Source organism: Schistocerca americana, chromosome X (genome assembly GCF_021461395.2).
Source record: "Schistocerca americana isolate TAMUIC-IGC-003095 chromosome X, iqSchAmer2.1, whole genome shotgun sequence".
NCBI classification, from domain to species: domain Eukaryota; kingdom Metazoa; phylum Arthropoda; class Insecta; order Orthoptera; family Acrididae; genus Schistocerca; species Schistocerca americana.
The window spans coordinates 654,725,464-654,869,642 of NC_060130.1; the positions used below are offsets into that span (position 1 = coordinate 654,725,464).

Genomic DNA, 144,179 nt, shown 5'->3' on the forward strand with positions numbered 1-144,179 from the left:
CACTATTGTTTAAATTTTGCGTCTAACTCACTTATTTTCATTTAATACACCTGTATTTTATAATAAGTTACCTAGAAAATTAAGATAAATAAACATTTTTCTCATATTCACTTACTGTAAAAAAATATTTTTTTCATACAAGAGGTAATTGTAAGAAAATAATAAAGGAATTATGATTAATGGAGAAAAATTACTCGACTATTTTACTGGCTCATGAGTTCTGTGCATTTTTTAATAAAAGATGAATTTAAGTAAATAAATAAAAATGGTTTTTAAAAGCTTTATTTCTTACCCAAAACTTTCCTGTGAACTACTAATTTTTCACGTTATTCTGAGATAAGACTTGACTTCAGTTCTACCACATCCACATGTGTCTTTAATTTCCTTGTATCTCTTAAGTGAAAATCATACGTTAGTTCTTCAGATAAATCGAGTATTGTCATACCAATTTCGTTGGGTTTATTAAATGTATTTTTGTTTTATTCATACAAATGACAACTATATTTTCATTAAATATCATTCTTTGTTTAAAGTTTGGTTTAGATATTAATTTACCACACTTATCTCCATCTGAAACTAATTTTTTATCCACATTGTTTCTTATATTTTCCATCTATTTTCCAAACACAGAATTATTGATCAATTTGTAAAAATTTTTTTCATAATCACTCTTCGATTTCATCCTCATTTCTGTATTCAAGTCTATATACATTTTCAACCAGTCAAACTGCTTAATTTTTAAGACTCCATCTATTTTTTATTATTTTCATTCCTAATGATAAATACTGTTTAAGATTTCTATAGTGACCTACATAATTATGTTTCTTATTCAGAGTAGTCATTATCTGATTTCTTTAGTCCCTGGTACAATTTTAATTTCAGGAGCAACAATTTATTACAATAAAAGGTACTAATTCCCTAAACTTCTGCAGGCTGTGAATCCATCGAAATTCATCGCCCTCGTAGTAAGAGGAAACAAACATTCCATGCAAGTCATATAGTTTATAAATCTTTATGCAAATCATGCAATTACTTTGAATATCCTAGATCTATTTCAAATATATATCCATGTGCTGATTTATCTGATATCTCACTTATTTTTCTCTAATCAAAAAAAATCTGGTTCATCCCATTCAAATCCAGCAGATGGTAAACATTTATTTTAATTGTAACCATCTAAATTGTTTCCATATAAATATGCTAGATAATTAGATTTCTTTCTTCTTATATCATAATCTTTTATATATGTACTATTTGCTTTGACATATCTTTTACAACACTTTGATATACCACTTTGTATGCCTTTTCAATTATTAAAATCATGTCACACTCAAGTAATGATTCTATTGGTTGTCTAGCCTTTTTAACACTGCATCTCATGATAAATCTAGTACTGTAGAAAAATATCAAGATGGATCTAAATCATATGCTTTTATATATGTTTTTCTAAAATTTTCAAACACATCAGCCAATCACAAAACATCAGTTTTAAGATACAGAACATGATGTTCGCCAGGATTTATGATATTAAATTTTTGCCAAATTATTTTTGCATGTTTATAATTTTTATCACTTATTTCACAGTCATTCAGTTAACTGTGAAGTGCTTCCTTTGCTGGTAATTATGTCTCTCCAAATTCTTCCAAGAATCCATGTAATCATATGGATAAACACCTTTTCTGATCACTAGATTGATTAATTCTTTCAGGGAAAATTTTCTAATGTTCTTCATTGATCTCCTTTCAAATTTGATGAAAGTTTATTGAGTGAAGAAGGCATAATTTAAATGTTTTGTCAAATCTCGTCTGACATCTTACAAAAACTGATGTATAGGTCTTCATTATTGGGTATTAAATCTATCTCTTTTTTTACCATAACCAAGTTCTTTTACAAGCAGATCTGAGTCGTACTCTGAGAGATTATGTAGATAAATTTGTACAAAACTCAGAAGTGTCAGTTTCAGTTTACAGTTATTAGATAATGGTTTTACAAATTTTCCATTCAAATGGTCCTGTGAGTAATTACATTTACACAGTGTACAGATTTTTGAACTTACATATCTTGATTGTTCTGCAGGTGTTAATCGTTTCATTTCTTCAATTTTAAAATACATTCATCTGATATCTTCTACTTCTTGTTTTATCCATTCAACAAATTTATCTTTATAATGTCCTTTAGTTATTGATATAACAGAACCCACTTGGTTCATGTTTTTGATGTTTCACTGTGTGTGAATTTTCTGGATTTGGTTGACATTTATGCATCTTCAGTAGTAAACTTTCAAAATCACATAAATAACAGATGGAACTTTAGTGTAAGTTGATTATTTTTAAAATGTACATATGAACCTTTTTCTGGTATTTATACTTTTAATGTTTTGTCAACTAAACAGTTAGATGTGTGATTGTCTAATTTTTATTAAATATTAAAAGGAGTATACATAAATTATGTCTAAATTTTACTGATTTGTGTTTATTAATTTGACTCAACACAAGTCTAGATAATTTTTTTACATAACAAAAGTATGAATTACTTCTGTACTTCAAATAAAGGAGATTTACATGTTCTTCTTTCTCACATTTAGTAAATCGTAATTGATACACTTCATGTTTTTCATTAAACAAATTAACACATTAATCTTACGTTCAATTTTTGGAATATTTTCAACCACTATTGGAAATTCGAAATTTTCAAGTTTCTGATAAAGATCATTACCAACATTTTTATATTGGTAAACTCTTTAACATTTTTATCTGCAGGATATATTGCAGATAGTATAGACAACAGAAAACATTTTTATCGTTATTTTCTCGTTAATACATACTTTTTATTTTTTATTTTCTCTGGCAATTGAATGTAAGTGGGGCATATCTGTTATTTCCTAGTTGTAAACCAATAATTGTATTTAATGTCCATTCTGATCCATATGCTTGAATTAACCCATTCCTGATCAAATATCTTGTTAACAATTCTTAAATTTTTAATTAACTCTCTTTCATTTGTAGTGTTGAAGTTTACTGTCTGGACCTTAAAGTATATAATACTTATATTTCTTTGCATTTGCTACCAACAAAATCGTTTAGAAGTTACTTTCAATCCATGATGTATTCTTACATTATTTTTTCCAATTTGATAATTTTCAGTTTCACCACAGATAAGGAATGGTTAGGTTAAACTGAGATTACATTATTTTCAAAATTTATAGTTTGTAATCTTTCAGCAAATTCTTTATCAACTAGATAATCATGAACTGTTTTTTTTGTTTCTCAAAGATGTTGGTAGAAAATGAAAATATCTTTTTCAATTGTTAATCATCTTTACTTTTGAAAACTTCAGCATCGTTTTTAATTTTACGATAAGGTAACTGTTTCCCATGACTTCCAGCTTGCAGCAGCTGTCTCTTAATAAATGTAATTATATCAGATTTATTTAATGTAATATAGCCTCATTTACAATAACCACAAAGTTGAACAAGCGTGATTTCCAGAATGAGATTTTCACTCTGCAGCGGAGTGTGCGCTGATATGAAACTTCCTGGCAGATTAAAACTGTGTGCCCGACCGAGACTCGAACTCGGGACCTCGTGATTTCTCTATTTTAATGTTCTATTTATTAAAAATAAAAGTTAGTTGATTTGTGAAAAACTAATCAGACATCGACTGCAGCGAATTCTTATTTAATAAGTGTTTAAAAACTAAATACAGGATGATATTTCTTTCTTATTCCTCATATTTTCTGAAACACATTTTTACATTTATTAATATCGTTATCTTTATGTAGTGGATGTATGTAAAACAATTTAAAACTTCAATTACTTAACAAAACTTTACATTTCTTTGTAGATGCATTAGTTTCCTGTTTTTCAACATTATTCACCAACAATAATATTTTCAACCGTTCTTCAATAGGAATTCGTTGTAAATGACTTTCATAATGATATTTAGAAATCTTTTTTCCACATGCACAAGGAATTCGTTTCTCATTGTACACTTTGACATGATATTAAATTATAGATTTTCTACACACAATTCTATAAGCGTCTTTTGTGTATTTTTGTGAATTTAAATTAACAACTGACTTCTAATTGTTATAATACTTACACAGTTTAATCTTATTCAACTTCATTTATATAAAAATTGTTCATTATATTTTTTTATAAAGACATAGTCTTAAGACTGCTTAAGCTGTTCCAAATTTTCTAATTTTTGTATTTACCTTTCAATACATTTATTACTTTACGAACTAATTCTGACCATTTATTACAACCAATACCAAATAAAGATAAAACAATTGTACCAGCTTTAACAAATTTTTTACGAATTCATTATATTCATAAAAGTGTCAACCTTGAAAAAGAAAACAATCCATTAACATGTCTGAATGCAGAATTTAATCCTGTAGGATATTGGCTACTTATAATTCCTCACAACATACATTTGAGATCACATTCATCTAACTCTATATAGAAAAATTCCCTGAATGGTAAAATTGTTCTACCAGAATAAGCGTTTAGTACACCATTCAATAAAAAATATTTTATACTCCCATACTCGTTATTGACTTTGGATGTTCAAGGTTTAACTCTAATGTGTGTAAATTTAACATATACATCACATCATCAACAAATAGAATAACACCACTATTCATTCTTTGAAACACTCAATCTTTTTTTGTGAATATTGTGGTAAGAATGTTAACCAATTACTTATTAATTGTGCATTCATAACAATACCTATCAGCACACACTTCTTGTGAAAGATATAGAAATTCCACTTGAAAGTATTAAATAATCGAATTTATTAATTTCATATAATGCTTCGATTGATTCATTTGTGTTAACTGATGGTACAACTGGTGTAGATTATGGTATAGTCGGGTCTGTTGACATTTCTTTTACCATACAAAATCTTAATACCACTGATGTCATCTTGAAGTAATTCTCTAAGTGAGCCATTACAGTATGGAAACATTATTAATTCACAAACATCTGAATGGACTAAATGTAATGAATGACCATTTCCATAAAGTAAAACCTCAAATAAATTTATCAGATTTTTAGTGTCTTATGGTCAATTTCCTAGTACCACAATTCATTATCATCCATATGTTTTTCTAGTGGAGCATTATTCATAGTCTGGAATACTGCAAGACCTAACACATTTCCTTTTCCGTCTAGGTCCTTCGGACAATGATGACCGTATCTATTATTTTTTCATAATCATCTTTTATTTGAAAGTAATATATCAGGGCCCTTGTTATCAAGATGAAATCTAATACCAGTATACTTTTGCCATAAATGAAATCCTTTTTCTGCTGTTTCTAATAATTTATAGAACCATTTTATATTCTTTTTATTCCATTTATACATACTAATTCTATAACCACCAAATGAATTTTTTTTCACCACATCTAGGCTTAGTCACAAATTTAAAGTTTCTTCGTTCAATTCACCAGCTGTTTTAAGATTGTATGCATATTGAAATAACATTAAAGTTCTCGTGAATACATCATCACACACTTGAGTAAATTTTGTATCATCAGGAATATTTAAGTAACCAAACTCTTATAAAAATTTTTGGGCTTTATTCTTTTCAGGAGACATAATATTACAAACAACAGTAGTAGGCGTACCTTAATTTATATACACTTAAAATATTGTGAAATTAATCTAATCCTAAGCGTCAAAGATATTTATCAATGAACCATCATTTCCATCTCGTGTATACGTAATTATTATAAAATAAAAATAAAAAATGTAATAAAAAAGTTTTATAATGAATGGAGTCTATCACAGATCAAGTCAGCAACAAGCTTACATATAATTATAAGCAAATATTAATCATTATTAACGAAAATAATGTTCCTTCATTTAAAGGAAAGGATTTTGCTGAAATATTAGAATATAAAGATACAAAACGAGCAATCAGAAAAATTGTCAATTAAGATGATTGTACGATACTAGAAAAATTTAAGGCTGTCTCCAAGACACCCTTAAAAGGTGATGAGAAATCTTCTACATTTATTAATGAATATGGTTTATATTATTTAATTTTAAAGTCAAAGAAGAAGAAGTAAAAAATTGAAACAATGAGAGGCCTCACGATGCTTTACCTTCAATTAGAAAAACAAGTAAATGTAAAATGAAAGATCAAATATCACATTCAGAAAATTTAAATAAAATTAAAGATGAAGGAATTAAGATTAAAGTGGTCAGATAGATCATTTAATTCAAACAGCTGATAATGCTTTAGGTATAATGTATGAAATGAATGAATGAATGAAGTGAATGAAAATAGCCTGTGTTCTGCCCTTGAGGGCAAAGGCCTCCTATGAGTAGGGCTAACTGCTTTTAAGGGGCTCCGGAAAGGCTCAAAATCATGAAAAGTTCAATTTTTACTTTTTTCCGTTTTCTGAATCTGCAGACTATTACCTTTTAATAGATATATAATTTATTCAATTCTGAAGACTACAACTATTTTTAAATTTTTTTTGAAATGCGTTGTACATGGGTGTGACCCACTGTGGCGCTGTTAAACTGCTGTCAAATGGTGTTATTTTTAACGTCCGTGTTCATCAGGTACATTTTAGTGATGTGAGATAAAGTATGTGTTGTGGCTAACCTGTGATGGTTCAATATATATCGCTGGTGTAATTGTCGATTGTTTCATGTTTATTTACTTTGTCGTTATCTCGAAAATATTCGTAATTAATTCTGTTTCTTGAGTCTCTGTTTTGTTGAAGTATAATAATGAGTAAAAGTAAAGTTATTAGAAATCCTCTGAAGGCTTTTAAGAAAAGGAGAAATGTTGGAAAGCCAAAGGTATGTGTTATTACTGTAAACAATAAAGACGATAACCAAGTGAGTGAACCTAACCTCTCAAGTACACCTGGCCATAGCAGTCAAAGTGGGAAAGAAAATACTTCACAGAAGAAGTTTGGTTCAATGAGTGAAAACTATGAATGTTTTATGGGCGAATCGGATGTGAATGAAATATTTGATATGTCGGTTCTCAAAGGAATTTTTTCAAACTGTATAAGATGTATTCATTGTAGTGAAGTTGGTCTGGAACTCTCCATAATAAAGCACGTAGGACTTGCTAGTGAAATACAACTGAAATGTGATAAGTGTTCATACATGACCACCTTTTGGAACAGTGTTGCAGTAACTGCAACTGAAGAAAATGGTAGCAAAATCTATGAACACAACAACAAGCGATGCTTGCTTTAGACAAGGAACGCCTTCGGGCTGCAGACAGGGCTGTAAAGAGTCTAGAAATACAAGCAAGAGTAAACAGGAGGAGGAACAAGAGGAAGCTGGAGGAGGAGTTTGCAGAGGATGAAGATAATCCATCCTATGGACCTGGAATGCACTAAAAAGTTAATCCAATCTTTGTCGCTCGATTCCCAAAACTTTTATTTTCTCATACTAATTACGTGTTTTCTAAGGATCTTCCAAACATATTTGTTTCAAACTTTCAGTAAATGTTACACAGTACCTTCTGCATAATTTAACACAGCCTTTTTCCAAAAAACTGTATATTTTTGAATATATAAATAAAAAATTGCAAAAAAATGTTGTGACTTTTCATTACAATTGAAAAAAATCATCTTTAATAACTGAACTAAAATTTTGTAAAATCCCTGTGTTCAGTTGTAGCCCATATTCCAATAAATAATCTGTAAAAAGTTCAACTTCCTACCTCAAATACTTTGTGAGGAAAGATGTAATTTATAAGCGTCATTTTAACATTGCAAGTATAGGGTGTTCCAGAGCCCCTTAAAGACTCACACGGTGAGCTAGTCTGCGTAAGAGGGTACTGCACTTAATGCACACTACACATTGAATTACACTTGATCACTTAGTTGTAGTTCTAGTTCTTTCAACTCCTTTTTGTTTCTTGCTATGCTAGTCCACTGTATTCCTACTTGTTTTCTGAATAAGTCCGACCATTTGGGTCTTGCCGATGTAGGGGTCCCATGTAGTAGCTCGTTCTGTCCATCTGTCGTCTTACAGCCTCACTAGTCTTTATCGACAGATTTTCTGATTGCTCGTTTTGTATTTTTATTTCTAATATTTCAGCAACATCTTTTCCTTTAAAGCAAGGAACATTATTTTCGGCAATAATGATTAACACTTGCATATTATTGTATGTAAGCTCGTTGGCGACTTGATCTATGATTGACTCCATTCATTATAAAACTTTTTTGTTAAATATTATATTTTTATTTATAAAAATTATATATAGATGAGACGCAAATGATGGTTCGTTGATAAATATCTTTTATGCTTGGGTTTAGATTAATCTCATAATATTTTAAGTGTATATAAATGAAGGTACTTCTACTGTTGTTTGTAATATTAATGTCTCTTGAAAAGAATGAAGCCCCACTTCCATTTGATCTTCGTACCCTGTTGTGCTAAGTCTATTGTTCTCACATCTTGTGTATTTAGGTGTTTGATATTGTGTCTTTCAGAGAGATGCCAAGGATCTTCATCTGCGTTTTCCTTTGGCATAACTGTAGACTGTTTCTCTCTTTGAATCTGAGAGCCCATGTCTGACATCCATATAATAACACTGGAAAAACACAGCTTTCGATTGTCTCCACTTTGAGTCTCCTATTTGAGGTTTTGTCTAGCCATATGAACTTTAGGGCCCAGAAGGCTTTCCAAGCTAACTCTTCGTTTCATTTCTTTTTCCATTTTGTTGTTAAAGGAAGTTATTTGTCCTAGGCATATGTATTGTGATGCATACATTAGTTCCATTCCTTCAAGATATATTGGGGTTTTTAATCCATTTGTAATTACTTGAGTTTTAGATTTGCTCATTGTGAGTCTTGCCATCTTGCTTTGTGTGTCAAGCTCCTGGAGCACTGATTTCAGTTCCCTTGCAGTTATGGCGAAGATGACTATGTTGTCAGCGAATCTCAATTTTTTTAGTCTCTTGCCGTTGAGGCATATTCCGATAATCTATTTCCATTTTAGTTTCCTGATTATGTCCTCGAGTATGCAGGTAAATATTTTTGGGGAAATGAGATCCCTTGTCTAACTCCTCATTCCACACACAAAGGTTGGCCTGTCTTTTGGGTTTTAACTCTAGCGAAGCTGTTGTTTTGAATGTTTCTTAGTAATTGGATGTATTTTTGTTCTACTCCTTGATTTCTTAGTGACTGAAGTATGTTTGGGTGTTGGATGATATTGAATGCTTTGCTGTAATCAACAAAAGTAAGGTATATTTTGAGGTGACAATCCTCCAATTTTTCTATTATCTGATGAAGGATTTGAATATGGTCAACTGTGCTAAATCCTTCGTGGAATTATGCTTGTTCTGAGGGTTGATTCTCGTCTAGTGTTTTTGTTAATCACCTTGTTAGTATTTTTGTGAACAGTTTATATAGGTTACACATAACACTTATGGGTCTATAATTGTTCATGTCATCTTTCATACCTTTTTGTGCAAAAGCACAATTGTACTAATTTTCCACTGGTCTTCTTTTTGTATGAATTTGCTGAACACTTCTGTGATGATTGGTATTAGGACATCTTGGTCTTCTTTTAAGAGCTCATTGTATATGTTGTCTTCTTCAGGTGACTTTCCATTTTATAATTCAGTGATGGTTGTTCTAACCTCACTGTGTGTTGTAGCAGGCATGGTTTCAGTGGCGCTTGGGTCTGGATACACAGGGTTGTGGTTTGTGGCTATCTTTGCTAGAGAGCTTGTGTATCTTGCTTTGTAGAATCCCGTTGCTGATTTGGTTATATCCTCTCTGATGTTTAGATGTTCTCCCACCTGGTTCTTCATTCCTAGTAGACATTGTTCCCCGCCCTGGGCGCTTATCTTCACTTTTCCAATTTATTTGTTTATTTCTAGTATTTGTTACTGATCGGTGTTCACGGATATCCTTCATTATTTCCCTTTTCGTTATTTTGTCTAGTTTTGCATATTCTTCTTTATTCCAGTCTGAAATATCTCTATTTTTTTATCATTATCGGTCTGTGGTCGATTAGCTGTATGGTACTCTGACTTTTCTTCATTTGCTCGTCTTTGCTTGTGTCCTTGTGAGCTTGATATATGCATTTTTCTGGTGTGTTATACATTTCTTGAGTGCTTTGTTTTGTGCTGATATCTGCTTGTTGTACTTGCTTCTGTAGTTCTTGTTTAAATTTGTCTTTGTTCAGTTTTGCTTGATTTTTCTACGTTTCTTCATTTCTTTGGAATTTTTATTTTTTCCCACACCATTCTATGGAATGTGCTTAATTTTAACTGTGAGATTACTTGGATGTTCTTTATTATGTTTTGATTGTCTGTTAGAATGCAATATATTTCGTTTTTCACCTTGCTATCTGGCGAGCACCAAGTCCATCTTTGGTTTTGATTTTTCCTGAAGAAGGCAATGGTTATTTTCAGTTTATGTTCTTGAGAAAATTGTACCATTTTTTCTCCTCTCTTGTTCCTTATTCCAAAAACATGTGGTCCGACTCTCTCTTTGTCATCGTTACTGCACGAGCCGACTTTACTGTTGAAATCTTCAATTATTAGGTTTATTGGTGATCGATATCTCTCTAAGGTGTAATCTAGTTTCTTATAGTAATCTTCTAATTCTTCGTTGGTACTCGTTTCTGTTGGGGAATATATTTGTATGATTGTTATTTGATGACTTTGTGTGGTAAGTTTCAAAGCTGCTATTCAATCTGATACTCCCACAAATTCTTGTATGGATGGTTTTACGTCGCTTTTCATGATGCAGCCTATCCCTCTTTGTCCTGCGGTTGATCCCTTATAATAAAGCAGATCACCATTTGATTTCTCTATGATGACTTCCGCCGTTTTCCTTACTTCACATAGTCCGAGTATATCGAATTTTATTTCTTTTAGTGCATTTTCGTGCTCTTCTTCTCTCTCTATGGTTCTCAGCATTTGCTTCTTCAATGTTCCTACTACGAATTCGTTATTATTGCTTCTTGTTAGTCTGGTGCTCTTGACTGTCGTTTCTTCTATGTTGTCTGTTGTGATTATTTTAGATTCTTGCCCAGTGGTGTGTCTGTTTTTATAGTCTTCTGGGCTCTGTCTCAGGGTGTTCTTTTGCATTGACCTTTGACTATGGGGGTGGACCTCTAACGCTATTAGATCCACTAAACCAACTCTATTTATATTCTTTACCCCCAAGTTGCATTGCATTTTTGCTTATACATATAGGATGCTTTCCCAGCATATGTGGTTTACTGCTGTCTACTATGTATGTTACATCTGTGTCGTTAACACTGTGATGGTTGATGTAATGGGCAATAGTACATCCTTCTTTTTCTTTGTCTTGTTCTTCTTCTTCTTCTCCTCCCCCTCATTCTCCTCGTCTGCCACTATTCATCATGTGTGAGAGCCGTTTAATACTTTCAGTTACTAGCTTGTACGTTTCTGATAATGAACAACTTCATTCCAGTTGCAATAATTTTAGCAGTTGTGATTTCCAGTATATCACCTTGAGTGCCTCAATGGCCTCATGTTTCGTCGACATGCTGTTGCACACTAAACAGGGTTTGAGATATATACAACTTAATAGTCTCTTGCAAACTTACACAGGTTCTTCTCTCTGTATGTCTAAACCTCTTTCAATCTTGTCAACTTTTGCGTTTGCTATATTTATTAACTTCAGAAGCTCTTTAGTGATTCCTTCCAGAGCATATGTTTCATTAATGTTTACATTTTTTTATAACCTCTAATGCTTTTTTCAGTTTTATGGACGATTGCAGTTACAGTTTTCATAGCATCTTCCTGTGCTTGCATTTCCATAGGATGATGTTTAAGAGCTTTATTGATATCATTACTTTCCATTGTACAGCTTTTAAAACTTCCATTTGGTATCAATGTATGAATGGACATTAGGCCTGTGCACCACCCCCTCAGAATGAGTGCATAAGATCTATCAAACTTATCCATAGTACCCAAAGTACTGACACAATTATGTGTTGATATGCTATCTTTTAAACAGATTCTCTTAGAAATTTTGTCAATATTACCCTTTGTTCAATTTTCTTGTCTTATGAAAATCCAGAAACCCATACTGTATGTGATTCCAGCAATCCCCACATATGGATATAAAAAATTGAATGTCATGTTAGTTCCTAATGTGCTTGACAAATGGGTCAAAAATTCATATTTTCCTGTTTGAAAGGATTAATAATGTTGCATTATCCTGTGCCAGCTGTTTTGGAAGCCTGGAATATGTTTATCTCAAATAAATAATGTCAACCTCCATATGGCCGCCAGAACAGAAATATATATGTATTTCATCGAGCTTTTCCATTGCTATATCGAAATATAGTGTTTGGCTTTACTATTCTGTTGGTGGGATACCATCACTTTTGGTGAATATAGTGTATGTTGCACCATCAATGACCTCCAGTATCTCTTGTAATAGCTAGTATCTGGGTTGAAATAATATTTTTGAAAATATATACTCATGGTTGAAGCAGATGCCTTACGGACATGTTAATAATGTCATAACAACATTAATCTTCCTTCAGTCTATGTTATTGAGAAGGAGTGATCCATACTTCATCTTCTTCCTCTGCTCTTCAGTAGCATTGCAGGACAAGTCAGTCACTACAGAGCCCTTGTGATGGAGTTGTTTTGTCCACTCAGCCATTGTGATGAGTATCTGTTTACATCAGTGTACAGGGGATTTTATAGAGAAATGAAAACACACACGTAGTTCTTACACTTTTTTGTTTATTCATAAACTCTTACATATAGCTTAGTATATGCACATACTTAAATACGAGTATTGTTTTTGCCTACATCTGGCACAGTTGTTTCACACAAATTTAGATTTACTGATGCACAACATGAATCATAATGTTACACCATGGTTTCTTCTGATGGATGAAGAGTTTAGTGTGCTAACTCCAACAGATTAGTCCACATTTTCTCTTAGAATCTGTGTACATATGTTTGCCAGATTAGCCACTTGTCTAGAACATACTTCATCACATAATTAGTATATATTAGATTTTTAAATGTATACTGTTGTAGATGAATGTATTCTCCCTCGTTAAACAGTGTAACTGTTCGTGGGATGTCCCCTGCAGTTATTGTATGATCAGCCGGTACCACTGAGCGAGAGCGAGCATTTCTATAGAACATGGAGAAATTTGCATTGATGTGTCACATTGGTGAATCCACTCATCTGGAGCTAACTTACGATCTGACATCATTCCTACGGTGCTCTATTTTGCCACTGCTATTTAAACAACATGTAGAATCAGTGACATAGCTAATGGTGGACAATGGGGATGGCCCACCCTGGATGCCTCCCGTATAGGGGTGACACAGGACTGAAAGTAATTGTTTTCTTTTTGCTACAATAACTAAGCAGCATTTTTTTCTTTTGATTTACATTCCGTTCACAGCCCTGAGAGTTGGTAGAATACAGACACAGACATATGGTCTGGCTGTTTATAGGGAGCTTATCTTACTGGAGTTTCTGCAGAGAGCGGAAAGACTACTTCTACTTCCGAGTCAGGAATGGTGGTGCAGGGGACAGCATCTTGTGCAATATTAACAAATCAGTTTTTGTGCTGATCATCTGCCATGGTAGGGAAATTTCATAGAACTAGAACAACTGTGAAAAAGCAGTTTAAAGATGATCACAATTAAAAACATTATAATATGGCAGTAACAACAACACAGGCAGTTGATATGCAGTATTTCATGCCATGGTTACTGGGATGCATTCTAGCATTTGTGCTTCGTACCAAACAATGGATCGCTAGGACTGGCAGAAGTGATATAAGGCATAAGTAGAGTTGAACTTCAACATTTGAACTCACTATGAATTGGACAGACTGTGACAGACACTTTGTCTGTTGTTTTTATTTTCATAGCTTCATGGATCGGTTGTGATTCCTCCAAAATCTTCATTGTTTATCTTTTACTTTATTTATCATTTCCTTCGAATCGTGAGCTGTGATTCACATGAAGTTAATTGTTGTTACTTCAATAGAGTGTTATAAAAGAGCTAACAAAATCTTGTAAAAAAGCTAAAACAAAGGTAAGTGGACTGGACAGCTTAATAATTTGTAACAAAATATATCAAAATAATATACACTGTGATATCATTCAGAATGAAAAATACAGACACCAGCTACAAATGGAAAGCAACTTATTCTTGGCTGGTTTTGGTTAGCATAAGCTATCTATTTTCAAAATTTACATGAGAGAAATTTATGAGATGTCTATTTGTGGGCAGCATAAGTCACATAGATTAATCATAACAGAAGTGGTAATAATCACTTGTCAATTAACCACGCTGTGCCCAGCTTTTAATTGCTAATAATACCTTCTTCTGTTAAGATTTGTGTATGTGACTTACATTACCTAAGCACAAACCTATCAAAATCATCTCATTCAACTTTAGAAAATGGAGGGCTTATGCTAACTAAAACTGGTAATAACATTACCGTTTTATTTTTGGTATATAATGTTAGGCTTCATAAACAGGTGTAACAAGGAAACATTAATTATCTCTTTGTCACTGCTTTTCATCACATTCATTTCACAATGTAATTTAAACCATTTTCACAGTAAATATGAACTGACTTGTACAGAGAATGTGACTGTCCTTATTTGTTAACATGGGTAATGCATATACCTGTTAAAAATGGAGATTTACTATAAAATGTACACCTCTAATTATACAAGTAAATATTTTTGTATGTAGATATGTGGAGTCTGTTCCTTTAGACATGTCTGAAAGAACAGACACCATTTTGATCTGGCAGCCACTATGAATTAAAGCACAAACGAATTACAGACATTGACTGCAAGCAGACATTGATTGAAATCAATGGGGAAATTTGAAAATTTATGCCTGACTGCAATGTGATACCTGTGGCTCCTCCTCACTAGGCACATTCTCTGATCACAAAGTGATGTGTACACAGTGACCATTGCAACTGTGCAGACTACACTAGCATGTTTCCCAGCACACAAAAATTCTCAACTTATCCACAAACTACTAATTTAGTGCCTCAGGCCCATTATCCGCATTACTCATGGCATTTTGAGTTTCACCGAGGGCAGACTGTGATGGGCTGGAGGCTTGGCATGAACATTTTGGGAACTCTACCACTTGTCGGGTGTTCAAGGAGTGCTGTGGTGAGTGTCTTCATCACCTGGTGAAACCAAGATAAGGCCACATCCAGATATCATGGGGTTGTGTAGCCACCCCTCATTATAGATGTAAGATGTCGTAGGTTGGGGAGACTGGTAATACAGGGCAGGCGGCGAACTGTGGCGGAAATAACGTCAGACTTTTTTGCTGAGCAGAGTACAAGTGTCTCTGAACACACGGTGCAGCATTGAACACACATATTGATGGGCCTTTGCAGTCGACGGCCTATGCATATGGCAATGTTAACACCATGACATTGTCAACTACAACTGAAACGGGTACATCACCATCAGCAATGGATATTGGCGCAATGGCAGAGCATTGCAAGGTCTGATGAATCCTGGTACTTTCTCCATCATGCCAAAGGGAGGCACAAATCCATTGTCTTCCAGAGGAACAGCTCCATGTCACCTGTACTGAATTACAGTGACAAGCTGGTGGCGGCTCCATTATGCTTCACATGGGCATCCACAGGTCCAGTGAAGCTTGTACAAGGCACCAAGATAGGCAAAGATGGTTGCAAGCCACATGCATCCCTTCATGACGATCATGTTTCCCTATGACACTGGCATTTTTCAACAAGATAATATGCCATGTCATAAGGCCAAGAGTGTGGTGGAGTGGTTAGAGGAACACAATGTCGAGTGCCAATTGATTTGCTGGCCCCCAACTTGCCAGATCTGAACTCGATCAAACACATCTGGGTTGTGACTGAACGTGACATCAGAGCTCATTGCCCCCTTTCCTGGAATTAACGGAAATTAAGTAACTTGTGTGTGCAGATGTGGTGCCACCTCCCTCCAGCGACATACCAAGGCCTCATTGCTTTCATACAATGGCACATTGCCACTGTTATCCATGCCAAAGGTGGACATATCGGTTGTTACATAGATGATCATAATGTTCTGGCTGATCAGTGTGTGTAAGATCCAGCAAACATTATGAATTAAGACGCAAAGGAATAACAGACAACGGCGAAAGTTGAAAATTTGTGCCAGACTGGAGTTTTAGCCCAGGTCTCTTGCTTACTAGGCAGATGCTCTGGCCACTAGACCATCCAGGCCTAGTGGTCATGGCAACTGCACCAATTACCGTGACACGCCTCCCATCAGATACAAATTGTCAACTTACCCACACACTGCTAATGTAGTGCCTCTTGCCTATTATCCTAATTATTCGCCGATTACCGTAAGAGTTCAGCCTGGTGTGCATCTGTACTGACGATATCATTGACTACCTTGCGTTAGTTACGTATTTATGTAGTGTCTGTTAAGAAAGAACAAGAAGTACGTTGCAAAACCTGATGGTAGCAAAGTTTCGCAAAAGAAAGTGATTCTCATGTTGATGCAATGAATGATTCAGATAATATCAGATAGTCTTCAGAAGGCAACAATGACAATACAGTAATGATGATAACCCATGATTAATACGAATCAGAAAGAGATATTGAAAATGATTGTGATAATACTGATAATGTCACTGCGCTCAAAGACTGTAATAATATGAATGACTCACTTCAGTACTTGAGAGGTGTCTTCCCATTGGGGCACACCTATAATGTTAGCAGTGTGACCATAAAAAAGGAAGTGAATATTTACAGACCAGAAAGGGGCTGTTTCACACTGTATTTAAGCACCGATTAAAACGAAAGACGATGTGCAATATCTTTCAAAAGAATGGTCTTATGAGATGATTCTGCAGTCTTCAATTGTTTTCTCTCCCGTAACTAATAACCAGTACTTCTTTTGCTTCTTATTTGCTATCACCAGTAGTGATACTGCAAGATCAACATTTATAAGTGGATTTCAGAAGTGGTGGAAACTAAATCCTGAAGTGGCCAACCAAGAAACTACAAATGAATGTATAAAAAAATCTTGAAAAGTGGGAAACGTTGGAAATCAGCATATAATGGCATAAAACAATCGATGACGCAGCCTTGCAATTAATGGATCCGAAAAACTGTAGTGGAAGCGTGTTTTGTCTAGATAACTTTGTTTCTTGCTAAACAAAACGCAGCATTTCGTGGACATGATGAAGCACAAAGCTAAAATAAAGGCAGTTTCTTAGAACTAGTCAAATTAATGTCCAAGTACGATGTAGTGTTGAAAGACCACATCTTGAACTAGGAAAATGGTAAATCACAAAAAGTATAATATTTGTCATCTGAAGTACAGAATGAACTTCTAAATGTTGTAGCTAACAATGTAAAATCTAAGAATGTCAACGAAATTGAATTGCTGATTTTTTTGTATTACAGTTGCTATCACAACTGATTTTTCACAAATTGATCAAATGTCTGAAATGATTAGTTATGTGAAAACTTATGATGGAAAAGTGAATGTAAAAGAAGTATTACCTGGATTTTTTCTGTTACAAAAACAGTAAGCCACTGATCTTAGCGACGAAATTCTTAAGAAACTTGACAATGAGAGTTGGGATGTTTCGAAGTGTTGTTACCTAGGTTATAACAATGCAGCTGTTATGATCAACAGTGCAAGAGCATAAGTTATTATTAAAGTAAAAACCAATAAAGCCGTTTTTTTAAATGTATTGATCAATCAATTAATGTATATATTTCACCCTCATTTGCACAAAATGTACCTTGTGTTATATTTTTCATAACAGCAGAGACCATGTCTACATTTTTTTATGCTTGCACTTGCAGCTGCAAAATTCATATTAAACACAGGAAATCATCTGTTGAAAGATTCCCATCCATGTGATTCGGTGATCATTATGGAGAAGTAAATGCTGATAGAAAATTTTAATGGTTTCTAGCTGTAATTGATGAATTATGTGATCAACAAGAAAATTTAGACTATTGTGTGTAATTTCACATTTCTTTGTTAACTTTACTTTTGGAATGACGTACTATGAGAAGTAAATTGTACTCAGGTTGCATTATAAAGTAAAGGCTTGAGTCTTGATCAGTTAGCTATAAAAATAGAGGCACTTCATCTTTGTACTGCACAAAAACGAGTTCATATTGTAGAAAAGGCAATAGATATTGCTGCGAAAAAATCTGAGGACTACAACATTCCAATAGAACGATGAATTCGTCGTAAAAAACGAATGACTGGTGAAATGGCCACCGATGCAGGACTCACACTGAGAGCAGAGCATCAAAATGATATTTTGAAATGTCTTGACCCTTTCAATATTGAACTCCAAACCAAATCAAAGTCCATTCAAAACATTGCCTTTTTCTTCGAGGTTGTGCATCCTAATATTTTGCTTTTGACAGAGAATAAGGAGTTGAAACGTATTGTTTCAAGACATCTGAAGCAGAACACATCTTTGAAATTCCAAAGCTAAGAAGACATTTAAATGCGGTAAATGTTGTATTTTCTGATTGGATATGTCTAGACTTCTTTAAATTCATTGTGGAATGCGATTTACAGACTCTCTTCCAAGCCTTATGCTCCCTCCAAAATTATTTATGACAATTTGCATATCAGTTGTTAGGTGTGAGAGGAGCTTAAGCAAATCAAAATTAAGTTTGAACTAATAATGGTCGACAATGAGCAACATGAGGCTAAATAATCTTGTCATATTAACTATCGAAGATGAGACAACACAAAATATTAATTCTGAAGATGTAATTTCAGAGTTCACAGCTGTTAAAGCTAGGAAGAAAATTATATTTGTTTGTGTCTTACTTTACCAATTAGTCTTCTGAAGAATGTATACTAATTTATTGTGTATAATACTATATAATAATGTATAATATACAATAAAAGAGTACTATTACACTATATGTCGCAATTTGATAATTAATGTCTCCGGTGACTTTCATTTTTACTGTTCCAAATCTTACTTTACATGTATCCAGGTTTTTTTGATTTTAAGAGTTTTTGTTCATGGAGTGACACCACTGATATCTGCATTGGGTGTCCCCCATTCTAGATATGCCACTGTGTGGGATTAACCAACGCAAGTGTCACATCAGACAGCTGCAATGACTTTACATCACCTGCACAAAATAAAATTATGAGTTACAAATATTTTTTTGTTTGACTAGGTTGTTATACATCATTAACACTTTTATGACAGCTGTCTTGAGGCAAGGAATGGTGCTACATGTTTCGACATGTTCACCCTTTGAGAGTTCTTACATGACTGGATGAGTGATCATTCAACCACTGTAAGTATACAAACATTAGCAGCAGTGTATGCAACTTTGAAACACAAAAAGTGTCAGATAATCTTTGCTTTCGGTGTAAAAGAATAAATAGGCTACGAAATGTGCAGTCATTGTAGTTTAGGAAGTTGGTGAGAGGGTGCTGATGACTCTGTTTCTATATAAACTTCTGTTTAAGAGACAAATACTTTACTCATTGAGCTACAGTGACTGCATTAGAAACTCTTAAATCACCTTAATGGTAGAATATGGTAGGGAAAAAATAAAAACAATTTTATATGAAAATATTATTATTTATTACATATATTTTGATACATCAGTAATTGTATATTTGCTGCAGTAAATCATACTCTTTAAAATTTTCAATGATTCTTTTTTCTCACTAAATCAGAAGCTGTCCAGTATTTGAGAAATAACTGTTTCTTATTCACCCTAAATTCGAACTGAAAAGCATTCAGACAGATAGATGCAACAAAAATCTGAGGTATTCAGTCTGTATGTTCTGCTTGTGTGGCTTTAAGGGTGGTAGCAGCTGATCTTGACATTGTGTCGATAAATGAATATATGCACTTTCCTAAGTCATCTAGACGTACATAGTGCCCACACAGTTAACAGCCAATGTCATTGACTACTGCTTTGACATATGGTTGCCACCTACTTAGTTCATCAAACACAAGCCGTAATGCACCACTTGGGTCACATAACTTCATAACACTTGAGTGACAAATAAATGGGACAGTCTCCAGATGTAACCTTGAGTGCTGCATCCCATGTGTGTGTGTGTGTGGGGGGGGGATAGACAACTTCACACCAAAGAAGCAGATATCAGGTAGAGGACAAATTGGGTAATACTATGTTGTCATATGAACATCGATGTACGACATCGCATGGCTTAGCCCATTCCACTTTGTGTATGTAAACTACACCTGACCACCATGTTTAACATCTCAATTTCCATTACTACATGGCAGCTTGTATACCTATGTTGACACATTTGGATCCACTGGCAGTCAAATTATATGAACTGCTGAACAGTAGCACATTGGAACTGCTTAGCTGTAGTTTGGCAGATTGAGGAAATTCGATTGACTGTTTCTCCTGATCCCACATTTCAGGTAAACCTACCATGGGATGCTATGCAATGCCAGAAACTGATAAATCAGTTAAACCATCTGTGTGCTACTCCTGCAATGGTGAAGTGAACAGGTGAATGTCTTGCTCTAACACATCAGCATCACAGGGCTGTTGTGCTGTTAAAAAACCTTAAGTATTTGTGAAATTACGTGCACACACACACACACACACACACACACACACACACACACACACACACACACACACACACACACATACATACATACAAAACATGAGAGAGAGAGAGAGAGGTGGGGGGGGGGGGGAGGGAAAGAGAGAGAGAGAGAAGAGTGGATAAATACTTAGCCTGGGGACAGTGGCTGATCCATGATGATGCTTCATGATGCTTATCTTTCCATGACAGCAAACATAAAGCGAGTGATAGGACCCACCCAATTGTCCTAGAAAGAGAGAAGGGAGGGTGGGGAGGGAGAGGATAAATCTAGCTGTCGTCGTTCCCCCAGCCAGGAGGAAGCATTTCCCGCCATTTTTAAGCCACAAATTTGGTACAGAGATGTGGGAGAGAATAAATCTGGCGGTCCTCATACCCCTCCCCCCAATCAATAGGATAAGGTGTCACGCATTTGTTTTTTGTTTTCTTGTCATTTATTAATCATATAACTGCCCTAGAGGTGTGGGTGGATAAGTGTTATGATTGACGACCCCAACATAGGTCAGTCTGATGTGACCTAGACTTTCCTGCCATTTTAAATCACATAACTACACTAGAGGTACGAGTCCCATGGATGACCTTGAACTGTAATATTCATGATCAAAGGTCATAAAACCAATAAATCAGTGGCATAAAACTCTCTTCGGTCCACTAATAACCTGTTCAGCAGAACCTCCAATTTGTTCAAAAATTTACAGATTACTGCTTGGTGCTCCATATGCACTGCACGACAAAACAGGTGAAGCGCCCAGAATGGGAGGAGGAAATGAAATGAAAGATAACAGATTGAAATGGTATGTGATGTTATTCCAGTGAATAAAACATTGACTTAAATTTGCAAAGAACCTGGCAGTGTGAACTCACTTATCAGTATAATCTTGCACACCCTGTGGAGTAAATGTATTCACTGATTCAGTTGGGGAAGGAGTCATAAAGCCATTGTATCCTCTCCTTGACATCCTAGATATTGTCACTAAGTAGTTTATCATGGACAGATCTGGGGATCTTGCCTGTTATGTGAGTTCCTCAACATCACATAGACAGTACACAGACACACATGCCATGTGTGGACGAGTTTGTCCTGCTGAATAATGGCACTACATGATAAGTAACATATAAGGCTGTAGGATGTCCATGACGTCCTGTTGTGCCGCCAGAGCCCTTCCACTCCTCCAAATCACTGCATGTCGTGATCTAAAGTCATATGTGGTGCCACCCACACCATTACATTAGGAGTAATACCACTGTGACCCTTCAAAATATTGATAGAATGGGACTCTCCCCAGATTTCCGCCATATTTGACAATCCAGTGTAGCGCAGAAATGCAACTCACCGCTGAACACCGTGTAACGCCATTCACAAGCAGTTCATACTTTCCAGTCACAGCACTAATCTAAATACAGCCGATTTTGCTGTAGTGTTAGTTGCAGCATGTGAAAGGGATGGTTATTCCCTAGCCGGCTGCTGCTAGTCTCCATCCAATGGCGCTGGATGACACATACTGCTGCAGGATTATTGTTACTTTTTCTCGAATGGTAGGTACAGAGTTTTGCAGGTTACGATGTGCTTGGTGCGCAACATAATGCACTGTGTGGCCATTCTACCTGCTCACAGGGAATTGCAACTATATAAACATTTACATACCCGGTGATGGTGCGTATGCGTACGAAGTTATATTGACATCCGCCCATGTGTGCTAGGTAAATTTTTTTTGTAATCGAGATTGGACATTATGGTGTAATATAGCAAATGATAGGATCTTTTGTACCTCTGTTGATGTTTTTCCTGAAGGCATATTTAACAAAACGCTTACCTCAAAAATTTTGTTTGAACTCGTGTGTGACTTCCATTTGCAGATCGCCGACCATTGATGTATTTACTTGTGGAGGTTTTAGTTGCACTGCTTGTGGTCCCTATAATCCGCTTCAGTACACCTGATGGAGCAAAAGGTAAACTATTAACACTTCGCACAAAGCCACATATGCAGTCACTCTTTCGTGCCGCGCTTGCTATGTGACTGAAGGAGTAGGAACCAACATATATCGCACCATAAAAAATTACCCCTCCGCCACACACTTTTCAGAGATTTGTAAATTATAGGTGTAAATGTGTGTCATGTAAAATTAGATGAATGCGTAGTTTGACAGCATATTTCATCATTGGAAGAATGGAGAAAATTAAAGTACCAAGTTATTTCTTTAAATCGTCTGATCACAATCGTTTTTTCGTCAATGAAATGTAATCTGTGCAACGAAAGAATTTAAAAGGACACCAGACATTGGCAATTAATTGTTGATTTTTTATCTTATTTATTAATGTTGTTTAAGTTACAACCAGCCACAAATGTTCGCGAAGTTACATCATTTTGAGAACTATGATTTCCTTCTGTCTACATATTTTCTGATACCTTGTTCTAAGAATTGTAATATCTCTGGTATACTTATTGTGATCAAAACTTCCAAAATGGCTTGGTGATGTGTTTCGCTGGCGGTGATTGTAAACAAATTTGGGAAGTCCTTTTGTATAATGCCAGAGAATGAGAGATATGGAGGTAAGAAGGTGTTTTACTTGGAAGTCGCCGGTGTCGTTTGTCGTTATAGAGGAAAACATTTCAAAGTGCACTTCTTGTGTTTTGTGTATTGCCATGTGTTTTTAAAGTTCAGAACGGAACTACAGTGAGTTTATTTACACACGATACGGTGTTTTAGAAATATGAAAAGAAGCATCACAAATATAATCAAAAAAATACGTTCCGTTTTCGCATGTAATGGCAGAAAGTGAACAGTTTTTTTTTCTTCGTTTCGGTTACCGTAGTTTTTTTGAATCCAAACAATGAAAGGTGTATATAAAATGTGAAGTGAAATTTGATTGTTGTTGTTATTAAGTTTATTGTTGCTACCAAGCATTAAGGAAGACGGAGCTAATGTGGTTCGTACAGCTGTTTTATTGTAAGTAAATTTTAGTTGTCATTGACGCTATAACGTTGAAAAGTTTTCCTGTTCTCCTGCAAAGAACTTTTGTAGTAAGTTATATGTCTTGTCTCAGATTCCCTTATATACAAATTTTTATTAGAATATGTTTCAAAGTAAGTTTATTATTTGATTGATTTTAATTATTTGATGTATTTCGTCACTCAGAGTATTACACTTCGTTTATAGCCTTTACTGTGCTGACTGTTACCAAATAGTGGAAATGGATGGTGGTAGCAATTGTGAAAGGGCTCAAGTTGTTAATAAACTTTCGCTCAGTTCACTGTGAACTGCTATTGAGGGGACACCAATTACTGTTATTCTTCTTCACCATCTGTGCTGGACCGATAGTTGTGAGCATTAACTTTTACTTCCTGAAACCGATTCTATTTTCTGTGTATTTGGGAACTTAAGAACATTTTATTTTCGCAGAATATACTTTCTTTGGGTTTGTGTTTATATTGCAGTTTGTTAGTGACTTTGGAAAGTACCCTTCACAGTATTATGTCTTAGCGAACTGCTATTCCTTAGAACTTTTGGTCTGTCATTTGCGAATTTTTTGGAGCAGTTGTAGTGTATATACTATCAAACACTTCTCAAAATGCAACTACTGTAATAATCTGAGAAACTGTGGTCTATGGTGAAATACAGAGAACTTCTGTGGAAGTGTATAAATGATGCACAAAGAAAAATTATGTGCACATGAAAAAGACCATTGGTAAATGTCACACTGCCTACAGTAAACGTAATGTGGCTCGCTGTGTGTCGAATTCCAGGTTCATCTAAAAGCAATGCAGAAAAGGGTGTTCTATTTCATGTTTGCACAGAGATTTTCCAAATTAGTCATCTTCTTTTGATACATTAAATTAAAATACGTGTTATTTTTATTCATAATTACAATGCAGTGACAATGAGTTTTATTTACTTATGGACATATTTCTATTCCAGTCAAAAAATGGGTATCTTTCGTTGTGCTTCCAGTTGGTTGAAACTATAGGTATTGTGCAGTACTATTCATGTTTTATTTAGTGCTCACAATAATTCGTTGAATATTTAAATTGATAGTAAGTTGCAGAATGATTTGATTTTAATGTTATGTGTCATTATATTGTAATATGTAGTAGAGTGGTAGCAAACTGTATTGTTTTTTTGTTTGCTTTGGTGCATATTAGGAAATGACAAGGCAAATGTTAAGTTCACTCCCCAACAACACTCTCAGACCAGTTCACGTCACGTACTGGATGATACTGGTGTCGGTATGAATAGAAGTCATAGGTGAAATACAACTAATTTTAAGAAAAATAGTTTTGGTGTGAATTTCATCTTAGAATGAAGCCTACATTTGTCAGTTCAGTTGACCCAAATGTTTGGTTAAATCAATGTTTGAGGCTATAAAGAAAGACATTAGCTAAGGCACTAATTTATCAGAGTAGGCATATGTTAATACTGGGCAACTTATGTGATCTCCAGAAATAAGATGCGTAGGGCTTACACACTGACAGTAGAATGTTGTCTGTGCATATGTGAGACTTATGTGAATGAAATATGTAAGTCATATGGACCAAAATTCTTGTTGAATATTGGTCCGTTGTTTAATGCAGCTGTTGTGGATTTACATTGCAGTTTTAGTTAATCAATTAATTAATGAAAGTGTATTAAATATGGAGCAAGCATAGACATTTGGGTTGTATTACGAATCACTCTGTTGCCACAACCAAGATTTGGTGGGGGGCCGGCACAATTGCACTCAAACTCATCATACTCACTAATAATTTATTGTATTTTAGTTGAGCTTATAACCCAGATATCCTCCTAAAAGTGTAGAATAGTGTCATCGTATAAATACCCAGTTGCCATAATGGGAGCAACTGCAGAAAAGTGCACATATACATAAATTCTGCCTCAGATATTGTATATTTGCAGTTGAGGTACATATGTTGAAACAGCACAAAGGGGGAAAGTGGTGAGTGGACTATCCAGCCAAGAGATGCGCGAAGAGAAATTTTATAAGATGACATTTAATGATCGGTTGTAAGTAATGCTAGTTTATGGATATGAAAATAGAAAAATCTCCCAAACCTCCTCTATTTTAATACCCAAAGAGCTTACTCTGCACCTTTAATGGAAAGTGAATAAGTCAAATAATTCTAATGAGCTGTTATTCGTGTGTGTGTGTGTGGGGGGGGGGGGGGGGTAGTGGAGTGAAGAGTTCCAAATGCAAAGCTGAGCTGTATATAATTGTCAGTTTGTCAGGATCACTTATGATAAAACAGATTTTTTTATGTGTAATGAACTGTGTAACTCATCCATTTGACTAATTTTGAATCTAATATAAAGTCAGCTTTTGTGATTACTCTATTGACCACCCTGCATTCTATTCCTGCTCATTTATTGCCATTGATTCTATAAATCCTACAAAATTATTGATTCAGTTTGCTAAATGATTGAGTCAGTTTGATTTAGTGTATCATCTTTAGCTTGTTTGCATCATCCAAGGATAAAAAGTGATAAAATTAAACCTATCACTTGTCTTGTAGATGGAATACAGAATGTAAAGTTTTACTCATACACTAACAGTGACTTACTGCTCAACAGTTAAGTTATTGGTTCTGTAGACCATTTTCATAAGACATTATGATGTGGAAGTCTTTAATGTACTTGTTTCTAAGAGTTTCTTTTTTCTATTTAGCCCAGTAACTCTTTTGGTCTTTGTTGCATTTGGTACACTGATGTTTATCATTACCTGAGGAATTAAAGAATCTTAGTAGGATGAGTTTGTGGATGAATTCTTAGAAGGTATAACTGTCAACAAAACTACTTCTAGAGCAGATTTAGACGCAGTTAACAGTGAATGCAGTGGAGGTGATTAAGCTAGTCTGATAGAAGGCATTACAAACACTTGGGATGTGGAGTGAAATTGCTCATGATCCATCAGTATTTGTGTTCATTGAGAGGATGAGGTTGAAGTTAGATTTGTAAAATTTTGGCATTAGTGTACTACTACTATTTTTTTTTTTTTTTGAGAAGAATACCTTATGTTATTAGTGGAACAAACAGACGTGTATGTTGGGTAGGAAACAGAAAAATGTAGGATGAAAGTATTGAGTAGGTCCTCAAGGTGGAAGGATACAGATTTTGAAATAAAAGTTTCTGGGACTGTTGCAGCAGATATGATCTTGTTGTTTTCTGATAGAACAGTACTGTAATACAAGCCCTCTCTATACTAACAGATTATGCTGCTCTGTTCTGAGCATGAATAGATTTTAGCTGTTGCCGAGATGTCTTCACTTCCCAGACAACTCATTGCAATCCAAAGACCAAATCTACAAAAATTTGCCCATGTGGCATTGCAGACAAGGCGCTCTGCATTGATGAATCAGTGGGTTTGTGGTGCAATCTCATATCTCTCTCTCTCTCTCTCTCTCTCTCTCTCTCTCTCTCTCTCTCTCTCTCTCTCTCTCCTATTCCCCCCCCCCCCCCCCCTCTTGATATGTGCTTTATATGGAAAATTTATATAGTTCTTTAGATCTGATAAAACTGTTGTCTACTTATACAACCTATGTATGTGGAACATAACGTAACAACAGAAATAATAACATGAAATCATTAGTTTTTATGAAACTGAAGAAATGTTGAATGCCAATGTAGTTGTTTCTAAGTGGGAAGAGAAAAGAGAGGTCCTCATCACTAATACACGTAATGGTGAAATATTGGAATTTACAATCAGTTTCCATGAAATTTTACATGGTCCAGTCACATGAATGTGATCACCACCTATTTTCAACATCAGCAAACAATAACCACACAAAGACGGAACGTGGCAGTACTAACAGTGGAGGATATGTAAAGCATGTCGGGGGACGTGGAAAACAGTGCAGTTGTTATGGTAATGCAGAAATGGAGTGATTTATCTGACATCCAAAAGCATGATCATTAGCTTTCGGGCCAAAGGCGGAACCATTTCCGAAATGGCCAAGTTTGTAAACTGTTCATGTGCCACCATATTTAAAGTATACCATGTGTGGCAAAAGGGCGCTAACCAAAAGCAGTGCTGAGGCACCTGTGATGCACCATGGGCCATAAGTGAGAGGCGTGAATGATGGCTGCAGAGATGTGTACAGCTGAGTAGACGTGCAACTGAATGGCCAGATGAACCAAGGGATTACCAACAGTCTCTCCTTCATGTCTGTTCAGCAAATGTTACTGTGTATGGGCCTCTGCAGCAGGTGCCTGGTTTATGTATGCACCCAGATACCACAACTGAAGTCCAAAGAGGCCTTTCCAGATGTACTGTGCCATTGACATGTATGGTGTGAAATGTATGAAAAACAGACATCCTACAACAATTGTTGGAATGGTCCGGGGCAGAGGAAGGAGCATTGTTTGGGAAATGTTCTTGTGGCATTCCCTGGGCGATCTCATCATTCTGGGAATCACAGTGGATAAAACAGAAGTGTGCATCTATCATTAGGGACCATGTCCACCCCTATGCTCAGTTTGTTTTTCCTCGGCACGATGGCATCTACCACCAGGACAATGCAATGCGTCACGCAGCTCACAGTGTATGTACGTTGTTCAAAGAGTACTAGGATGAGTTTACCGCACTCGCCTGGTCACCAAGCTCCCTGGATTGAAATCCAACTGAGAATTTTTGGGACCAACTCAATCAGGCTATTTGAACCATGAAGCCTCATTCAAGAAACCTAGACACAACTGGCTACGGTGCTTTAGTTGGCATGTCTCCACATCGCTGTTGGTATCTTCCAGAATCTCATTGACTCTCCTCCTGCATGTCTCACAGTGCTCTGTACTGCAAAAGGTGGCTATGCAGGCTTTTGGCAGGAGGTCACATTAGTGTGACTGGACAGTAGTCGGAAACAACAGTGGCACGTCAGGTGTTGATAAGTTTGATTAAATGCTTTCCTATTATTCAGTGTTGTGGAAACTATTAAATGAATACAACATTGCTTTACACTTACGAAAATGTAGATGCATTTGTTTTGAATTCATTTAAAGTGAAGATCTGTTTGGTGTAACCCTTTTTGAGGAATATTTATTCAGGCATTAATTGGGGATGTACCACCCAAAAGAAGACTGGAACATGGGGTAGTTTTCATTAGTTAGCCTACTGATAAGAAAATGTAACCAATAAAACCACGCCAAGTATACCCTTAACAGAAGAAACATTGTGAATTGCGCTACTGTTGTATGACTTGTGAAGCAGAGTAAGTTGTTTGTAGAAGAATGCTTCAGGATCTTCACCAGTATTATGAACTTCAATTTCTAATATCGTTTGCAATACAGTGTATATGTTTTACATCAAAAACTTAACTATTTGTGTGAAATTTTGTGTGTGCTTTAAGTTACTCAATTCTGTGTGAAAATGAAAGTCGTCTTCCTTCATCCCAAAACAGTTTACTACACCTATCTGTGACTCACGCATATTTGCTATGAGTGTTTTCTTATCTGATACTATGTAGAAACTACCTTTGCATGAGTTAATTTGCAGTTGACGCCAGCAACTATAGGGTATCCATAATTAAAGTTCCAGTTTCAAAATGCTGTAGAAGGAGAACCACTTCTCAGAAAAATGTCAAATGTGAACAGCATATTATTGACACAGAAGAACTATCCGGAGGGTGGTGGGAGGGGGTGGGGGCAGAAAACAACCTTGTAGGTGTTGGAATATGCTTGCACATCAACCGGTGCCATTTCATTCTCCAAAGGTGACTGTGGTGCAGGTTGGTGGTATCATTTATCTTAGTGCGGCATCGTTTAGCCATATTTTCTGAGGAGATGAGTCCTGCGGATAATGTTACCTGTACCATCCCTGGTAAATGCTATGAGAGCCTTTTGCGCGCCATCATCATTCCAATCCTTAAACAGCATGAGTGCATACTGAGGATCATTTTGATGCAACATGTCTCTCCAGACATCAGATAGCCAGTGAAGCAGCTGCTGCAAATTTTTTGTCTCGGTGATATTTCCCTTCTATTACTTTTGAATACTACAACCAGATGTTCTCTCACTGGGTGTTTGTGGGGTAACAGTCCTCCCACTGGTTATTTGTGGGTAACAGTCCTGGGAGAATAAATTTGGGAGACTTTTGTGTTGTAATTTCATGTACTGACTCGTTCCATGACCTTGGAGATTTGCTCCTCAATTTGGTCCTACAGAACGTGGCATGTAAATAAAATAATTAAATAGTCATTTGAGCCTACCAATACCAGACGTTACTTTGACCTGTGATCAAGTTATATTTACAGTGTATATTTTATATTTTGGAATGTAAGTTGTAGTGACAGGCTGTTCTGTTGTGCAGCTTGATGTCTAGACTAGTTTGAAAGGTAACAGTTTGCTTGTGAGTTACCGTAGCCAACAAATGTGAATACCTTTTAGTTGTGGTGGTATATTTATCTGTAGAGTAGCCTGAGCTCTAGATACTTTGGAAGATGACTGGTTGAGTGGCAAAGCCCATGAATGTGACATCGTGAGAATAAATGTAATTCTTGTTACAGCATATGTTTTACACACATTTTATTGTAATGAGTGGTTTATGTCCACAATTTTGATTACCGTATTTCTCAAAACCCATGGGTGGTATCGGTAGTTTCATCACTCCAGGAATGTGGCTTTGCATTGCCGTAGGGATGTCCATCAGTTGAAATAAATTCACTAAAATTAAATGGTAAGCCATGGTCCTCCACCAAAGAGAAACACTATCCTGTTACTAATTTGAGATGGGCTTGGAGACACGCTCAGTTGGCCTAAATTTGAAGGTGATAGCTCATAAGAAGCAAGAGGTCAGGTTCACATCCCAGTCTGTCACAAATTTCCATTTGTTGTTTCACTGATATCATTTATATTATTACTATTCATTGACTTCATCCCCATTGCTTTCATTGATTCATTTCCATAAATTTAATTTATTTGACAGAAACTAACAATTACTGGCTCTGGACATGCTGTGTGTGTACGATGAATTAGGATAACTTTACCAGTCAGGGTATCTTTGTATCATTTACTACTTAGTTTCGAGTGGCTATTGTTCCTGGCCTATCTACTGATTTTATTTATTTTTTGAAAAGTACCAATTTCATTACTTGTGTTACTCTCAGAATAAAATACTGCTGTTAGATGAAACACCAGCCATTTGAAAAAAAAAAAAAAAAAAAGTAAGTGGTACGAAGATAAACTGACTGGAAAAGAGTTACCCTGGGTGACTGTACCTTTTACATTTTTTATGTTGTAAATGAATGGCAGTTTCCCTGCTAGTCAAATAAGGATTTGGGATTGCAGACCTTAAACCATACTTTGTTACAGTTTTAGCCATTTTCATTTCTGTGCCTCATTGCTTTGGCACATGTTTATTCCATGTGTTCTTTCAGATTTGTTACTAATGGTTTACATCAGGTGAACCAAGAAAAATGATAAAAGAGAGCAAAGACTTGCAGCGGGAAAATGGAAGTACACCAATTGTGAAAACAGAAGCAGCTACTCCTACTGGTGGAGGACCAGAGGCTGAAGCGGCAGCTGCAGCAGCTGTTGTTGCAGCAGTGGCTGCTGTAGTGAAGGAAGAGGCACAGGCGGAAGGTTGTCTCAATGGTGTAGGAGTGGATGAGGCTGAGCAGGTGGTAGAGAAACCTGCTGAGCCAGGACCGAGTTCCCAGCAGCCAACACCAGAAACAAACTCTGCTCCTGTCCCTGATTCCACAACACCTGTAGGTGAGTACTTACAGTGTATTACACGTTTTGCACACTTAGGAGGAGCGGTAGCATGTTGGCTTGTATGCAGTGTAGTTTTTCAGTAATAAGGTGGGATATGAAGTCATGTTTGCAATAAATGCACCAAAATTTTTTAGGTACAAGCACCTATCTTTAATTTACCCATTGCATTTGGATCAATTAAACACCAGACAGACAATATACGTTAGTATGATGTACATATTAGCATTCTGATTACCAAACTCTTCAATATTTTGTATGGAGTATGGTTAGGGCTAAAATAATAATGGGACTATACAAGTTCAAATTCTTCCCCAGAGGCACCAGTAAATAGATCTTTTCTCTCACTATGTGGCTCTTTCTGACTAATGGCCTCCATCTCTTCCTCTTGCAGTAGTTAGTTAATTGTTGGTGTTTGCTTAAACACTTCTGTGCTTCATTTCTGAAATATTAATTGAAGCTGGTTTTGGAAGATAATGAAGAATTAGGCACCGAACAGAGGTCTGCAGTAAAGTAAAAAAGGATACCTATCTATGCTGTCCAGGTGTACCGGCGTTTGTCAGTATGATTGGTTGTAGCAAGTTGCTTGGCTATGACTAATAAAACAACGTTGTATGTTATTGTGTTAGAAACTGTAGCTTTACTGGACAAGAATGATACATAGCACCGACAAAAAAACTCTTAAACATGCTGACCAGTCTAGTCATCCTACAACCTTTTTGTTTTAGTTTTGATATTACTATTCCTGCACACTATTCTTCATAACATTCGAGTGTAGTATTTTTTGTAGCATTTTTGCAAGACACTCATGGTACATGCTTTGCTAAGCCAGATGAAATTTATTAATAAAAATTGAAATGAGAAGATATTTTATATTTAGTAAATGAGTTAAAGTATTTCATACATGTGGTTAATTGCTTTCAAATAACGTGTTGGATTATGAGTTAGAAACCATGGTGAGTGTTTTATCACCCTATCCTGACATTGTCAGTGTGTACAAAGAACATCGCAAGAATCCATGCTATAGAATGTCAATTATTAGGCAGATCCCTGTGTGTAAAAATGTAATGTGTCACATGCAAAACATTCTCTGTAAACTGAAGCGATGTCAAATGAAGAGCAAAATTGTCACTAAAAGTGACTGAAACCTGGTTTTCTTATTTAACAGTAGAAATATATGTGAAGTATTGTTGACATGACAACAATTGTGCTAAGAATTCTTCGTGTGTATGGTTAATGAACTGCAAGGCATGATAGCAGATCTGGTGTAGTAGGTCATAATGGAACTCATCTGAATTGAACAGCTGTGTTAGAGTATGGAAGGAAGGAAGGAAATGTAAAAAGGAAAGTTGAGATGTCACATTTCCTTCATAGGAGATTGCTGTTTACCCTAGTACAACACTCTTGATGGGAGAAGACAAGGGAAGTGCTAATCTTCTGTGGTCCCTTGAGAGCTATTCTTCCAGACGTAATAACAGATACTGAGCACGTCTGAGGATATGTATCAAGGATGAATTCGGAAACCTTTGTAACTTTGTACTGAGTAGTAGAGAGATGCATTAGGATTGTGATATAGCCTGAAATACTTGTTTTGGCAAGGTCTATAATCAGAACTGAGGCCATTGAAAGAGAGTTGGAATAGCCTCATCTTGTGCACTGCATCACTTTTGATGCTTGGAAGTTCATTGTATCATCCTTGTATGAAATTCTATGTAAAGGTAGTATGCTTATCTAAATATGTAGTTAATAGCTGTGAGACATTTGCTGTTAATAAAACATTTCAGTAATGTTTATTTCCACTTTCAATAAAGTGTTAACTTTACTGAAATAGATAAATCCTTCCATGTGCCTGTGTGAGCCATGTGAATATACCCAGGAAAACCTTAGTGTGAATTCCAGTGCATCTATGCTAATTTAAAGTTATGTGGTTACTACAACCAATGTATACTTTAGATGTATAGATGTTAACCCTCACACAGTTTCTCATGCAAGCACATTATCAGGCCTTTGCTTTTTTGCTCTGCATCCTGTATGACAAATACTTTGCATTCATTATCTTTCAATTACAACCTATCAGTACTGACCAATACAACATTTTTTTTGGCCACTGGGGGGAGGAATGTTTCTTGTCATAATTAGGTACATTATTATGTATTGTGTTTGTTTGAGGGTCTTTTGCGCAGAATTCTGGTAATTACTGTGTAGTATTACTCATTTTGGAATAGCTATCTAGGTTTGTGCACTTATTTTGGGCACTTGTTATGAGTTTAATTCCAAAGACAATAGGCCTACATGTCTTAACATGTATGGATATGATCAGAACAGTCATAGTTTTTTTTCCTGATTATTAACTATGGCATATCAAAGGGCTACTCTGGATTGCAACCCAGTTCATATTTCAACCGAGAATAGTGCTTTGAATGGTGTGGTTGGTCTGTGATGTCTTCATTGATCCCGCATCTCCTTTTCTTTGATATACAAGTAAAGAAATCCAGACTGAAAGATGGAAGAATGATAAAATAAATGTAAGGGTAGTGTTGTTTTTAAAGTGAGTAGTTCATCTTTAGTGGAATGATAAAAAATGAAGAAGCACCTAGTGATAGATTATGGCTGGGAATGTGGTCACCACAAAATGAAAGAAAGCCTTACTAAATACTTGAATGTGAAGGGAGAAGCAGCAGAAAGACAAAGAATGAAAATAGGACAGGTGGTACATTATAAAGAAAGATAAAATGAGAATTATGAACATGAAATAATAATAATACTAATTATTATTATTTTAAAGATGCTCTCAAGTAGATTGGTAACTCATACAGGTTGTCTTCAAAAAATTCCAAATCATTCATAACTTCGTGCCAGTGGTGTGGTGGAGTGAAATGCTGTTGGCATTCCTGCACACACCTGTGTTTAATGTGTAACTGCTGGATGTTTCATTGTTGTGTGCCTGTTAGTTATTTGTTCAGTGCTGTATTGAGTAGAACGTGTTGCATAGTTTGCGAATTTCGAGATGGTAGAGTTGGAGGAGTAATCCACCTGCATTAAATTTTGTGTGAAACTCAAGAAAACCTTTACAGACACACACCAAATGATGCAGGAAGCCTATGGTGATGAGTGCTTAAGCCATACTCGATGTTACAAATGGTTCACATGGTTTAAAAATGGCTGGACAGGAGTTAAAGATTATCCTCATTCAGGGCGTCCCGCAGTATCTACCAGTGGCGCTCAAGTCAGGAACGTCAACGAAATTGTGCGTGCCAATCGAAGACTGACACCCAAGAGATTGCAGAAGAATGTAACATTTCAGTTGGATCATGTCTTGAAATCCTGACATAGCATGCAGGAATGCTTTGGATTGCCGCCAAGTTCATCCCATGGCTCATGAGTCGAGACTGAAAAGGCCTTCGCCTCACAATCTGTGAAGAGCTTTAGGATCATGCAAATGAGAACGAGATGTTTTTTAAGAGAATTGTAGCTGGTGATGAGACATGGGTCTACAGTTATTATGTCGAGACCAAGGTTCAATCTTCACAATGGGTCAGTAAAGTTTCTCCAAGACCAAAAAAAGCTCGTCAGGTCAGGTAAAATATCAAATCCATACTTAAAGTTTTCTTTGACTTTGAAGGATTAGTTTGTCGTGAATTCGTGCCCTAAGGATGAACTGTTAATTGATGGCACTGTTGAGATGTGTTGTGATGCCTGCAAGAAAATGTGAGAAGGAAATGGCCTAAAATGTGGCGATACAATTCGTGGCTCATGCATCACGATAATGCACCTGCACATTCATCCCTCTTCCGACATGACTATTGCACAAAAATAAAATCACTGTGCTGCTTCATCCTCCGTACTCCCCATATCTGGCCCCTGCTGACTTGTTTTTATTTCCAAAGTTGAAAACCCCATTGAAAGGATGAAGACGTGCAACCATAGATGAGATCAAAGAAAATTCGCAGACAGTGCGTTGCACAATCCAGCAAGAGACGTACTAAGACTGCTTCCAGAAGTGGAAACGGCATTGGAAGTGGTGTATCAATTGTGGAGGAGAGTATTTCAAAGTAGACCATGCACAATAAGTTAAAGGTAGTCATACAAAAATTTTGTGGACAAAGTTCTGGAATTTTTTGAACAAACCTCATATCAATAGTCATTTTATTCTGGCACAAGGGTTTGCAGTTGTGTGTTCTTTTTTAACAAGATGTTCATCATCCTTGTCTACATTAGTGTAATATATGTACAAGGTACAACAAAACAATAGAACAAAGAAGGAAGTTTGTAGAGGGTGGTTGTTGTTGTTGTGGTCTTCAGTCCTGAGACTGGTTTGATGCAGCTCTCCATGCTACTCTACCCTGTGCAAGCTTTTTCATCTCCCAGTACCTACCGCAACCTACATCCTTCTGAATCTGCTTAGTGTATTCATCTCTTGGCCTCCCTCTATGATTTTTACCCTCCACGCTGCCCTCCAATACTAAATTGGTGATCCCTTGATGCCTCAGAACATGTCCTACCAACCGATCCCTTCTTCTGGTCAAGTTGTGCCACAAACTTCTCTTCTCCCCAATCCTATTCAATACTTCCTCATTAGTTATGTGATCTACCCATCTAATCTTCAGCATTCTTCTGTAGCACCACATTTCGAATGCTTCTATTCTCTTCTTGTCGAAACTATTTATCGTCCATGTTTCACTTCCATACATGGCTACACTCCATACAAACACTTTCAGAAATGACTTCCTGACACTTAAATCTATACTCGATGTTAACAAATATCTCTTCTTCAGAAACGCTTTCCTTGCCATTGCCAGTCTACATTTTATATCCTCTCTACTTCGACCATCATCAGTTATTTTGCTCCCCAAATAGCAAAACTCCTTTACTACTTTACGTGTCTCATTTCCTAATCTAATTCCCTCAGCATCACCCGACTTAATTCGACTACATTCAATTATCCTTGTTTTGCTTTCGTTGATGTTCATCTTATATCCTCCTTTCAAGACACTGTCCATTCCATTCAACTGCTCTTCCAAGTCCTTTGCTGTCTCTGACAGAATTACAATGTCATCGGCGAACCTCAAAGTTTTTATTTCTTCTCCGTGAATTTTAATACCTACTCCGAATTTTTCTTTTGTTTCCTTTACTGCTTGCTCAATATACAGATTGAACAACATCGGGGAGAGGCTACAACCCTGTCTTACTCCCTTTCCAACCACTGCTTCCCTTTCATGTCCCTCAACTCTTATAACTGCCATCTGGTTTCTGTACAAATTGTAAATAGCCTTTCGCTCCCTGTATTTTACCCCTGCCACCTTTAGAATTTGAAAGAGAGTATTCCAGTCAACATTGTCAAAAGCTTTCTCTAAGTCTACAAATGCTAGAAACGTAGGTTTGCCTTTCCTTAATCTTCCTTCTAAGATAAGTCGTAAGGTCAGTATTGTCTCACGTGTTCCAGTGTTTCTACGGAATCCAAACTGATCTTCCCCGAGGTCGGCTTCTACTAGTTTTTCCATTCGTCTGTAAAGAATTCGTGGTAGTATTTTGCAGCTGTGACTTATTAAACTGATAGTTCGGTAATTTTCACATCTGTCAACACCTGCTTTCTTTGGGATTGGAATTATTATATTCTTCTTGAAGTCTGAGGGTATTTCGCCTGTTTCATACATCTTGCCCACCAGATGGTAAAGTTTTGTCAGGACTGGCTCTCCCAAGGCTGTCAGTAGTTCCAATGGAGTGTTGTCTACTCCGGGCGCCTTGTTTCGACTCAGGTTTGTCAGTGCTCTGTCAAACTCTTCACGCAGTATCATATCTCCCATTTCATCTTCATCTACATCCTCTTCCATTTCCATAATATTGTCCTCAAGTACATCGCCCTTGTATAGACCCTCTGTATACTCCTTCCACCTTTCTGCTTTCCCTTCTTTGCTTAAAACTGGGTTTCCATCTAAGCTCTTGATATTCATACAAGTGGCTCTCTTATCTCCAAAGGTCTCTTTAATTTTCCTGTAGACAGTATCTATCTTTCCAGAATGAGATTTTCACTCTGCAGCGGAGTGTGCGCTGATATGAAACTTCCTGGCAGATTAAAACTGTGTGCCCGACCGAGACTCAAACTCGGGACCTTTGCCTTTCGCGGGCAAGTGCTCTACCAACTGAGCTACCGAAGCACGACTCACGCCCGGTACCCACAGGTCCCGAGTTCGAGTCTCGGTCGGGCACACAGTTTTAATCTGCCGGGATGTTTCATATCAGCGCACTCTCCGCTGCAGAGTGAAAATCTCATTCTGGAAACATCCCCCAGGCTGTGGCTAAGCCATGTCTCCGCAATATCCTTTCTTTCAGGAGTGCTAGTTCTGCAAGGTTCGCAGGAGAGCTTCTGTAAAGTTTGGAAGGTAGGAGACGAGGTACTGGCAGAAGTAAAGCTGTGGGTACCGGGCGTGAGTCGTGCTTCGGTAGCTCAGTTGGTAGAGCACTTGCCCGCGAAAGGCAAAGGTCCCGAGTTCGAGTCTCGGTCGGGCACACAGTTTTAATCTGCCAGGAAGTTTCATTATCTATCTTACCCCTAGTGAGATAGGCCTCTACATCCTTACATTTGTCCTCTAGCCATCCCTGCTTAGCCATTTTGCACTTCCTGTCGATCTCATTTTTGAGACGTTTGTATTCCTTTTTGCCTGCTTCATTTACTGCATTTTTACATTTTCTCCTTTCATCAATTAAATTCAATATTTCTTCTGTTACCCAAGGATTTCTACTAGCCCTCGTCTTTTTACCTACTTGATCCTCTGCTGCCTTCGCTACTTCATCCCTCAAAGCTACCCATTCTTCTTCTACTGTGTTTCTTTCCCCCATTCCTGTCAATTGTTCCCTTATGCTCTCCCTGAAACTCTGTACAACCTCTGGTTCTTTCAGTTTATCCAGGTCCCATCTCCTTAAATTCCCACCTTTTTGCAGTTTCTTCAGTTTTAATCTACAGCTCATAACCAATAGATTGTGGTCAGAGTCCACATCTGCCCCTGCAAATGTCTTACGATTTAAAACCTGGTTCCTAAATCTCTGTCTTACCATTATATAATCTATCTGATACCTTTTAGTATCTCCAGGGTTCTTCCATGTATACAACCTTCTTTCATGATTCTTAAACCAAGTGTTAGCTATGATTATGTTGTGCTCTGTGCAAAATTCTACCAGGCGGCTTCCTCTTTCATTTCTTATCCCCAATCCATATTCACCTACTATGTTTCCTTCTCTCCCTTTTCTTACACTCGAATTCCAGTCACCCATGACTATTAAATTTTCGTCCCCCTTCACAATCTGAATAATTTCTTTTATTTCATCATACTTTTCTTCAATTTCTTCGTCATCTGCAGAGCTAGTTGGCATATAAACTTGTACTACTGTAGTAGGTGTGGGCTTCGTATCTATCTTGGCCACAATAATGCGTTCACTATGCTGTTTGTAGTAGCTTACCCGCATTCCTATTTTCCTATTCATTATTAAACCTACTCCTGGATTACCCCTATTTTATTTTGTGTTTATAACCCTGTATTCACCTGACCAGAAGTCTTGTTCCTCCTGCCACCGAACTTCACTAATTCCCACTATATCTAACTTCAACCTATCCATTTCCCTTTTTAAATTTTCTAACCTACCTGCCCGATTAAGGGATCTGACATTCCACGCTCCGATCCGTAGAACGCCAGTTTTCTTTCTCCTGATAATGACATCCTCCTCGGTAGTCCCCGCCCGGAGATCCGAATGGGGGACTATTTTACCTCCGGAATATTTTACCCAAGAGGACGCCATCATCATTTAATCATGCAGTAAAGCTGCATGCCCTCGAGAAAAATTACGGCTGTAGTTTCCCCTTGCTTTCAGCCGTTCCCAGTACCAGCACAGCAAGGCCGTTTTGGTGGTACGAAGAACAAATTGAGGATAGGAACCCGTGTCCAGAAATGTCATTCAGCGACACCACAAGATGTAGAAACTAAAGGAGGCAGTGCATGCTACTAGGCCACCCTTTGGCAGCAAACACATGTTTGTACAATGACAAAATATAAGAGGAACATCTTGTAATGATCTCAACAACATTTTTGATATTAGATGGCATCAAATATCTCTGCACCTGTCTTAGCAACATTGCATCAGTGTATAAACTTAAGTTTGCTGTGATGCCTTCCTAATATCAGGCATCCTCCCCTTTATTTTTAATACCCTGTGACATATACGGATGACTCTTTCAGACACCTACATCTACATGTCTTCGTAGTTCCTGTCCTCTGTTTATTCACTAAAGCCATGCTACAAACCCATGAAATTTGTCATTGTCATTTTGTTATACACGGTTTAGTAAAAATGGCCAATACTGTGGAATATGTTGACTTTTCTTTAAGGTGACTGCTGTGTAATTAGATGCAGTTGGAGATGCTCAGGTTTGTATCGAGATTGGTTTCTGTTGGAATGTGGATGGCTGCCACCTGTGAAATGAAAAACAAATATTTCCATGGAAAATCATGACTAAATTAATCAGACGTGAAAGCACTTTGAAATAGGTTGTGACTGAAGGCGAGAAAGGCCAACCATGTAAACTAGTGTTTAGAATCACATTGAAGTTGGCTGTAGATTATTCTTATGAAGAGAAGTTAAAAGTGATTCTAGGTTTGATCCTAAGTTTATGAGACACTAAAGAAAGGCATAGTGCATGGTTTGCATGATAATATTTGCACACTGACACAGCAAGTAGCTGTGATTTCACTGTAAAGAAGAGTGTAGATTAGTGTAGTTTCAATCATATATCATTATCTTTTCTTCTAATCAGTTTTTAAAAAAAACTAACCTTTAGTTGACTAGAAAATTGCAGAAATAAATACTTGTCAAGTAATGAACTTGAGCCAAATGAGGATTTCATTCATTTCTGAGCTGTTGTTTACCATGTCCACACTTCGTTGGTACTTTCCCTTCTAGTGTTTGCACTGTGGACTCAAATCAGTCTTGGCCTCATGTTGAGCGAGTCATTCCTCTGATTTTGGACTTTAGCTTTGAATCTGTTACATCAACATTTCAGTGAGTAAGTTCTTACTTTCAGCATTCACTATCGGGCAGAAAGTTCCAGGAAGAAGGAATCACCAGAGCACAACAAAATTTATCGTACATATGTCTAATAATGATAGAAACACATGCTTTAAGTTTCAGGCTAATAAACCCGCCAAAAAAAATTTGTGATAAATTGAGCAACAAGGCATTCTTTTCATGAAGACATCAAATCAGAAAGATGGCGTATGTTTCTGAGGCATTCCTGCCACACTGTTTTGAACCAAGACTATAATTAATTGCTATTTATTTCTGACGGATACTGATGAGCCACCTGGCAAGTAATTTTGACACAAAAATTTAATTGATGACATATTAGGGCAGCAGACAGACCTGTGAAAGAAGAAATATATGTTGTGCTGTGAAAAAGCCTTCCATTTTACAGACAAAATGTTATTCCCATACCATGTAATCAGAGCCTCTAAATGTTGCAAAGAATTAAAAATGGCTTGGTAAGTTCATGGGGAATTTCCTTCCATGTGGTTTGCATGCCAGTCTACAGGGCAACAAAAGAGGCTGCTGGAGAACTCTGATGTAGGAGTTGTTAACCAGTCAAATCACACTTATGTTTAAGGGGGTGAAATGTCAGGCGAATTCTGGGCCAGAGAAGATGTGATACCGGTCATTATTCAAAGAAGGCTTGCACAGTCTTTATATGGCCAAAGACTGTCATTCTGGGTTATGGCATGTTGAGTTGTGTGGAGGGACAACAGTACGCCTTCGGCCGTAAAAATTCCCTGCGGTAGTTGGCTTTCAGATTAGCCTATTGTGCTATGGTCATTTGCAAGCTTCAGTATTTGCTCATTGTTATGTATTATTATCTTCTATATGTTGCCCAATTGCCCCCCCCCCCCCCCCCCCAAAAAAAAAGGAGGTCGCATATGGTCTGGTCTGAAATATCTTGCAGTAGGACGAACCCACTTACCAGAGACCAGACGGTATGCTCTATTTGAACTACTGTACTAATATGCCTGCCCAGCTAGTCGAGCGGTCACTGCTTTCCGAGCGAGAAGGCATGCCGGTCCCCGACACGAATCCGCTGGCAGATTAGTGTTGAGGTCTGGTGTGCCAGCCAGCCTGTGGATGGTTTTGAAGTTGGTTTTCCATCTGCCTCGGCAAATGTGGGCTGGTTCCCCTTATTCCACCTCAGTTACACTATGTCGGCGATTGCTGTGCAGACACTGTCTCCACATATGCGTACATCATAATTACTCTACCGTGCAAACATTAGGTTACACTCATCTGAAATGAGACATTCGTGGAGGGGTCCACTGGGGACCGAACCGTACAATAACCCTCGGTGTGGGGTGGCGGTGGGGGTGGGTGAACTGCTGTGGCCTGTTGTGGGGTTGTGAACCACTGAGAGCTACAGTGGGACGAAGCCTCTCCGTCATTACTAGGTCGCCGGTTCAATACACAGTTGTACTAATATTACATCCTTTGATGTTGGCAAAGTGTAATGGCACTTCATTCATTCTTAGTTTTTACTGCATTTGATGGTTCTTTCGTGCTCCGAATTTGTATTTGTTTGGCCCATTATTTCTTGGTCTGCAATTTTCTCAAACATTATGGTATAAGTGGTGTATTTCTGGCTCATGTTGTTCTGTAAAGGAAAAGATTTTTGAAACACTAGGAAAATTCACGGTAACATAGGCTGAATTCTCATTTGGTTTATTGAGTGAAAATTAACTGTAAGTCTGTATTATTGTGATATAATAAGCGTGAGTTGGTATTATGTACATGAACTGTTTCAGCCACTGTTTTAAGCTGTACATAAGAGTTGCTTCTTATCAGCTTTCTGTCCCATGAATAATCAACACTAAGGAATATCTAGCACTAGTAGTGTAAAATGCCTGGACATTTATAAGTTGGGGCAAATGCCTAGGATAAATTCCTTGGCAAATATCCAAAATTCATAAATGCACTGGCATTTATAAAAATGACACTTATAAAGGAATTTTAAGCTGATATTTTGTATTGGAAAAGATGTTTTGCAACACTACTTGTTCAAAACCCCCTTAGAGTTAAGGGAGAGTTATTGGGGGGTGAGGGGGTAAGAAACTGGACTGTAAACATAACTTTTTAAATCTTTAATAAGGTCAGTTCTTAATAATAAAAGAAAGACACTGCACTTTAAAAGTAATTTTTGAAATAAAGTATAGTTTATATTAAGCAGCTAGCCTGTAGATAGTATTTTTACTTCACTATACTACTGCACAAAAATTAAAAAGTTGTTCTCAATCACATTTTTCAAACTCTTATGGAACTTGAAACACTTTTTGGTGTGCTTTTCCATTTTGTTGGTATATGACTGTTTGTATTCATTAAAATAATATTTACAAGACACTCCTTTCCAGTTTGAACTGAAAAAGTTCAAAATAGGTCGTTTGGTCTTAACCATCTTGCAACTGTTCAATAGCCTGTTGTCTTTAATGCTGTAAATAACCCAGAGAGGAGGTTTTGTTGCTTTTCACTCAACCACACAGATATGAATGACTGTCAGATGATCAGACCAGTATTGCCAGTTCCATTTAACTAAATAACCCACAGAATTGCATGAATTGGCTGAATTAACAGCCACTCGCCCAAAAATTCGTCTACTACGTATTCACAGTAACAACAATAGCACTAATATTTCATTAGAATAACTAGAATTAGTGTAAAAATGTTTATCCATAATTATTTTATTTAGGGGTGTGTCACATTGTAAAAGGCATGCCAGCAATTTGCTACATTCAGTAATACTTTTGTTACAGGTAATTATTTTTGAATAACATTCATAGATTTGACACAGATTATGAAGTGTGTTATGTTACCAACCAATTACCTAAGTACAATGTTTTTCATACTGGCTTATCACTACACAGCTGTTCAACACTGTGTGTGCGTGTGTGCGTGTGTGCGTGTGTGTGTGTGTGTGTGTGTGTGTGTGCACGTGTACATGCGTGCGTGTGTGCGTGCACGCGCATGCGCAACAGAGAGAGAGTGAGTGAGTGAGTGAGTGAGTGAGTGAGAGAGAGAGAGAGAGAGAGAGAGAAGAGTAGAACTGGTAAATAGAAGAGGGACATTATAAAGATAAGTAGCTGCCAGCAACACGCGCCCTTCCATGGTACAGCAAGTTGGAATGCTAGTAAAATAAATAAATAAAAAACATTCTTCGCTCTTCTGTCCTTTCATTCTTAGTAATAAAGGAAAGCGGAAACATTTACTAACTGTTTATATTGGTAGTGTCATCCCATTCCCTTACTTTAATTGGTAAATTGTACATTCTAGCAGTGAAACTTTAAAAAAAACTTTTTTTTGTAAATGACCATATTTTGGGCACTTAAAATTGCTTTGGGCAAATTCCCAGGCAAATGCCCATTTATAAATGTCCTGCCCACTGTGCATTTGCCTGGCCCACATCACTATCTAGAACTTTGTTGAATTATCAAGTTGCTGAATTTGCCATGTGCATCAAATTTGTTGGAAGCACCAGCTCTCAAGTGTGGGTCTCATGACGCTGGTGAGAAACTGTAATTTCTGCATCATAATCCCTCCATGTTACTTCCCATTCCTCTTATATCTGTATGCTTTGTTGAAAAGATAGGTATATCTTCAGGTTTATTGAACTCATTAGTTAAGTTATATTTAATGTTAAAGCTATTGCTCCAGATGCTTACTATCTTACTTTTTAAAATTTCTTCCGTATCTGGAAATTTTTTTTTTTTTTTTACACTCATTCTTTATTTTCCTTGCTGTCTCTGCTTTTAGTCCTGTTTTCATAATCCAATATTCTTAGAACTCCCTTATTCCTCCGCCCCCCCCCCCCCTCCTCCCCACCTCTCTCTCTCTCTCTCTCTCTCTCTCTCTCACTCTCTCACTCACTCATATGTCTGCATCGTTGTTTTAACCATATCCTCTTTTCTTTTGAAAGATTATCTTTTTAATCCTTTCAGCCTCTTATACAAGGGCATGCTGAAAAGTAATTCCTCTGAATTTTTTATGTGAAAACTCTTAAAGATTTTTAAATGAAACAAATGTTACTAACATTCTATACCTATGTTCTTCAGGTTTACATACTTATTTCTCAACATAGTCAGCCTGGCGAAGAACATTTTTCTCTCAATGAAAGACCAATTTGTTGATACCGTCAATGTAGAATATTTGGCTTTATTGGTGGAACCACAACCTCTCCTCTGCTTGCACTGATTCATCACTATCAAAGTGAAGTTCTTGAAGGTGAACTTTAAGTTTTGGAAACAGATGAAAACTGTATGGAGGATGACCAGTGACAGTGAACCCAAGGTGTCATATTGTTGCAGATGTCGCAGTGCTGAAGTGTGATCTAGCATTATCATGCTGAAGGAGAGGGTGCTTCATGTGTGGACAAACTCCTCACATTTGATTACAGCACGCTGTTTCTCAAGCACCGACATAGTTATGTTGCACACCGCCATGTTATGTGTTACAATTCGAAGCCCTGTAGTGGCAGAGGGTTGCAAATATGTAGACATGAAGAATAAAGATGTAGACTGTTAATGAAATTTGTTTTATTTAAAAAGATTTAAGATTTTTCAAATGAAAAATTTGGAGACATTACTTTTCAGCACACCCTTGTATATCTGGAGCAACTCCCACACCCATGATATTTGTTTTCTCGCTTTGCCATTTAAGATGACCATTCGTATCTCAGTCCTTTCTCTTTGTGATTGAAAGTACAGTTTTCTGTTTTCTCATTTCAGACAGCCCCTCTATTCACATTATTATGATATGTTATAGACATTGTCAATCAGCAGTGGGGAACTGCATAATTGTCATATCATTCTCTCAACTTTTAGGCAGGAACTTCTCCATGTAGATGAAACTTAACCTTTTAGTTCTTCTTTAAGTGGTATATGAGATCCTCAGTAGAGTTGACGGGAGCCCTTATTTTCTAAAAGTACATATTTTATCAACCATTTTTACATTGTTTATTTACTGTATAATGTGCCCTAAGTTTTTTAAATTATCAGGCCGTAATAAATAGTGGACCAGAGGAGAGATTTTTGTTAATAGATTGGTAATTCTCAATTTTAGTGAGTAATTTGTAGCTCTGGGTATCAAACACATACAGGACTTTGCATTTTGTCTGACTTTCACTACTACAAAATATTTTGTGTTGGTGAAAAATGCTAAGTGGCATAGTAATTGTGTTTTAATGCTAAATTGGAGTTTCTTCTTTATACTGTTGAATAAAATGAAATTACTAACTAGAACAATGTAAGGTTATTCGACTTCCAACAGGCTTTATTATTTAAGACAATTTTAAATGAAAATCATGAATGCCTTTGAAGGGATTGTTGTATTCTCTTTTACTCACTGTTTACTGGTTTACAGAGTGTAAATGTACATGAACTGGTAGCATGATTCTGTTTCCTCAAGTGCCCTTCTCAGTCTATACAAACACTGGTAATCACTTCAAAGGTTGTACTCTTTTGAGTTGGGCCATACGGCAGTGTTCACTTGCATGATCTAATCTTGCTGACACATGAAGTTTATCTCGGTCTGATGCCATTAATAACTCAGCATTCATTATGAGGATCAACTGAACACATTCATTCCTGTGTCCTCACATAATATACTCGGTTTGCTCAGTGTATTTCATCACTGGAATAGGATATCTGTTCATCATAACTCATTACCATGCATCAATCTATTTCACTTAAGTGTTCTCTTAAGTACAAGCACTTATTTTATACCGTTGTATCAACAGTGCTGATTTTTTATTTATGTACTGTCATGTGCAAAGTCTAATCATTGAAAGAGATTTTTCAGGTGTTTCTTACTGTTTACTTCCTTTAGATTGACATTACACAGTTTTGTTCTACTTCAAAAAGCCTGAGTGATTTGTGTATAATTTTGCTATTAGTCTTACAATGATTTCAAAATGTTGACAATGTTTAATTCAACCATGCAATTATCTTCAGTTCCTGATTGCCCAGTGAAAGTTGAAGAAGCACCAGTTACCGAAAAGCTTGTACCAACAGTTCCAATTAAAACTGAGCTGAATGGCAGTGGGAGTAGTAGCAGCAGCCATGATTTTCCTGTGACAACAGCCCCTCCGTCAGGCGGAGGGTCCACTCCGACATCAACAGGTTAGATGTTATTGTCTTTTAACTGATGAGGTGATAAAAAATAATTGTAAGATACTGGTAATGCAATCATTGTTCGTATGCTAGATCACTGTGAACCTGGATTGCCCATGAGCATGGGGCTCACCACAACTACTGGACCACCTCCAAATGGAATCCAACCTCTGCCCAGTAATGTAATTAACAAACAGCCAGGCAGTATGGAGGCACAGTATATGCAACAGCAAAGCCAAATATTTGTATTTTCCACCAACTTGGCCAACAAATCTGCTGATGCTGTTCTGCAAGGTCAATACCCATCCATCATTGCCTTTCATTGTGCACAGCCAGGAACCAAGAAGTACTTAGAGGTATGTAGTTTACCATAAAGTTCGATATTGTGTCTACTGAAGTGTAGTTGATGCAGAATAGCTAAATATGATTTTTTTTATTCAATCTGTGTGTGGAATGGCACTATTTAAACTTCAGATATTGGGTGTGTGAAAACTCATGTTTCTGATGAGTGATTAGTTTTTATCTTAGGTGCACCTGCATGAATTGTAAGGAAGTAACAGGTAGTACTATTCTAATGTAAATAAGATAAACAGCTTGTTGTTATAGATTTTGTGAGGTGTACTGAGAACCACCTTAATAACTCCCACTTCTTTCCTTAAAATGTATTTTGTACTAATGATTTTTGATTTTGAATTTATGAAATGTACTAAAACTCCAGATTTCCCCCTTTCCATGTTTTCTATGTTGTATTACATTACTGCAATTGCATTCTGTTGGTATATGAAGACAGCTCTATTTATGGCTGAGACTAATTTGACTCCAGATGCTGTTCCGTTCGGTCACAAATGTTGTGCCTCAAGTGCAAGTTCTTTTTTACATATGGGCGATAATACTTGCATTGCATGTGACTGCAGCATCATAATAATTTCCTTCACTAAGTATGAGAACCTCTTTCCATGTTATATAATCAAGGAAGACATAAAGGGAAGAAACCGCTTACTAGCAGAGCAGAGGGGGAGGCTCCAGGGGGGGGGGGGGGGGCTCAAAGAATGTTGCATAATTTTGAATGTGAATCATGTGAATTTATTAAAGATAAAATGTATTGTTTTGTATTGGAACATTCTGTAAGAGTTCATTTGAAATTAAAGAGTACCCTCAAAGTACAGCAATAATTATTAAAGGAAATTTTCTATAAATCATAAGCTGCACTAGAACTGTTCTATTTGCCAAAACCAGTTTTTGGGTTTTCCATGACAATTCTTGATAACAGATATGCATGTCATTGCTATAGAGATACATAATGCAAGTAGACTTACCTTTCTGGCATTGTACATGCAGTTATCATTTTGTAGACATTGCTGTACATACAGTTGTTTGTTCCTCTATTTGCTGCCACTGATGGTGGGTTATAAATCCGAAAACAGTATTGACAAATAAAACATTTCAAATGGAGCTAATGGTGTATAGACAATTTCCTTTAATAAATATTTGAAAGCTAGGGAGCACCAAGCATTCAAGATTTTTACAGCAATAATATTATATCCATAGTAGGTGGAGAAATTCTGGAATGTACTGCAACTTGGGCTTTATTAGAAGGGCTGTACTTGGTCAAAATTGTTGTAACATAATTATGTATCTAATCTGTGACTGATTTTGATCGTTTTCACATCGTATTCAAAAGGTTTACATTCAGTTTTGATTCTTCACACTGGGTGTACACCATCCAGTTTTGATTCTTCACACTGGGTGTACACCATCTGCGTGTACACAAAAACTGATTCTAATGCATTTGAAAATGAATCATAAATGCTAGAAACCAGTCATAGTTTAAATAAAGTTCTTCCAGTACTCGGGACCCGAGTTCGAGTCTCGGTCGGGAACACAGTTTTAATCTGCCAGGAAGTTTCGTATCAGCGCACACTCCACTGCAGAGTGAAAATCTCATTCTGGAAACGTCCCCCAGGCTGTGGCTAAGCCATGTCTCCGCTATATCCTTTCTTTCAGGAGTGCTAGTTCTGCAAGGTTCGCAGGAGAGCTTCTGTAAAGTTTGGAAGGCAGGAGACGAGATACTGGCAGAAGTACAGCTGTGAGTACCGGGCGTGAGTCGTGCTTCGGTAGCTCAGATGGTAGAGCACTTGCCCGCGAAAGGCAAAGGTCCCGATTTCGAGTCTCGGTCGGGCACACAGTTTTAATCTGCCAGGAAGTTTCATATCAGCGCACACTCCGCTGCAGAGTGAAAATCTCATTCAGGAATCTGTAATTTCTTCATATATATTATTTCAAACCCACAGCAATTCTCGTTTCACCAACTATTGATGGCACTTGATTATTACATTATTTCATTTTTAAAAAAAATTGTAGTTGCTTGAATATCATGATAGGTATGGAAGTCTTGCATATTAATCATATGGCAAAATAATCTCCTCTTTTTGTGCTATCATTTGCCATGATTCAATATCTGAAACCATTTACGAGATTGAGGAATTTTGTGAACATTTCATTCTGGCTCATTCACTGGACCCCGACTTCGGGATGATGCATTTTACATACAGTCCATTTTCTCGAGAATGGTGATAGGTAGCAGTGTGCTCCAAGTTAAAAGAATAATTCAGTATATTAGCTGCATTTCATATGCAGCAACGTTTAACATAACATGCACCAAATGCAAATTCATAGTGACCTCTATTTTTTATTGCAAACTTTCCTAAAGTCTTGCAGTAGTTTACATAATCCTGAAATATCACAATAGATATGACCATTAATGAAACAGCAGGCAGTTTGTCATGAAGCGGATGAATTAAGCTGTGATATGAGGAATAATCAACTTACCTTTTTTATAACTTAATAGTTTCTTTACAATTGTTTGAGAAGGTTGCAGTTTGGCAAACTTGTGCGCCTTACCATTCATGGAATCGAGCCAGCTAGCTAGCTTCGGTGCTGTCATACACTGCATGAGAGGTTCAGCATGTGAAGTAGCCATCACTGTCACCTGCCAGCCGACAGTCATGCGTGGCAGCTAGCAAACTTACAGTGAACGTTATTCTGTGTGATATGGGCTTTAGGTTACCCAGCTGTGCTGTGAAAAGAAGGGCATGTTGACACAAAGTTAAATAATAAAAATTTACCAATCATGAAAACAGTGGACTCCATACAAAGGGATACGTTCTAGAAAATAAAGTGAAGGATAACTGAATTTAGTCAAATTCAGTTGGCTGAAGCTTAGGGGGATTAGGTTAGGAAGTGAGACACTGAAACTCATATACAGATTTTGCTATACAAGTTGTGCTATTTACACAGAAAAATAACTAATGACAACAGAAGTAAATGGGGTATAAAATGAGTGGAACATGGATAAATAAGTTGCTAATAGAATTGTCTGTGAAATTAGAAGATACGTATTTGAATCAGATCTGACATAGAGCTTTTAATCTGCCAGATATTTCAGTTTAGCTTACACCCCACCTTTAAAATTTGATGCTGCAGTGTTTAAACAACACAGCTCTTGCCTAAATTTTTGCACAATACTGTTAAGTTTGTTAGTTAAATTGCTTTATGGATGATTACAGAAAAATTAGAGCAATAACATTAAATAGTGACTCTTGAAGTTTATTCCACAAGTCTTGGTTTGATAAGTTTTTTGTACTATTGCCAGTTATTCAGCACTTTGGGGACCGACATTTCTGCTGTGCGCCTTTGTCTTTCTCAAGAAGAGTCAAAGACTGATACCCTAGTGTGACTCAACTAAATATAACTGAAATGTAGGTCCACGAAGTACTGAATATACGACAATATTCACATAATCACATCTGAACAATTCTCAGTTGTTGTGGTTGTATTAAATATGAGCTGTTGCGGATATAATTTTTTAAGATACATTTATGTGTTTGAATTGGTTTTTCAGGTCTCTAAAAATAATTTTTTCTAAGTTTGTAAAGCACAAATCACTTTCTAGTTAAATCACTCACTTTGAACGCTACGTAGATTGCTGAGAAATGTAGCGGTTGTTGACAGGATTAAATATGCTGAGGCTACGACATAGTTTGTTGAGGTTCTCAGTTGACTAACTCACAGTAATGCCTGTAGATTACCAATCATGACATACTGTGAGTACTGCCTTTTATTCTGTTTATTCAAATATTTGTCTGTTTGCTGAAGAGAATGAAAATGTATGTCTGTGGAAATTTACATTGTTGTCATTTTTACTTTGCTTTCACTCTTTGTGTTTCGTCTTATAGCTAAAATTTTGTTTTGAAGTTAATTGTAGCACATCATTTTCAAAAGTGGCAGTAATTTATGTTATTATAACGTAAATAGTGTCACGAAACTGAAATTTTGTTGGAGCATGCGGGATCCTGTTTGCTTGATTTGTACCTATCTGTCGATGTGTTACAGTTCTTCTTTTGTTCTCAACTGAACTGTGACTTTATGTGTGTTTGTTTATTATGTTATTCCTCTTGCATGTTTGTTTGCATTCAGGCATTTTTGTGTACGCTTTATCTGTTCTGCAGTGTCTTTAAGTATTGTCGCAGGTGCAGTGTGTAGAGCGTGAGAATTTACTGTTTGGCAACTTGATTGGGCTTGTGCATCTTGCTTGGTCCACAGAAACACCCACTGAAGATGAATCAGTTCAGCCGCCAGAACCCTGCGCAGTGGCTCAATAACCTGGTTCAAATGAAGCAGAAAGGAGGGCCGGGGGGCTTGAAAGGAAGCACCACTCCACTACCTGATCCATGGCTGCAAGTAAGAGCACAAACTAATCAAGTTGCTAGGCAAATTCGCCAATTACATTATTTTTTTTTACTCAATAGCAATGTGATTTTGTGTGTGCAATGTTATTGCTATCATCTCTTCACCTACGGACAATGTTTGTTATGATAATTCTGAGTTAACTTTTGCTTTTGTTTGATGCACGTTATTGTAGGTAGCTAGGCAATTATATGTGGTTTGTCCATCGTGATTGAATATTTGTGTTTCATTTTAGAAGTACCAAATTAATTATGTGTATGTAAAGAATATTAATCTTGTCGTTTATTGCATTTCATGTGTGTACTTTGTGTTGTAGTTTCATTACAGATCTGTCAGTTGATAATTTAGCGAATTTATTGTCACAAATTGAGATTTTCACTTCATGTCTGAGAATCCTATTCTCACTCATCATTGATTGTAAATAACAGCAGTTTCATGGAGACATAGCTTTCAGAGTTTTGTTGGAGCAACCATGTTCTCCTTTTGTACATATTTGTTTTTAATAGGCAGAAATACTTGCTAAAGGTTTGTATACAAATTCAGAATACTTTTGTAGTACTGTAGATTTATATGTTTCTAGGCTGCTTCTCCTTCTCTTTGTCACATATTCACTGTTCAGATGTTCAAACATGAAAAAAAAGAACAGATTAGACCATGCAAAAGGGTAACATGTATTCCTATTTTTATTAAATAAAGTGATGTGTGTGGAAGCATACGGTAGTGACTTCCAGTATTCCCAATGGTTAATAAGTGTAGAGTCACATTTGGGAGGACGGCAGTTCAAATTGCCATCCTGATTTAGGTTTTCCATTGTTTTCCTGAATTGCTTAAGGCAACTGTGGTTGATTTCGTGCCCTGTACCTTCCAAATTCGAGCATGTTCTCCTCCTTTTATGGCTTTATCATCAACGGCATTATACCATAATCATCCCTCTTTATTTCCAAGTAACTGGTGCCAAAAGTTATCGTTGTTTATGCTGTGGGTGATGTAGTTTTTGGGGACATGTTATACAGAATATGATTGTAAATGCATAGCTACCAACCTTGAGAAGAGGCTGTCAGTGATCACATTGCAGATACTGAGAAGGGAGAGGGGGGGGGAGGGGTCAAGGACGTATCCCCCCCCCCCCCACCCTTCCGAAAGATTTTAATACATAGGAGCCAGATTTAGGTCTTTAAACAATATATATCAAATATTATCCAACCTTAAACAATGAAGGTATATTTAATTGTATCATATTAAAATTAATCCAAATTATCATTTTCAGTGAAGAAAACTTCTTCAGCCTCAATGTCACTCACTCTTTCTGGGAATTTGATGGGGTAATCTGCAGTTGGTGATCACTTGGGCACATCCATGTTGTTTATTACTGACTGCTGCCATTTGCATACATTTATTTCTGACTCATAGAAAGTGTTGTAAACCTCTCCTCCTCCTCCTCCTCCTCCTCCTCCTCCTGCCCCCCCCTCCCCCTTCCCCTCCCCCCACTCATCCCACCACCTTTTCGTATGGCAGCAACTCACATAATTTGCTGATGATAAATTTTTCCAAAGTCAGATAACGAATACTGTTGTGCTGTGATATTGAGTTAACGAATGCTGTTCTTGCTGTGGTATTGAGAAATGAAGACCTTAATTTTTCTTTATCTGCATCTCTGTTGCTGGAGCGAAGCAACGAAATATTTTTTTGTTGGGAGTCGTGCTTCTGTTTAATATTTTTGTAACTATAACTTCAAGCATCACAGAGGCACTTCTCTGCTTCATGTTGTTAAATTTGCTGCTTATCCCCACCATTTCATAAAAGAACACATGTAAAGACAACACACAACACTGCAGACAGAGCAAAAACAAACACTAGTGCTGTGTAGTGGCATTTAGTGGTAGCAGGCCAGGAACAGTGTTCCTTTGGTCTATATCGACACAGCTGCGGAACACTTGTTTTGTGTTGCCAAGATGCTGACAACATGTTACAAAGAGTGGTAGTACTAGACGCGAACATGTTTCAAACTCTGTGTAAACATGCTTTTGGTAAGACATGGTGATGAAATTATTCATATACAGCTTTACTGAGTACTTGGGAGGAAATTATTACAATCTATAACATGTTTCAGTGACATATGATAAGCAAAATGTAAACATTACCTTTTTTAAAAAAATCAAATTGTAAAATGTCTATTTCCATAAATTTTAGTAACTTCCCATAACTGTGTAATTAAGGTGATCAATCCGTAACAATTACGGACAATCCATAATAGTTGGCAGCCATGTAAATGTTTAACAGTTACACAGTTAACATGCTTTGTTGAGGCTGTTTCATTGTCTGTCAAGGCGAATTGTACTCAGCAACATAAAGTAAGATAAACTTGAAATCATAGAGTTTCATAAACATATAAAAATCAATAAAAGAAATTTAAGAAAAGTAGTAAAATATTGATTCTTACCAAGTGTAACAAGAAACAGTTCATTAGGATGAAAATTTTTAGAGTACCAATGGACAAAATTCAAGAGCATAGTAAATAAGTGTTAGACATGTATGCACCGGTTGTGAAGAATGAGAAGCAGCTGCCGTGGTTAACAACCAGTGTTCAGATCATACTATGAAAGTGAGTGTGCGTCATACAGATTTAAATGACGGGAAAGTCTTGTTGATAAGCAAAATATTTGCAAAGCCACAATGACTGTGAACAGGGCAAAGTGAAGTGTATCCAATGGATTTGGAATTAAAATTTTGTCTGCTGATGTAATGAAAATTCATAAGAAGTTTTGGTTATATATGTAAAGTCAGTAAATAGATAAAGTTGTCTACACAGCCACTCACTGATCATACTGACAACGATGACATAGTGCAGGCCAAAATACTGTTTCCAGTCTCCTATAATTGTTTTACAGAGGGAGATCATCCTGTGGCTCATCTTTGTCATCATTGCAAAAATGACACAATGACAGAAATTAAGATATGTGATTGCAGAATAGGAAATTACCTAAAATTGCTCAACAGAGGAAAGATTACTAGCCTGTTGTCTTGACCCAAACAGGTCTGGTGCCCAATATACATGTTTGCAAGGAGCAAACCTCTAGTACAGAAAAGGAGTTGCTGCACAAAGGTAGCTTGCATACATGCAGGCAATGGGACTGCTCAGAGGGCTTATATATCTATTACACAAGTAATATGGGCGACACAAATTGAAACAAGTAATAAGTGTTTATTAAAATATACACAGATATACTCAGCTTTAAGTAATGAATGATACGTGGCTCTGTAGGTAAAGTCCTACACACAAATCTAATCTATCACAGTGAAACACAGCCATCTAAACTGTAAAAGTTTAGTCTTCACTGCTGTAACAAAAGTTGTTTAGTTCATATGCAAGTTTGAATAACATTTTGACACTAGATGTTTACCGTCTGATGATCACTTGTGAATGATGACTGGGTATAATGGCTGCAACTGTTGGCTTGTGTTGGCCAGTAATAATAATAATAATAATAATAATAATAATAATAATAATGGTTTATTTGTCCATAATAACTTTTACAGTCATGGACATAGTCAGTCAGTACATACATGAACAATAATAATAGTTTAGTAGTAGAAATAAAGTACATACAACATTAAAAATCCTTGATGGAGTACAAACATTTAGCAATTGACAGCTGCTTTAATTTTCTTTTAAATATGTTTCCTTTTAACATTTTTATGGTATTTGGCAGTCTGTTGTAAAAAAATCTTCCATCAGAAAATGGATTATGATCGGTTGCTTTTTTATTTCTGAATTTTATGTGGTAATCCTCTTTCTTCCTTGTGTTATAACTATGGATATCACTATTTATTATACTGTGCTCCATATTTTCTTTTACAAACAGTATAGTCCTTAGAACATATAATGAATACACTATTAGTATATTATACTTAATGAAGTATTCTCTACAGGATTGACATTTGCTAATATTCGCTATTATCCTAATTGCTCTCTTCTGGGCTCTAAAGGCCCTATCCATGTATACCATTGGTGCTCTGCCCCAAATCTCAATACCATATTGTAGGTGGGAGTGTATAATACCAAAATAGATTTGTCTTAAGACTGGTGACGCTATTATCCTAGAAAGGCGTTTTAGCAGGTAGGTATTACACGAAATTTTTTTACACATGTAGCTGATGTGCTCCTTCCATATAAGATGTTCATCAACTATAATACCCAGGAATTTATGTTTATCAATTGTTTCAGTTGATAACTCTGGCTCAGTATCCACTTGTCTTGATTTGTAATTTAGCATAAACTCCATTAGAATTGTCTTTTCTTTATTTAATGCCAATTTATTTTTAGTCATATATTCTGTGGTGAGGCTAGTGTTCTTCATATTATTTTGCACTGCTAGCTGTTTTGTAGGGCCCCGGCTTATGAAGGAGGTGTTGTCGGCATAATTCACAGGGTCTGTGTTTTTTGGAATTATTATATCATTGATGTACACAATGAACAGAAAAGGCCCAATAATACTTCCCTGAGGGACTCCACAGTTAAGAATTTTATAAGATGATTTTACTGTTTGTGTAAGTCCCCGGTTGTATGATAACAACTTAACACATTGTCTCCTGTCAGCAAGGTACGATCTTAACAAATCTAATGCCACTCCTCTGACCCCATAAGTTTCTAACTTATGTAGAAGAATGCAGTGATTTACAGTATCAAAAGCCTTAGATAGGTCTAGAAAGGTGCCAATAACTTTGTTTCCATCATCAAGCTTATTCAATACTGCTTGAATAAATGTGGCTATGGCTGTTATTATAGACTTGCCCTTCCTGAAACCGTGCTGAGAACTTTTTAATATATTGTACTTAGAGAAAAATGATTCCATTTGATCAAGAAATAGCCTTTCCAACATCTTAGTAAGTTCTGATGTCAATGAAATAGGCCTATAATTTTGTACCTCAGTAGTTTTTCCCTTTTTATGCACTGGTCTTATTTCAGTGACTTTTAACGAGTCAGGAAATGACCCCTGTCTGAAAGAGCTGTTTATTAAATGATAACTGTAGGTTGGAACTGGTGATCCAGAACTGTTGCTGATGATGAACTGGCTGCATATGATTGTGTGTTCCCATTTATTAGCTACAAGCATAATGATGTCAATCTGTGATATAGTTGGCAATGCAGAAAGTATTTCCTGGTGTCAGTGCGCTCTGTGTCAGCTGAAACAATTATATGTGCATGGAGCAGGCTCTGGAGGTATTGTGGCGGAAGCATAGACAGATTGCCATTTATGAGCGCCATCTATGTGGTGACTGATCAGAACATGGAGGTGGCTGGCATGGAGACTGCCTGGTTGGTGATATCCACTGTAGTTATTGCTGTGTACTGCGTGCGCCTGCATGTACAGGATGAACATAATGAGATACCTTCATGATTATATGTGGATTATTGAAAAGAACTTGCTCTCCATTAACAGCAATTGTTCATTGTAACAGTGAAGGTTTCCGAGCAGCTTCAAAGAAGTGTGGGTTTTTGTTGTACTCAAGAAGAGTCATCAGACAAATGCCATCTGTTGGAGGATTACGGGATTATGGAAAAATTTGCACGCATGTTATGGTCTTTATAGAGACCAAAAACCTGTGTAGTAATCAGCATGGGTGCTGCAAACAGCAATCTTGTAAACGTCAACTTGCACCATGAGGTCCAGAGGTCAACAGGAAACTGCACCCAAGCCGATGCCATGTTCTCTGTCTTCCAGAAAGTGTTCTGATACAATTTTGCTCTTTTGCATAGGGGAAAAAAATACGAACTTACAGAATATCGGATCAGTTTAGTGACGGTATTGATTATTTCCTAACAAATAAAGCTGTACATGTCATTCTTAAAGAGGATGATTCAGCTTATATGGACACTTACAAACAGTCATGCTTCTCTCTTACCATTTGTGAGTGGAGTGGTTGAGTGAGATAATTGGTAATGGTGTCCAAATTACCCTCTGCCACACAGAATATGGTGGCTTTAGGAGTATACGTGCAGATATATAAAAGAATGTGGCACATGATGATGTTAATGATGTTAGACCTTGTCTAGGCTATGTGTGTAATAATTATGTACAGAATGAGCAAGACAGTGTCTGGTCACACTTCAACAGTTTTCATCCATTTCAGCTCTGGAGAACAACAATCCAGAACCCTGTTGGCACTGTGGGGTGCAGATTTCATTGTTCCACGTGGGTACCTCTACTAATAGCATGACATAGACAACAGATTAATATTTGTACTTTTCAAGGAAGTTAAAAAAAAAATCAAATGTTGGTACATGTCAGTGGCAGACCACATTTGTGTCAAAGACATATGAAACTACGATTACCTCATCTTAGTAGTATGCATTTTGTTGATAAAAATAATAATAGCAAGTGGTGGTTGTCCATGTGCATAATGGGTCTTCTGATATGTATACCATTATCCCTCACAGCTGAACAATACTGCAGTCCGATGAAAGTTACGTATTACTTGACACTTTACATCTTTGAGATCATCCCAGGAAATCTGAGATAAAAACGGGAAAAGCCCAGAAATTTTTTATAATTCCTGGAATTTTTCATTGTTTTAGTTTTGAGTTTTACATCTTCAAGGTGTATACGCCCTGGGAAATTGGGAAAACTGTCGAAACTTTTTCATCCAGGAAAAACAAAGAAATTTTTAGAATTCTGGGAATTTTTCATTGTTTTAGTTTTCAATCAAATATTTGGAATTTTTATTGGTAAGAACTGATACTCTAACAAAGAATTTTACTTTAGCCCACTACTGCAGAATAATACTGCAACAGTAAAACATAAATGAGAGAATAACATCAAAATAAGTCTTTAGTTGCAAAGAAAATGTGCCATTTACAACAACAAAGCACAGTGCACACACAATTGTCTGCCAACACAAAATTTGTCAATGGCTGTAGGTTGAAGACTATGCAATACTTAGTAACAATAAACTACTTTCGAGGAGTATGATGTAATGACTGTTTACATTTCTAACAGGTCGGGGTAAATATTGTGAATGGTGGTTTGAGAATGTTACTTCAAAGTAAATTTCCTTTTACACAAGGTGAACTATATTACATGTGAGAAAATGTGATGATTTTCTTAAATCACAGAGCATTTGACTCTCATTCAAAACTTAACATTTTGCGAGACCAGCCACTTAGAAAAATTTCAGGCCCAGAAGACCAGCCATTTTACTGACACAATTGTATTTGATGTATCTTAAAGGAGTTTATATTGTCCGAGATGATGAGGCAAGTACATGTTTTTTAAATGGGACGCTATACTTTTTTTTACCATCATTCAAATGCTCTGGAAAAGACGCGTATAGTGATGTAACGCATGTTGCTATTGTGATTCAAACTTCACTTAAGAGACACTGGGAAATATTGTACAATTGAAGGTCGAGGCGGTCGGAAGTGGCTGCAGACTGTAAACACGCCTCGCGTGACGCGCAGGCCGAGTTGCCATGCTGAATGCAGCATGCACAGCCTATGCTATGTAGGTAAATCCTCATCCACCCTCTTTTAAGCAAATTTTGAATCACAATAGCAACATGCGTTACATCACTATACGCGTTCGAATGATGGTCAAAAAAGTATATCGTCCTATTTGAAAAACATGTACTTGCCTCATTATCTCGGTCAATATATACGTTGTGATTATTGTGCATGTGCCAACGTGTGTGCCCCATAGTCCACTATGATTCGCCGAAAACTGCATGCCGATACGTGCAATCGCCCCCGGAATAAAGTGGGTGTTACGTCTTACGCAACTCACCCTGTATATATTAATTTAAACTGTTAACTTTTCCTATTTGTGTATTTGCACTAATTAACAATGATGTTGCTATTTGCTGACAATGTCACATGTCCTATGCTCTGAATATCTGCAGTCATTGGCTGGTGAGATCACGTGATGTGAGCTATGATGATTGGCTGACGAAAGTGCATCACAAAGCACAGTCTGAATTTCAGTGCTTTGGAAGCTGAAATTCATATTTATACTTTCATAATGCAAAACTGTGCAGTGTACATTTTCCGCACGTCAAAGATCTTTCCTAAATGCATTGTTTTTTGCTGGGTTTCATTTCCTGGAGTGCCGGGAAATTCTACACCAGAGTATAAAACCTTCACCATTCAAAGGATTAATAAGTTTTACAGCTTCAAGGGAAATTGTATTGTCACTTAACACAAAAAAGTATGTTCTTATCCAAGGAATCCAGATTTTAGTTTTTTCTCGTCTGCATATACGCACTGATCTTGGAACTGAGTTCCTCCAGTCAAAGTTCTCATTATTGCATGTGAGCTTTCTGCTAATGCCACAACAAAGTGTCAGTTCACTTGCTATGTTTGAGTAGTGCTCAGCGGCTGATACACTTGGACAAGTGTCTTTTACTAACAGATGTCGAGTCCTGACTGTCAATTGCTGACACAGTGGGCTGTGTTTGGTTCTGTCTGCTGTGTAGGCAATCTGCTTCCTGTTTGCTCTACTGAAAATGCTATCTACATGTTTACTAACTACATTTTATAAGCATTAAATAACAAATAGCACTGGTAGATATTTTCGAAGGTGTTTGACTGTGGGAATCACAGTATTCTCCTAGATAAACTGTAGTTTTATGGGACAGATGCTAAAGCCAACCAGTGGATAATGTCATATGAAACCAAAAAAATGCAGAAAGTTGTACTTAGTAAGTCAAGAAATGTAGTCGGGGGACATTAGCTGACTGGAGGAAATCGTATACGGTGTTCTCCAAGTCTGTCATCTGCACATTATAAAAAAACACAATATATTCAGTTCTGCACATCTGGAGGTTCTGCACCCTTCATATGTGTAACACATGGTGAGAAAATAGAGTGGAAACTTCAAAATCCACAGGTGTTCATATCAGTGTGAATTTAAACTGGAAAAAACATATTTTGGAACTCCTAAAACAGCTTAGTTCAGCCACATTTGGATTTAGAATCATTGCACACCTTGACGAAAGACAGACCAGTAAGTTGACATACTTTATGTATATTCACTCACTTTCATGTTGAATAATGTTCTGGGGTAACTCACTTTAAGAAAGGAAGTCTTCATTGCTCGAAAACGTGCTGTGAGAATATTACGTAGACATCTGTTTAATGAGTTAGGCATTCTGACTGCTGCTTGTCAGTATAATTATTCCCTCATGAAATGTGTTGTAAATAATCCACTGCTTTTCAAAGGAACAATGATGTATATAATTACAGTACGAGAAGAAAAAATTACATTCATTACACCGCAGTAAGGTTTTTTTCAGCACTATGGGTGCCCAATGCTGTAACCAAAATTTCTGTTCACTTACTCAGTGATATAAAATGTCCAACAGCAGAGTAAAATTTGAAAATAAATTGGAATCATTTCCCCTTGACAACTCCTTCTGTTTTGTGGAAGAATTTCTATTATTGTAATGTGTAAAAGGTGCGGAAAAGCAAATTCTCAGGTGAGATGTTTATTCATTCCTGAATGAACATTACAGATTCATTATTTATTGATGACAAACTTGGAAATCAAATAATTGAGGGACAATTAAAGGGACTGTACAGTAAATGGAGCAAAAAGTATCTCACCAGGTTCTGATTACAGAACATAATCATGGTATTCAACAGTTCAAGCCTGACAAGAATGTTCCAGGGATGTGAAGCAGCCCATGTGGCATGTGTTGCATTTGCGTTTAGAGAACAATTTGGAATTCATTTAGAGTTTGTCGCTTATTGAAAGTCAGGTATCAATTAGGAGCACCCCTCTGTGCTCGGTAGGTTTTAGATGTGTGTATCTTGCTGACAGCTACATTATTTGAAATCTCATCAGCTGTTGATTGAGTAATGTTCTGTGTGTTGTTAGAAATTTTTGTGTTATGAAAAACAGTTTGCTGTCTTGTTTTCGTGCAGATAATGATCTGAGATCTCATACTTTTGCTCCTTAGTCTTCATGATGTTTCTTGGGGACACACAGAACTTTTCAAAAGTTGATGAAAGTCTCCCCTCCAGAAAAGCATTACTTCAGCCTTGCACTGGAATCCTTAAACGATAACATACAGCAATATTTCCATGGTTCACTCTGGAATTTTACCTGTTGTAAGTACACTGAATATGTTCCTGTTGTAAATAATTGCCGATTAGAATGTAAAAATCTGTTGAGGACTGACTGCCACTGCATATGGTTATTAATTGAGAGATATCTGTCTCCTGGCATACAGGTTACCTTCATTTTGCTTTCTATTTGCTGAACATGCAGATATCCATATGTGAGCAACTGTGTTCATACATACATTACTTTTCCTTCCAAGGATGCCAATGTGTAGTTAATAGTGTGTAGGACCTTTACTATTACAGCATTTAATCTTTGACAAAACCTTTGTGGCTAGTTCTGAAACACTGTAGACTAAGTTTATTTCCAAACTTTGCTAAGTATGGTGAAAAATTATTGCTGGTAGGCCAATCTAGCTTTTTTTTTTTTTAATCAAAACTAAAGGTCAGAGCCCAAATTAGGAAAAAGAGCCCCAATCCATCACATCTCCTTCAAATTTCATTATTATTACTACCCGCTCTGGCAAATGCCTTTTACTGGGTATTCTCTGGATCTGCTCACTCCCATTTGAATGCTACATCATATATTGTGTCTCAGTTCTCCAGGGACACACATTTAGGACTGAGGTTCAAATACATGACCAGCAATCTAGATTCAGATTTTCTTTGGCATCCTTAAATCACCTAAGGTAATTGTGTGACAGTATTTACCATATTGATTCCTTTTGGAAAAGATACACTTATTTACTTTGCCAAACTGAAGAGGTGTAATTACCTTATCATTGATGGGATATTGAACCTTAATATTTCTACTTCTTCCTTCAGTTCTCTTTAAAATCTTCTATTGTTTCAAAGGGTAATGATGGTGTTGTTGGCACCTCTTTAAGCAATGTCTGCATTTCATCTTGTGATCAATGTCTCCTGAAAAGATGATGAGAAACAGAGATCTATTGTCTCTTGGTGGAGTATTCTGCCACTGATCCATTTTGCAGTAGTTAACGAAGCCAAACCTTTCTGGCTCATTAAAACTGGCTGCTGTACTGTGGCTTGAACCCAGAACCTTTGCCTTTTGGGGGCAAACGCTCTACCACCTGAGCTATCCACACTTGGATGTCTCTGTCGGTAGAGATTATGCACGAAAAAGGTTCGAGTGTTGGTCTGGCACAAAATTTTAATCTGCCAGGAAGTTTTGAATTTCTACTCACTCTGGTGTAAAGTGAATGTTTATTCAGTTAACAAAGGTATCAGACAGTTGTATCAGAAAGTATTCTTTAGTCTTTGACAGTCTATATCAGTTAATTTAATAGGCCAAACTGATTATTGGTCGTATTACTTTCCTGACCTTTTTTTAACATAAAAGATGTGGGTGGATATTACTTTAGTGAAATCTCTCTAACATAATTCTAGAACTTGAGACACCACACGATCATGCCCTTTTCATACACACTCTTATTTCTCCATTGAATCTTTCTGACAGAAAATGTGTTTATGGCATAAATATGCTGGTTTGCATGTATTTATCCATGGATAGGAAGTTTGTTGTAACACAGTACAGTTGGTAGGGCATCTGTTTATCTGCATAGTATAGGTTAACTGGATGCAATCTAATGTTGCATACAATTGGCTTGATGCGGATAGACTGTTCTCCAAGCACTTGTATGAATATACAAGGGTAATCCCAAAAGTAAGGTATCCTATTTTTTTTATAAGTACTAGATCTGTTTATTTCTACAATGGTTTGCATCAGTTTACAGCTTGAACATTTAGCTATTTTTTGACATAATCACCATTTCTGCCGATGCGTTTTTGTAGATGCTGTGGCAGTTATTGTATGCCCATGTCGTACCAGCTCACTGCCATGCTGTTCAGAAAGTTATGAATCTCTTCTTTTACCTCTTTGGAGCTGAATCACTTTCTGGAAAAATGTTCTTTTAACCTAGAGAACAGGTGATAGTCAATGGGTGCCAAGTCAGGACTGTAGGGTTGGTGGGTGATTATGTTCCACTGAAACTGTTGTGGGAGAGCAACGGTTTGCCGAGCGATGTGTGGGCGAATGTTGTCATGGAGAATGTGTACGCCCTTGCTCAACATTCCTCTTCTCCAGTTCTGAATTGCCCGTTTGAGTTTTTTACAGAGTCTCACAGTACCTGTCAGCGTTAATTGTGGTCCCAGCGATTCAGCTCCGACGAGGAGGTGAAAGAAGACGTTCATAACTTTCTGAACAGCATGGCGGCAAGCTGGTATGACATGGGCATACAAAAACTACCACAATGTCTACAGAAATGCGTCGACAGAAATGGCGATTATGTCAAAAAATAGCTAAATGTTCATGCTGTAAACTGATGTAAACTGTTGTAGAAATAAATAGGTCTATGTACTTACAAAAAAAAAAATAGGAGACCGTACTTTTGGGAATACCCTCGTAGTAGTCATCACTGCCGGATGACTGGTACGTTTGACCTCCACTGTAATATTGCAAGGTAATTTTTGTTAAGACGTGCTACTTCTGTTGCCTATGAAGATTAAAGGATTTGAAAGGAGCGAGTTTCATATCACTGTCTGGCCATCCAAATTACAGGTTTAGTTTTTCGTTGTTTTCCATTAAATAGCTTTAGTAAATGCTAGGATGATTTCTTCAAAACTGACAGCTAATATACTTGTCCTATCCTCATCAACAGGAAATTAAGCACAAAGCTTTTTGCCTGTGTTTTCATTTACACTCAAAATTAATTTTTTTAGCAACTCTACTCAAAGTTTTCTTTTCTATTTCATAAGTCATTAGAAGTAATGCACTTTTGTGAGCTTCTCTTTTCACAAGAATTTTAAGAGGTTATTTAATTATGTTCTCTCTCGGAGTTGTGACATAAGTTGGTTCTTATCAATGATGTTGGTCATTTTGCCTCATTTTATTTACACTTTAAGTATTGTATTTTTTTGTTAAAAGTGCCTCACAAGAATTCAAAACATGTAAATAGAATATTTCAGGGGAGATAACTCTTGTAATGTAAGGTGAATTTTTGTGAATCCTGTAATTCTTTCATCTTGTGGCTGTTGTGTTGAAATAATATGTACTGTGACATATTGTGATAGATGGAACAGTTAACTTTATTCCATCCTCTTTTTGTGCCATTTCATTCTCCCACTGACAGCTTAACATGGTGGGATGATTTCCATGCTCGTGAATAAGGGAGATAAGTGCCTGTAACAACATGGAGGTGCTTTCCTATGGAGCTGAGAGTTTCCCGTGGTTCTTGTTATCTGCATAGTTTGTCTTTATTACTGCAGTTCTGTTATATGAGATGGAACATTGATTTGGGATCTTTCCATGTTGATTTATATTCTCTATTGTGCACCAAATCTGCGTCAACTATAACTGCTATAAAATTTCCCAAATGGGTCCACAACTGACCCAATGTCCATAGTTGACAAAAACACACACACGTTTAGAATATATTTATGTGGAAAGACTTATTAAATAACCCAACTTGAGAATTGGCATTGAAGACAATACATATCGGGCGTACATACAATGATATGGATATATTTCTAGCCTATTTCTGACAAATGTATCTTTGGAATACCACTTCATCGTATATGATCGAACTGGATACTAACAATCCTACACGTTTTGCTGTTAGTCAAGTGTCGAGATGAAAAACAAAATACTGGAGGTGGGGAAAGGGGATATGGAAAAAAAGACTTTTTTTGACAAATCTGTGTGCACTGTTGTAACAAACATTAAAAGCAATAAAACTTGTATTTGAAATTTTTGTATATCTGTTACCATTTCAACAGCATTCTCTCAAAAATATTAAACTTTTTTTCCCTCCAATGTGGTGTTTCACCTCTTAACAGTCATATGGGCACATAAAAAAAAAAAAAAATAGTGTACCTTATTTTGCTCTACACTACAACATATTCAGAGCTGATCAAAATTGGCTGGCTGGGGTGGCTGAGCGGTTCTAGGCGCTGCAGTCAGGAACTGCGCGGCCGCTAGGGTCGCAGGTTCGAATCCTGCCTCGGGCATGGATGTGTGTGATGTCCTTAGGTTAGTTAGGTTTAAGTAGTTCTAAGTTCTAGGGGACTGATGATCTCAGAAGTTAAGTCCCATAGTGCTCAGAGCCATTTGAACGATTTTTTTTTTTTTAATCAAAATCGAAGTATATCACTTAGATAGGTTTACTTGTCAGTTGAAGTCCAGAGATTTCATGAGTGGAATTAACCAAGAAGTCCTTCATTGCATTTAGTTAGTGGCATGTAAACTCTTAACAGGAAAAGAAAAGAAAAATACTTTCCATCATATTATTGTTATAAATGTGCATAAACCATTCAGCTAACATGTGCACTCTAAATGCGTCCTATGTGTTAATTTGTTGTAAATCGTGAGTGTCTCATCGTGTCCTACCACATTTGTGCTTCTCATGTTTATCCTGTATGCCATTCATTATGTTTCTTCCCAACTTTGCATGCAGTCTTATATACTTTATTTCCTGCATTTCCTTTGGAATATTGTACTAAATTCATCTTCTCAAATTATTCCCTCTTCTTCTACACACTTGTTTGGATTTGTGACACTAATTTTGCCACACATGGCCTGGTGCATCATGTTGCCTTCTTAGCATTTCATTACTGTATTGCAATTTTTAACCTTTAAAGAATTATTAGTAATTTATTACCTGTTTCAGTTCGTTTTTTACATGTCAGAATATGTATGGGTAGCTGATAAATGTGCAATACGCACTTTGGACTTTATGTATAAATTACTGTGTTATCTGTAAAAACTTGTTTGCTGATGCATACATAATTTGGACTTTACGTGCATTACAGAGTTATATGCCTGTTAATTTTATTGCTCTAAAACTCAACACTAGTTCAGTATTGTCATTAATTCAACAACTGTTCCAATATTGAAACAAAATGTACAGACAGAAATCACCCTGCTGATTTACTCGATGACCAGGTACGCTGTATGCACAAGTATAAAGTTTGTCACACTACACAGCATTATTTTCTGGTTTTACGTTACCCTGGTTCTGGTTATGTAGTGTGAAATAATTATTGTGTGTGTGCAGAGTTTTGGTTTGAAAATGGTCAAAATTTGGTTCCCTTTTCTTTTTCAGCAAAACTCTTTGAATAATGCAAGAAACAGTAAATTATTGTTCAGGCCTTTTACTATGTTATTACCGACATTCATTGTTATTTTTATTCTTTGCCAGAAATAATTAGCAGTCTTTGAGCTACAATGTCATGTTGAACAAATGTTCATTTTTGTGTCAAGTTAATAAAAACCTCATGCACTAGGAAATGGCACTACTAAATTAATTTCTTCATATATGGGTCCACAACCTTCGTGTATCGTCTAAATGATGGAACCCTTATAACCACCATTTGCTGTCAGTTTTATTCCTTTAATGCACCATGGATTTAAATTCCATTACTGGTCAGTTTTGGCCGAAGGCCTTTTTCAGATGCATGATATTGGCATTAAAAACTTGTTTAACACTAACACAAAACAATTTTTTAAAATGTGACACACACACATCATCAATATCATACCTTTGAAAATGGACGTAGGCTGAGACTGGTCAGTAATGTAATGCATGTGCACAGTGCATTAAAGGAATAAAACTGACAGCCTGTGGTTGTTAAAATAGTTTCACCATTTAGACGACACTACTAAATGATCAAAGCTGCAACTTCATCTCTCTCTGGACATTTAGTCATCTCATACACAGACAGAAAAAAACTGCAACACCAAAAACTAATTAATGTAGAGTAATAAAATTTCAGTAATACATTTGCATAGGTAATGTATGTAAATGATTAACATAGCAAGACCACAGTGTAATGTAAGTGCGAGGTAAACCATAGCAGATGTGGAATGCTGCAACATTGCAAGACCACATGTCAATCTAAGTGCAACACCAAAAACTAATTAATGTAGAGTAATAAAATTTCAGTAATACATTTGCATAGGTAATGTATGTAAATGATTAACATAGCAAGACCACAGTGTAATGTAAGTGCGAGGTAAACCATAGCAGATGTGGAATGCTGCAACATTGCAAGACCACATGTCAATCTAAGTGCCAGGTAAACCATTGCAAATCTGAAATGCTGGTACATTAATAATCAGTGTGACCACCAGAATGTTGAATGCAAGCGGGCTTAATTTGTGGGATACGGTTCCAAGCCTGTTGCTCTTGGTCAGTCAATACAGGCTTGGCTAATGCTGATAATGTATGATGCTGGAGTTGTCGTCCAATGTATCCCGTATGTGCTCGGCCGGAAACAAATCTGGCGATCGAGCAGGCAAAGCAACATGTCAACAGTCTGTAGAGCATGTTGGGTTACAACAGCGGTCTCTGGGCAAGTGTTTTTCATGAATGGCAGCACAACAGGTTGAATAACCAGGTTGACGTACAGATTTGCAGTCAGGGTGCATGGGACAACCGCGAGAATGTTCTTGCTGTCGAATGAAGTCGCACCCCAGATCATAAACTCCAGGTGTAGATCCAGGGTGTCTAGCATGCAGACAGATTTGTTGCAGGCCCACAACTGGCCTCCTTCTAACCAGTGCACGATAGTCACTGGCACAGAGTCTGAACTAGCTTTTAACAGAAAATACAACACACCTCCACCCCATCGTCAAATGAGCTTTTGTTTAACACCACTGAAAATGCAAATGGCTGTGGTCTGGGATCAGTGGAATGCATGCTTTAGGGCGTCTGGTTTGGAGCTGTCCTGGAAGTAACCGATTTGTAACAGTTCGTTGTGTCACTGTGGTGCCAACTGCTGCAGATGTGGTACAATGCGCCAGAGCCATACACAGCTCGATGGTCTTCCCTCTAGGTAGTGCCACGTGGTCGTTTGGAACCCAGTCTTCTTATGAACGTACGTTTTCGTGACCAGCACTGCCAGCAATCGTGTACAGTGGCTACATTCTGCTGAGTCATTCTGCAATGTCGCAGAAGGAACATTCGGCTTCTTGTAGCCCTATTACACACCCTCGTTCGAACTCAGAGAAGTGTTGATAATGTCATCTTTGTCACCTTAAAGGCATGCTTGACTAACATCAATTCACATCCTGTCTCAGAAGTAACTAATGCTCACAACTGTTACAGTATGTATTTAAAGCAAACCTGATTTGCATCCTCTTATGCGACTGGTGCGAAATTTGAGTAGACGTCATCTTTCAGACAATAAAACATGCCTACCAATTTTCGTTTATGTTGCACAACTCCTTGGTGTAGTGATTTTTTGTCTGTCAGTTTAATTACAATAGCCATCTGGATAAATTCTTATCTTGATATTACCGACACTGACATTTAGTTTGAAAAGAATAAGAAATAAATTTGACTTGCGTCCATCACTTAAGCTATCAAATAAAATAACTTTTATCCATTTGAGGGGGCACTACTATCTATCATGTTATCCTTTCGTAAAAGTAGTTACACTCCTAGACTCATTGAAATACTTTGTAGCTGAGAATAATGATCTGTTTCACTTCCATTACATAGCTTTTACAGAAGCAAGCTACTTGTGTAGCAAAAGCAGTAGGCTTCATCTCTAGGCATGTTTGTGTACTTTGGCACAGACCTGACAAAATGTGTCCTTTCTTTGTGACAAAATGTGTCCTTTCTTTGTGTATACTCAAAACAGTATATAGAAAATTGAGTGAAGAATGATTTAACTCATTACAGTGGTATTGTAACAGTAATGATTGATTGTTTGTGAATTCAGTTATCCTTTCTCATTTGTTCCAGGGTAGTGTTGACTCCTCCATGCTGCCACTACTGTTATAGTTGTGTTTTACTGCTCAAATATATTACAAAACATTCACATTATTATTGCGCTTAAAAATAAACAATTAAATACAGTAGCATTGTGGTACTCATTACTATTTTGTAGCTTGATGGATCAATGCAAAACCAGTTATAGTGACATTGTGTAACCTGAACATTACACTGCACATATTGATGACTTGTAAATGACCAGAGGGGCCAAAATCAGCTGAGTGTGTGAGATGTAGAGATTTTGCTTTGTATTTACAGCCAAATAAAGGGAAAATGTTATCACTTAATAATCACATACTCCATGACTTCCCTGTGATTACATTGTAGGAGAACCCTCACCGCTATTGGTAAGGTTCAGGTGAAGACTGTTTACCACTACCTTACCTCAATCTGTGGATGATAAAGTGACAAAAATGTTAGTGTGTAGTGTTGTTCACTCTAGTGGATGCGTGTGAAGTGCACTATTGTATTTCATTGTCATGAATAATGGTATAAATTAAAGGAAGAGAACTGATGGAACTTACTATTGTTATCAGCATTTAGTGTGCTCATTGCAAAAGCTACCAAAGGATCTGCTAAGTGGAAAATTTCCTCACTTCGCATCTAATACAGGATGTTGACAACAATACTCTGTTCAGGAACTGTATACCTTACGCCTCTTCACCACCTGACAACCTTATTCAAGATACAAAAATATCTTTGTACAACCAACATTCTAAGTAGGTTCCTCTATGTTGAGTGCTGTTTCTGTGGTGTCCACAGACAAAGTTGAATATATGATGAAATTTATGCAGTAAATGAGAATACACTGCAATGGCATCAGTTTGATCTCTGTCTCTCTGTCACACCTCATACATGTGTTCCTCTATTCTGTCAAATAACTGTGCTGAGGCATGCCCCTAATAGGGACTCATTTCTGTTTCTGAGTGTTTCTTCAGAAATTCATACATATGGAAGAAGAGGAAGTGGGGTTTGAAGGAAGAAAGAGTAGGGATTAACATCCTGTTGACAAAGAGGGCTTGTGAGACTAAGTATAAACTCAGAATGAGGAAAGAAATCAACTGCCTCTTTCGAAGGGAGCAGTTCTAGTATTTGCTGTAAACGATTTTGGGAAACCACAGAAAACCTAAATGTAAATAACTGGATGATGAGTTCAACTGCTTTTCTTCCTAGTGCAGATCCATTGTCTTACCATTGCATCATCTTGCTCGATAAGAGATGAGAAATGTTTAAGGCTTGCAGACATTGGGGCTGGGAAGGTTGCATCCTTGATTGATGTGTGTTTACGGGTCAGTGTGATACAGAGCATCTGACTTCATTAAGCAGGGAGGTACATATATGATATAGATTGTGAAACTACTGTTTAAGTTGATAGCATTGTGCCTAATAGCCCTTAACTGAGAGTTCAAACCTGTTGGGAACTACAATTTGATGTTGAATGTTCTTGTAATTGCTTTTTTGTTCTAATACCATATAGACTGCTGGTATTGTTTAATAATCGGGAGTGGGGTCCATTGTGGTGGGAGTGTGGGGATGTGTTTTGGAACCAAGTCTGTCGCAGAGGCTTTGATAAGACTGTCAGCGTATTGGAGAACTTATAACTAGATGTGACAGGTGGCACTGATATATGGGAGGGAATAAAAGAAAGTAAAGAGAATAACGTCTTTTTTGTAGGAAGCACATTGTGCTCATGTGGAAGCGATCTAGGTGCTTGTAAAACAATAAATGGTAGCCAAGATCACAGGGATTCTTTTTATTCCATGATTACAGGTTTCGGTGAAACTAAAGCCGCCATCATCGGATCTTAGGACACATACAGGTTAAAACATCAAGGCAAACAATGGTGATATTAATAGACGCCTATAACACGCAGGCCTTACAAAATTGTCTCGAGTAGCACATAGGCGTCCAAGAGAGGTACCTAGCGTGTGCTTGCATGTGATGGAGACACTTAACATTTATGATGTCATCTCTCTTGGACGCCTATGTGCTACTCGAGACAATTTTGTAAGGCCTGCGTGTTATAGGCAACTATTAATGTCACCATTGTTTGCCTTGATGTTATGACCTGTATGTGTCCTAAGATCCGATGATGGTGGCTTTAGTTTCGCTGAAACCGGTAGTCATGGAATAAAAAGAATTCCTGCGATATTGGCTACCCATTTATTGTTTTACAAGAATAATGTCTCATCAAACTTGATGTCATAAGAAATAAAGCACTCGATGTGAGTGCAGTGTCTTAACCACTACACATCCTGACTTAAGTATTGGAGGGATGATGTGGAGGAACTACTGGGATCCAGTGGGTTATTGAACTGGACGTGTAATGAAAACATCGGAGAGTTGGAGATCAGCATATACACCTTACACTCCAGGGTACAATGTACATCCGAGATCTGTAGTGAATCATTGTGGAGTTGTATTCGTCTTGTAAGTAAAGCAGTTTACAAGTGATGTCACTTTACTTGACTCTCAACAGGTGAATTAGGTGCTGTATTATCATCTGTCATTTGTGTGGGATGAACATATTTTGATGTATCTGTTTAAGGTATTATACTAGGATGCATACTGCTAGAGCAATTAACAGAGCATATAATATACTAGTTCCAGAGAGACAGACATTTCAGTGGATTGCATATTACATTAATAAGCAACTGGTTTAGAAAAAACTGCAGTGCTGGAAAAAGAGTTCTTCTGTCTTTGTGGCAAATAGAATATGCTAAACTCTTGCTAATCCAGTCTTCAGTAGACCGGCTTTTCATTAATCTAGCCCACATTGGGCCTCCAGTCACTCTAACATAAATGACCATTACTGCTGAGTACAGTGTCAGATGTTTAACTATTCATGACATAACGCCGGCCGCTGTGGCCGAGCAGTTCCAGACGCTTCAGTCAGGAAGCGCGCTGCTGCTACAGTCGCAGATTTGAATCCTGCCTCGGGCATGGATGTGTGTGATGTCCTTAGGTTAGTTAGGTTTAAGTAGTTCTAAGTCTAGGGGACTGATGACCTCAGATGTTAAGTCCCATAGTGCTTAGAGCCATTTACGACATAAAAAAGAAACAACACATTATTCGACAGTACACGACCCAAATGGAGAGTATGTTGGGAAAACGGAAGGTTATGCTGTAGAGTGAGAATGAAGAACTGGACATTACTCTATGCAGATGTTCCATAAAACAACACAGCAAAGGAATTCCAGTCAGTGATCCAATAATAAAGGAAACAGCAGTTGTATTTAACACACAACTTTGTGCCAGTAACTTGTTTGCTGCAAGGCAAGGGTTTGCTATCAAACTGGAGCAAATGGCAAGGCATGTGGCTGCTGACAGTCACCGGAAAAAGTCGCTTGGCTAAAAAGAAAGATACAAAGAGTTTATGAAGAAGATATGGAAGATAATATAGGTAGGAGATTTTGCTACTGATACTATGTACAATGCACTGGAAAAAGTCACTTGGCTAACAAGGAAGATACAGAGAGTCTGTGAAGAAGATACAGAAGATAATATAATATAGGAAGAAGATTTTACTACTGATGCTATGTACAATGCCAATGAAACTAGCATCTTTTACTAAGTGTTTCGTTCAGAAACATTAGTTGCCAGGAACAAGAAGGAATTTGTACAAATAACAGAAATGGTGCACAACGTTAATGGCATGTTGTAATGGAAATGCAAGTCTTGAACTACTGTTCATGGTGATTGTCAAAATCTAACATTCACATTACTTTCAACACAGTGACAGAGATAAACTACTGTTGCAATATTATGCTCAGAAGAAAGCATGAATGGAAAGAGAAATATTCTGTCAGTGGTTCTACGAAACATTTGTGCCAGCTGTGAGAAAAAGTGCTGAAAGAAAAAGCTTGCACTGAGAGCTATCCTTGTAACTGACATTGCTGTCAGTCATCCTTCTGATGTGAGTCTATAGTCCAATGGTATACATGCACTCTTTCTTTCACCCAGTGTACAGTTCAGTATCATGGCTTATAAAAGGAAACACAGAACACTAACCCACTGACCAGGGAATTTTGGAATCAGGTTATGCACCACTACTCTCCTTGCAGAATGAATGTGAAAAGACTCTACCAATGCTATGCTGAAGGTGTTGGATGCAATCAGCTTAAGTCATTTTGTTTTCCAAACAGCAGAAACAGAGGCTAACACTGGAGAATGCTAACATAATGGAGAGCTGGAGAAAAGCTTGAACATCCGTTGATACAGAGTTGGAAACTATGTTGAGCAATAGCAATGAGCCGGCCAATTCAAAATCATCAAATGCTGACACTTTATACACTGACATATTCAACAAGCTTCCAGGAGGAGGAAAAATTAATGATGATGATGATGCTAAGTGGCTAAAAGGGGAAAATTGTGAGCTAGATGAAGAAATAATCAAAAGCATGCAGGAAAGCAGTGATGAAGAACAGGACATAGGAGGAGAGAGCATGGAGATTTCTTTCAGTGCTGATGTTGAAGCAGTAGACATCTTCGTGGAGTTCATTACAGCAAAGCCAGATATATGCAGTACCAATATAATGCTTATAAAGCAGTTGCATGATAAAGTGTACTTCTGTCGCTTATCATCAGTGCAAGAACTAAAATCTTGAGACATGTTTCATAATAATGTGATACTACAGTATATGTACACACTCACAGACTAAGTTTTCTGTGAAAATTAATGTATCGATGGATTTAAAAAAGTATAGTTCCAATGTTTTTAAACTAAATTTTAGTCACTCTCAATAATCTGGCTCTTTTGCTAGTCCAGTACCCATATGTGTGACAGCTGGTCAGCTTAGTGATAGTCTAGTGTAGTTTGTTGTGTCAAGTGATTGGAATGTGATCAGACTTAGTCTTGTGTGTCAGTATGAAAGTGAAGTGTAGGGTGGCCAATGCACGCAATGTGCAGTGCATTTTATTGTGTCCATATAGGGGGTACATGATAATGCATAGCACTCAATATCTCTTAGGTTATTGACCCACTAGACTTTTCACATGGTGCTGTTTGAAGAACGTACTGTGTGGGCCCTGATTCTGGGGGAAGGGGTCATGGACAATGGTAGATGAGCCACAGTAGCGGAAAGAAAAAATTAGAGAGACAAAACATTTATCAGTACAGTGGTGGGCAATAACAACCACTGAGCACAGATGCTTTTTAGATCTGCCTCCTTGCACCGGGGTACAGATACAACTGCTCCACATGCGTACTTTACTCATTGCATGTTACAGATGCTAACATGAAAATACTTTTGGATTAAAGGAGACCAGTCACTGAAAAGCAGAAGAGTTGAATTGTCAATAGGCACACACAAAAGAAAGAAAACTTGCTAGCTTTTGTAGTTATCCTTTGATGAGGTAGACTAAAGTACACAATCATACACATGCATACACGCACCTATGCCCCTACATCTTGGTAACTGAACTAACAGTGCCTCTGCTATTTTTTGGCAGATGGACTGATTGTTGTGGAGGCAGTGTCAGATGTGGTGGGTAGAGGGAGGCGGGAGAAGGACTAGGGGCAGGCAGCTAGTGGCTCGGAGAGAGGCCGAGGGTTTGCCAGCTAGGAAGGCAGGAGGGATGTGTGACAGGTGTATGGTCTGGCACGACTGTAGTGGCCAGTGGGAAGTGGCACATGGGCAATATGGGGATGGGAATTGGGAGTGTTTGACAGGATAAAGGAAGGGCAGACTGTTGGATGGAGGGTGCAGGGTCAGTGAGTCACCATAGATTTTCACCTGTGTAGTTCAGAGAAGCTGATGGTGGAGGGAAGGATCCAGGTAGCCCAGGTTGTGTAGCAGCCTATGGAATTTAGCATTTTGTGCTCAGCTGAGTGTTGTGCGACTGGGTGGTCAACTTTGTTCTTGACAACAATTGGGTGGTGCCCATTCATCCTGGTGGACAGCTGGGTGGTAGTCATACCAACATAAAAAACTGTGCAGTGTTTGCAACAGAGTTGCTTTCACAGGTGGCCTGGCCTCTGATGGGGTAGGATAAACCTGTGACAGAACTGGAGTAGGAGGTGCTGGGTGGATGGATTGGGCTGGTCTTGCACCTCTGTCTGCCACGGGGATATTATCTCTGTTCAAGGGATTGGGAGTGGAAGAGGCAAAGAAATGGACTAGGATGCTGTGTAGGTTGGGTGGGTGATGGAACATCATTTTAGGAGTAGTTCCCCCATTTCATGGCAGAATGAGAGATAGTGAAAGCTGTGTCAAAGGGTGTGGTTCAGTTGTTCCTGTCCAGGGTGGTGATGTGTAATGAGGGGGAAGTTTTTTTGTAGCTGTTTCATGAGTATGGTTGGGGGACTTGGGATGTCTTAGGATATGGCAAGGGAAATCTGTTTGTGGACTAGGTTTAGAGGGTATTGCCTCTGTGTGAAGGCCTTTGTGAAGCATTTATATGTGGGGCAAGGGAATTATCATCCCTGCAGATACGTCATCCAAGGATGGCTAGGCTGTATTATGTTCAATCTCTCTGCACCAGTTCAGATATGTATCCCTTTCCCTAACTAAAACCCAGTCCCACATCGTGTTCTTTAAATGCTGTCTCAACCTTTCAGTCCCCACTCCCCCTCACTCCAATGGCCTAACCATAAAGAACCCCTTCTCTGTGTCCTACATCTTCTTTCACAACAACCTTCACCTTTTCAGTTTCCATCAGTCCCTATCCCTCAGGAATCAGGTACTGCAAAATACGTCTACATGGCACATGCGTTCCAGAACCACCTCTATTTCCTCTACAAGGTAGTGTCACTGTGCAATTCTCTCTACGTATTAAAATCTCTGAAATGGAAATCTTTGCACTCCAACACCTGGGGTTGCATTCTATACACCACCTCCATAAACTGTCCAACCTGTCGACATTCTACTCCCACCTTGGGACATCACTGTCCATCAGCACCCATCCTACATACAATGAATCCCTCATCAACCCCACATAGCATCCAGACCCTGCCTAGCTTGACCTCATCATTGTACCACATCTTCCATATCTCCCTCCCAATAACCACAACACCCAGAAAACAAGCAAACCAAAAACATTATTGTTGACATCTCCACTGAAAACAACAGTCCCACAGAACCTTCAGTCCTACACCCAGTTTTAACCATGTTGGACTTGCCAAAGACCTACTCTCCCTTTCTCCCAAACCCTACATTGGAAACTCTTCTTTGCCACAATCCCTCCAACTGAAGCCAGCCTCATGCCAACATGGAACCTTGCCTCTCCCAATTCATACCACCAGCCAATCATGATTGTTCCTCTCCTGCCTAACTAACCCTGGTCAGCTTCCAGGAATTCCTTACCTCCAACTTCGCCTCACCATACTTCCTCAGATCCTAAGAGTACTAACCTTTTGGCAGAAGAAATGACACCCATAAACAACTCGAAAACAGATCCAGATCTAATCATCCTTCCTACGGACAAGGGCTCCACCACTGTTGTGATGAGTCACAGCGACTACCTGACAGAAGGCCTCTGCCAAGTGTTTGACGACTCCACCCACAAGCTCTGCCAGAGTGATCCCATCTCAAGCGTCCAACATAACCTTTAATCCCTGCAGAAATCTATAGACCCTTCCCAGAACCTCTCACCTGAGTCCATCTCCCTCCTCACCCCAACAACACTGGATGCCCCATCATAGCTGAATTTCCACTCTCGTTGGCCATCACCTCCAATCAATTGCCCAAAATTTAGCCTCTCACATCAAAGATACTAAGCACTTCCTTCACTGAGTTTCCACCATCCCCACCCCTTTACCTCCAGGATTCCTGCTCATCAGTGTTGATATCTCCATATACACCGACATTCCTCATGCCCATGGCCTTGCCACTGACCTTCATATACACCAACACCCCTCATGCCCATGACCTCACCACTAACCTCCATACACACCAATATCCCTCATGCGCATGGCCTCACCGGTATCGAACACTACCTTTCCCAATGTCCTTCAGACTCCAAACTCACCATATCATTCCTTATACACCTTACCACATATCCTGATCCACAACTGCTTTTCCTCTGAAGGGAAAGTGTACAAACAAATCCATGGTAAGTCATGGATACCTGCATGGTGCCCTCTTATGTCAACCTGTTTATGGTCCACCTAGAGGAAACCTTCCTAGCCTACCAAAACTCCCCAAAATACAGTTTGGTTCAGGTTCATTGATGATATCTTCATGATGTGGACTCAGGACTAAGACATGCTATCCATCTTCTTTCACAAACTCAACACCTTTTCTACCACCTGGATCACCGGATCCTCCTCTACCTAACACACCACCTTCCTGGACATTGACCTTTACCTCTCCATCCACACCTCTGTCCACATTGAACCCACTAACTACCACCGGTACCTGCAGTTCAACAACTGCCATCCCTTCCACACCTAAAAATTGCTCCCACACTCCCATAGAACTTAGCCATCTCTGGACAATGTATCTGTAGAGACGAGAACTCCCTTGCCCAGTATGCTGAGGGCCTCGCAAAGTTCTTCACAGACAGGTAATGCCCTCCAAACTTAGCCCACAAACAGACTTCCTGTGTCATATCCTAACACACCCCCAGTTCTCCCACCATCCCCAAGAATCAGCTACGAAAGAGTGCCCCCTTGTTACCCAGTATCACTCTGGACAGCAACAACTGAACCACATCCTTTGCCAGTGCTTTGATTATCTCTCATCCAATCTTGAAATGATGAACATCCAACCCAAGATCCTTCCCACCCCTCCTAAAGTGATGTTCTGTCGTCCACCCATCCTATACAGCATCCCAGTCCCTTCCTATTCCACTTGTACTCCCAACCCCTTGACACAGGGATATTATCCCTGTGGTAGACCAAGGTGCAAGACCTGCTCAATCCACCAACCCAGTACCTCCTACTCCAGTACTGTCACAGGCTCATCAAACCCTGTCAGTGGCCGGGCCACCTGCGAAAGCAGCCATGTTATACATCAACTCTGCTGCAAACACTGCACAGCTTTTTATGCTGGTATAACTGCCACCCATGTGTCAACCAGGATGAATGGCTACCGCCAAACTGTTGTCAAGAACAAAGTGGACCTTTTGGTGGCATAACATGCTCAGTTTCATTGGCTGCTACACGACCTGAGCCATCTGATCCTTCCCTCCACTGCCAACATCTCTGATATTCGCAGGTGGAAGTTATTCTTACAACATGCCCTCTACTACATAATCATCCTGACCTCACTCTCAGATAACCCATTATCCTTGTGTCACCCACCCAACATTTTGCCCTACCTCTGTCCTTTCACCCCCTCCCAGTTCACGTCCCCATGTCACCTTCAACGTGTACTGCATCCCACCAGCCACTACAATCGTGCCGGTCCATATACACACCACCCCTCCCTCCTGCATTCCTAGCCGGCAAGCTGGCGTGCCTCTGAATTGCTAGCCACCCACCCCTAGTCCTTCTTCCTGCCTCGTGCCTCCCTGTCCCTCTACCTTCTCCGCCTGACATTGCCTCCACCACAACCAGTCCCCGTGCTGAAAAATAGCATTGCCACTGTTATTTCAGCTGGGACCATTTAGGTGCATAGTTGTGTGTGAGTTGGTTGGTTAGTTAGTTAGTTAGTTAGTTAGTTACTCTAGCTCATCAAAGGAAGTTTTCTTTCTTTGGCGTGTGCCTATCGACAACTCAACACTTCTGCTTTTCAGTGAGTTGTCTTCTTCAATCCAAAAGTATTTACATTCTAGAAGAATGCTCATGCTGCAGATAATATGAGTGTGGGAACAGTGCCATTGAAAACACGAAATATGGGAAGAAGTTGCTAGACTGAGGGTAATGGAGTATGATTACATAAAAAACCATTCAAGGCTATGCATCCTGGTTAGCAACAGGACACCATTCAAGGAGGGGCTTTGTGGGTGTCTCATATGGGGGATATTTACAGGGGGTGAAAGAGGCCCCTTATACAGGGTGTTACAAAAAGATACGGCCAAACTTTCAGGAAACATTCCTCACACACAAAGAAAGAAAATATGTTATGTGGACATGTGTCCGGAAACGCTTACTTTCCATGTTAGAGCTCATTTTATTACTTCTCTTCAAATCACATTAATCATGGAATGGAAACACACAGCAACAGAACGTACAAGCGTGACGTCAAACACTTTGTTACAGGAAATGTTCAAAATGTCCTCCTGTAGCGAGGATACATGCATCCACCCTCCGTTGCATGGAATCCCTGATGCGCTGATGCAGCCATGGAGAATGGCGTATTATATCACAGCCGTCCACAATACAAGCACTAAGAGTCTCTACATTTGGTACCGGGGTTGCTTAGACAAGAGCTTTCAAATGCCCCCATAATTGAAAGTCAAGAGGGTTGAGGTCAGGAGAGCGTGGAGTCCATGGAATTGATCCGCCTCTACCAATCCATCGGTCACCGAATCTGTTATTGGGAAGCATACGAACACTTCGACTGAAATGTGCAGGAGCTCCATCGTGCATGAACCACATGTTGTGTCATACTTGTAAAGGCACATGTTCTAGCAGCACAGGTAGAGTATCCCGTATGAAATCATGATAACGTGCTCCATTGAGCGTAGGTGGAAGAACATGGGGCCCAATCAAGACATCATCAACAATGCCTGATGTGCTTGATGCTAGTACTGTAGAGAAATTAGTCGCATGTCAGCACAAGCACCGAAGTCAACATTACCTTCCTTCAATTGGGCCAACTGGTGGTGAATCGAGGAAGTACAGTACATACTGATGAAACTAAAATGAGCTCTAACATGGAAATTAAGCGTTTCCGGACACATGTCCACATAACGTCTTTTCTTTATTTGTGTGTGAGGAATGTTTCCTGAAAGTTTGGCCATACCTTTTTGTAACACCCTGTATATCGACCATCGTGTCCTACCGTGGAATGACAGAGGGACCTACTGTTGGATCATTTGCATCATTTTATTCGAGTACAGCTCTTGTAGTCTATCTGTACCTTGATCAAGACAATGCACCACCCTCTCTGTCCTGAGAAGTGTCAAAATTGTTTGAGGAATGTTCCATGGACATGGTGGTGCTTGTGTGCCCCACTCAGGTCCCATGACCTCAGTCCAATTAAGCAAATCCGTGATTCCATCAAGTGAGATGTATGTGCCTTTGACTCAGTGGATCTGTTGCTTATGTAAGTTATTGCAGAAAAGTGTAAGGAATATTTATATTTCTGTATGATGTTCAATCCCTTGTTTCAATTGTTATAGCAAAGGTCCTTTTGCATTGATACTGGCTATTAACATTTGTACCCCATCAAGCCTAATTATTATACACTTTAGTTCTTTTACGCAGTGCAATATAACTGTGCTAATTTCCATTCTTATGAATGTCTTGAAGAACAAACAAAAGATAAATAAAATAGAATCGGAACAAATATTGATTTCTAAGCTGAATATGAGTGATTTGTTGAAGTAATGTTAGTGAAATAAATTGTTATGTCTTTTACAGAGTACATGTGCTGGCAATACTGTGAGTAGTACTGTTGGCAACAGCAGTGTTACCAGTGGCTCTGGAATGGGTGGTGCCAACAGTGGCAGCAGTGGCAATAATGGGGCCAGCAACAACAACAATGCTAACAACAGTAATGCCACAAGCAACAACAACAGTGTTACTCCCACTAATAGCAGTACACCAATTGTCAGTACGAGTGGCATCTGCACAAGCAACAACAATACTGCAACAAGCAGCACAAATACAAACATTACCAATGCTGCCCCTAGTAGCTGTAGTACTTCTGTAGCGAGTAACAATGGCAATAATGTAATGATCCCTCCTTGCCCCAGCAGCGGACCAGTAAAGGATACACCGTGTCTTATGGGAGGATCACCAACTGCAAATCCTATGATGCATCACAGCCCAAGTGATGTACAGCAACCGTCTCTGACAGGTATTGTAACTTTGTGGCACAAAATCAAGTACATAGCGAAATGTAGGCTACCTCGTATAGAGTTATTATTTATAATTTGCTTTAAAGGTCTTTTGTGTTACTAAAAAGGTACTAGGTTGTCATTGGTGTACTGGCTATCCAAGAAAGTTTAATAATATGTTAGTATAAAATTTAAAAAAATGGCTGAAAAAACTGTCCAAACACAATGTTTAAGAGCAGTGAATGCTGTAAAAACTAAATAGAAGTCATGCTTGGCGTGTGAACCTTGCTGAATCTACTCTTAAATTATTAAGGTACATTGATGTGCATATTGCTGACAATATATTCTGACAATTTTGTCCAGCGACAATGTGGCCACTCAAATTGCAGCCACATGTACTGCAACATTACCAGCCACTTTTGCCCATTAATGTTCACAGCAGTAAATTTCTGGACCAGACGTGTTTAGAACGGGCCACACTATTGCAACAAAATGGACGAGCATGAGCTTTAGGAAGTAAGTGCGACTCTCCTATTTTCACACTACAAAAGGAATGAAGTTAGAAAGAACAAGAGAAATTAGGATTTGTGGACACATTCTTTTTAAATAAACAGAATGCTTCATAAAATTGGACTAGTGAACTGATGCTGGATACATGCCTGTTCCAGAATTTTACCAGACTATTAAAACACTGTTTTGAATATCCTGTACAAGCAATCTGTCAGAGAATTGCTAAAACCGATACAAATATGATAGAGTTTGAAACTTCCTGGCAGATTAAAACGGTGTGTCGGACCGAGAGTCGAGACTAGAGTTTGTACCTTCAGTTTTTTGCCATTGATGATTCATATGGAAATTTATATACCTGTTTAAAGTTCAGTATTCGTCAATAATCCTCGTGGTGCCAGAAGTTTGCAGTGGTTTGGTATGACTGAAAGAGGTCATTTATGGAAGTTTGAAGTAAGAACACAAATTTCATTTTATTTTTATTCACCAGCGCATATCACTATTTACATTATCAATTCCTGCTTCAGTTACATCTTGAGGTAGTATGAAATGCAAACCTTGTGGATGAAGAACCACCTGTGATTCCCCTCTTCTTGTCCAGTATTTTTACCTCGCATTTGGCATAGGTTTGAAGGATTTGAAAGTTTTTGTGTGCTTTATCAAGTGCGGTTCTGAGTTCAGCAGCAACAGGTTGCCAACCGTTCTCTTTTTTCGAGAGTTTGATCTTTGTATACATTAATTTCAATGTCCCATAACTCTGGCCGTAGCTGAATCGCATTTATATAAAGTTCATAATTCTCTTGTTTGTCCTCTTCCCCATTGCATACATAAAAAACTCACAACAAGAAACAACGGAAACTTTCGAACAAAAGAGAATTGATGTTTTTTTCGCTCTGACCCGTGACAGCGGCGCTCTCGGTGAGATAAGTATGAAACAAAGGTGAGAGTGAGAGGGAAGTGTTTACAGACAAGGACAGTATGAGATATTCTCTGTTCCTGGTGGACAACGCTGGCAGTATGTCGGCAACTACCTGCAACAGATTGCAAAGTCTTCAATATTGCCAGCCATACTGCGAAATTGCCATCTATTTCAGCAGTGTTGACAGTAAAACTATTGTGGTGAAATATCATTGTAAAATAAGGCCCAATTAAAGGCACCTCTAGACATGCCACTCATTTGAATAACAATAACAATAATAAAAGATGGAAGACATTGGAAATGAGGCAGAGAACGTAATATTTATAACAACAATGTTTCCATGAGGGAATCGAGTAGACCACAATTTTTAAACAAATGAAAACATGGTCTGTTGTAGGCTGTGGACCCACAAAGGAACAAAATTTTAACAGTGTTGAAACATTAAATTTAATTGTATGTAAGGAGAGTACATTGTGCTAAGCATTTGGCTGAAAGTGGGAGGTGAACTGGAGTAGATTCCAACTCTGTTAATACAATCAATGTTCTGACACACCGCCAATAAGGACACGTCTATTAGGCTGTTTATGTGATACTTTTTGTTCGTGATGAGCAATTTTTATATTAAAGTAGTGTGGTAAAACATGTTTTTATGCATGTGTTCAGAAGTTGAGTCCTCATAGTGAATATTTTTCTATCATGAATTGAATTACAGAAATGAAATGTCACTTGTCAACTGAGTAGTAACTTTGATGGATTAGTGGGCACATATTTTAAAGTATGTTTAGACATTTCATACTCTACATTTTGCGACGAGGGTAGCCCATAATCACGTTTATTGGCATAAAGAAAAGAATTTTCATGTAACTCGATGGTGTGGTGCAAGTCTTTCAATTAGATGCTACTCCAGTGACTTGGGTGGCCCTAACCTATCTTGGTAATCCTACTGAGAAAAGGAGACCTACAGTTTAACTTGGAATCTTAACCTTGTGTCTTTCCTGATGTGTCTTCACGTCATTGAGATGTGAAAGCTAGGTTAAAGACAGACAAAAATTTCTGTGCTTCTAAGTTTCCAGGCATGCGCTTTTCCACTAGGCCACCAGTTCCACTTTTATTGATGTAACAAGAATGTATATACCTGATACAGAGTTCTGTAACATATATATGTCTTTATATTGATGCAACATATATTTCTTTATATTGCAACTTGTATCTTAATACCAGGCTCTTATTTTGAAGAACAGTGTAAGAGTAAAGTGTACACTCTTTATTTTATTGAACAATTTGTGGTCATATTAAGGTACCCATTAGATGAAATGTTTTGTGATTGACCCATTATTGCAGCATCAGGAATGGAAAAAAGCTGACCATTTTTCCTCTGGTTCTGCATGTTAGCAGTAGACAAATTTGTGTCATGAAACAGAGTGCATGTATTCACTCTGGAAAATACAACTTGCTCAGAAGCATGAAGTGCTGCGTGTAAGTCCACAAGTGCATCCAAGTAAATAAGCCAATCCTGAAGGAACTACATATAATGCTGTTGTGTTGAACATAACAGTTGTGAGACCAAATTTTAATTAAAAATTTTTTTAAAAGACTGCAGTTCATTTTCATTATATTTCCTTTTATTAACTTACAGAGAGGATGTGTACAAATAGCTGAGATGTGGGATAAAATCTAAAGTAGTATGCAGATGTCTGATTTATTTCCATTTTTAAACTGGTCTCTAGCTCGTTTATCACCTCAGTGAATGAGATTCTGAATTGTTAGCAGTTATGATTACAACTATAATGAAATCAATGAATTCTACAATCTTGTGAGGAGACACTAATTATAATTTTGTGAAAATTCTATTTATTGTTTGAGGCTTCATATTTCTGTGAAGGAGTTCTTAAATATAACGAAAATTAACAGTAGCCATAATGGCTAATTTTAAATGCTGTGACTTGTGAATAAAAGTTTTTTTTTCTATTGCTGTCTGTAACAGTATTTATTTTGTTTTAATTTAATAAATTGCAATAATTTTTGAGCATCATCATCAGGCATTCAATTGGATGCATTTGAAAACACAAGTTAGCTATAGATTATTTCAGTTTTCACATGCGTGCAATAAAATACCTGATGATGAGCAGTGTGCGCTCATAACGTGTCAAAAGGTATTAAAGTAAAACAAAACAGACTGTGGCTGGTAGAAGTCAAAACAATTACAGTGCAATGCAAAATTAATGGATCAGGATTGTGAGCAAAAAGCGTTTAAGTGGTTCATTTCCTGACATGCTGTGGGTCACCAGTTCAAACGTGACCACCAGCAATTATTTGTCATGTGTGCTTGTTGGAATAGCTTCGTCAGTGTGGAGCTCTGATCTTCCACAGTCTATGACAGTGTATGATGATTGCCAGAAGTTCCATCCATTAATAACATTATGGCTACATTCTGCTAAAACGCCAAATTTTAAGGGTTGTGTTCTGTCATTGATAGTTATTTGTACAATACATGTTCCTTTCAGCTGAATGTATTTCCCACTTGTGACACTTTGCGCAAGTGGTGTCATATCAAGGAACATTGTCTTCTTCAGCTAGCTATGATGAGCATCCAACATATCAGACTGGAAAGCCTCTGGGTCAATTACTGCCCAGACACTGTTGCCTTACATGGTGACATCAGTGAGATTTCCTCAAATCTTGGTGACAGTCGTACATGGAGGGAGTTGCACCTGTGGCAGCCTTACCTCCATAGATGGTTGTATCGGTTAGTCTTCTGAAGGTGGCAGCTAAGTGATTGGGTGGTACATCTTTACGATGACATTGAACAGCTACAGTCGGAGAGTGACCTCATCCAGGGTACGTCAATGAGTTTCATCCCACAGATCGTGTATAATAATCTGCAGTTGACTGTCATGAATAGAATTATTATGACGGTTGACATCTGACAGCATGGCAATCGTCAAAAATTTGCCTTCTTTCTATGCAGTAGTGTGTGTATGTCCACAGTGGAAACATACCAGTGTGTTGTCCTCTGTCCTCCAAATGTCTGTTCTTCTACAGGATGTTACACTTGCCATTGGAGGTAGTTTTACCTGCTGTGGTCGGGTGCTGGGTTGTCATTGAATGGTTGCAGCATAAGTCTGAGTTGGCTGCGTTCATTCTTCCTGGTTGGTGCTAAGGATCTATACACCACTTCTTCAACATTCACTTAGTGGGTCAGGTTGACATTAATGGCTGCTATCTCTTTCTTACTCGATTCGGTAGTTCTGGTTGCCATAAAATGCTGTATTTCGTTTCTCACTACTCGGCGTGTGAGGGGGGTGAGGTCATAGTGATCTTGCACAACTACCATAGAGACCACCTACAGGAACCAGTCATACTTCTTTTGTCCAATTCTTTTCTGTTTCATTTCCTTGATGCACTGCCACCACTTGATGAATTCCTCAGTTGTGAAATAATTTACCAGGAGAACTTGGTACGTGTCCTCTGCATTTCCTTTCATTAATTGTTAGACTTTGCCAATTTCTGTCATATTTGGTTTCACAGTTTGCCACAGGGCCAAAACATTCTACATTTATTTTCCCATGAAGTGCTCTTCAGTAGTTCTTGTGCCAAGTGTACGTGTTGCTGATTGTCGCCAAACGTTCTCTTCAGCTCAGCTTGGGCTCAGTTTGAGCTATTAAGCTTCTCTTCATTGTGCTCAAACCACTGCTATGCTGTGCTGTTGAATTACACATTTGTTAAACACGTCATGTCCTCCCACCTGTTGTATTTGGTGTCTCAGTTGAATCCTTTCAGCACAGCATCTCAGGAGAACACTGATGATTGATGCCTGTGTGGGCCGGCCGAAGTGGCCGTGCGGTTAAAGGCGCTGCAGTCTGGAACCGCAAGGCCGCTATGGTCGCAGGTTCGACTCCTGCCTCGGGCATGGATGTTTGTGATGTCCTTAGGTTAGTTAGGTTTAACTAGTTCTAAGTTCTAGGGGACTAATGACCTCAGCAGTTGAGTCCCATAGTGCTCAGAGCCATTTTGATGCCTGTGTGCACTTGATTTACTGCTGGCTTGAAATCCATTGGTCTTCTGAATATACAGACTGTGGGAACAATACTGCTTGTATTCCAGTTTCTGTATGTGTAAGCTGCACTATGTGATCAAAAGTATCCGAACACCCCAAGAAACATACATTTTTCATATAATGTTCATTGCGCTGCCACCTACTGCCAGTTACTCAATATCAGTGACCTCAGTAGTCATTAGACATTTGTGAGAGAGCAGAATGGGGTGCTCTGCTGTACTCACAGACTTCGAACGTGGTCAGGTGATTGGGTGTCAGTTGGGTCACACATCTGTATGCAAGATTTAGACACTCCTAAATACCCCTAGGTCTACTGTTTCCCATGTGATAGTTAAGTGGAAACATGAAGGGACATGTACAGCACAAAAACGTACAGACCGACCTCGTCTGCTGACTGACAGGAGACTGCTGACAGTTGAAGGGGGTCATAATGTGTAATACTCAGATATCTATCCAGACCATCACACAGGAATTCCAAACTGCATCAGGATCCACTGCAAGTACTATGACAGTTAGGCGGGAGGTGAGAAAACTTGGATTTCTTGGTCGAGCGGCTGCTCATAAGTCAAACATCACTCCAGTAAATGCCAAACGACGCCTCACTTGGTGTAAGGAGCATAAACATTGGACGATTGAACAGTGGGAAAACGTTGTGTGGAGTGACGAATCACGGTACACAATGTGGCGATCTGATGGCAGGGTGTGGGTATGGCGAATGCCTGTGAATGTCATCTGCCAGTGCCAACGGCAAAATTCCGAGGCAGTGGTGTAATGGTGTGGTCATGTTTTTCGTGGAGCAGGCTTGCACCCCTTGTTGTTTTGCATGGCACTATCACATCACAGGCCTACATTGATGTTTTAAGCACCTTTTTGCTTCCCACCGTTGAAGAGCAATTCAGGGATGGCGATTGCATCTTTCAACACGATTTATCAGCTGTTCATAATGCACGGCCTGTGGCGGAGTGGTTACACGACACTAACATCCCTGTAATGGACTGGCCTACACAGAGTCCTGACCTGAAACCTATAGAACACCTTTGGGATGTTCTGAAACACCGACTTCGTGCCAGGCTTCACTGACTGACATCGATACCTCTCCTCAGTGTAGCACTCCCTGAAGAATGGGCTGCCATTCCCCAAGAAACCTTCCAGCACCTGATTAACATACGCCTGCGAGAGTGGAAGCTGTCATCAGGGCTAAGGTTGGGCCAACACCACACTGAATTCCAGCATTACTGGTGGAGGGCACCATGAACTGTAAGTCATTTACAGCCAGGTGTCCAGATACTTTTGATCACATAGTGTATGTCTTTCACGTTGCGTAGTTGGAACAATAGTGTTGTAAAAGTTTTGAAGTAGCCGGCATCCCCACTAACCAATGTCACATTGTAACGACTCTGAAGTCCAGATCTGAAAGCACATTTATTACAAACACCAGCATACAGCCAGAACAGAACTGGACTCCTGCACAGAGAAAGCATGTGCTTATATAAACATTGAATACCCCAGAATTTACAAATGTGAGATATTTTAAAAACCTTCCAGACATGATAAATACTAAATAACACTGTTGCTGGTGGTTGGGTTTGAACTGGCAATCCTCACACCAGCCAGTGATGAGAATCACTGTGCCATATTGCATGCACTGCAGCTTGTGCCAGTGTTACCTCGACCATTAGTTGAAAACTTAAAAATGTAATGAAATGTGCAAGTTTTTCACACAATACTGCATTCAGTAAAGCAAAACCAGATTGAAAAAGCTGTGTGCATGGAAGATCTTTATTCCATGAAATGATGTGTTTTGACTGAAATCAACAATTGAATAGAGCTCAGGTAGTGTTTCCTTATTGAACACAATAAAGTTTGACTGTCTTAAACTGGAATTGAAACACTTGGAAAATTGCAATCTTTTGTAAATGATGAGTAAATGGTAAATAGATGTCACTATTGTTTAAACATGTGCTATTAACTGACAAACTGGAATGATAATTTAAAAGTATGTTGTGGTCAGAGATGTTGCCATAAAAGTATTAGTTTTAAATCAGTTATGTATGCATTTCCTTAGTTTTAAATATCGTGTATGCCGGTGAAAATGATGTTCAAAAAAGTAAGAACCTTTTAATTAGCATTATCTTTGTCCTGAGATCTTAAGTTGTCTGTCCATATGTTTTTAGTAGATTGGCAATAATATTTAGTGATAATAGGATCATGCACCCCTATATGACATTTCTGTAGTGCACCTGTACTTCAGTAGCAGCTTTGCTATTTATAATGGCTGGTATGAATATATTGGACTTCTTTATCATTTTTATAGTTAATTTTTTTACTTCCTTTTCCAAAAGTTTTTTGTTATATGTCCTAGTTAATGTGATTTTTATGCAAAAATGACAAGATAAGATTCGAATTGCTTATAATTGTATTTTAGTTCTGCAGCAAAAACAAGAGAACTTTCAATATAACAGTTTATGGTTGCTGAAATTTACAGTGCGATATCCCAACTATACTGAATTCAGTTGGCCTTCAAAACCTGTAGCTGACTAGTCATGTTGTTGAGTAACTTCTTTGCAACCAGTTTTAGATAAACTTGTGCAGCCTGTTAGATAAGTTTTGTATGTTGTCATTGATACATTTTACAACATTATGTAAGATGATTCACTGCAGATGTCAAATGATTAGGATTGCCATGAGTTTCATTTTGGCAGTGTGAGGCTCTTTCAGAGCATTTTTTTGTGTGTTTTGGATCATACTGTAGAATCCATGTTTCATTATGTCATCTCATTTTGCAATAAGTATGACTCTTTTATTAGTTATTTCATTATGTCAGAGCATAAGTTTCTCCAGTTGTCTCTTTTTGTTATGGAGTGACCATTTGACCATTTTTACTATCATACTTTAGCCATGTTCAAGTTTTCATGTTAAATTTGTCTTATTGTCTCTTCATTGATGTTCATCATGTATGTAATCATTATAATGGTTTAATCACTTCTCCAAAAGTTTAATCACCACTAGCAGTCACTAGTTGACAGCAATGCTCATCCTTTCCAACCTCTTCCCAACCCTCTGAAAATGCTTTGTACCTTTCTGATACTTACAAATGTGACATTGAATTCGTACCAGGCAGAATCATCAGCAACTGAAAATACTGTGCTGTAGATACTTATATTTTTGAATTTCATAGGGCATTTGACATTTTTGAAATCACGTAAATACAATATGCTTTAAAACACTAATGGCATGAAGATCAACAAGATTTCAAAAACAATCCTCCTCCCTCCTTTAACTTCTCCTACATTTGAATATTAGAATCTGCATAATTTCGTTATTTATCCCGCCATGCCTTATGTATTCATTTTTAGAGTGACTTCATCTGTAAACCTAGTAATGTTCAAAATTCAAAGAGGCTGGGAAATAAGGTTTTAAATGTTAACAATACCAAAGGTATTATATACAGTTTCTCTCAGGCTTCTTTCAGACTTTCTATAGCATCCTGAATGCTTAGTGAGACAGATGACTATTGTTTATGAGATTTTAATCATTTTATGGACGCATGACCAATAATGCAAGTTATTCAAATTACAATGTAGAAAATTATTCAAATAAATTGATAATTCAAAAGTTTTATTCACGAATAAATTATTCATTGATAAAGGACTTATTGTCTCCGCAAATACAAATAATTATTTGCCATTTATTATTTGTCACTCTACTAACAAGTAGCATACAATACCACCACAGCTTGTGTATTTCTTGATCAGTGCTCTCTTAAATATAATCAGTGTTTGTTCCTGTGTCTCAGTGTGGTTCCTGTTTGAAAAAAGAATTTGTTAATGCTTTGAACAGGAGTGTAACTCGGTAGCTCAGTAGGCAAGTACCATTCAACAAATCTAAAGATCTGGGGTTCGATGCACCTCTGATTGTAGGATTTTGTGTTTCATTTATTGCCCCTTTCACATCTAGCAGTGATTTGTTAATTAGAAAACTACCTAGTGATTTCGAGTACATATTATTCTATACTGGCTGGTTAAGTCAGTTTAAAGATCATGGGAAGGCATGGGCCTTACCCTCCAATAGGACCAGGTCCAGCAAAGCATTACACAGTTCAAACCAACCTTTGTATTCACAACAGCTTTATAGTGTAACAAATGTAACATAAAAATGCTTCTTAGCCAAATGACCTTAGCTGTTAGGCTACAAGACGAAGATAAAAATGGAGCTGAAGGGCACTAATCTGCAATTCCCTTCCTCAGGTCTAGAAATATTCCTAACGCTATTGGATGTTGGTCTTACTATAATTCTGTAGTTGTCTCATGTTCATAGCACTAAAAAAAGTGTGGACAAAGTAAGGATTCTGTCATTTGTAATAGTGGACATCAACAGATTTTAAATCTATCTCCTAAAATGCTAACATCAAGTGGCTGAAATGAAGGCACTCAAAAAAGATACACCATCATCATAGGCCCTACCTGACAGTATGTTTTTTTCAGACTTCACGCTATATGTTTGAAGGAAAAATGTATTGTGGCCGTGTATGTGAGTTGCTTGCCTAAGGTTGTTGAAGTTAATGCAAATGTTAATTCTACTCCGAAATTTTTGAGTCATGTAAAATAAAAACATGGGGAGCAAGCTGTTGAAGAATATCATGCTTACACTTAGCAAGTTAAACTAAGACAAAGAAAACTTAAAACTGTCACAGCCACAGATAATGGTGTATTGTGTAAGAATCTTTTACAAGATAAACTTCAGAGTGATCTTGTTAACTCATCTGTCCATTATTGTGCTCAGTTCTGTTTAAAACTCAGATTTTGTTGAAGTATTGAACAGTTTGAACATTTATGATTATGGTGTAAATGTAATTAATCAAATACACCTATGAGAAAAAGAAAAATTACTTTCACCAGGATTAAGTTTCAGAAATAAAACTTAACAGACAATCAAAAATGGTAGCGTGTTGGAGACTTTCTGTATCTAATAGCTACAATTGTATAGCCACTATGCTGGATGAAATTTGTAGAGAACTCAGTTCAAATGCAAAAAGAGTTACTGCTGCAGTAACTGGTAGCAGAAGTAGTTTTATGAAAGCATTTAAGAATTCTCTGACACAGCCATGACTTCAATGGTGTCAGAGGAAGAGGAAGAGGCAGACATGACTACTGAAGATAATGTTGGTGACTGTGATGAAGATGGTTATTTAAAGATGTTGGAGAATCTACGGATCAGTGACAATGCAAATATCACACGACATGGTATCCTGTTAGCATCAGTCTTTCAGTATGTCATATATACGCCGGCCGCGGTGGTCTCGCGGTTCTAGGCGCGCAGTCCGGAACCGCGCGACTGCTACGGTCGCAGGTTCGAATCCTGCCTCGGGCATGGATGTGTGTGATGTCCTTAGGTTAGTTAGGTTTAACTAGTTCTAAGTTCTAGGGGACTGATGACCTAAGATGTTAAGTCCCATAGTGCTCAGAGCCATTTGAACCATTTTTTTATGTCATATATACAATAAATTTGTGTGCTAAAAATAACCCCTTCTGCACAATTTACTTTCTTGTACCGACTGACTACACGAGGCAAGTGAGTCTACTGCAGTGGCACTGGTGTTTCATTCCTGTAGCAAGTTTCGTCTGTCTCAAGTGCTCATTTTGTTTACACGTCAGTGCCAAAGTTGTGTATGTTGTGAGACTTGACTGCTGTGCAGTTTGGCACCTGTACAGCTGCAGCGAATTTTCGAGAGACTATCGTTTTATAAAGAAATAGAAATATAGTAAAAAAATGTTGGAACAAGCAATGATAATAAACTTTATTAATGAGCAAAGGAAAATTCGTTGTGAATGTTCCTGTCAGAGGTTGTGTGCGAAATTCTGTATGCTCCCGAGAACTGGAAGAATAGGAAAAATGTCGTCCAAACATTTCAAAAGATACTTATTTGTTTGCTCGAGGAAATACTTACTTGTAAACGTATAAAACAATATCTAGAACACTGTAAGTAGTGCCATTTCACCTTATCCTTTGTATCTTAATTCTTGCTAAGTGTAAAATAACATCAAAAATAATTTTTCTTGTCAAATAATTCTGACTTTTCCACTGTCAAAATAATTTTCATTAAAACATTTTTATCTATTGATGTATAGAGAAGGCTTTTCCCTGTGAAACGTAAACACCATTTTGCTTTCAGACATTTCATCTCATGTAGGAAAACACTAGTAGGAAAAATAGGAGGACCTCATACAACATTTTCAGTGTGTCATGAAAACAAAGAAAACAGCACAATAAAAATTAAGAAGACATGACAGCACAAAATCTGTTTCTATGATACAAGTGATCTCAACCACAATAGATTCACTTCCAATGTTAGCAGACAACACCACACTGCCCTGTTTCTGTGCATGTGCAGTGAGCAGCATACTAGAAAATTTAGAACTCCACACATTCTATAGATCATTGACACCATAGACACACACGATATGTGGTTGGCTGCCAATTGACACACATATACAAAAGGTGCATGCAGTTCGAGTAGTTGATTTTTGACTATAAAGTTGCTCGTGTAAAATGGGCTTAAGACATGATAATTGTGTCCTTCAGAGTAATGACAAAACTGGAGAATATACAGGGTGTTACAAAAAGGTACGGCCAAACTTTCAGGAAACTTTCCTCACACACAAATAAAGAAAAGCTGTTATGTGGACATGTGTCCGGAAACACTTAATTTCCATGTTAGAGCTCATTTTAGTTTCATTCCAACATGATCAAATTGTAAATTTTCACAGTCAACATGTGTGGGCTGACGAGAATCCGCACGCAATTGTGCAATCACGTCATCAACACAGATTTTCTGTGAACGTTTGGGCAGGCATTGTTGATGATGTCTTGATTGGGCCCCATGTTCTTCCACCTACGCTCAATGGAGCACGTTATCATGATTTCATACGGGATACTCTACCTGTGCTGCTAGAACATGTGCCTTTACAAGTATGACACAACATGTGGTTCATGCACGATGGAGCTCCTGCACATTTCAGTCGAAGTGTTCGTACGCTTCTCAACAACAGATTCGGTGATCGATGGATTGGTAGAGGTGGACCAATTCCATGGCCTCCACGCTCTCCTGACCTCAACCCTCTTGACTTTCACTTATGGGGGCATTTGAAAGCTCTTGTCTACGCAACCCCGGTACCAAATGTAGAGACTCTTCATGCTCGTATTGTGGACGGCTGTGATGCAATACACCATTCTCCAGGGCTGCATCAGCGCATCAGGGATTCCATGCAACGGAGGGTGGATGCATGTATCCTCGCTAACAGAGGACATTTTGAACATTTCCTGTAACAAAGTGTTTGAAGTCACACTGGTACGTTCTGTTGCTGTAGGTTTCCATTCCATGATTAATGTGATTTGAAGTGAAGTAATAAAATGAGCTCTAACATGGAAAGTAAGCGTTTCCGGACACATGTCCACATAACATATTTTCTTTCTTTGTGTGTGAGGAATGTTTCCTGAAAGTTTGGCCGTATCTTTTTGTAACACCCTGTATAGCATTAGCTAAAGTGCATCACAAGGTGAAAAAGATGTATTAGGGACTTAAGTATTGTGCTTGGCAAAAAGGTACAGAAACTTGAGGACAGTCCTCTTAAATGTTGCAGCACACTGACAATTTTCCTATTGCTAGATTGCCGAGAGATAATTGTTAGGCTTTTTTGTTTTAAAGATTTGAAAACAGTTGATTCACCTATATTGCTGTCCATAATCAAGGGGGGCAATCAGTAAACTTCAGACTTATAGTAGCCAAAAGAATATTGAAGAAATTGAGTGGCGAGTACCAGATGAAGTTGTGATGGATTATAACATACGCTCCTGCCTTGGTTTTAGAAGCTGTGACTACATTTGCTGCTATTGGTTGTAGTGGATTAAGTAATTTATATCAGATAGGTAAAAAAGTATTATATGGCAGCATCAGAACAGAGTATTGAAATGTCTCTTCCATGAGTGTAAGAAAATTTTGCATTTAAATTATTTTTTGAAAAGCATTGTTCGGATACTAGGGTGAGGGGCTGCATTTTAAGACATTCCCTTTTACTGCAAAAATTCCTTTAGCTAATTCATTCTGTCTTACTAATGTTGGTGCTTCTGATATGATGCCCATTTCTCAGTGCTAGTTGGTAAGTCGTTTGGTGATGTTTACTCTTTGTAGTCCCACTGTTAACTGTTAGGACTATACTCTTGTAATATGCCAAGAGACTAAGGTTATGGAAAAATGAATAGGCGTATTACCTCCAACAAATAGCTTTGAAAACTGTCAAAATAATTTTATTTATGTGAGTTAAGGAACTAAAAAGAAAAAAAAATCATAAATGATTGAACCTCAATGAAGAATAAAAATTTTTTTTGTCTTCCACTGTCACGTGTCATGTACGTTTCTGTAACTGTTGTTACACAGTGCGGAAGTCCTCGGTTGTTTGTTGTGTCATTCCTATTAAAACAGTGTCAGGTTATATTTTGATTCCATATTTTCGATATTCTTCACAGTGAGTGACTATATGTAGTTAATGATGTAGATGGTGGCTTTAGCAATGAACCTAATGTTGATAGATAATATTCAAGTTAGAGTTTCATAGCTGAACAATGTAGTTAACGTGAAGAAAATTTCAACAACACAGTAGATATTCTGATGATCAGCACTTCAATGAAAATGAGGTGGTGTAACATACCAAACAACATCTGTAGTCTTTATTGCAACTTGCTTGGACTGATTTTGTTTGCCTGTTTGTGCTCCTTGTAGCAGAGCTATATATATATAGTAATGGTATTTGTATTTAATTTTTCAGGTGTTAAAGTTCCTGATGAAAATTTGACCCCACAGCAAAGGCAGCATAGGGAGGAGCAGCTAGCTACCTTGCGTAAGATGCACGAAATGCTGTTCCCTGGGGAGCATCAATCTCTAATGCCAGATGGATCCATGTTAGGACAGCCAGCAGATAGTGTAGCAATGCAAAACTTGGTGCTTATGCCACAGAAGAACATGGGTGCTACAAATCACGTTACACCGACATCTGCCGCTGCACAATTGGAATGGCATAAATTACAGCAGCAGTTTTATGAAGAGAGAAAGAAGAAGCCTGTGATGACAGGTGTTGGCAGCCCAGGAGGTGCAGCTAGGGCAGCTTCGGGCCCTGCGCTGTTGAGGTCTCAGGGGCCACCTCCACCATATCATCCGACGACTAGGTCTGCAAGTGTCCCAACAGCCCTGTCTTCTCCAACCCCCGGTTCACCAAATAACCCTACATCAAACTTGTCTTTGCCATCGCCACGTGCCTCATCAGGTATAAACTCTCCTTCTGATTCGAACAGTCGGCAGCAGTTCAGTACTGGATCAGCTCGTCTTCCTGGAGCAGGACCTAGTCCAACAGGTCTTCACAACACTCCTCTTGATTCGCCAGGTCCAAGTCGTCCACTTAATCCGAGCAATCCTGGGACACCACTGTCCACTCATCTGTCACCGACAGCAGTTCGAAAAGAAGGCACTGATTTTACAGGACAGCAGCAACCTGGTTTGTATATCTTGTTTTTAAATATGTTTACACTCATAACATCTGTAATTTAAATAGTGTGCTTGTAGATCAAGTATTGTTTATTGCCCATGGTGATAATGTTTTCAAATGCTATACTATAATATATTTTTGACCAAAGTAAGTGAATAGTCAGTGCAATTCCTTGAGAGCTATATGTTAAGTGATTTACATTAGAATCTGCATGATGCAACAAAACAATAGGAAACTTACATGTTCTCAATCTGTTGTCCTTCAAAGCCTAGATTCTTAGTGTGTGTGGAAAATGACACATTAATGCCAAGCTCTTCTCTTTGTGTTGTTAACTTTTTCTCATATTTCCACATAACCAAACTATGTTATTTAGCCCTGTGGTTGAGACATGACGGTTGTGTTAGGCAGATGCTGTGATAGACCTTTAAACATGGGCAAGCATAATGTCTTCCCAAATCTCTCTCAAACTGAATTGGTGTCCTATTGTAAAGACCTTAGTGTTTATAAGACAGTGATTTGCGCTCTCTGATCAGAAGTATCGGGATATCTAGTGAACATTAATATTGGATGTGTCTACCCTTCACCTTTATGACTGTGTAAACTCTGCAGGGGACACTTCCAATGAGGTGGCTGAATGTCTGTGTTGGAATGGCAGCCGATTCTTCTTCAAAAACTGAAACCAGAGAAGGTACTGATGTTGGGCACTGCAGTCTAGAGGGCAGCCGACTAGAGATGGGTTGTTCGCGAACTAACGGGTCCAAAGGAATGGTTCACAAAGATGAATGGAACAAGCGAGGAACAAATTCTAAGGAACGGTCTTTCATAGTTCACTTTGGTCATGACTTTCTACTTATAATTCCCAGGAATGGGAAACGGTCGGTCTCGTTCCCGCAACGGCATGTCGGCCAGTCTCGTTCCAACCTCAGTCCCGTTCCCGTCTGTCTCAGTCTCTGCTTTCTACTTATAGTTCCCTGGAACAGGAAACAGTCAGTCTTGTTCCTGCAACGGCACATCGGCTGGTCTCGTTCCAGCAACGGCACATCAGCCGGTCTCGTTCCAGCCTTGGTCCTGTTCCCGTCTGGCTCAGTCTTGGTCTCGCTCGGCCGGACTTATCCTTCTTCGTGTGGCCACTCATCACAGTTCCACTGCCGACTGCTCATAGTTAGTTCAATATTGAATTGTTGTTGTTCATTTCGTTTGCTTTGCACACCAATTCTAGATATGTTTCAAACATTTTTTGAACTCTGAACTTCTGCTTCTTTTCGTATTCTATTCAGCGTCCATGACCAGTAATTAAAATGTATTTTATAATTATGTAAACTACGTAAAAATTACGTGGCATGTAATGCATACGTCTTTTTATCTAAGAAAACAGCGTATCAGCTTACTTCACTATTTTGATAAGCAGCAGATGAAATACTTGTGAAAAGGCAAGATTTTTTGTTATTACACATGCAAAGGACGTCAGCATGGCATACATGAGTGGCCATTTTCCGTCTTTTTTTTTATCCAAGATAAAAGAGTATGTTTATTGTTACGGAAGGCAGACCGACTAACATCCGAATGAAGCCCGCGATTCATAATCAAGTGTATGGTGTCACATTTTGTGAAGAGAATATGATAACTCTTACAATATTATTTCAGTGGTACAGGGTGGAGCACGAAAAATCGGCCCTGAGTACTAGACTGCTCATTCTCACTTACCAATCGTCATCTGTTGTTTCGAAGTTGTTTGCATTAGCTTATATGTTATTGCTTCACTGCCTAATTATTACATGTTTATCTATTCTGCTCGTAGCAGTCAACAAATTGTGCATAATTGGTGAGCAATCTGTACTCGCGACCGGTTTTTCGTGCGCCACCTTATATTATTTCACTGTGATTAGCCACATAACGCTGCAGTTGGCTAAATGAGATTTTTGCAGAATCACGAAAATTACAAGTGTGTGAGAATTCTGTTATGAATAAAAACTCTGTACTCCAGGGGGGAGGCAAGTGCCCCCTCTTGGCACCTTCCATCTTGTCACCCACGCTACTAATTTTCAATTTTTCATGAGAACCATATACCAAGCACAATGAACGGTGAACAAGTTAAAATGAACGATTCCCAAAAAAGAGTTATCACCAGTGAACTAGTTCCCAAGGATGAACGACTTTGCCCATCTCTACAGCTGACGTTCTAACTTGCCCAAAAGAAGTCCCTGTGGGTTTAGGTAACGATTCTAGGTAGGCCAGCATATTTCAGAAGTGTTATTGTCCACAAACCATTACTTCACAGATGTTGCTTTATGACAGGGTGCATTGTCATGCTGATAAAGTCATCGTCTCCATAGTGTTCCTGTATGATACACGATATGCAATGCTGTAAAATCTGTCCATATCCTTCCACATCTAGCATTTACTCAAGTGCATTTAGGAGACCACATCCTAACCATGAAAATGCCCCCAAACTGTAACACCGCCACAGCCATACATCACTGATTACACTACATACGATGGCAGGTAACACTCTCCAGTTATTTGCCGAACCCAAACCCTTCTACCAGGTAACCAGAGGGTATAGTGTGATTCGTCACTCCAAATCACTCATTTCCCATCGCCTACAGAGATGTATGGCTTGTGAGGAGCTACTCTACAACTGTATCCCATTATTTTTAACTCTCAGTGCTCAGTCATTGTGCTAGCTGCATTGCTGGTAGCACTTCAGAACTCACAAGTGATGTCTTCCCCTGATATTTTATGACCACCCCCCCACAGCCCTCAATGACCCCTGTTCCATCAGTGCATTGGTGTGCATGGCCTTGATTTAGCAGTGGTTTTTCCTTTGCATTTCAATTTGACAGTCAGGTCACTACCAGTTGACTAGGTCAGCTTTACAAGGGGTGAAATGTTCCTGATGGATTTGTTACTCAGGTGACATCCAATGACTAGTCCACATTCGAAGTCACTAACCTCGCTTGACTGACCAATTCTGCTGTTACTGCTACTCTAGTGGCAACACAATACTCTCTGCCTCCTTTTATACTGACATATAGTGATCAATTCTGCATTACATAGAGGTGTTCGGATACTCTGGTCCAGGTAGTGTATAACCATCCTTTCTTCCACATTACTATGATTTCTGACATAGTTATCATTGGTTCTGTAACAGAATAATTACAAATAATGTCTTCCTGAAAATCATCCCAAGCTATCCCTTGCTCATTCCTCGGCCACTTTTTTCTGGTGACCGAAACTTTGTTGTGCCAGTTTCATCTCAGTCTGTATTGTTCTGTCCTTTCTCTATATCTAAAACAATGGTTTTGCTTATTTTCCAGGCCATTCTAGCTCTCTTTATAACCAGAGCAACAGGAAATGATGGTTTGCCCATTTCCTTCTTTTTCTCAAAGTGTTCCTTTACTGAGCCCACAGATTTGTAGACTTCGCTGTGTAGCACACTTTCTTCCTCTGTTTCACTTCACTCATTTAGCTGCTCATCACACTGCATGTCATTTCAAATGAAATAGAAGTGAATAAATACCAAAAATCCAAAAACAAAATAAATTACCAACTATATTTCAAGTTAACCAAAGCAAAATGGCAGCACCAATTACAGACAAGAAATTCACTGTTATGTTTCACAAATGTAAGCATCTATTTTACAGTGCAAGTAGTTCATTTTACGTGCTCAAGCACCCTCCTCCATTGGCTGGCATGCAGCAGCTGTTAGGGGAAAACATGATGCTGCTGAGCTGTCAGTACCAAAAGCTAGTTGCCCATACTGTATCAGAAGAATGCGTATACACTGCAATGTTGCCAGAGTGGTGAATGTAAGCAACTGGTCAGTTGGACCAGCTAACATCTCAGTACACCAATGTGTTAACTTCCTCTCATGACCATCACCTCAAATATCAGACAAACATTTCTGATATATTTGTGTTCTTGCTAAGAACCCACACTTGAATCTATAAAAATTTTGAGCCTGAAGGCTCACGAACACTTAATCAGCCTGAGTTTATAATCTGCAGTTAGTCTAAGCAATTATAGTGAAACAGCTGAATTGGTGTGTCTGTCTCAAGGAGTAAGGGGTTGATATTAGCAGTAGAATGTATGCACTCAATTTTATACGTTTGTGTCTGTTTTATGTACTACTAATAAAAGTAAAGGACATTTGTAATTATGTTTTTTTATGCCTAAGTCCAGTTCCCTCATTAGCTGGATTCTTCATCACCTCGTTGCTGTATCCATTGTTGCACAGGGACACCATAAGCTACCTAACCTCATGTTGGACCAGGTACCCTGTACATGAAATGTGTGGACATTGACTGTTCAGCTACAAATGCTATGTTCTGTATTTATTTACTCTGCAGTATAACTGTTGATACAGCTATGTATTCCGTTTGGAGAAAAGTATACATATCTTCTTGGAACAGCTTCAGAATAGTAACAGGACCAGGTTTGCCTAATTTTTGAAGTAATATTTCCTATTATGTCTGTTCCTTATGTAAATGGGAAAATTGGCTTGTTGCATTTCATACACACCAGTGTTGTACAGGTCTTTTATCTTGATCTATAATTGCAGATGGCCAACTTTTGCGCAGCTAATGGTAAATATTTCCAACGTGCTGTAAATTGTGAGTGTATTAAAGCCACTAAAGCGGTTTCTTCAAACTACACTCCTGGAAATGGAAAAAAGAACACATTGACACCGGTGTGTCAGACCCACCATACTTGCTCCGGACACTGCGAGAGGGCTGTACAAGCAATGATCACACGCACGGCACAGCGGACACACCAGGAACCGCGGTGTTGGCCGTCGAATGGCGCTAGCTGCGCAGCATTTGTGCACCGCTGCCGTCAGTGTCAGCCAGTTTGCCGTGGCATACGGAGCTCCATCGCAGTCTTTAACACTGGTAGCATGCCGCGACAGCGTGGACGTGAACCGTATGTGCAGTTGACGGACTTTGAGCGAGGGCGTACTGTGGGCATGCGGGAGGCCGGGTGGACGTACCGCCGAATTGCTCAACACGTGGGGCGTGAGGTCTCCACAGTACATCGATGTTGTCGCCAGTGGTCGGCGGAAGGTGCACGTGCCCGTCGACCTGGGACCGGACCGCAGCGACGCACGGATGCACGCCAAGACCGTAGGATCCTACGCAGTGCCGTAGGGGACCGCACCGCCACTTCCCAGCAAATTAGAGACACTGTTGCTCCTGGGGTATCGGCGAGGACCATTCGCAACCGTCTCCATGAAGCTGGGCTACGGTCCCGCTCACCGTTAGGCCGTCTTCCGCTCACGCCCCTCCAGTGGTGTCGCGACAGGCGTGAATGGAGGGACGAATGGAGACGTGTCGTCTTCAGCGATGAGAGTCGCTTCTGCCTTGGTGCCAATGATGGTCGTATGCGTGTTTGGCGCCGTGCAGGTGAGCGCCACAATCAGGACTGCATACGACCGAGGCGCACAGGGCCAACACCCGGCATCATGGTGTGGGGAGCTATCTCCTACACTGGCCGTACACCACTGGTGATCGTCGAGGGGACACTGAATAGTGCACGGTACATCCAAACCGTCATCGAACCCATCGTTCTACCATTCCTAGACCGGCAAGGGACCTTGCTGTTCCAACAGGACAATGCACGTCCGCATGTATCCCGTGCCACCCAACCTGCTCTAGAAGGTGTAAGTCAACTACCCTGGCCAGCAAGATCTCCGGATCTGTCCCCCATTGAGCATGTTTGGGACTGGATGAAGCGTCGTCTCACGCGGTCTGCACATCCAGCACGAACGCTGGTCCAACTGAGGCGCCAGGTGGAAATGGCATGGCAAGCCGTTCCACAGGACTACATCCAGCATCTCTACGATCGTCTCCATGGGCGAATAGCAGCCTGCATTGCTGCGAAAGGTGGATATACACTGTACTAGTGCCGACATTGTGCATGCTCTGTTGCCTGTGTCTATGTGCCTGTGGTTCTGTCAGTGTGATCATGTGATGTATCTGACCCCAGGAATGTGTCAATAAAGTTTCCCCTTCCTGGGACAATGAATTCACGGTGTTCTTATTTCAATTTCCAGGAGTGTATATTGTACTCTGCATGTTATCATAGGCACTGTAAATTTTAAATATGTTAACAGCTAGGTAGACTAAAATTATTTACAAAACATATGTTATTCTATTCAGTTATTCCCTTTTACCATTAAAAGTGCATTCTGTCATGCATTTCTTTCAACAATTTTGACACATCTAGACATGGTGCTAATTTCAAGAGACCCAGTGGGTGATTTGGACACTTTTTGACTACAGGTTTTGATATTTAATATAACAAATTTACTTGGATTATTGATAAGGATTTTAAGAGATTTTACTTTACTGTTTGAAACTTTTTGATAAGAAATTTTCTTTGTTCCCAATTGACATTGTTATTGGACTAAGTATTTTCCAAAATTTCGCCCTCAGTCTTGGCATCGGGTGTCCAGGACTCTTCTTTTCTAACTACTTTTCAAACAAAACAGTCTGGAAACAGATCAGATCTTTCTCAGTGCTTGAGAAATTCACATGTAATAGGCAGTTTCCAATCCCAAGAACTGGATGAGGATTGAAAAGCTCATATAAATGTTCAAGAAATTCCTACTGTTCGAAAGTTGTGAAGAACATTACATTTCTGACTGTGAGCAACACACATTGACTCATTGTGCTTTACAGATGTTTGCTTCTTGTTGAAGTTCCTTGTGCATTAACATATCACATTCTTATGATTCAGTAACAGTAAAAAAGTTTGGTCAACTGCTGATGATGAGCTTCAGACTGAGTCTTGTTCTTACCACACTAATCAGCACTTGCAGCTAGGTGCTGCTCTTTAAATGAGCTACAATTGCTGTATTGTTGATGTAACTCCCTGGTGTCTGTGTGGCTAATAATCATTATAAATGTAATGTGAACGTAATGTATCTCCATAACTGGCCATGAATGCGAAATTAATATGTATAGGGCAAACAGTTATGTCAGTGTTCTCACACTGCAAACATATTCAGTGTAAAATCCATTGCTTACAATCTCGTGTGAAAGGAATGGAGCACATTTTCTGTGTTAAATTTGCATATCTACGTACATTCATTTTTGTTCACAGTATTCATTCCATCTTTATCTAAAACTAATTTGCTCATATGAGCTTTATCTACAACCCAACTGATTTTCAGTGTTAGACAGTATTACCTTTTGCCTTAGACAATGTAGGTTCACAAGTACTTCACTTTTGAGAACCTATCAGGTACATGAAGTGAATGCCATTGAGAACCAAAACACTCTTTACTATCTTACTATTCTGTACTACCAACTATTGTGCAGATTCAAAATTTTCTTGAACCTCCTGCATATCTTAAGCAGTTCCTATATATTGAGTGATTGTCTGCTCCCAACATGTAGGTTTTTGTAGCAAGTACACTTTATCATGTGTGTTCACCAGGTACATCACAGATGTCTCTGATTGTGTCGGTTTATGAAACATTAAATATTCTGTTGCCTTTACACTCTCTAATTATGTCGGAAGCTGTCTTCCAAACCGATTTATTACATGTAAGTCTGCAGACTTGCACAGCAGTTGTCACTGAAGGTAAAACCTTCTAGGTTGGTAGGCCACATTATGTTCCACTTTAAATTTCTTTTTCATAATCACCTAACTGGGACCACCAGAACATCCTGAAGATCATCCTAGCAGAGGGGTTGAAATGTCAGTTGAAAGAAAGAAATTTGAAGAGGAACATGATGAGGCGTAATGACCTAGATGATTTTATCTTCAGATTTATTGCATCTTTCTGAATGCACTGCAGATTGAATTTTTGCCTAAATGGTGGATCAGTCTGTACTCTGTGGTAAATTATTGTCCTGGTATGGAATCCATCAACTAACTTCTATATAAAGATTTTGCTATGATCTAGGTTCCCACTGACAGAAGAATATGCTTCACATGTGCTTGTCAGCTTGTAGCTCTGATAGTTGCTTCACCTATGTTATCTTGTACATTGTGTTTATTTTCCTTTCTTTTCCCCTATAGTAACTTCTTCATTCTCTACTCATTTCGAAAAACAGGCATTTTTATGGAGTTCAAAGTATTAATAAGGAAAACAGCCAACATATTTCTTATCAGAAGTACATGTATTTAATGTGAGATTATCCACTGCTGTGAAAAGCTCCAGTTGATAATGCACATTCATGCAGTGTTCAGAAAATTCTATGGCTGATGAATCTGAGCTTAGTGTTGCTAGTGCGTAGGGATTAGTAGGAGCCTCTTGCTGTATGTATTGAGAGACAATTTTTACGGAGGAATAGAAAACTGTTCTTAAAACTTGAGGGTGAGAGCCCAGTTTGCCAGCCACTGATCCTGTGAAGCTTTTTTTGTGGGGGTGGGGGGCACTAAAAGTAATGTTCTTTATAGCTGTTTACATTTAGTGCTAATTAAATCTTTCAGTGACATCTCGTGTCTGTATGTTGCAGTTGACACTATGTTCTGCAGAACACTTCAAACACTTGCCCAGCAGAAGCAGCAGCAAATTCCAACTCAACCTCCTAAGGATTCAAGCCTTATTTCAGTGCCATCTAAGGAGCCAAATCTTATGCCGGTACCATCCCCACAGCAGATACAGTACCTCAATACTTTTGAAGGGCAAGAGTTAACTATTCAGAAGCAACCAAACACAAGCTTGAAGGAAAGCAACATCAGTTCTCCTTCGTAAGTGTTAAAATATTGTTATAGCTAATTTTACGTGTATATTGAAAAAGTGCTGTTTGGACACTGTGTGTGTGTGTGTGTGTGTGTGAGAGAGAGAGAGAGAGAGAGAGAGAGAGAGAGAGAGAGAGACCATGATCTGTCACTGCTGATTCATCTGTGTTTCCCAGACGACAATTACTTCTGTTTTCTTTAAGTGAGGTGCTTCTTTTGAAATTTCCTATGTACGTTTCACTGCACGTGAAAGCGATTTAGCATATTTCTGCTATAGTAAGCAGCAAGTGTCAGTCCTTTGCAATCTTCTAATATTCACACACATTTTTGGCAGTTTAAACATGGAATCTGATACAATATGTGACTGACTGTTTTAACGAATTATAGGAAAACTTTCCCTTTTGGTGGCTCTTTTCCACTAGAAGCTTCAGATCTTTGAGGATATTGAGCCCGATTTATTTTTTGCCACAGCAACCATTTCATCCAAAAGTAATTCATAAATGATCAAGCTTTTCCTCCACGTACTGTGGCTCACAAATTATTTTAGCAAGGCCCACCAATGTTTTAATCATTCCTTTAATCTGCTCGGCCTGATGATGGTAATTTTTAGTAAGGTATCCTTAGTATGTGCACTCCTTGAGAGGGAAACAAACTCGCCATGAAAGTTGATCTACAGTAAGCAGAGTGTCCGAACCCACATAAAGCCGAGCATGGGAAGAACTCACCTCGGGCATGGTGCAGACAGCACTTGGCACAAGACATGACAATATGGTAGGTGGTCAAACTTTGAGCAAGCACTGACCTGCCTGACCTAGTGCCTCCTGCAGGTAAACACCTCTGCCAGCGAGTCAGCTCATACTACATGTCACCAGGTTTCCGCACTATCGCACCAGCACCACTGGCTCTGCTGGAAGGGCGGAAGGGCACAGATTCTGCGGCAGTGACAGTCACAGTGGAGAGGATGGCACCTCCATAAATGAAAAGGGGTGGGGGCAGGGAGGTGGCAGAGGAGGAGGGAGGGGGGTGGACCTCAAAATCTATGGGCTCCACAGTGACAGGAGCAGGTGGTGGGGTTCTACTGGGGGCTGCTGCTGCAGGTCATAGGAGGGCAGCAGGTGTGTGGAAGGGGCTGCAACAGGGAAGCACCCCACTGGAAATGGAAGCTCTCATCTGGAACAACATCGTGACCCAAACTACTGCCTGGCAGTCTAGCAGATTGTAGCAGTGATGTCCCAAGAGGGCGCGAGTGTAGCTGATGTGCTTGGCGGGCCAGCTGCTCCCTGCCAACATCCACCACAAACTACTGTTGAGCTTCGTGGCCCACTATGACATCCTGCAGTTACTCATGCCACTGGCCGAAGTAGCTGGCCAAAATAGAAGACCCAGGAGGAAAAAAACAGCCATCCTTGGTAGTCTATAGCATGCAACTCATGGTGAAGCAAAACCAGGAGACCCGGGGGTGGTGCCTGTTCAAATGTTTTGCCAGACCGCACCCATCACGGGAAGGGTCGGACACAGACTAGTTCTTTTGGGTCTTAAATGTATACATGAAACTCTCCAACTCCGAATTTGAAGGCAGATGAAACAGAGCGGTAGCCAGATGCTGGATACCGTTGTGGATGCAAAGGCGCTAAAACTGCCGTGACCCCAATTGCTGATCATTGTCAGATATCTGGGTTTTGGGGGAAGCCACAAAGACAAAAATTATTGGCAACCTGCAAACTGTGGCAGTTGACAACACGGAGGACAGCTTGGCAACATACAGGAAATTGGAACAATGCACTGACCACCAACAACCACATGCTGCCCAAAAGGGGCCAGTGTAGTTGACATGCACACTGTCCCAAGGGTGCTCCAGGATTGGCCAAGGACAAAGAACTGGTGCTTTGGGGTCGCCTAGTTCTGTGCTGAAGCCTTGCAGGAACACACTGGATGTTCCATGTCATGCTCGATCGCCAGCCAGTAGATGTGACGTTGCACTGATGCCTTCATATGAGTCATAGTGCGGCAACTGGAGTTTACGAGGACACAATTCTGTGAGAATGGCCACATGACCGAATTGCTCCTCTGTGGCAAGAATGAGAACCCTCCTGGACAATGTTAAGTTGATCACGAAGGAGGAAGAATGTACACTACACTTGATCTACACCCGAAGAGATGGGCTCCAGCCAACCCTGCTGGACTTTCGAAACAATATTCCAGAAAAGTGGCTCAGTGACCATGGCAGTTGTGACTTTGCCTGCTGTCAGCAGGAAGTCCAACAAGGTTTGCGGCAAGACATCATTCAACACCATTACAAGAGTCTCCTGCTGATTGAACTCCAGATCATGCCCTACCGGTAACTACAAAAGCACATCAGCATTGGCATACTGGATGGTGGAGCAGTAACCAATGTCATAACAGTAGTTACTGAGAAAGAGGACCCACTGCTGCAACTGGTGTGCAACTTGAAACGAGGGCCAAGTAAGGAAACAAGTGGCTTTTGGTTGATTATGAGGAGGAAACCTGCGCTATACAGTAAGACATGGAACTTTTTAACCCCGAAAATAATAGCTAGTGCTACCTTTTCCACCTGATAATCATTACTCTGTACCGCATCTTTGATGCATAAGTGAAGGGCTGTTCAATGCCATCAATGTTTAAATGGGACAGGACGGCACTAGTGCTGTACTGGGATGCGGCACAGGCCAGGGTGAAAGGTTTACCAAGCATAAAGCAAGCCAAGCAGGCAGCACCACAAGCACTGCCTGAGAGACTGAAAAGACCTTTGACATTCTGCAGACCAGACAAACTTAATGCTCTTGTGGCAAAGCTGGTTAAGAGGCTGGCAGATGTGTACAGCCTCAGGAATGAAATTTTACCCAAAAAAAGACTGAATGTCTTTCAGGTTTTTGGGTGCTTTTATGTTGACAGTGGCCTTGATGTGGTCATCCTTGGGGACAAGACCATTTTTACGAAGCACATGACCCGAAAAATGCATCTTCAGGGAGAAAATGCTGCATTTTACCAGTTTGCAATGAAGGCCATTCTCCAGGAGGTTTTGGAAAACTGACAGAAGGTTTCCTAAATTCTCCTCTCGAGTAGGGCCTGTGACTCAGATGTCATCAAGGTACTTGACGCAATAGGGAATATTCTGAATCGGCTGTTCCAAATACTGTTTGTAAATTCCTGGTGCAGGCGAGATCCCAAAAGGAAAGCTTTAAACTGGTAAAGCCCAAAGGGGGTGTTATTGACGAGGGATGTCCAAGAAACCATGTTCGGGGGCTACTGCAGGTAATCATCCCACATTTCAGTGGCAGGAAAATACTGCTCCCCACCCTCCCCCTCCCAGCAGCTTTGCCAGCAACTCTGTCTGCCGAGGAATGGGATACGAATTTGCGACACATCGCACTTTGACCATCTGTTTAAAATCACCACAAGAGCATGTGGCACCATTGGGCTTCTGAAGTACCACTAAACTGGTGGCCCACTGACTCAATAAAATAAGAGCAATGATGCCTTGATCCTGCCAATGCTGCAACTCAGCCTTTACCTTGTCACGCATGGCAAGGGAATGGCACAGGGGCGACAGATTTTGGTACTGCGACAGCTTAAAAGAAACATGCCTCAAAATTTTCTCACCAGCCCAAGGTTTTCTCAAATAATGGGCTGTGAGACTGCAGTAAGGAGTCCCAATGATGAAAAGGGACAGATTGAGACACTAAATGCACTTCACCAACCATCTAGGGGGCCAAAAAGAGGAAAAGCGTCAAATCCAAAGATATTTTGCGCCCATGGTGAATTGACCATTAAAAAGGTAAGTTGTCGTTTCACAAGGAGATGGAAAACAGCCCCGTCCCCGCAAAGGAATGCGCTGTGTACTATAAGACACACCCTGATGGAGCAACTATTGCAACTCCGGCAGAGTGTGTACATATCAAAGGTTATTAGGCTGATTGCCACTCCCATGTCTACTGAAATTCGACCGACTGCCCATCTACACACGCTTCCCAGGCACGTCTGCACACTGTGTCACCAGTGATTCATAAGGCATGCTATGGTGGGTCCATATAACTTTGTGAAACATTCTGTAGTTGTTTCAGTTGTGATATATTGGTGTAGATAGAGTAGGAAATCATGTGCACATCTTTGTTTGCAGACTTATGAGAAGAGAAGTTCATGAATTTAATATTTGTTTTTAACCCACTTCATTTAAAGAAAAACATTAAGTTTTTACGAGTAGAACAATTATTTTAATAATCTGTAACTTTCTCATCCCCTGCAACACAGAGACTGTTAATTCTAGAGAAAAAATAAATATGATCGTTCTTGTAGAAACTTTAATGTAGTTTAATTTTGTACTGGAAAAAATTTGGAAAAAATTCTGCTAGAAGTCTGTTCTCAAGTTATTCGAGAAACACACAAAAAATTGATCTTTTAATGCCCCTCACCCAAATTATCACATCTCACCAGTTAGGATTTTTAGTATGTTGTTCATGACACACACTCCTACCACTTTGCAAAAATTTGCGACTGAGTTTTCTTTGTTAATAGGACTTTGTGATGCGTTGGTCAAAAAGGAGTTTGATGGTTTGCTGGGGCTTGCCATTTGTGGGAAGCCAAGTCTCACTGTTTTGTATCTTCACGCTGATAGTTGTCACCATCTCACTGAGCGTGAAGAGATACTTCGTACCATGATTCATAAGGACACATGTCATCTCAGTCCCTAAAAGTTTGTCAGTTGAGTTAGCCCACCTTGAAGTAACCTTTCAGCAGAATGGTTCTAGTGAAAGACAAATCAGAGAGGCATTGCACTATTATCAACTAACTGTGCGCAGAGTGAAGTGTTGTCAGATCGATAACATAATTTCTCAAGAGATCTTTGAATTGATGACGATTTAATTTGAAAAACTTTCAGCAGTCTATGATTACAGGTTTTTAATTTTTTTGATGAATGAAATTTTTTTTTAAAATCACAAGATACCAACTGGCTGCTTCCTGAATGTTGTTTGAACATTTTATACACTGGGAGAAACTGAAATTCCTCCTATTCTGCTGCCACGAAAAGCTGAATAATTTCCAGTAAATTATGAAGCAACTGATTTCCTGATTTCCCTCAGAATATCTTACCACAGCTAAGACCTGTCTTTCCAGATGCACATAACAGACTCCTTTTTCATGTCAGCATTAATGCTGTTAAATATTATCATCCTATGCTTAAAACAAGAGCCTACAGCTGTGGAAACTGACGTACATTGATCTGAAACCATAAGAGCTGTTGTCCTAATTTGGAAGTGCAACTCAGTATATTTAGTGTTCTCGTCACCTCTACGCTAAGTATTAATCCTTTCGTGCTCTCAAAAGTGTGCTTGTTTAATCACCAAAATTCATTTTTCCACCATAATGAAGCAATCTGCTCATAAATGTGGAAAAGTACTAACTACACTACATTTTGTTGACATGTCCATCACTGCTGAAATTAAATTTTGAGTTACTGCAAAATACCTTATGGAGTTTAGGAATTTAATCACAGTATAAATCAGTGATTACCAGGGAGGCCACCATGCAACTTAAAAATGGAATATTATGTGGCTGATAAATATTGTGTGTCGGGCTGTTTTCTTAAGCTTTCCAATTCTCTTCATAGGTTGTCACACTTCTGATGTGTGACATGACTCACTAAGGGATCAAATGTTTGTAAGCACAGTAGTGTTAAAGCTTTTTATCTGAACAAGAATTTATAGTTACTAAGCATCAGGAAGCTGTTTGCCCCTTTTTTGCTTCACTCTGCAGCTACGAACTTCTGAAATTTAACATTTTTGTAGAAGTGAAGTAACTTCAGGAGAAATAAAACTAGGGAGGAAGCAGTAATGTAATGCGGAATAGATACTTCATCATCTGCTCTACGTAAGGAGGACTATAGCATTCATTAAAGTATTAAAGAAATTGCAAAAGTTGAAAAATATGATACTGGATGATCAGACCAAAGAATAATGATTGTAAGAGCAAAATCTCGTGCAGTGAGACTAGTTACTATTTTAGTAGCAAGAATAGCTTCGTTGAAATTGGAATTTGGTTTTAAAAAATGAGAGATACATTGTAACTCACCAAACTGCGGATGTTTCTCAGCTTGGTTTTTATAACTCGCTACCACTTGGATGAGAATTACCATTAGTCTTCACAAGTGGTTCATTGTGTTATAGTGTCATGTAAGCATGTCAGAGTTGCACACTTTTGACGTATTATCGATGTAGCAGAAAATCGTAATTTAATAGATTATGTATTAGAATAAACTGAAATTTATTCTGAATAGACTGCAGTGTATAAATGTACCAAACCATTGACATGTAATATATGAATAGGGTGTACGGGATTTTACAAAGAATTGCTTACCTAAATCCTTTTCCCACATTAAGAAAAATACAAATTATTTCTGTTATTGCACTTCGTTTTCAGTATGTGGGACACAATTGTTTAGTTTTTAGTATGTGTTTCTCCTATTGTTCTCTATTTTCATTAATTACCTGTGTTTTTTTTTTTTTTATTTTATTTTGGCAGCTTACCTCCACCAAATTTGGATGGAAACTTACAAGGCTCGTCCTCAGATATGAACACTCGTATGTCTGGGCCTGCCACTCCTCTTACACCAACGTCTGTGGAGTTAAGGTATCCAAGTGGTTCTGGTGATACTAGATTTCCTTTACCAAGTCCACACACGCCAGGATCTGATAACAAGGCTCCACGTCGAACACCAGGAATGGATGGACCTGTGAAAGCACCGCGACCTGAGGATGGAGCACATTTCCTTAGCTCCAGTCCATTGAATGATGGAATGGGTGCGCTAAGGTTTCAGAATCCCAATGGACCACCAGGAAGTTCTCCATCAATGTGTAGCCAGGTACCAGGATTTGTACCTCAACAGGCACAGCCGGGTGTGGGTGGTGTAAAAGTGACATCTCACTTTTTAGATGTTTCGCCATCTGGTGGAGGACCACCTGTTGACATTTCACCAACAACTGGAGGCAACTTCCCATGTCTGCGATCAGAAAATGTGCCTCTGAATCCAAATGTGAGTGGCAGTGTTTCTTGTGATGGTAAGATGGCTCACTTTGACCCTATCACGTCAATGGCGCAAATGAGTCAGCAGTTGACGAGCAGTGTGTCAAACTCACCAAATCCACAGAATCCTGTAATGGTAGGCGGACCGGGTGTGATGGGTTTTCAGCAGTCACCGGCCCATCCTGGAGATGTGGGACCTTGCCAGGATGGTGGACCTGGTGGGGGTTTTGTGAGTCTCCAAGTGCAAGGTGTGCCACCACACTCATATAGCCCCAGTGGTGTTTCAGGGCAAGGAGGAGCAGTTCCGTGCAGTGTGCAGCATCCTGGAACTGTTGGTTCTCCCAAGTCTGGCAACATGTTGGGGTTAGGTCCACCAAGGGGACCTTCTCCTTACATGGGAAATCCCTGCCCACAACGTGCTCCTGGAAGACCCCCAGCTCCAGGAACGTATGGTCACACAAATGTTCAGGTAAAAGCAAGTACCCCTAATACGATACAGTACTTACCAGCAAAGCCACAGACAGGAGCCCCAGGGCCGAGAGGACCACCGAGTCTTGACTTCCTGCAGCGATTTGCCAATCCTCTATCCAGCTTAGATGGCAGTGTTCCTGTCCATAACCTGCAGTATTTTCCTGGAACTGGTCAACCAAATGGTAATGGAGTGCGAATGGGCAATGTGCCCCATTCTGGCCCTGGCTGTGGAAATGTAGGTGGCCCAGTAGTCGGTCCCAGTAGTCCTGTTGTTGGTGTGAATCTACCAATGTCAGGTGGAATGGTTGTGGGCCATGGAGGGCCAGGAATGGGAGCAGTCCCACTGCGTGGAGGCCTGCGTCCAAGTGGAATGATGAGGATGAGTGGTGGAATGCTGGGAGTTGGGCCTTGTCCCGGTGGTGAACATCCATTTGTGCCGGGTCCGGGCCCTGGCTCACAGGTATTTGTTCCTGGACCAAAGTCCTCACCTATGGGGTTAGGTGGTGCACCAGATGCAAGTCAGCCATTACCACCTTCAATGGGACAAGCAAACAATTTCAAGAATTCTCCATTCATGGGTCCTACAACAGCTGATCCTAATTATGCCCAACAGTTCCATAATTTTCAGCAACAGTTGTATGCTACCAACACTAGAAGTCAGATGAGCAATCAGACTCTTGGTCCAAATCAATCATTTTTTGTTCCAAAATGAGCGTTTGGATTGTGTGGAGTAGTTCACAGTGTGTTGCCATTTTGGATTGTGTATTTGAATGGTAAAAATACCAGCACATCCGTTGTGAATATGCGTGTGTGGTGTAAGAAAGATAATCCCACTGTTTCAACCTGGAACAGTGATCAACGAAAGCAATATGGATCCCATTGGTCTGTAAAAGTGATATTAATATTCTGTTTAATTGCCATGTTAAACAACTTATCATATTAATTTAAACATTGTAAAAATTAGAACATGATGTCTGTCCGTAAATTTTGTCTGGTGTTTTACAGAATATTCGAACTGATTTACAGTACGTCACAGTTGTATCTTTGTTTATTTACAGAGGGCAAAATCACTAACCGTGTTTAGCTTAGACATTTGCAGTTCTCTTTGAAAAAAGATGGTGAAAATCTCTTTATTTTTGTTTAAAGTTTGAGAATGTATTTGAAAACAACTGGTTTGTTTTACTTAGCAGTTTTGTGAAACACTAGATACGTATCTTGAAAACTGTCATATCAATTGTATTTCATACATTTATCTTCAAACACATGAACTTCATGTGTAAATTAAATGATTTCCGTGTTGTTCCATAAATCAAGAGTTAATGTTTTTGTGTCTTGTAAATACCAGATTTGTATACCAGTACATGCAGTTTGTCATTCATATTCCACCCAGTCTTTTAATAGTGTTTTTGCACTCCACTACATATCTTTTTGTGTTCCTTCCTATTTGAACTGTGGTAGCAGTTTAGTGAGTTGCACAGTGTAGTTCACTATAGAGATTATTGCCACAGAGAATGGTTGTGGTAACTACGAAGTTTGGGGACTGAAACTTCGTGGGAAAGAAAAAGAGACACTGAAGGAATTGCACCACTCATTGTACTTAAAATGGGAAAAAAAATCATTTGTGATTGAGTGTCTTCCATTTTGTTTTTAATTTTATGGCTCCCATTTGCGTCCTAAGCTGTGACTGTTACATCAAAAGTATGATTTAGCTGTTGTATCTTTCTTTTTAGTAATGAAGACTGATGACTTTGAATGTTTGTAATATGGTAACAAACCATTTATGACATACTGTCATAAGTGCAGCTGGCTTTTGAAAGGCATTTATCGCTTCTCACTTCTCAGGGAATGTTAGTGGCTATGTGACATGGATGATATGTGGTTTATGTATATATGTATAAATTATGTCATGAAGGAACCAGTTACTTGGATGTATAATGTAAAAAGATTCTTATACTTGTGACTATCATTATAGTCTATTTGACAATATTAATTTAGACTTCTGTCCATTGTACTTTCACTTTGCCTCATCTGAACAAAAATTATGAATGTTACAAAAAGTCTCTTCTGGATGAAATAGTGACTTTTAATTCAAGTGGACATTATTGGTGGACAGGATGAAGAAAATTTCAGCCTAAGTTGTACAACGTATAGTCGAAACATGGCGGAATATTTATAGATTTGAATATAGAATTTGTATTTGGTTTTTTAGACATTTTTCTCATTTATTTTGGTAACAGTTTAATTTCACACATTTATTTTGATACTTTTAAGCTTACATAGGCTAACAGTTTCATTGCAGCTACTATCTGCTCTGTTCCCATTAAAAAATATGGAATTGGTAGCAATCCTTTTCATATATTGTTCAAATTTTAATTATGTTAAAAATAGTTTGTTACCACGATATAAATAAAAAATCTTTACATATTGACTATATCAAGTCGCAAAAACTGCATGTTGAGAGTGCACAATATTCTCCAAGTAGACTGTAATGGGCTGCAGCACAATTGAACGTGGTTATTTCAGTTCAGCAGTCCCGCTTGACCCTTGTGAGGAACTAGAATTATGCTGAGAGTGACAGAGAGAGAGAGAGAGAGAGAGAGAGAGAGAGAGAGAGGGGGGGGGGGGGGGCAGTAAGTAACAAAATAACAGGACAGACTCCAAATAGAGAAAACTCAAAGAGTGGGTCACTGGTTGGAGACCTTGATAAAATATTGGTTGTCAGGTAACAGATATAATAATATGTGAAAATTCAGTGGTTAGGAATTTAACTGTTTAGTCATGGAGTACCCATTACAAGGCAAATTTCATGCAAAAACTTAGGTGATGAATGAAATTTGGGAAGATGGGGGATAGTAAAGAAATAACAGTACAGTTCCAGATATTGATTATTATTTTAAAAAATGAGAATTTGCAAAGAAAATAAATAGTTGAACAAAATGTATAAAAAATTACAATGATGGACAAAAAATGGAAAAAGTGAATAATGAGACAGTTAATTGCAACAAGAGAGTGACTATAGCTTCAGAAATAAAATGAAGAAAAGAAGGCAGAGCGAAGAAAAGGGGGGTCAAGAACTTGATTGTGGATGATTGGTGATGTGGATGATATGCAGATGAGCAGTTAGTAGAGAATTATTGGGCAATATTGATAGCCTGTCCAATATGACATGAGAAGGCTTCAGCACTTGCTACTTTGAATCTTCCGAATTGTCACATATGCTGCCAGCCACAGAATATAAACTATTGGAAATTGTCTTGCAGGTCCTACTTGTATCTTACAGGCTCCATGACCATAACTTTTACATTAGTATCATCAGCCCCTTTCGTCTTTCATTATTCTTTTCAACCCTATAGCATTCATATAATTTGTTTCAGGGCTCCTCTTGTCAGTCAGTTTGACGTGATTTATTCTCTATGTTCAATTGTTCAGCCGTTTACCCATCCACATTCATGCTCTCATCTTCCTCTAGGTTTTGGTATTGTTCTCTTCTTCACTTTTTGTCCATTTTCCTTCCTGTCTGCCTACCTTTCTTCATTACAACAGTACATGTTTTTGTGTTTCATCCTGTCACTACCTCTTTGTTATCTGTGATCAGATTTTGCCCTCTGACCTCCTTTTTGGTTGCCCAGATGCCATGTTATTTCTGTTTTGTGTGAGATTCCTTTTTATTGTTATTCAAGCTGGTCCTTTTTTGTGTTTATGTATGATTTCATTTTGTGTTCATTTACTCCAATTATTTTCTATTTGTCTCTCTCTCCTGTGTCATTCATAAGTTGTGGAAATTATCAAACATTTCCTTTGAGTATACTCCGTAAATTTCCTCTCATCTCTCATGATGCTGTTGCCACCTATGTTATTATTTCCATTGCATGTTCACATCTTCAGCCATTTCCATCCTATAAAATTCACACATGCATAGAAAGTGTAATGTATTGCTACAGCTCTTTCTGAATGATAAGAATGAGACATTGTATTTTGTCCATGAGAGTACATCGTTAGAGAATATGGACAGGTCTAGCAGTAAATGTACCAGTTAGTCTTGAAAAATCAACGTGTTTCAGTTTCTAATACAATAAACAAAGTAGTTATATCACCTTGTTTCTATTCCTTGTGCACTGCTTGAATTGTGTTTGTTGGTTCTTGCAGTTAATCATTAAGGACATCTGTTTTCAGTAATTTAGTTCCATCTGTTGAGCTGTTATTTGTTACATTCATACCTCCTCCTCATTTCCTGTATTTCTTTCTGCCCTATATTTCTTAAGTGGTTCTTCAACAGGTAGAAGTTCCTTTGTTCTTGTTCTTTCTCTTCTAACAAAAATTTCACTATACATTGTCTTATCTTCAAGGGAATGTGAACATGGCCACTGTTATAACATCTTTGCCACCACTTTAATATCATATGATCTGAGTAACAATATTCCAGCACAGTGGCCTATTTGAAAGTTCGTGTAAGTTTTTTTTATGAACACTGTAAGTTTGATGTAAACTTACTTGAGATGATTATTTTGGTACAGTAGATGTTGCTCAAGTTTCTTCTACATCTTTTTTTACTTTAAAATCTCCTGAGGTGACTTATTTCCTACCCAGCTCATTTTGTTAATTTCTTCTGTGGTTAAGAAAATTCTGGCAATAATGATTCTCTTGTCAACACAGAAAACATGTGACGCAGTTTCAATGCAGAATATCAATATTTCATAACAAAGACAGCTGCTCCAGTAATTACCAGTTCTTCTCTCTCCTTTATTTTTGCTGCACAACTTTACGTAATGGGTTGAGTTAGTGTGTTTCAACTCTTTTTTTTTTTTAAAAACAGGTGAATATTTGTTTTAAATGCGCAACTAACCCAGAAAATCAAACAAATTACAGAAATTGCTTATCAAAATTTTTTGTATATGATAAAACTTTATCTAATTGGCCATTTCCATGTGTATTATTTTTTGGATAGTAATGTTATTCACTTTAACACATTATGAAAAGTTTTTGTATATATATATATATATATATATATATATATATATATACACACACACACACACACACACACACACACACACGTGCAACCTTATGTTTATGAGGATGTTGTTGGGTATGACTGTCAGTAAAACACTGAAGAAGGGGGGGGAAAAATACCTAATTCGCGGAAGTGAGGATGATTTTATGATTCACTAGTTCGTTATTGTAGAGGAATTTTCTGCTAACTTCTGTAAAGAGTGTTAAGTGACCAGTAAAATAAACATCTGCTTAACGGTGGTAGTTATTTGGCCATACTTTCTGTTTTTTATTTTAGATATTTGTATATTGACATTAAGGATCAGTTATGCTTGACCTGTGGGAACCCGAATAAATATCCTAATTTGATCTTGAAGATTTAGAGATGCTCCACAATTCTTTCCAGATTTTTCTTATTCTCACAACACGGTTTCTTTTTCACTCAAAGAACGCAATATTCAGTCGCTAAGAAGCTGTTTCTTCTTTTACTAAGTGAAAAAATGCCTTCATCGAATGTTTGTCCCTCTTAAGTAAGAAATTTGCTCATAACATGATTTGTTACTTTCCCTTTTCCTATGTGTCACTAGTGTTTTGAACATTTTCTTATAAATCGTAAACAGCTGTTTCATTGTGAAACAAAGCTTATACTCTCGGTGCATGTCTTCACAAGTGATGTAGGAACTATTTTTAAAGAGCAGTTATTTTATTTGTAAAAAAAAAAAAAAAAAAAAAAGCAATTAATTTACTAGGTGTTATTTTTGGAACTATGGCTAGGAAATGTTTGAGACAGACTTCATGCACCTGCATGAACAAACTATGTGCTTTTTAATAATTTTCCAGATCTTTGGTGAAGCTTTCCACTTTCCCTGTGGTTACTTTTATGGTGCTTCAATAATTTTATAAAACACACACACACAATTCAGTCTTCTGTAAAATTTGTAACTTCAAAACAACATTGTTGAGTAAATAATTAATGGATAGGCAGTTTACATTAAACAAACATATGTGTAGCACTTAAAGAACGTGGTTAGACAGCTAATAATGAGTGGGGTGGAACAGTAGTAATGTAATGAGCAGAACCACAATGGAATTTTACAGATCAGCCATTTTGATTTAAAGTTTCAAAGAATTTTGTGAAGTGAGTGAAGAATTTCTTGTGGAGGATTATCCATTTCTTTTCATTTCTAACTGGGTCTGATCATTTATTCAGGTTGTAGTAATCTCACTGTCAGTAAGATGTTGGGTATTTGTCCCCTTCATTTATGAACAAAAAAGAAAAACGAGTGTGGTAAAGATACTGAAGTCGTTCGCACACACATGACAAAAAAATTATTAAATGTGCTTCGAAACAACCCATCCAAATGACTTGCTTGCTTTTGGTTGTCTTTATCTTTTTTGAAAGTGATATGATGAAATGTGTTTGGATTCAATGTTGTACTGGATTCATACAAAAGGAAAGTTGATTTTTATAATTGTACATAAAGCTCTGGATAGTTTTACTTCCATGCACTCAGTGATCACATCATTCTGTGATTTCACTTGAGAAAATATGATTTTATGCTGAAAGTCAGTCATTAAAAATTCCTTGAAATTTTAATTGGTATTTTTGACTTACTCTTTTAACAGCAAGGGGTAATTAATTACACGAGGAGAATGTTCTGGAATTTACTAGGCTTATTATGTCCTTAATATTTTGTTCCATAAAACCTAATATACTGAGAAAATGACCTTAGACACAGGAAAATTAATGTAACAGTGTTGCCAGTTACTTGTTTTCAATTTCATTTGTGATGCACATTTGGAATACAAATACAGCCGTGTTGAGCCTCAGTGCCACAATTCGTACCATAACAGTTAATGTAGTTCAGTTTGATAAGGATTTTCTGTATTTAATAATGACTTTTTGTACCTTTTGTCTTTATAAGTGAAAACTTATGCAACAAAATCTGCTTTCAGTTGAGACTGTTGTCTCAGGAATATGAAAGCTGATTAATGTACCCTCTGAATATTATGTGGCAGTTTTGTGTTTCTGGACAGTATTCGCATTGCATGTTGGATTACGATATTAAATTGCTATCTTTTGGCTATATTTGAGAAAAATTGGTATCATGTAATTTGAAATATGTAACTCATACATGGGAGAGGATATTTATGGCTTTTGGTGTAACTTTTTGTGTCTGTCAAATTTTTGGTGGATTCCATGTACAAAGGAATAGGCTTTGGAACAATGCACTATGATATGTTCCTCATTCATTCATAATTCATGTGGATTCAGTGACGAGGAAAATGAAAATTGTCAACATCAAGAACTGAAGCTGATTGATGAACAGTGACATAACAGTTAGTCCTTTAGGTGGTGATTAAACATTTCTGTTCTTTTGTAGTCTTTATTTATGTTAAACTTAAAGACAAATGACATATAACGTTTCCCAACAGCATGCCATTTTGCATAAGATAAGAGGAAATTTTTGTCCAAATTCTTGTTATACAAGACAACAGTGACATCATCACCTTTAATGAAATGTCTAACATAGAAGAAAACAAAATGTGTTATACATATTCTAGATGGTGTATTGTATCATGAATAGTAACCATGAAGAATATATAGCAAACTTCGGCTTTCACGTTTTCTAATTTTTCCTGTTTGGTACCACGCATTAAAAACCAATATGTGAAATACCAGAGCCGTAAAATACTGTTGAAATTGCAGTGGGAAAATATCTTTCTTTCCATTGTACATCCTCCCTGTTTGTCGATTTTATCTAATGACGTAGAGGGTGTGTAGAAGAAATAATAATTATTAGTGGTTTTTGTGTAGTGTTGCGCATTATATTATGAATAATGCTGAAGTTTGTGAGAGGTAAAAAGAAAAGTGATGCTCTTTCTCTCTAAATTCTTGAACTGTGACTAGATCTGCAGGGGAGGGGAAATAAAGTAGTCAATCACAGCCTAATAATTGTACCCTAAGAAAACATATGAAGTGGAAAATTTTATGGTAGGATTAATTCAGCGTAAAAAGCAGGATTTAATTTTGAGACTGTTACTATTTGTAATAATTACATTAATTTTTCCATTCAGATTGTAACAATTTTAGTTTATCTTTGAGATGAACTCTTTTATGAGAACTGATACTGGTATGATCCAGCTGGTTATCAGTTACATGAAGGTGCTTAGGACCTGGGAGCATGATGGTTTGCTGATTGGTTAGAGCGCTGTGGTATCGTTATGAACATTGAAAGAGACAAGAAGTGTGAATTTGAATCTGTTTTGTAGCAAAGAAATTCTTCAAAAAAGAAAAATAAAGTAAAATACAAACATTATTCTGCCACAATTACATTAATTATGTTGATCAATCAGAAAAATTATTCCTGTCCTTTCGCTTGTCCAACTTTGGTCACTGATGTGAAATGTGTGTATATTAGGAACATATTGTTAATTGTAATCCCAAAAGTTACACAATTCTTTGAATTTATTTAAAAGGTTCCACTTTTATGGAACTGCTGATACGCTGTTGTGGTTTGCCCCAAAAATTTTGTGGGCTCTATGAGTGTCTTGGATTACATCTGCATAACTTTGTATGACCATAGGGCCTACAGAAGCTGTTATTGTAGGTAGGCAGGGAATCCAGCACCATTATTGTGTAAGTGGATATTTCCTCTTCCCCTGTACATAAAAGTTTTCAGTGTGCAATTCTGAAACAGATTTCTGTTATTGTGTAGGTCAGATTTCTTACTTACAAGTTAATTAAAATTTAATTACCAGAAAATGAGTTTTGTAGAGTATTTAGCTGCACTGGAGAAAGTCGTATGACTCAAAACATACTGTGTGAGCAGTTGTACCTGTTGATTGACAGTGAAAGGCTGGACATAAAAAATAATACAATATTCAACAAATATCTGTGTGTATCAATTGAAGTTCTTTGATGTAATGTTTGAAATTGTTAGTTTCCAAGCTGAGTTGTTTTTTGTATTGGTGGTAAAGAGCAACAACAACAAGCGATCAGAATATAGTTTGCACTACTCACTCTCAGTTACGCATTAAAATTGATTAATGTCTGGTTTTTGGATTGCAAGCATCCATTATGAAGCTTCAAAGAGAGATGAAATCACCATTTTGTAGCTATTTGAAATTTTATAATGGATGTTTTCCAACTAATACCAGTTTTTAGTAAATCTGAATGAGCAAGCGATGCTGAGTACTACATTCTATTGCCGTGCATTGTTTTAACTGCACTATGAGTTAAAATGATTAAACTTACTTTGTTTCCTGACTAGCATAGTTTTGTCTGTGTTTTTCCACAGACCAGCTGGCCTCCAGCTTATTGTCATTAACACAATTGTGAACTCTACTGTTGGACAAAACATGATATTTATGAAATAGTTCAAATTCTCTAGTGTACCAACTTTTTGATATAAGGCAAATATTTGCCTATCAGTGCAAAGTGGGAAGAATCTACAAATGTGATCTGTAGAAGCTTTGTCTCCACTCGATGGCAGTGCCATGTATTCCATTACAGCTATTCGGATGAGGAAACTTGTTAGTGATAATCTCATGTTGATAGATAATGTGAATAGGTTCATATACTGGCATTAATGGAATTGATCATAGACAGATTACAACATATATAAGTACAGGTCTAGCTACAAAAAATATTTGTACTCTGCTCTACAATCTACAGAGTTCCCTATTGGATTTTTCATGTTACTATCACCGTTACAAATTGTCCAAATTTATGGGAAATTTGACGGGTTTATACGTATAGGCCCAACAACTGGAGTTTATTATAGTGCACTACATGGGATCTAGAACAAGTGTTTTCATATGTTACATTGAAAAAAATTATTTTTTTATTGCCGACTGTGTGGCATTCCTATATACATATTGCATTTTGAATTTTATGTACAGAAACTAAGTCGATAATATGAGAATGTTTCCCTGCATACATAAATATGTGGATGTACATTAATTTCATATCATTCAAGAAATTAAATTTTCTTGTTACTGAATTTCAGACTTGTAAATTCTCCATAATAGACATGTTTGTTGTCCCACCCCATTTCATCTCTCCTCTTTTTCACCCTTCCTCTCTTCTTCTGTAACTTTCACTTCTTCTTCCACTATCCCTTCTACTCTCTTCCTGTATCCTTTTCTTCTCCACTTCTCCCTCTCAATCCTTCCTTCTCTGTAACTTTATCCCTCCCTCTGATTGCTTCTCCCTCTCCACTTCTTCACCCCCCCCCCCCCCCCCCCTCTCCCCTGATCTCCATCTCACCATTCCTCATACACTCCGACACTGCCTCTGTTACAACATCCTGCTCTCCTGCCCAGCTTCCTTGCTGTGGATGCTATTTTCTCTTCCGTCCTTCCTCTCCCTTTCCACCCTCCATCCATTCTCCTCTCCTGTAATAGTGTGTACTTTGAACTATTTTTCTCATTGTCTACATTTTCTCAGCAGTCATTGTTACATTACCTGACGTCGGCATTTTTATATGCATAATCCATTCTCCAGTGCATAGTCTCGGTCCCTTTAATGTAAGGTATATTCAGAACATACTTAACTAACATTTCTATTTCATGCACACATTGCCTAAAAATATATTGTGTAAACTTGAGGAGAACCTCAGTGTATTGTCTACTTTTTGTTTTGATATTTATGTAATGTTATTCCTAGAATTTCAAGATAAATGCTCTGTGATGTAAAATTATGGCAGCATGCCTTGTGTTCAGAATTAGTTCTTTGATAATCAGTTTGACAAAATTGGTTAAGCTTTTGACATATGAACTTACGCCAAGTCATTACTCGAAAATTTGTAATGGTTCTTTTACGGAGCCAGGGTTGTTTCCCTTACAGGTATTCTGTTAATACTGATACTTAGATTCCTGGTATTTTCTCTAGGTTCTTGATAGAGAACCTCATGACCCAAGTTTACCTACCATCATATATTTTTGTCAGCCTTCTACAAAAGTAAACTTGTGATTCAAGCTTGCTGTAGAGAACCATGTTTCAGTAAGAGTGTAATAAATGTTAAATTTGATCTTCAAGATTATTTATACGTTGTGACAAAATTGCTATCATTGCACAAAATGAGGAACATGAGAAACAAAACTTCCATTTTGCAAATATTTGATTCATTGCACATATATTCTTCGTTGGTAGGCCGCTGTTATTACCAATATTAACTTCATTTATCTTGTTACTCATGTATAGGAATTTCTGCTTGAAATATGCACAGTAGGAACAATGTTTTGTCATATATGTACAGTGTTATGAAAGTTCATAAGAAATACTAACACAATTTATTTTTATATTATTTCTTTTTTATGTGGCTCTGAAATGCTTAGAGACAACTTGATGGTGGAATATGAATGCTGCTCATTAATATACATTAAATGACATAAGCAATAATTATAAATTGCAAAAAATGTAAAAAAATTCAGTATATTTGTGATATGTGGATGTTATTTCTGTTACAACTGCACATACTGACTGTTCTCTACCTCTGTGTTGCCATTTGAGATGTGCTCCTTTTATTCCTTATTTCATTTTACTGCAACTCTGGTGCTGTATGTTGTAATACTTAAATTTTATCTAGTCAGACAAGAAGGAACAAGGGAACATACCACATCTTGGTGTCATCTTGGTAGATTTGTGAGAGTAATGTAACAAAACTGTCCCAGGTTTTTTAAGATGACTCATGCCACTAATATTTGCTAAAAAGGTGCAATTTTTTGTTGGCAGTTTCATCATCAACACTACAAGACTTAAAACTTGAGAAAGCTTTGTAATATAGCTATACTGTCGAAACACCCATTTACACTTCATGTAAGTAATTGTTCAAACAATATAGGGCACATGATGAACTCCTCTCTCTTCCTTATTCAACTGTGGTTTGATTTCTTTGATGAAAACAAAGTGTTATATTTGAAGTAATGTTTGAAACAAAGCAGTAATTTGTACTGCTTAAGTACTTAAAATTTGTGAACTGATTTTGATGTTGCGCTTTCAATATTATGATGTTTAGATTTGTTGTTCAAAAATGACAGTGCAAAGCATTGGAAAAAAATTTTATGTACAAATTTTCAGAATACAATTGAGATTATTTTTAATACAGCTATTTTAATAGTGTACAAATGAAAACAGAAATACTTGACTATGTATGTAAATACTAAATAAATATTGCAAAATGAGATGAGTGTATTTGAAGTGAAATGAATTGTGTATATGTAATGAATATAACTGTTTTATCACCTAATTCATTGCTGTTGCTATCTGTCCCAGTTTTCTTTTTGAGTGTTAAATACATATTAAAATTTTAAGTTAAATTTTTCAATCTTTATGAGGTTTGATCGGTGATATTCTTACCTGGGTATGCTCAAGACACTCACCATTAGTGGATTTTGAATTCTACAAATTGTGTGACATTTAATTGTCATTTTAAAAATGCCATGAAATTTTTACTGTTGGTTTTTGCCTTGTTCTTTTTGTTTGACACTGTTGAGACACATTAATGTGAGCACCTATAACAAGCCTGAATAATGCAAGTTTTGCAGCGGAGACCACTGTGAGATGTGTGGAAAGAGTGTCAGTGAGGTTGTGGAAGGTACTGACAGGGATGTGGAGCCATGTCGAATCCAGTTCTGTGGCCAACTGCACTACGTTTCTCATTTAAGATTCCATGGCGCAAGAAGTCCAATTGAGGTGGTCCCACAGATTCTCGATTGAGTTTAAATTCGGTGAGTTTGGCCAGGGTAGTATGGTAAACTCATCCTGGTGGTCTTCAAACCACACATGTACACTGTGATCCGTGTGACAGGTTGGATTGTCTTGTTGGTAAATGCCATCATACCGAGGAAAAACAAACAGCAGGTAAGAATGGACATGGTCCCCAAAGATATATGCATACTAGTGTTGATCCACTGTGCCTTTCAGAATGACGAGATCACCCCAGGGAATTCCACAAAAACATTCCCCAGACCATAACACTCCCTCTTCTGTTTCCTTTCAAATGTTTCACACTGTGCATGCTAATGACCATCTGTCTGATGGAGCATAAAACGTGATTCATCTGAAAAGGCCTCCTGTTGCCGCTCAGTGAATTGTCCTGTTGTGTTATTGGCTTGCAAATTCCTGTCACCATCGCTGACAAACAGCAGTCAGTATGGGTGCATCAACCAGGTACCTGCTGCAGAGGCCCATACATAGCAATGTTTGCTGAATGGTCACTGAGGAGACACTGTTGGTAGCCCTTTGGGCCATCTGGGTGGTCAGTTACTCAACAGTTGCATCTCTGTTTGTCCTTGTATATCTCGAAATCTGTCATTCACTCATGTCATCTATGGCCTATGGTGCACCACAGTTGCCTCGCACCGGTTTTGGATAGGTCCATTGTGCCACGCACGATATAGTTCAACCACGGCAGCATTCGAATAGTTTATCAACATAGGCGTTTTGGAAATGCTTCCACCCTTGGCCTGAAAGCCAATGATCTTGCCCTTTTGGATGTCAGATAGTTTCTCCATTTCCACATTACAACAATAACTGCATTGTTTTCCACATGCTCCTGATGCACTTTATATAACCTCCACTGCTAGTGCTGCCATATGTATGGGGTTGTTTCACACTGATGCGAAACGTAGGTGGTAGTCACATTAATGTGACTGGACCATGTGTATATCTGACTTGCAGACACAAGAGATACTTATAAAATTTTGTAATTAACTTTTTGTTTGTTTGCGGGTACACGTCTGCGCTCTTGGTACAGATAGAAAGTCCCCTGCCACAGTACTGTAGCACACACCAAGAGAAGCCTAAACAGAATGGTGCAGCCCATTATAAACTGGAGTGTTGTGCAGTGATTTGTATTTTGCAGCACCACAACTGTTCCAGCTGTGTCAGCCGAGTCCAAACTACTAAAGAACTAGCCTGACACAGTTGCTAAATTTCTGCTGGTACCAAAAATGTATTACCACATGATACTTTACTTAATCAACATTCTGCACTACTTCATTTTGGCTCCTCTAGTGGCATGCTACAGTACTGTGACGCACAGATTTCAATGTGTGCCAGGACTGGAGCCATGCACCTGCAGGCAAATGAACAAAATAGTAATAACAACAATGTGAAAAGGACAGATTGTTACTCACCACATAGAGGAGGCACTGAGCCGCAGACATACACAATGAAAAGACTGCTAAACATTTAAGCTTTCGGACAAAAATGTCAATCTTCTGAAACAGAGAACCGACTCGTGGAGATAACATCTTGGACCTACTGATAACAAACAGACCCGAACTTTTCGACTCTGTATGTGCAGAACAGGGAAGCAGTGATCATAAGGCCTTTGCAGCATCCCTGAATATGGAAGTTAATAGGAATATAAAAAAAGGGAGGAAGGTTTATCTGTTTAGCAAGAGTAATAGAAGGCAGATTTCAGACTACCTAACAGATCAAAACGAAAATTTCTGTTCCGACACTGACAATGTTGAGTGTTTATGGAAAAAGTTCACGGCAATTGTAAAATGCGTTTCAGACAGGTACGTGCCGAGTAAAACTGTGAGGGATGGGAAAAACCCACCATGGTACAACAACAAAGTTAGGAAACTACTGCGAAAGCAAAGAGAGCTTCACTCCAAGTTTAAACGCAGCCAAAACCTCTCAGACAAACAGAAGCTAAACGATGTCAAAGTTAGCGTAAGGAGGGCTATGCTTGAAGCGTTCAGTGAATTCGAAAGTAAAATACTATGTACCGACTTGACAGAAAATCCTAGGAAGTTCTGGTCTTACGTTAAATCAGTAAGTGGCTCGAAACAGCATATCCAGACGCTACGGGATGATGATGGCATTGAAACAGAGGATGACACGCGTAAAGCTGAAATACTAAACACCTTTTTCCAAAGCTGTTTCACAGAGGAAGACCGCACTGCAGTTCCTTCTCTAAATCCTCGCACAAACGAAAAAACGGCTGACATCGAAATAAGTGTCCAAGGAATAGAAAAGCAACTGGAATCACTCAACAGAGGAAAGTCCACTGGACCTGACGGGATACCAATTCGATTCTACACAGAGTACGCGAAAGAACTTGCCCCCCTTCTAGCAGCCGTGTACCGCAAGTCTCTAGAGGAACGGAAGGTTCCAAATGATTGGAAAAGAGCACAGGTAGTCCCAGTCTTCAAGATGGGTCGTCGAGCAGATGCGCAAAGCTATAGACCTATATCTCTGACGTCGATCTGTTGTAGAGTTTTAGAACATGTTTTTTGCTCGCGTATCATGTCTTTTTGGAAACCCAGAATCTACTATGTAGGAATCAACATGGAGTCCGGAAACAGCGATCGTGTGAGACCCAACTCGCTTTATTTGTTCATGAGACCCAGAAAATATTAGATACAGGCTACCAGGTAGATGCTATTTTTCTTGACTTCCAGAAGGCGTTCGATACAGTTCCGCACTGTCGCCTGATAAACAAAGTAAGAGCCTACGGAATATCAGACCAGCTGTGTGGCTGGATTGAAGAGTTTTTAGCAAACAGAACACAGCATCATGTTATCAATGGAGAGACGTCTACAGACGTTAAAGTAACCTCTGGCGTGCCACAGGGGAGTGGTATGGGACCATTGCTTTTCACAATATATATAAATGACACTAGTAGATAGTGTCGGAAGTTCCATGCGGCTTTTCGCGGATGATGCTGTAGTATACAGAGAAGTTGCAGCATTTGAAAATTGTAGCGAAATGCAGCAAGATCTGCAGCGGATAGGCATTTGGTGCAGGGAGTGGAAACTGACCCTTAACATAGACAAATGTAATGTATTGCGAATACATAGAAAGAAGGATCCTTTATTGTATGATTATATGATAGCGGAACAATCACTGGTAGCAGTTACTTCCGTAAAATATCTGGGAGTATGCGTGCGGAACGATTTGAAGTGGAATGATCGTATAAAATTAATTGTTGGTAAGGCGGGTACCAGGTTGAGATTCATTGGGAGAGTCCTTAGAAAATGTAGTCCATCAACAAAGGAGGTGGCTTACAAAACACTCGTTCGACCTATACTTGAGTATTGCTCATCAGTGTGGGATCCGTACCAGATCAGGTTGACGGAGGAGATAGAGAAGATCCAAAGAAGAGCGGCGTGTTTTGTCACAGGGTTATTTGGTAACCGTGATAGCGTTATGGAGATGTTTAACAAACTCAAGTGGCAGACTCTGCAAGAGAGGCGCTCTGCATCGCGGTGTAGCTTGCTCGCCAGGTTTCGAGAGGGTGCGTTTCTGGATGAGGTATCAAATATATTGCTTCCCCCTACTTATACCTCCCGAGGAGATCACGAATGTAAAATTAGAGAGATTAGAGCGTGCACGGAGGCTTTCAGACAGTTGTTCTTCCCGCGAACCATATGCGACTGGAACAGGAAAGGGAGGTAATGACAGTGGCACGTAAAGTGCCCTCCGCCACACACCGTTGGGTGGCTTGCGGAGTATAAATGTAGATGTAGATGTAGAAATAGAAACATGCACAATGTGAAGGCGGCAGTAAAACACAGGAAAGAAGGGAAAGGAAAGGACTGACATTGACTAATGTAATGCATTAGAGAACTGTAACAAAGAAAGGGAAGTGGGAGATGGATTAACAACAATATGAAAAGGACAGTTTGCTACTCACTGCATAGAGGAGGCACCGAGTCACAGACAGGCACAACGAAAAGACTGCTAAATGCCAAGCTTTTGGACAAATAGAAAACCATACACATTTTCTATTTCATAAGAAGGACTTTTTTTGTCCAAGAGCTTAAATGTTTAGCAGTCTTTTCATGTGTTCTACTCAATGCCTCCTCTGTGTGGTAAGTTGCAATGAATCTTTTCCATATTATTGTTGTTCCATCTTGGACTTTCCACTGTTTAAAAAAATAGTAATGTAACATTTTTACTGAGGTGATAATTAAAACTTCATATCCCTTGTACCTGCTGTAGACCACTGTCAACATTAACAAGTGACTGAATATATTTTTTACTGTTGAGCACATCCAGAGTTTGTAAACAATTTAATGTCAACACACACTCACCTACAGCTATTAACAAGAAAGAAAAGGGAATGAAAAAGTATGTTTGGAGGCATATTTCTTTTTAGCATTCTATTAACAGTGATAGTAATATTGTGCACATTTCAGCTGGAACGGAAGTGGTACTTCAATGCATGTATCTTAATTCTTGCTTGTACAGCACTTCAGTTCACTTTCAACAAGAGACATTAACTGTAAATAGACTGATGTATGACACATTATAAGTATCATACTCAGACATAGAAATCAGCATGGCAAATGGCAAAGATCGGGGAGATGAGAACAGAGTGCCAGTGCCTGGAACATGAGACCTTAGGACAGAAAATGTCACAATGTTTTCCTTTGTCTGTCTTTTTTATCATATTTTGTTTAGATTTCTCCCTTCCATCACAAGAAATATCACACTGTCATAAACACTTTTGCTGGATGTGTATGGCATCTGTACTGCCCTGTGTAACATAGCTATTTGTGGTAGAGAATACATATGTGGATCCTCATAAAGATTGTTATTCAACTGACAATGGCCCTCAGTCAAACTCTACAGCCTGTCTGTGCCAGCAAGTTATACATGTGTGTATATACTGGATCAAATAGGTAAAAAGAGAAGGCCTAGTAGAAATCCTTGGATATTGTGGGCCACATTGAAACTAATTGATGAAAGAAAAAATATTAAACAGGCAGAAGGGAATAAAGGTGTCTAAAAAAATTAGATTGACATAAAGTGCAAAATTTCTAAATAGAAATGCCTGGAGAGCAAATGCAAGGCTGCAGAACCATGTATAACCAGAGGAAAGATAGATACTGCCCATAGTTAAATTAAAGAGGCCTTTGGAGGAATGAGAATGAGGTTTAAGGATATCAATCTCAGATGTAAGCCAGTATTAAGCAGAGAAGGGAAAGATGAAAGAGTGAATAAATTTAAAGAAGTACTGTGCAGGGGGAACATACTTGAAGACAATATTTTGGAAAAGTAAGTGAAACTGTATGAAGATTAGATGGGAAATATGAGTATGAGGACAAGTAGATGGAGCAGTGAAAGACCTAAGTCAAAGCACTGTCTCTGGAGCAGACAACATTCCCTCAAAACTAGCAATTTCCTGGGAGAGCCAACCATGACAAAACTATTCCACCTGGTGCGAAAGTTGTATGAGACAGGTGAAATATCCTCAGACTTATAGAAGAATGTAAATATTACACTGAACTGTCAGTTTAATAAGTCATGGTTACAAAAATAATGAGAAGAATTACTTATGGAAGAAGAAACATCTAGTAGAAGCTGATCTTAGGGAAGATCAGTTTGGCCTCTGGAGACGTACAAAAATTGACTATGACTTACCTTATAAAATAGGTTGAAGAAAGGCAAATGTATATTTATAGCCTTTGTAGACTTCGAGAAAGCATTTGACAGTGTAGACTGGAATACACACATTGTTAGGGATAAAGTACAAGGAAGAAAGGTTATTTACTTCTTTTAAAGAGACCAGACGACAGTTATAAAAGTCAAAGGACATGAAGGGTGGCAGTAACTGGGAACAGTGAGAGACAGAATTATGTTATCACCCTTGTTAATCCATATCTACACTGAACAAGCTACAGAAAAATTTGGAGAAGGTGTTATAGTTTAGGGAGAAGAAATAAAAACTTCGAACTTTGCCAATGACATCGCACCTGTCAGAGACAGCAAAGGACGTGGAAGAGCAGTTGACTGGAGTGGACAGTGTACTGAAAGGAGGCTATAAAATGAACATAAACAAAAGCTAAACAAGGGTATTAAAATGTAGTCAAATTAAATAGGCAGAGCAGGGTGAATTAGATGAGGAAACGAGACATTAAAAATGGTACATGGTTTTTACTATTTGGGCCAGTGGAATAACTGATGATAGCTGAACTGGATTGGATATAAAATGTAGAGTGGCAATGTTCAGAAAAGCACTTCTGAAGAAAATAAATTCATTAACAGTGAATACAGATTTAAGTGTTAGGAAGTCTTTTCTGAAGGTATGTGACTGGAGTGTAGCCTTGTACAGAAGTGAAATGTGAATGATAAGCAATTCAGACTAGGAGAATAGAAGCCTTTGGAATGCGGTCCTTCAGAAGAATGCTGAAGATTAGATGGGTACATCAAATAAAAAAATGAGGAAGTAATGAATAGAATTGGGGAGAAAAGAAATTTGTGGCACAACTTTACCAAGAGAAAGGATCAGATGATTGGACACATTTTGAGACATCAAGGAATCATCACTTTTGTACTGGAGGCAAGTGGGTTGGGGAGAGGTAAAAATGGTACAGGGAGACCAATAGATGGATACAGTAAGCAGGTTTAAATGTATGTATGTTACAGCAGTTATTCGGAGAGGATGAGGCTTGCACAGGATAGAGTCGCATGGAGAATTGCATGAAACCAGTCTTCAGACCGAAGACTACGACAACACACAGACTGGACAATGTCCAGGTAGCCAGCAGTTAACTGCACATCTCTTATAAGTTCACATGTTATGTTCTGAAGTCATTTGTACGGTTTAGCAAGAAGGGAGGAAAAGAGCCGTAGTCCATAAAATGTAATGAATTTAGAGACAAATGTACTCGTCCGCAGATACTTGATTCACTTTTCTACACAAAAAATATGGTACCTGAGGGAACAGTGAGATTTAACTTGGAGACTGACTCTGGAATTTCACAATTATGGAAGACTGCAAATACTAAATAAAAATGTTGACATGAATCTGAACCTGCCCTTTTAAAGACAGCTCGTTATAATAATGTAGTTAACAAACAGAGGAAAGATTTGGCTCTTTGGGCCATTTACAATTTGCATCCATCCTAGGTTTGTCCAAGTATGACTTCTACAGAGACAACTTTTTTGACCCTGTGTTTGTTGGCAAAAGTGACTCTGATAATGTCTGATAAAAGAATGCACACACACTGAGTTAAATCAAGTTCATTAAAAAAGTACCATCTCTAGCTAAAGGTGAAGAAAAGGGAACCCTCATTTGCAGATTTATAAAAGGCTTATGTTGAGTGAAACACACTCGTTGGAATTCTGTAGTTATCAGTTGTGAAATACGTAGAGAAAAAGGTTATGTTAACGCATACAGAAACCAGACTGCAGTTAACGTGAGTGAAAGGATATGAAGGAGTGACAGTAATCGAGAAGAGTGCAACATAGAATTGTGGCCTATCCCCCCATATTAATCAGACTCTACATAAATAAAGCTATGCAAATATTTGTAAAGGAAATTACTGTTTTAAAAGAAAAAATAAATTATCTAAGATACTCTAAAAGAAGTAGGTGAGTTATGGTATTTCGCCAGTGAAATAATGGATGATGGCCAAAGTAGAGAAGATATAAAATTCAGACTGGCAATAACAAGAAAATGTTGCTGAGAAGAGAAAGCTGTTAGGAAGTCTCTTCTGAAGGTGTCTGTGTGGACTGTAGCCTGGCATGAAAGTGGAACGTGCGTGATAAACATTTCAGACAAAAAGAGAGTAGACGTTTGCGAAATGTGGTACTACAGAAAAATACTGAATATTAGGTGGTTAGATCAAGTAACTAAAAAGGAGATTCTGAATCAAATTGGAGAGAAAGAGCTTTGTGGCACAACTTTGACTAAAAGGAGGAATAGGTTGAAAATGACCCAACCTGGTAATTTTGTAATGGACGGAAGTGTGCGGTTAAAAATTGTATGGGAACACCAAAGATTGACTACAGTAAACAGAGTCAACTGGCTGTAGGATACAGTGGTTATGCAGATATGAACAGAATTGCACAAGATAGACCAGTTTTAGAGCTGTGTCACACTAAGTCTTTGGACAGCTGACCACAACAACAATGTGTTTGGTTATTTACAAATAACATATCATGACACAAAATATCACCTCATGTGTAATTTGGTGACTTGATAAACAAGTACATTAAGTAATTAAGTAAACAGTTTATTTGATGATTTGGTCCTGGTTTTGTAATGGTGTTAACTCCCATGAACTGTAATTGGTGCAAGAAATTTGCCAAACAGTGTTTGGAATCCATAAAAGTGCAAGTGTGACACATAACATGGATAATGAAAGTTGTCTTTCAGGAACATTTTTTTGCATCCTGATGATGATAAAGTTCATGTTCTGTTTTGATCTCCCATTCATGGCACCTTTGTTGATGGCATCGTCACAAAAATAAAAAAGTGTGGCTTTTCAATTTTTTATCCAATATTAAGGAAATAAAGTAGACAATCCCTTTAACCTTCTGTCAGGCACAGTGTTTTTCGCAATGAGATTGGGTGCAGTGTATCAAATTGATCATATCGCTTATTCACGTGATTATTTATTACATTTCATTAGCAAAACACACAATAAATTAAAAATATGTTTAAAGGAAGACATAAGAGGACAACAGCAATAGAAATATTATTCATGCAGATTTATTTTCGTCAGTGTTGGAGTGTGGTAATAAATGATAACATTGCCTTTTACCTTTTTTTGCTTGCTTCTTTATTACATTTCACTAATTAAACTCATTAGAAATGACAAATATATTTACAGAACGCCAAAGATGACATTATAGCATTAAAACAATGGCAACATTGCTTATTCAGTTGTATCAGTGTCACTTTTGGACTGCGGTAACATTTGAGGAGCATTACCACAGCCAGAACAAAAAGGTTCAATGTGCATCAAACAGATCGGCTTTGTCACATTTTGCAACAATATTTTGTCAGTCTTTTCTTTACTGTGTAGTTATTACACCTTTTCCTCTTGCTTGCAGTTGTTTTTTCTGCTTTCATCTTCTGCTTCATCTTCACATGTTGGCCTATAATGTTGTAGCCTCAGTTGAAGATCGCTTTGAACATTGTACGAAGAGGTCAACTTGTCCGTAGTGTCGACTGCACCTTTGGTGCTATTATAAAATGTTACAATCAAGGGCTTTAGTTTATCTCCAGTGTTAGCATCTATTGAATTATCATCATGCGAACTTGATGCTCGGATCACACACTTCCCCTTTGTAAGAACATAGGAAACTAGAGTACATCCTTCCTTGAAGCCAAAAAATGAACTGTTGGTAGCCCTTCCTTTACTGGTAGCAAACTCTGGAGGCATCTCACACTTGTTTTTCTGCATAGTTCCAACAAAAGAAAGATTTTTCCTTCATAACTCTTCTATTGAGCCAATACTAGTAAACCAGTTGTCTGCGGTCACATTTTGACCTGACTGATAAATAGGTTCACATAGTCACAGAACAACATCAGAAGTTTATTGATTATGTGATATAATCCTTCTGGTTGCAACCCAGGATATATTTCCAACTTATACTGGTAAAATATTTTGGAATCCACAAGAGCATATATCTTAATCCCATATTTATTTGGTTTGCTAAGTATATATTCGCAAAAACTGCACCTTCCACAGAATTATTGCAGTTTCTTGTCCACTGTAACATTTTCTCCAAGGGTATAGGATGTCTGACAGTTCTGTACAAATATGGAAAATATTTCCCAAATCGTTGTTATCTTTTCTAATCATCTCCTTTCACCACGAGTTGCATGATTGTCAAATCTAAGACGCTGCATAACGAATTTGAAATGTTTTATGTTCATTACAAGGTGAAATTTCTCAATGCCGTCCCCATCAGTTCCCCATAGTTTCTCTAAGCTTTGTCTGTTACTTTTGTTTACTCCAGCTAAAAATAAGAGACGGAGAAGGCTTTCAGTTCAATAATGTCTATGTGTTTTATGTCTCTCTCTCATGCTGGAATGAAGGTTTGATGCTCTCAGTATACTGATTTGTACACAAATCTATAATAGACAAAATTTCGCCATCTATGAGGCAATTCCAGCATTCCAAAGGTGTTCTTGCTGCTTTTGCCACACCTATAGGTCCAGGTAACTTCCAAATAATACTGAGAGCCCTAAATCGTACTTTTTGCGATGATGGAACTTTGTTCCATTTTGTCTCTTTGTCAGTTCCAATATAGTAATGGCTGTTTTCCTCAAGTACTTCCTTGTTATCTTCACTGAATCTTCCAGCTGGACTTCAACCATGTCATCACCATCTGCGTCCACTTCGTCTTCAAAATTCTCTTGAAATTCATTATTATCCTCTTTGAATAGCATCTTTTGGATTTCTGCAACACGATTTGGGTCAAGGAGGTTATATGTCTTACTGTCGCCTGCCACCATGAAGTATATCCTACCTAAAAACATAAAATTCGTATTAAAAACGTGATTAGGTGCGGTGTATGAATTTGATACCTGATATTCAGATCACTGTAAAAGACGACTAAATGTTCCAAAAAGAATATAAGTGCATTTTACATTCTAAATTAGCTTTGTACTACTTACTAAGTTATGTTGATAATCAAATAAATTACCTGTTGAAATGTAATGGGGATGTGCACTGAGTATCAAACAGAGCAATCAGCAAATACCTCAACAACAGAGCAGTCACGTTCATACTGGAGCACACAACAATGGAAAGCGTTCAGAGAAGGGAAGCTACTAGCGAGAAAGCACCAGTGCTGCCAATTACTGACAAATAATTAACAGCAAATATCAACGTGTATCAATTTGAACACCCGCACCTGACAGAAGGTTAAAAAGTAATGATGGGTTCATAGAGCAAATATCACAAAACCTTGTGCACATATCAGGTAAACTATGTTTTACAGTTAGTGACAAATAGAACTTCAGGCCAACAAAATGAGTTAGATATGGCACAGTGATGTCAGCTGAAATCAAGGGAAATGAGAACATTGAAGTTAGACCATCTTAAAATTGCTTAGTACATCAACAGAAAAATGACTAGTCACTTAAACTGCCAAATTTTATTAACACCTACTTACTAAAGTTACGAAACATTGTGAGGGAATTGGAAACAAAACATTCGATTTGATAGGAAAACTAAAAAACAAGAAGCTGGCAGAAATGAACATTCAGAAAACACTGGCCAGTAACCATTCTCACAGATGTAATTGACTTAGCCATTTTGGTGCAAGGCGACCAGCTCGAGTCCACCATGTTTAAATTCAGTTTCCCATTTCTTAACTATTTAAAGTAGGCATCGGTCTCCTTTAGTCATGAAAAAAATTAGTCAAGTTTTTGGTGCACAGACCGTGACAGGCCCACTGGACTCACTGTAGGGTGAGTATAGACTTTCTTTGCCACAGAACTAGGAGGGGAATGTGGTGGGCTCATTGCTCTGGCCTCTTTTTAACCCCTGGTAATGATCCCCAGCAGGTTGGGTGTATCTGGGAGCGCCCTATTGGCTCAGAAACAACAAAAAGTCGCTGCTCCTACCCGCGACTGAATCCAGGGCCGGAGTTCAGATTGTGATGGCCACTTCATCATGATGGATAACTTCTTGTAAAAATGATCTGTCTAAATTTTATGATGACTTTAGAAAGTATTATAAACGAAACTATACTGTAAGTCAAGTATGCACTTGGCTTGTGTGGTACAGTTTCAACAAACATAAGAAAAATAAATCTTTGTTGATTAGTAATACAATATTTGTGTTCACTTGTGATCGGTGTACATTTAGTGAGCTATGTTCCCTAGGTTATAGCCAAAAGCAACTTGAAGCAAAGAGCAGTCCATTATGAATATGTACCAAAAGGCTCTTTTTGTTGAGAACAGGTAGATATTTTTGTATAATTTTGCAAAATGGGGGAAGGGTGAGAAATAGATTCCCAGCTTGATTTCTACATGGTGAAATAATGGAATCTGTATTATTGGTGAGCAGAGGCACAGTGCTCGATTTGTGACAGTGTGCTCCAGTACCCCATATCTGAAGCTTGACGAAAAAATTCAGAACCCCAGAAGAAGTCTAAATTTAAAAAACAACCCCCCGATAGGTCACAGTACCAGAACCTCTTATTTTACAAATTAAGCAGTGGTGAGATGCTGACTACTGTATCATTGGTGTGTTGGGCCAGAGAGTCAACCTAGGTTCACTGTGTACTCTAAACACTCCCCCCCCCCCCCCTAGCCACATATGTTAATGAGACTGCTTAGGGGATGAGGAGGTATGCTGTCCCCAGGCCAAATCCACCTGACAGATTAGTGACAAGGGGTCGGTGTGCTGGCAAGCCTGGTTGTGTTTTTTTAGGCAGTTTCCCCACATCCCATTGGGTGAATACGGAACTGTTTCCAGGGTACTGATCACCTTACTGATGAGTGCCTGTAAACTCCAACTGCACACACACACACACACACACACACACACACACACACACACACACACACACACACACACACACACACACACACTCCAATGTTCCACCTCAGATACATGCTATACAAAAATTCATAAGACTTCTCACACTTGCACACAGAATTTACCCTGTACCTAGACAGAGGGGGCACACTGCTTCTCTTGAGTGTGTGTGTGTGTGGGGGGGGGGGGGGGGGGGGAGGGTGAGCAGTAGACAGACTGATGACATTCACATTCAATTCACTGGTTTTGTCTCCTTAAACACTTACTCAGCATCAGCATCTGTTTTGTTCTCATGTTTCTCCCCTCCCCCCGACAGAGTTCAACCGTCAGGTTGCTGGCATTCGGGACAGTTTTTCTTAACTTGTGAATCAGAAACATATTCAGCCAATGTGATATACACTTGCTGTGGCAAAGATATGTGTCAGTGCAGAATCCTACTGATTCCATCTCCAAATACTTCTTCCACATGGGCTACTTTCTTGTGAAACATTATTCATGTGAGAAATATTTTATTCACTGCATCCACAGCTTGTTGTCTAGTGGCTATCATTGCTACCTCTAGATCTCGGGTTTGATTCCCGGCGAGGTTGGGGATTTTCTGTGCCCGGGGACTGGGTGTTTGTGTTGTCCTGATCGTTTCATTATCATCCTCATCATTTGCGTCATGGGCTGGCGACAGGAAGGGCATCCGGCCACTCGTTAAATTAACCCTGCCAAATCTGACCACAACCGTGCCGACCTGCAAAACAGTTGGACAAAGGAACAAGGAAAAGAAGAAGAAGAAGACGAAGAAGAAGAAATGTTTTATTCACTGGGGTTACATTAGTACACTTTCCAACGAATTGCTCAGCAGTTTAGAAATAATGTGTTGCTGTATAATATTACAATTGACATTCACTTTAGCCATTGTTTCATATAGTAATAATATTTACATTTAATCGATATGTACATCATGTACGTTCAGGTATAGCTCTCACAGTATAACAATAAATCGTCATATTTTATCTGTCGGCCTATTTGGGTTATATGTGGTATGGGCCAAATTGTGATATAGTTCATAGTGCATACAGCTTGTTTCCAACTTTTGGAGCAGACTGATAGGTTATTCTCTTGAAAGGGTATAATTTGCTGTACCCATGTTGCTGTTCATTTAAAATCGTATTAAGTAAGCACAACTTGCTATGTTTGTGAGTCTCAGATACTGTAAACACTCTTTCTAAGTTGATTGTCCTCAACCAGTAAATTACTGCACATCATTTATTCTGATACAAAAGCAGAGTACACATTTTTGCTTGAAGGGTGACTACTGAATCTTTTGCAGATCAGTAGAAAATTCCCTGTTGAGTTCAGTTTATATAAGGACACTAGACAAAAATTAATCACTGCTAGGATACACTGCAATAATATGGCGTAACACCACCTCTAGCAGGAAGAGCTACATCAAGTATGTTATATCCAGCTGAAGCCACCCACTGATGATTATATCTTGTAGGGCCACCAAATTGTGGGAATATTGATCGCTCCATTTCACCTGCTTTGGTATCCCCACCAGACACAGGCATGTCAGACAAGGAATGATTTGTGACTCTGCTATGAGCAGTGTGAGTGTCGTATACATTGGGCAGTGCTTCTGGCATCATTACTTTCCTGCTTTGGCCACATCAAATCTGGTATTAGTCACTTTCTAGCTTCAGCCTGTGTTCTTGTTTACTCAGCTTACACTTGCTGACTTTCATGGGTGAATTTTTTGAGCTGTTACTCTTTCTTACTTCCTTGTTTGTCCCTGGTCGCAATTTTAGACACTCTGCTTGTGAGTAAGTTGACACTTGGTGTTTGTTCACAGGCACCACATGTCATGATTCCGTGCACTCATTTTCAGGCGTTATGAAATGCTACAAATGTAGCTGTTGGCAATGATAACTTGCTCTCACTGGCACCAAAACGGAAGATAACAGAGAGAAGCCCAAAATACTGAATTCGGTCTTCTGGAGTTGTTTCACTGCGGAAGATCATAACACTGTCCCTCCTTTTGACCATTGTGTGAACGTCGAAATGGCAGATATTGAGATAACCGACCGCGGAATTGAAAAGCAGTTACAGTTGCTTAGTAGCAGAAAGGCTTCAGGACAGATGAGATGCCTATTCTATGGAGGTTATGCAAAAGAACTTTCTCCATTTCTGGCAGTAATTTATCATAGATCGCTTGAGCAACAAAAGGTACCTAATGACTGGAAAACAGCCCAGGTCATTCCTGTTTTTAAGAAAGGCTATAAGACAGATCCACACAATTATAGACTTATATCGTTGACGTCAATCTGTTGTAGAATTATGGAACATGTTTTATGTTCAAGAATTATGACGTTCTTGGAAAATGAACAGCTTCTCTATAAAAATTCTGCAAACAGAGATCCTGTGAAACTCAGCTCACTCTGTTCCTCCATGAGATTCACAGTGCAGTGGACAACAGTGCTCAGGTTGATGCCATGTTCCTTGATTTCAGTAAGGCATTTGACACTATCCCGTATTGCCATTTAATGAAAGAAAAAAAAAAAAAAAAAAATACAAGCTTACAGAGTATTGGAGCAGAGCTGCGAGTGGATTCAAGACTTTCTCACAGATAGAACTCAACACGTTGCTCTTAATGGAACTAAAAGGACAGATGTAAAGGTAATATCCGCAGTACCACAGGGAAGTGTGATAGGACCGTTGCTGTTCACAATATATATAAATGATATAGTAGAAAGCATCAAATACTCTTTAAGGCTATTCACAGATGATGCAGTTGTATATACCAAAGTAGCAACGCCAGAAGATAGTAAGAATTTGCAGAACGACTCTGGCAGTTGACCCTGAACGTAAATAAATGTAACATATTGCACATACATAGGGAAAGAAATCTACTACTGTACAGCTTCACTATTGATGACAAACAGCTGGAGACAATGTCTGCCATAAAATATCTAGGAGTAATTATCCAGAGCGACCTTAAGTGGAATGACTATGTAAAACAGATAGTGGGAAAAGCAGACTCAGATTCATCGGAAGAATCTTAAGGAAATGTAACTCATCCATGAAAGAAGCGGCTTATAAGGCTCTTGTTTGCCAGATTCTTGAGTATTGTTCATTTATCTGGGATCCTTATCAGGTAGGACTGGTAGAAGAGATAGAGAAGTTCCAACAAAGTGCGGGCATTTCGTCACGGGATCGTTCAGCTGGCAAGAGAGCATTATGGAGACGCTAAACAAACTCCACTGGCAGACATTACAAGAGAGACATTGTGCATCATGGATAGATTTACTATTGAAATTTCGGGACAGCACTTTTCAGGAGGAGTCGGACAACATATTATTTCCCCCCACATACATCTTGTGTATTGACCACGAGGAGAAATTTCGAGAAATTAGAGCCAATACAGAGGCTTACCGACAGTCATTCTTCCCACGTACTATTCACGAGTGGAAGAGGTTTGGAGGGATAAGATAGTGATACCAAAAGTACCCTCCACCACACACCATTAGGTGGCTTGCAGAGTATGATGTAGATGTAGATGTATGTTCGTTTTCGCAATAGTGTGTTTGTTGTGGCCATAATGGACCCAGTATTATTGGAATGTTTGCAGCAACAGATGCAGCTGCAGGAGGAGCAGCTGAAACAACAACAATAACAGTTGCAAGAGCAGCAGTAACAGTTGCACCGACAGCAGTTACAGCAGCATTAGCAGCAAATGCAGCAGCTCATTCGATTGCTGGCCGCACAACCAGTGAGAACAGGTGGAGCAGCTACCATTGCCAATGCCACTAGCCCCATTTGCAGGTTTTGATGAGGCCACAGAAAGATGGGAAAATATGTATGCCACTTTAAGCTGTACTGCCAGTGAGGCACATCAGCAAGTGTGTAGATCAGAGCGCTCTGTTCCTGTTGAGTGGCAGTAGTCTGTATGAGGTGGTGCAGAAACTGCAGTCCCTTAAAGACCCTGAAAAACCCCAATTTTCAGTGTTGTGTCAATTACTAGTGCACGACTGTGACCAGCAGTCCACATGGTAGCTGCCCACTTGCATCCCAGGCAATCAAATGTGGTATGGACAGCACACTTGCAGAGTTAGCATGTAGGTATTACCGAATTTCCTATGTGGACTATTAATCATGATATAGTGATGTGGCTGCTGCACAACAGGTCTGTACAGTCTGAAACATTACTGCATTCTGATCCCGTATCACACAAGGTACTATAAATTGCAGAGTCGGTGGAGTTGATATCTGCAGGGCAAACAGTATTTTCAGATAATTGGCAAGTGGAAAAGCTTGATGTCTTTAGTGACCATGTTGTTGAGTTCTTCATATGGGCATAGTGTCAGGATGGGGCCTCCAGTGTCCCAGTGGAGGTCTGCTACAAGGGTGGTGGCCGCACTGGACCACCCTCAGTCTCACGGTGGGTGCAGAGTGGTGCACTTCAATAGTCCTGGACTTGCACCCACAGATGAAGCAGTCTTGCCCAGATTGCTGCTCATTACATGAGAGAAGACAATGTCCTTATTTCTTTGAAACCTGTTGCACCTGCCGTATACAGGACACTTAGTGGCTGTGTACGGAAAAGGTCAACAAGCTGCACCTTGGGACAACATCTCAGTGTTTGCACTCAAGTCCACAGGCGTGTCAACACCCATACTATATTATGATAGTAGATTGAGAGACAGCTCCATGTTGCAAAAAGTTTTGATTAGACACAGGAGCTTTGTGCAGTCCAACGAGCAGTGTGGATACTTATCACCTGCTGGGGTGCCTCCCCTCCCCCTCCCCCCCCTCTCCCCCTACAGTTCTCTCAGCTCTAAGTAGTATCATACAGTGGGCAGCAGATTCAATTGTGAGTACAACTTCTAGTCATGGGCAAATACAAAAATGTGGAATGCCAACTCTTGCATGTGGTCATGAATTTTCAGTTAGCAGAAAATGTTTTCCGACTTCATACATTCACTATTTTTTGATTTGAAGTAGTCAATAAAGTTAACTTTCTCTCACATGTAATGGCAATTTCACACACACAATCAGTGCACCAATGTGAAACAGGTGTTTATCCCCTACCATGTCCCAAGGAGTTGTCGGCTAAATTGGCCAATGGTCAGCATTTTTTCAAGATTGACCTCTGTGATGCATACTTGCAATTGCCATTGAACACTGACTCTTGGCGAATTTTGACTTTAAATACACCCCTTTGGGCTGTACCAGTTTAACCAGTTGCTGTTTGAAATAGCCCCAGCTTCTGGAATATTTCACTATTTTCATGAGCAACTTGTCAGTGGCATTCCATGTAACATCAACTATCTGGAGGACATTTGGCAGAGCATGTTTGCAGCTATTGAAAAATTAAGAGTTCCTAAGAACATTAGAGAGTACTAGTTATTTTCAGGGATGGTAAATTACTATGTAAAATTCATTCCAGAGACTGTTCACATTTGTCATAAATTGAATCAGTTTTGTAGGAAAGGAGTGAAGTTTATGTGGTTGGAGGCATATCAGTCAATACTGCAGAAACTAAAGTAACATTTCTGCTCCATTCCATCTTTGGCCCTGCTCACACCCAGTAAAACTTTGACTCTGGTTGCTGATGTGTCCCAACATGGGACTCTGTGCTATTCTCTCTCACAGCCAGCTGCAGTGGCCGAGCAGTTCTAGGCAGTTCAGTCAGGAACCGCGCGCCTGCTACGGTCACAGGTTCGAATACTGCCTCGAGCATGGATGTGTGTGATGTCCTTAGGTTAGTTAGGTTTAAGTAGTTCTAAGTTCTAGGGGACTGATGACCTCAGATGTTAAGTCCCGTAGTGCTCAGAGCCATTTGAACCATTTGAATCTCTCTCACAGAAACACTGATGGCTCAGAGTATCCTATTGAATTTGCCTCAAATACTTTGTCAGCAGCATAGAGAACTTATTCCCAGATTCAGAGCAAGAAGTCCCATGTGTTCTTGTACAGCACTAAGTTGCACCTTCTTACTCACCTCTCTGTTTGCTCCCCAGTCCAAGCTCCCAGTCAGAACAGCATAGTATTTGCAGTGTTGGACCTTGTTTCTGAGTAATTATTCTTATGAGATTCACTGCCAAATCTCAACAAGCAGGAGGTGATCTGTTTTTCACTGAAGTAGAACCATCAGGATACTCTCAACGAATTTGTCTCAACAGTGCAAGAATTTGTGGCAACTATAAGCGAGGATCTGTTCCTGCACAGTGGTCCAGCAGGAATGGCCAGAATGCTTTCATGCAGGTTCATACCCAGTACTCCAGACATATTTCAAACTTTATGATGGGCTCAACATTCCCGACAATGTCCTACTACTGGCTGTGGAAGATCAGAATTGCTATGTAGTTATTCCACCATCATTACAACAATGCGATCTGCAGATGTCACAAGCATCTCATTGGGGGTGCCTGAATGAAAATGTTGTCATGACCACACATTCTGCACATGGTGTGAGCCTCTTCAGCATGTGCCCACAACCATGTTGACCTGCTACAAAAATTTCTTCCATGGCTCATGCCAGAGTACCCATGGAACCGGTTGCACATGGATTTGACCAATCCTTTCTTAGAGGCCATGCTTCTGTTAGTAGTAGACGCCTTGTCTAATTTCCCTTATGCTGCAAGGTAGTCTTCCGTGTCATTGCACACTAAAATTCAGGCCTTAGCTGCTGGTCCTTATTGAGGGTGTGCCATTCAATCTGGTCTCAGAGAATGCTTGACA

General features: G+C 38.4%; 1 protein-coding gene across 1 annotated transcript; it reads left to right on the forward strand.

Moving 5' to 3' along the window:
• The first annotated feature begins 23,075 nt into the window (after nt 1–23,075).
• Nucleotides 23,076–114,122, forward strand: LOC124555255 (protein BCL9 homolog). Its single transcript, XM_047129120.1, has 9 exons — nt 23,076–23,167; nt 30,974–31,310; nt 46,334–46,501; nt 46,586–46,848; nt 51,095–51,232; nt 80,562–81,000; nt 95,286–96,008; nt 104,468–104,702; nt 111,231–114,122. The coding sequence occupies exons 2-9, from the start codon at nt 31,013–31,015 to the stop codon at nt 112,912–112,914; spliced, it is 3,948 nt and encodes a 1,315-aa protein (XP_046985076.1). The 5' UTR covers nt 23,076–23,167; nt 30,974–31,012; the 3' UTR covers nt 112,915–114,122.
• Nucleotides 114,123–144,179: the final 30,057 nt, after the last annotated feature.

Bases quoted from the DNA above. Each gene is read 5' to 3' on its own strand.
- LOC124555255 (XM_047129120.1), top strand. From the start codon at position 31,013: ATGATAAAAGAGAGCAAAGACTTGCAGCGGGAAAATGGAAGTACACCA. The intron at 46,849-51,094 runs GTATGTAGTTTA...CTTGGTCCACAG, and splicing joins GAACCAAGAAGTACTTAGAG to AAACACCCACTGAAGATGAA. The intron at 96,009-104,467 runs GTTTGTATATCT...TGTATGTTGCAG, and splicing joins TACAGGACAGCAGCAACCTG to TTGACACTATGTTCTGCAGA.